The sequence below is a fragment of the Chiroxiphia lanceolata genome, chromosome 6, assembly GCF_009829145.1.
Source record: "Chiroxiphia lanceolata isolate bChiLan1 chromosome 6, bChiLan1.pri, whole genome shotgun sequence".
In the NCBI taxonomy this organism is placed as follows: Eukaryota; Metazoa; Chordata; class Aves; order Passeriformes; family Pipridae; genus Chiroxiphia; species Chiroxiphia lanceolata.
In genome coordinates, this window is record NC_045642.1 from 8,255,014 (window position 1) to 8,365,523 (window position 110,510).

Here is a 110,510-nt window from a genome sequence, read left to right on the forward strand (position 1 = left end):
TAAGACTGGCATTTGAAATGCAGAGTTCTGTGTTAACCATTAGGAAAAGTGGATCTAAATTCTATTGAAAATAAGAAATTGGATAGTATTTTTCTGCAAGAATCCCCCTTTATTTCATGGACAATTTTCAGTGACAAATCAATATCTATTTTTGGCACTTAAAATAATTGGAACATTAAACACTGCTTGGTTTTAGAACATCTTATGTTCCAGGTATAGTGTCCTTTAAGTTTTTTTAAAAAATTTTAAACTTCTTCCTGTGTTTCTTTTGTGAACAGATAACATTTCCCAATCACTTAACCAAGCATTGACCTGCTGTAGATAAAAAAAGCAGCACCCCATATTTTCTATTAATATGTCTCCAGCTTTTCTCTTTTTGATAGTGATACTGAAATACTTAATCAGATATTCATGTTTTTACTTTGTAAGGTCTTGTATTCAATTAAATCTCCTTCATTCATGCCCAGAATACCTGGAAATTGCAGGTGCTCTCACATCCAAATGCTGGTTGGCTGTCCAGCTTCCAAGTTCACTATGGAAAAATCTAGACAGCATTTTGCATCATTCCTCACTTTGTGAGGAACAAATTTCCATTTTGCCTTCTCTCTCCCCATGATCAGAGAAGACCTGAATGTGGGTCTTTATCCTTTATCATCATCTTTATCCTTGAGCAAACACTTAATTGACATCAGCACGTTAATCAGCTCCTGAGCAGTAGACATGCCTGAAAGTGTGGCTGTTGAACTTCAGTACTCTCTATGCTTCTAATTAAACCCTCAGCTCTTACATGAGACTCAGAAATTCTTGAAAACTGAAATTTTTTAAGTTCTCCAAAACATAGGCACTCTCTTGATCCTTTTGTAGGTGGTAGGAGTATTTCTCCTAGAAATCCGACCTGGAAATAAATTAAAATAGATTTTTATCTTGCTGTTCCTTGCTATAAAAGTTCTTCATGACAGCTGCAAAGAATCTGACATAACTGTACAAATTAAGACTTGGTTGCATAATTTGTTAAAAATACATTTTTAGTCACCATAACCATATCACAAAATTGTTGTTCTGTGCAACTTCACACAACATTAATAGACAGAGAGCCAACAGTAAAGCTGTGTCTATCTTATCACTTCCATCTCTGGTGCTGTTTGCAGTCTCATTTGCAGATTACACCCCACAGACCAGGTTTGGGTATATTTGCCTACAGTACCACCTGTCTCTGTATGTAGTTCTGTATTTTTCAGAGGAACTGCTTTTGGAGGACAGTTATTGTTCCATGTGCATGTAGGAATGCCACTAAGTTGGTCCTAAGTGATTTTAGGATTTAATTATATTAATTATGTCTCTGTAATTGACATTCCCTTGTGCATCCTGTGTTCAGCTTTTAAGGAGGTTAATTTGGGCAACATGCTGTGGAGGGGGAAACCAGATACAGAGAGCTGCACATTCCCCCTGAGATCTTTCCACCACAGTCTAAGGAATGACACCAGCTAAGACTATACTGGCTGTAACAGGCTGCATTATTTAAAGTGACTATATAAAATATAAACAAATCAATTAATTATGTATATATTAATAATTACATAAAAGTCTTAACCGTGCTCCAGGAAAGCATTTTATAATGATGTTATTTTAAGAAACACCAAAAGACAGCAGTTTTCAGCATTCTTTGATACCAGATACTGTTTGACAACAGCTGTCTGAGGAGCCAATACCTGCCATGTGCCCATGGAGAAAACGTGTTTCAGGACTGTGGTCACTATGGGAAAACATGAAGCAAAGGCAGAAGTACAGGGTAGATTGCTGATCCCCCAGAAATAAAATACAAGAGGAAAAAATCTTATAAACTTCTCCATTAGCAGCTCACAGTGCCTTGGCTGTGATTCCCTCTGCTCCCTACCAGCAGTATCTTGACAAATCATTCTCTCCTGTAAGCTGTAATGTTGTTTTTAGCTGATTGGTGCACCTCTTATTTGAAATTGTGTGTGGTTTTAAATTCTCTCCAGATTAGGCGAACCACTGCAGAATGACTGACTGCATCACTTTATTTCAATAACTATGCTAAAATAAATTATTTTTTTTTTTAAATATGAAAATGAGCTCTGGCATTCACTGATTTTCAATTACATTTTGGCAGTGCATCAAAAAACTGCTACAAAGTGCATCAAACTGCTACAAAAGCAGGGAATAATAAAATAACGTATCATGGAAATCCCCACTAACCTGTGCATTATATGTTATTTTATTAGGTTCTTAATGGCACCTGTGAGTCAAGAGAACTTCTTTTTTAACATCTTCCCCTAAGAAAGAAATCTCTGTTTTTCACTTCCTATTGTTGAGAAACAATAGGAACTTTCATTTTCAAAGGCTGGCATTTTGCTATGGTTTGAATAGGTTCCTTTTTCTCTGGGCCCAGAAACTCAAGATTTCCTTATCTGAAAACCTCCACAAGAACTTCCACTCCTAGAACTCCCATGATTAAATACTGTATTGCTCAGGCAATGAAACATCTGCTTCAAGTTTGTGGTATTAGTTCCCTGTACTAATTTTTCACAGCTTCCAATGAAGTGCATTGTTTATTCATTTGCATATGACGAATAAACTTGCAGTGCCCTAACTTTGAGTGTGACAAATTAGGATAAAAGAAGGCTGACCTGAGCTTCAGTGGGTGGCAGACATCCTGTATTTACACCTGCTTGCACAGAACTTGTCGGGGGACAGGCTGAAGTTTCACAGGGGATTTTGTTTTGCAAAACTGCCAACGACAGTTCAATAATCTGATAACTCAAAATGAATTTTTGCATTGCTTGTAACATCTTCATTATTTGGCCTTTTATGTGCATGATGTAATTCTGAGTTTATATATCATGGAGATCGATTTGGCTTTGTTCCTCTTGAAATCAATCTGAAAACATGATTGATTTTATGTTGTTCTAATACACTTTCATTGAGTAAGAATGAATTATCAAAATAATCCATGCTTAAAAAATGATGTTGAATCTCTCAACAGTTTGCTGCAGACAGCAGAAAACACTTTTACTACCCTGAAATTTATTATTTTATTGCAGTGAGAAATGCCTGTTGCTATAATAAGGAGCTCATACAAGACACCAGAGGAAAACTTCAACCTTATGGTGACAGCCAAGGACAGTGTTCAGTTGTTCAGCCACGGTTATATACGAGGCCTGTGCTCAGGTCAACTCACAGAACTAGATCTGGCTGGTTTGGGGTTTTAAACAGCACACTAAATACAGGGTAAATAAAGAGAGATTAATTAAGAGAGCCATGGAGCTCCTGGAATGGGTCCAGCAAAGGGCAATGAGGATGACTGGGCGACTGGAGCATCTCTTATGAGGAAAGGCTGAGGGAGTTGGGTGTGTTCAGCCTCAAGAAGAGACATCATGAGAGGGGACATCATTAACGTGTATAAATATCTAAAGGGTGGATCCAGGCTCTGCTGGTGGTGCCAAGCAATAGGACAAGAGGCAACTGGGCAGAAACTGATGCACAGGAAGTTTCACCTGAACATGAGGAAGAACTTTACAACAGATTGCCCCGTGGAGTCTCCCTCACTGGAGATATTCCAGAACCATCTGGAATATGGTTCCACAATCCTGTGCCATGTGCACTGGGATGACCGTGCTTGAGCGGGTTGGACTAGATGACCCACTGTGTTCCCTTCCAAACCGACCCATTCCGTGAAATCCAGCACCTGATCACGCACCAGGGATGAGTATCCTGCTACCAGGAATGCGGGTGGTGTTCCCAGTGCTGTACGAAGGGCCCGGCTGCTCCCGCCGCTGTGTAAGGGCAGATGGCGCAGTTCCCCAGCTGGGAATAGCGGGGCCCTCCTACCGGGGCCCTGACCCCGGGCAGCACCAGCTCCCTGCAACATTTCCCCCCTTCCCGCTGCTGCCTATGGATCCCACAGTTCTTATTTGGAGAGCTGTGTCCAGTTCTAGGCTCCTCACTGCAAGAGAGACGAGGAGCTGCTGGAGAGGGTCCAGCAGAGGCCACAAAGAAAACGAGGGGCTGGAGCATCTTCCTTGTGAGAAGAGACTGTGGGAACTGGGTCTGCTTAGTCTAGAGAAGACTGAGAGGGGATCTCATCAGTACATATAAATCTCCCAAAGGCAGGTGCCAAGAGGATGGTGCCAGGCTCTTTTCAGTGATGCCCAATGACAGAAGTTCCACCTCAACACGAGGTAAAACTTCTTTCCACTGAGGATGGCAGAGCACTGGAGCAGCCTGCCCAGGGAGGTCGTGGAGTCTTCGGAGACATTCAAAACTGACCTGGATGCATCCCTGCGTCACCTGCTCCGGGTGACCCTGCCTTAGCAAGGGGGTTGGACCGGACGATCTGCAGAGCGCTCTTCCAACTCTGGGCATTCTGTGACTGTCCAGGAAACGAAACCGCGTTGGCGGACGGCCGGGCAGTGCCCAGGGGGGTCGGGCCGGGCCGTCTCTGCATTTTGTGCCCCGGGCTCGGGCACCTCCCCCGGGCGTGGGCGCGGCAGCTCCGCCCCCGCGGGTCCCTCCCTGAGCCGCGGGCCCGCCCGGCGCGGCACATCCGCGGGGACGGCGCTTGCCATGGCCACGGTGCGGGAGAAGGCGGCGGCCCTGAACCTCAGCGCCGTCTGCAGCCCCGCCGCCAGGCCCCCGGGTACGGCCGGGGAGGGCGGGGAACGGGGCTGGGGACAACAGGGAGCAGGGAGCGGGTTGCCCGCACCCGGGCGCAGCGGGACGGGACGGGTCAGGACGGGACGGGACGGGTCGGGACGGGGCTGCCCCGCCGTGGGATGGGGGCTGGAGCCGTCCCGCTCCGCGCCGGAGCCCCGCCGGCTTCAGCTCCGTGTGGCACCTTTCCCGGCTGCCGGAGGTTCAAAAGTTGGCCGCGCTCCGGACCCGGGAGGCGCTTCCGCACGGGGGCCCCGTCCGGGATGTGCCGGCACCGGAGCAGCTCCGCGACAGGGAGAGACCCGGGAGAGCCCCGAGCTGCGGGCGGGGAGGGTGACAGGGCAACGCGGGGCAGCTGCGTGGCCGGAGAGCGGGTTGAGGTTAAGAGCAGGTGGCGCTCGCCGGAAACTGGTTTTTGGTTTTCTTTCCTGCCTTCAGCAGGTTTTCTTTCCTGCCTTCCCCTTCTTTGTGGGAACTTGTATCCTTGACGCCACGCTCGTATCTCCCTCAAATCTTCTCTGTGGTATTATGTGTGTGTGTGTAAGGAAGAGGTGATAAAGCTGTGGTTAGTAGTAAAATTACTGCAGGTCGTATGTGTTGGTGTTTATTTTAGCAACAGAACCCGGCGTTGGTGTGTGTTTAGTGGTGTCGGGCTTGGGCTGGTTTTTTTCCTTCCAAAGAGGTCAGTCTGCTGTTCAGGTGTAGGGTTGGAAGCAAATTCTGCGTTCTGTTGAGTTTGCTCTTCGTTCTGTTGAGTTTGCTCTGCCTGCCTGAAGGTGTCATCAGGTTAAAGTACCAGCAAGTGTGTGTGCCTTGTCTGTCTTGTACGTTTAAAATTTCGGAAATTGCTGGTTCTGGAAGATTGCTACTTTGGCTGGCTCAATGCTGTGCATAAAAAAGCGCTTTTTTCCCCCATGACATGAATCTTTTCAGAAAGATAACTATTGCTGTCCTTTATAAGTGTTGGTGTGTTCAAATTATATTGTGTTCTCTGCTGCCTCTCTACCTTCCTGCCTGTCTGTGCTAATTTGCTAATTTCTGGGCTTTCTGGTAGATGGAGATCAGCTGGAAACACTGGTGCCCCAAACTGGAATACAATTCTCTAAGTAAAGCCACTTCAGACTAAACAGAACAGGAAAAAAAACACCTCCTGCATCTCTGTGGAAAATGCTCATGGTAATATGTTCCAGAAGGAGTTACATGTTGTTTTTTTTCAAACACTGCATGGCACTGTTAATTCATTTGGTTTGAGGTCTGTCACAATCCCAGATGTCTTTCTGTAGGATTGCTGCCAGCTCTTCATTCCATATTTTGTCCTTCAGCTTTTGATTTCCTTCTTCTTCCTCTGTTTCCTGTCTTACTAAATTATTCATCTGACTTACTGAAAAACATGTTTTCTAATTCCAGTCTCTCTGGTGGCTGCAGCCCTTCCCAATTCGGTGCCACCTGTAAACTTTGTGTGTTTTCAAGTCCTTGTGGAGGCTGAGTGTAGCCTCCGGTCAAACTGTTGGCTGCTGGCGTGTTGCTCTAATCAGACTGGTAAATGAGTAATAGTTCAGTGGCTTTACTGGGGGAGGGAAGGCTCAAGGAAGTGGCACTGAGGCACACAGAGCCCAGGTCTCAGCAGGAGCTGTGGTGGCAGGACCTTGTTTGGTGGGACAAGTGTCAGTGAGTGGTGCCTTAGGAGAATCCTTGAACTTGTTAGTGATGTGCTAAGCACTGATATTTAGGTAGCTTGTGTGTGTGCACAATCCTGCAGGAAACAAGGTTCTGATGTGTTTCTTCATCCCTGCTTCCCTCTTCCCTGCCCAGCTGTTGGTGTTAGTAGAGGAACTAACAGGGCAGTTACAAGTACTCACAGCTGGTTCATGGTTGTGGGACACGTGTGCCTAGGAGTAGGTTCTGCAAGTGTAACCATTAGGTGACAGAGGGACACACAAAAGGACAGTGCCAGAAAGAGAGGCTGAAAAAAACCAGGAACTTGTGGTCAAAAAGCTTTAGGCTGATGTAGCCAGAGGAACCACCAGAGAGAGAGAGAGACAGCAGCACACAGCAGACAGACCTGCTAAGGAAGTCGCAAAGTGTTAACGCATAAGCAACCCAAGCCAAAGTGGAAGCCTCGAAGATTTTTTTTTTTTAAATCCTTAGGAGATTCATGAAAGCTAGGAGCCAGAAAGGGGGCTGTTCTGTTCTAGCTGCAGCATGAATTCGGTCTTTGTTGTCTCTGTTCTCAGGCTTTAGCTTGGCGCAGAAGCCGTTTGGAGCGACGTACGTCTGGAGCAGCATTATCGGCGCTCTTCAAACTCAAGTGGAAGTGAAAAAGCGCCGCCAGAACCTGAAGTGCTACCATGACTGTTTCATTGGCTCAGATGCTGTGGATGTTGTCTTTGCCCATCTCCTACAGAACAAGTATTTTGGGGATGTGGATATTTCCCGTGCTAAAGTAGTGCGCGTGTGCCAGGCGCTCATGGATTACAAAGTGTTTGAGGCCGTTTCAACGAGGGTCTTTGGGAAAGACAAGCGGTCTGTGTTTGAAGACAGCAGCAGCAGCCTCTACAGGTTCACAAACGCCTCAAACCAGACAGAATTCGATAGAGACTACCTGCAGTGTACCCCACAAAGGTTGGTACGTGGGGTGTGAGGGGAAGAATTTCTTTACAGCAGGAAAATGTTAAGTGTTCTGGGGGAGAGAAGGGAAAACCGCTGTACAATTACAGGACCTAGAGGGGGGAAAAAATAGATACTACACAGATGAGATGTTTGTGGGTGGAAGACAGGTAGGAAACAGCAATTTGAAGAGAGTAAATCACTCAACCTGCATAGTAACTTGTTTCCTGTGTCTATCACATTGCCTTGGGGGAGGGAGGTAGGAGGGTAGAAATTAAGTGCATATTGATAGTGATCTAAACCCATATAACCAACTGGAATCCAGGTGCATCAAACAGGATAATGCAACAGAGCAATCTTTAGTCACTGCACATCTGACTCTGGCATAAACCAGTAATCCATGCGTCTTTTAAAGAAAAATTGTTTCCCCCTTTCATCATCTTTGCTTCTCTACACTTCAAATTTGGCTTTTCTTTTCGCCATTTCTTTATGCATGTATGACTTCTTCCTAGGCTAGGTGGCAGGCTGTTTTGCTGTTGTGCTATTGCACACCATCCTAGAACCAGAGGGAAGTGCAGTGGTGAGGTTTTGTTTCCCTGTCTCTTTAGGAGTGGCCAGAGAAAACCCAGGTACTAAGTAATCCCTCACAAAGCAGAGCACATGCTGTGTAGATGCCACTTTGCCAAGTAACTTCCCTTGAACTATTTTTGAGTCTTCATCTCTACACATAGTCCAGCATATTCTTACAAGCTCCACTGATGTATTAAATACAACAGTTTTAGCAATATGCACTTTTGAAAATTGCAAATATTATTGACCTGAAAAAACCCCTCCTTATGTGACCGACATGTTAATGAGAGTAGCAGTTGTGAACTTGAAGGCATCGACCCTGATGAAAAAATTATAGAAACAGGCAGAATAAAAATAGTTCCTTGATCCTGCTTCTCCCCTCTGGACCACTAGCTCTTGTTGTGTACTAAATCAAACAGTCCCAAGTCTTTATTTGGAAACAGGAGAATTTGTGAGAAATTAAAAACACTTTAATCAAGTGTGGTATTTAAAAATATTTTCATCACAAGAATTGTTAGACTTGGAACATATTGGACAAACAGTCATTAAACATGAGTATTCATGTTTTATTAGTGTTGAATGAAGGTGGTTTTCTTCTGGGCAGGGCACAGACCCATTGGGTTACATTTCTTCATGTAGTGAAAGGAACAGATCCATTGATCCATGCAGCTTGTCACATCCATAGTAAAGACAGTGGGCATCAGGAGGATTTTTGCAGTGTCCTAAACCAAAGAAACCCTGGGAGTTGAAATTAAATAGATATGCTTGAAGGAATGCTAATTTTGTGGCTGGAGCAGTAATTCTGTCTAGTCCACAGCCTGTGCAAGCAGTTGTGAGAAGAACTGGCCAGCACACAGAAGCAGGTGACAAATTTCTTAAGGCTTCCATTAGCTGAAGGCATGAACATGCCCCATAACTATGGAGCAATTGCCACCTTGGTTTTTCAGGAACACCACAAAGTTTTTGTCCTCACTTCGCTATCATGGATAATGCCTTAAAACTCTGGAAGTTTTGAGGGGGGGGAATCTTATTTTGGTTTTGAAAATTAATTTCCCCTACTTAACCACCTGTCCTCTTAAACTTTCTCTGTGATAATTGAAGTAACCTGCTGATGCCAGCTGTGACAAGCTCCAAGGGAGGAACTGTGCACACAACTGTTATATGCAATTAATTCTTTATTTATCATATGTTCTCCTGGATGACTTGGACAAAGGAAGTGTCAGGCAGCAGAGAAGAGGGGGAAGATATAAAGTGTAAATATCTATATAGGAGAGAACACTTTTTAATCTTGGGACAGTTATTCATATCTATAGATTGCATGATACATTTGGTTATCTATATGTATGAATATAGCTATATATAAAAACTGTTTTTAATCTCAGACACGAGAAGAGCATGTTGTTCCACTCCACTCCTGTCAAGCCGGAAAACTTGGAGGATCTTTGGGAAAACCTGAGTCTAAGGCCTGCAAATACCCCTCAAGTAAACATCTCGGATAGTTTGTCCCGCCGAGGTAAGCCAAATAATGTCACAGCCATTTGTTTGTGGGAGAAGGAAGGTAAATCTGTAGGACTGGAAAGACTTATCCCTGTCAGATTGGAGAGGGAGACGAACTGACTCTCACAGTATTTTGTTTTGAACACCGTGTCGTGAAAAGGGAAATTACATTTGTTGCAGACTTGCTTTTTACCTTTCTATTAGGCAAGAGCCATCATCTCTAGTTTTGTGGAGAAGAACACCCAGTGTGTAGAGCTTGATTTGAGTTAGGAATGTTCTTCATAGTATTCAATTACCTGCACTGCTTCTGTGCTTGACTTAGTCATGGCCAATAGTCTACTGCCAGCTAGAGCTCCTCCCTGGCTTTTGAACTCTCTGTCTGCACATCCAGCCCTCCTTCAGCAGTGTGTGAAACCATTCTTGACAACTCATGTCGTCTCTTTTTGATAAAACTATGATCTAATGTGTTTTTTCCCTTGGTTAAAAACGCTAATGCATCCTAGAAACTGTGGTTTCATCACAGGGAAACATCCTAGGAAGCTGTGATAAGGACAGTGTCACTATTACGTTTTTTTTTTTTTTTTGATATCTTATCTAGAACAACGATTGTTTGCAAATTAGAGCACAAAGAATGTAAGGCACTTCAAACTTATCCAAAAAGCAGTTCTCCCGCACTTGTAGTTAAGTCAACAAATGGGTAATTCTTGCCTTTTGTGGTGATAAAAGGCATTTCAAGGTGATAAGGGGCCACACGCTTTGCTACTGTAAATCTCTATTTTAGTAAAATTAGTCTGGTAGGTTAGGCCTGATGGGAGGAAGGGGAGTTGTCCTTTTCTCATCATCTGTTTTTGCACCTGCTGAGTCTCCATGTGCTTTGTGTATCCACCCTTCCCAGTTATTAATGAAGTGTGGCAAGAACAAACAATTGCTCGTCTGCTGCAGCTGGTCGACCTTCCCCTCCTGGAGTCTCTGCTGGAGCACCAAGAGATCAGACCTCAGCTCCCACAGCCAAGGAAGGGAGCTGGGTATGTCATCACAAGCAACTACCTAGACAGAGAGATCCTCAAGGCTTTCAGTGACTCACAGTAAGTATTCATTGCTCTCCTCTGCAGATTTGTAAGACTTTCTGCTTCCATGGGAATGTGAAGCACAGTTGATCACTGGGTAGAAATGTCGTAGTCTCAGTCCTGCCAGAAAGGACTGAGCAGGCACTTTGCTCCCTGTTGGACTTGACTGGAATAACTGGTAAATAACAATTGCTTAGCTCTAAGCCAGAGGAGTGAGATAATTTCTGCTGCACACTGGAATGGTTTTTGAATGCAATGATGGTATTCAGAGGGGAAATTCTTTGCTGCATTGAGGGAAGAATAGAGCTTTTTACTACCAACCTGAAAACATTACTTTTGAGGAAATAGTTTAGTTCCTCCTACTATATTAAAAGAGCCAAGAATGCTGAACTTGAAACTGTGCACAGAGTTAAAAATATTGTCTGAAAAACTTTTACCAGTCTAAATCAGATCAAGGTTCATGTTTCTGTTTATCTAGCAATAATTATGTCCTTATCTCACAGTAGAGGACATCACTGACTTCAGGTTTAACTGCTTGTGACTGTTTACCTGTGTGGGTTACTAATTCTTCATCTTGATTGAATATATAACGAGGAGGTATATGACTATGATCCACTTGAGTGTGTCAGGTAGAGTGTCCTGTGCGTGTGAGAATTTCTAATGTGTTTAAGTACTTGCACATGCAGTTTTCACCGGGATTGAGAAACCAGTCTACCTGCTTTCTGGGGAAAGCAAAGCAACCAGCTCTGAAAGGCACCTGTAGGCAATGCTACAAACCTAAACCACTCTGTCTTCCAGGACAGACGAATGGCTGTCGGCAGCAATAGATTGCTTGGAATACCTTCCGGATCATATGGTGGTGGATATTAGCAGGAACTTGCCTGATCAGCCAGATCAAGCAGACACATGGAAACTGCTGCTGTTTGACCATATTGGTAGATACTACAGCCAAAAAAAGGAGCCGCTGTTAAGCCATGCACCTGAAATCCATTTGGGAATTGCAGAACTTTTAGGTAAGTAAAATTAAAGCCCTGTTCCTATGCTTATGTGAGATGTGTATTGAGAAACTGAGTGTTTACCTCAGCAGCCAAGATTAAATATTGACTCCTGCAAATATTTTTTTTTTTCTTTTCGCTTCTAGCCATAAAGACTGTGCTTGATTTTGGTCCTGACTTTTATGCAGTTCTGTAATCTTTGATCGGGTCTGTGTAGAATGGCTGTGAAAATGGAGCACTATAATTTGGTAGCAATTGGTATACGTGGAAGTTAAATATCCATGGGAAATGAAACATAAACATGGCCTAATATTAAATATTTTTGCTATAAGAGCTAAACTGAAAGCTGTATATATGCTTTGTACTCCATTCACAACTTTTCTTTTTTTTTTTTTACACAGAAATGTTTCTTAAATTTTGCTTAGACAACATTTTAGAAAGCTTTTGATGTTTTAGTCCTCAATTAACATCTTATCCCTGTTCTCCATATTTTTCATCCTATTTCTTGTTCCATGGGAATAGTTTGTCCTGTTGGTGGGAATAATTTGCATTTATATCCTATTCCTCCTGCCTACATGAGAAAGGGATGATATTAGTACAACCTACTTCATTTAAATAATTCACACATCTAAAATGGCTATTCTGCATAGCAAGGCAAATTAAAACTTAGCCCAGCTCTACAAAGTGGCTTGCAGTTAATTCCTCACACTAGCCCGTGTATCAAGGACATATTTCTCGTTTTTTGGGAGATCTTTATTTCCACAACAAGAGGTCACTCATTTCTTTAGCAGAACCATTTTCTCTTTGCAATATTTCACATCCCATTCAAGATGGCTGAACTGTAATTGAACTTAATTGCAAGTGAGCTTACTTAAATATCAGCCTGAAAGCCTGTATGTGGGATGTTCTCAGACTGTCTGCAAGCAGCTCTCATTAACCTGTGAGAAGTTTTTGTGAGAATTAATGGCTCAGTTTGACCAGTTCTGTGTAGAGAGATGAATGTCTCTTCGGTGGATAATTTAGGTGTTTTATTGCAACATTTATCTAAATAAATATGGCAATAGATACCCTTATCTCTCCCCAGTGAATGGGAAGATGGAACAATCTTTAGAAGCTGTTCAGCTGTATTTGAAACTTCTAGACAGCCAAGTCAGGGAGGAGTTCAGGAGACTGTTGTACTTCATGGCTGTTGCAGCACACAATTCTGAGCTCAAACTACAGAAGGAGGTAAGTGTGTACTTAATAGATGCTTTACACTTACTGAAATCTAGAGGTCACAGACACTGGAAGGAAAACATGTTTGTAGCTTAAATATGTGACTACAGGAAGAGCAATGACTCTGGAAGAACAACAGGGGAGACTAACTCTCTTCTTTTCACCCTTAATTCACGTTGTTCTTTAGAGTGACAACAGGATGGTTGTGAAAAGAACATTCTCTAAAGCTATTATCAACAATAAAAACTTATCCAGAGGGAAAACTGACCTCCTGATCTTGTTCCTTGTGGACAACCAAAGAGATGTGTTAAAGGTAAGAGCTAGAAAATGACCAGGTTTTGGCTAATCTTGTATGCCTATGCAGAACTGCCTTTTCTAAGATGCATTGTCATCTCTTTCTCTTCAAGATCCCAGGGACACTGCATAAGATGGTCAGCAATAAACTGCTGGCTTTGCAGAAAGGCCAGGATCCCAGTAAGATAACAGGTAACAGTTCAAACTGAGCTTTTTAATCCCGTCATGCACCCAAAATGAGAAATAGGTGATGCAAAAAGACTTGCTGTAACGACGACTAATTTGACTCTAAAGGAGGATGGGTCTGTGGAATCCCTGGGGTGGCTGAGTGTGGTGTTAGCTCTGAATGTCTCTTGTTTCCTTTTAGGCTATACCTTTTGCCAAAAACTTGATGAAAGAGAGTATCGCTCCAATACGGAGAAGACCACAAGAGATGAGCTGTTGTCTCTGTTGAAAGCTATCGATGAAGACTCAAAGCTCTCTGACAAAGAGAGAAAGAGACTGCTAGACCAGTTTCATAGTAGTAATCCAAGTATTTTTATGCAGTATTTTGGAGACAGAGTTACTAATATGTGTGTGTGAGACTTTTAAATAGAGATTACTTTGTATACTCCAGCATTGAAAACACTAATATATTTGTAAATTTTTGTATTCATGTATTGTGCCTAATAAAGTTATTTTGTGGAAATGGATGGAATGTATTCAATTATTACCAAGGCCAACAGTACAAGAGTAGCCTTTATTTATAGTTTAGCTTTTCTCATTCTTAATTGCTATAGGACCAAAATAATCCTTCCTTTTCCTCACCTAAAGCCAAGCCTATCGACTCCCTCTCTTCAAATATCAAAATTCCTGAGATGGAAGACACCATGAATGAGATGTCTCTCTCACCTTTTACCCCAGCACTGAATCTTATGCTGAACATTTTTTTTTCTAATTTGCCTTGCATTATGTGACTGACACGTAGCACTGATCTTTGCCTTGCTGTGTAATGGACAGAGCTGAAGAACATCTCCTGCTTGATGTTCCACAGCTTTCCTTCAAGCTTGCCAGCTAGTGATACTGTCTATGTGTATGACAAATTACTGTGCTGTTTTAAGCTAAAATGGCACCATTTTGAGGAATTGACTCTCCTGGGCTGGCAAAGATATTCTGGATTTTTAAATCAGTCTGGCTTTGGTTGCCACAGGATGTACTGTTTATGGCTGGTTATCTCCATCCCTGCAGTGTTTTGCTCTGACTGTAACTCTTATTGATGGCACCAGCTGTAATTAGAAAAGAGCTGGAGCAAAGGAAAGGCCTTTGGCTTATCTTGTGGCTGTATAGTTCATCTGAGTCTGGTCTATGGTGGAAATCCTAAGCTTTGCAACACAGGCAACTGCAGGCAGATATAGAGCATGATTAGAGATCTAATTTTGGCTCTTGTGGGGTTATCTTTGGGATGATATCAGCCAAACTTCGTTACAGCTGCTGTTGAAAGAAATAACAAACTTTGTTCCATTTCTGTTCTCTTCTATTTGGGAACAAAAGCTAGTTTAATTATGACAACAAATTAGAAATAACTGTTACAAGCACGTAGTGATCTGATTTTTTAAAAACACAGCCCCATGTGAGATACTGTAATGTCTCCCTAAGTAACTCTTCAGTCATTAGTGGTGTGTGGTGCCAGTGGCCCAAGTGCTTTCTGTGAAACAGAGCTGAGGGCTTGGTGTGCATTAGGACAATGTGTTACTGTGTCCTGATGGGGGATGGATGACAAACGTGTGAAAAGCTTATTCTAGTCAGTTAGAAAGGACTTCTAAAAAATACCCAGTTCTAGTACAGTGGGGGGGGGGAGTATAACCTCTTTTTAGTAGTTATATTTTGTAGTTCTTAGTCTTAGCTGAAAGCTTTCTATTATAAATGTACTTCCTCAGAACAGTTGGCTTAACTTACACTTTAAAATGGGGGGGTGGAAAGGCAGTTCCTTCTTCTTAGGAAAAATATGTTAAAATAAGTTACTTATGGTGCTGCATTGGTTCCCCCTTCAGCAGAAGTGTATTCCCTTTCTAACTCCTGCCTAATGTAACATCGTGGTTAAGAGGATGAGATTTCTATCTTGAAAATGAGTTCCTGCCTGTGGGCATTGCCTGCTGCAGTGAGAGTTCTGAATTACAGATCCTGCCCTGTGAGTTACTGAGCTGGCTCTGCTGCCAAGTTTGCTTTCAGGGTAAGGAAAAGCAGCCTGCAGGGAGGAATGGGGCTCGAATGTTCACCAGTGGGCACAAGGCAGGGTCAGCATGGCCTTTCTTCTGCTTGGGGTGGTACAGCTCCTCCGAAAGTACCTAAGATTTCACTTGGGAGGAACTGCTGTGAGCTGGATGAGGTGTCTTAAGGACAACAAGGACAAGCCCTGGCTGCTTTCCCTGCTTGCTGGGTGGGTTTAATCTGAATTGGTACAGTGTGGTTGGAGCAGTCATACAGCTCTCTATCCCTCTATGTTAGAGCACGAGTCCTATGAGGAGCAGCTGAGGGAGCTGGGGTTGTTTAACCTGGAGAAGAGGAGGCTCAGGGGAGACCTCATCACTCTCTTCAACTCCCTGACAGGAGGGTGTAGCCAGGTGGGCGTCAGTCTCTTCTTCCAGGCAACCAGCAGTAGGACGAGAGGGCACGGTCTTAAGGCGCACCGGGGGAGGTTTAGATTAGACATTAGGAAGAAGTTCTTTACAGAAAGAGTGACTGGGCTCTGGAATGGGCTGCCCAGAGAGGCGGTGGAGTCACCGTCCCTGGAGGTATTTAAGAGACTGGATGTGCCACTTAGTGCCATGGTCTAGTAGACAAGGTGGTGTTAAGTCAAAGGTTTGACTCGACGATCTCAGAGGTCTTTTCCAACCTCGTTCATTCTGTGATTCCGTAGAGCCCCGGCGCAGGTTATTGGGGCGCAGCCCTTGCTCTGTTTGGGGTCGGGACCTCGCTCGCCCCAAAGCCGCCGGGAGCCCTGAGGGCTGTCGGTGCTCCCTCAGCGCGGAGCACAGTGGCTCCTCACCCCTTCCCGGAGGGAAAACCCCCCGTTCCCGGCGCGGGGGCCCCTCGCTCCGCCCCGGAGCCGCCGCGGCCCGCCCTGCGCTGGGGCTGCGGCGCCAGCCCAGCCCCGCTCCGCGGCCGCCGCCGGGAGGGAGCCGGGCCCGTCAGCGCCGGCGGCCGCGGCCCCTGCGCCGAGCGGCGGTAAGAGGGGGCGGCCCGGCCCGGGGGGCGGCCCCGGGGGCCCGGGGGTGGTGGGAGGGCGGGGGGCGGCGGGCAGGGCCCGGGCCCGGCACCGCCGAGGGGGCGCCGCGGCGGCTCCGGGCCCGGCCGGGCAGGGCTGCGGGGTGAGCTCGGCTGGGTGAGCTCGGCACCGCATCCCCGTGCTCCCTGCGCATCCCACAGTCCGCCCCGGGCTCGTTTTCCCCCGTGGCCCATTGATGAGCCTCGGCAGCGGCGCCGGGAAGAGCGGTGCCCGGGCCGGGGCTGCAGCCGCTGCTGCCGGCGGGCGGGGTGGGATGGGGACGGCACCCCGTGTGCTCCCTCGGGAATGGCGCTGGGAGGGACCCGGGAGGGCCTCACGCGGAACGGGCTGCGGAGGGGGAAACTGCGGAATTTCACAGGCATCCCTTGTCATTTGGAAGGGGGACGGGGCTGCAGCTCGCCTTTTGCTGGGTTACAAGGGAAAGTAGGCTGCGATGTGGCAGGTGAACAGAGAGAGAGCTCAGCGCTGGAATGAAGCCTGAGGCAGGGCAGCCCTCGGGGTCAGGGCAGCTGTCAAGTGCTGTCTCCTGCAGAGCAGTGGGGCAGCGCTGGTGGTGAGAAGGAACTGCTTCAACCTTGGTCAAGGTGTGCTCCATGGAAGCAGAGTGAAATTTGTGTGGTGCTGGTGTGCATCAGATGGTTTGAGGGACCTTTAGAGAAAAGAGCCGGTGGAAAAATGTTTTGTTTAAATTTTAATCTGTTGGGGTTTTCTCCTGTGTTTTCTCTGTTTTTATTAAAAATAAATGAAAGTGCCAAGAAGTAGACTTTGCTCCATTAAGAGGCAGAATTGTTTGTGTGAAAGGAAAGATGATGATTGTGCTTCTGGAAGAGGTATTGTCGAGCTTATTTACCCAGTGGAAAGAGGATATGTTCTAGATGTGTTCTGGCAAATAATAGCAGTAATCCAGCAGAAAAGAGTAGACTGTTGCAAACTAAACAACTAAACCAACAAGTGTGCCTTTTTAACTCATCTGCTGAACAGTCACTTGGTAGAATGGCCCAGGAGTTCTTGTACCTGCCTTCCACAGCTGAAATAGGACTTTTTTTAAAGAAATGGTAATTAAATGAAACTTTTGGGTTTGAGGCTGTAGCTCTTGAGCTGCCATTTTATGGGATGTAGTCTGCATGGTAGGAATGATGACCTGGTGGGCAAAGCTGGGGGTAGCAGTCATGAGACTGATTGTCATCTTATTCCTGTCATTTATCTTCTGTGAGTCCTCAGGCAACTTCACTTACACCTCGATTTCCTCTCTGTAAGTAAGGTATATTATATTTCCCTGCTTTTCTCAGCATAGTGAGCCTAAAGTGCAGTGAGAGATTGAGAGGCACTAGGAAATGTTGTGTGCTTTAAAGACTTAAGTGTGTTTTGGTTGAGTCATCTTTGTGGTTCAGATTTTGACTTCAGGAGGATGCTTTGTGGATGAGACCGGATAGGAAGAATGGCTGTCTAGTCTGGTGGAATGAATGTGGAAGCCTTTATGATAGTGCTTTTATCCCAGCCAAATTCAACAACAGACCTTCCTCCTTTGTTTAACCAGTCATGGTTTTTATTTTATATTGCAACTTTTTGCTATGATCTTCTTTGTGAGCAACTACTTTATTAACAGAGCTCCTCATCCTCCTGCTGGTGGAGTGTTTGCAGTAACAGACCTTCTGTCCCCCAGATGGGAGATCCACTTGTCCTGGAGTGTGTCACTGGTTTCCCACTGGCTTCCCAGTTCCTTGCTGGATGGGATGCCTGCAGTTACACCCAGCTGGAGGCTCTCTCTGCCTTGGTTCAGAGGGTGGCAATGTGACTGCAGCTGTGCACAGATCAACCCTTCCATGTCCCAGCCTTTGTGTGTGTGAAGAGGGACATAGTCAAGCATTTGAAGCAGGGACATCAGTGACTCTGTTCCAGCTGTAGGCCAGTGTATGATTCTAACAATACCTGTACTGATGCCTTGGTTTTCCCATGTAATTTATCCCATGCTTTTTGTACTGTTTCCTTTTCTAAAATAGAAATCACACAGTGCTGTGGGCAAGTGTTGCATGCTGTTGTCTCTCATGCATCAAGCAAGATGATGATCCTGAGTCATTGCTGTGGAACAAAACTGTTTCTGACATGCACTGAGCTTTCCAGCTGTCCTGTAGAATCCCACTGGTGCAGTCAATTTAAGCACTGATGGAGCAGGGTTGGTTATTACAGCTGCTGTATGAAAATAAAAAAGTCTCAGTGTGCATTTTATATTTCTGCTCTGTTGCTTGCTTCTGCTGCATCCTCTTTGGTGCTGCAAGTATTTTCTCCTAGTAGCTGTGAGGTGCCTCTGGAGGGTGAATCTCTTGCTCAGAGCTTGTTTCTTTCAAATTTTGAAAGTGGGCATGGTGGGATACCAGGGGAAATAGGAAGTTTTTCCAGAAGCTTTCTTTTATTTTGAAAGGCAGACTCTTTCTGACTCCCACTTCACAGAACATCCAGGCTATTTAATTGAGTTAGAGACATCATACGCTCTCTAACAGAGCTCTGTAAAACTGAAATCTTAACAGCAGCTTCTTGCATGACAGTTTTCATGGTGGATGTACAAATTACATCCTCCAGAGGGAAATCTGAGTGTGATATAAGTGAAGATAATGAATGGTGAGACTTGCTTTTCTTATGGTAATTTTTTCATTATAACTTTGGCTACACTGCATGTGTCTGTGACGTAATATAAATATTTTGGTAATGTAATAAAAAATTAATGTAATAAACTAATGTTTTAAATACTATAACTACTCTTTACTGTCTTTATTAAAAACCCCTGAAATTTTATGCATAAATCATGACTCTTGCATGGAATGAAAATATGGGAGTAGAATTTTATATTGATTTCTCTCTAGTCCTTTTCCTGCTCCTTAATGCTTTTGGATGGCTCAGAGCGAAAGCTTTTAAGTTCTGAGCAGCTGGGGTAGATCATAGTTCAGGAGTATGTTATGTTGAGGAAGACTTGTTGCTGTGTAGTGAGGAAACATCTCATTTGACATAATCTTTTTGTAAAACATTTCTGTAATACTGTTCTGAAGGTCCTTTTCACTGCTCTCTCAGAAGCAATGCTAAGAAAGAGAACTAAGTATCTTTTTCTCTCTCGTCTGTATCATTATGGCAAAAGGGAGCAGTTTCAGATTTTTGAGAACTTAGTAGGAATGCAGATTAATAAATGGTAGCTGTGTTGAAAGCATCCCATTTGGTGGGAGATGGGAAGTGAGTCACTGAGTCCAGGTCTCCTGCCATTATAGGGATGACATCATATAATTCCTCACAAGAATTCTTTCATTCTTAACTTTTTTCTTAATCAAGAGAACTCCTGGAGATGTTTTCCCACTCAGCCATGTCATAAAATGCCTATTCATTCCCTTTTCCATGTTTTTTCTTTTTTTTGTAAGGAACCAACTGAAAATGTCTCAGAATCCTGACAAGCTGCACTCAAGTGAAGAAAGGCTGAGTGGTTTGGAGGATGGTCAAGAGGAGAACTCGGACAACCCGGATCAGTCTGTCCGAAAAAGGATCCGGCAGAGCGCTCCAGGGTCACACAGAGATGACACACCCAAGTGTAAGCAAAACTGCTTTATATGAAATATAATTTAAAAAAAAAAAAATCTGTAGGTTTTGGTGGAGGCAATCCTAATGTTTCATACCATTCTGTGCAAGTTTGACTGTCTTGCAGTTAAATATAGCGTGACTCCTGATGGTTTGCTCTGAAACTGTTTGTAACACCCTTTTCCCCATTTCTTTTAGTACTTAATTGTGCACAGTGACCATGTTGCTCTGATCCCCATGTGTCTCAAATACCCTGGTGTGTCTGTGCTCATGGAAGGGGTAAAGCACCATCCTGGGGTGTTCCAGCTACAGCTGCTGCTGTTTGCCTTTTTAGCTGAACCTTCTGGATTGTTGCAGCCTCTGTTTCCACTGCAGGGCAAGGAAGGCTGTTATCAACAAAGGAATGTCCTGTCATCCCCCTCACAGTATAGATGGAAAGTTGTATATTTTATCCTAATACTAGTATCAAGCAGGACTGCATATTTTAAACTTACTCCTAAGGCATATTTTTCCTTGTCATTCTGCTTTTAACATGAGGAGCTGGATGCAACATGGCTACCAAATATTCCTGGCAAATCTATAGATGAAACCAAGGGGAGGTTTTCTGGCTCCAGGGGTTCAATTCAAAGAGGCAGAAGTGCTCAGATAACTAGTTTTAAATTTCTGGAGAGAGTGTCTCAGCCTGTAACATTTTGTTTGTTGTATTTTTTTGTTTGTTTTTTAATGGAGTTGTTATTACTTGAGGTTTAGTGTTGTGTTTAGTGTCATGTTACACAGAAGAGATGTTCTGAGGGAGTTTATGTTCTCATGCCCTGCTGGTTGCCTGACAAAACGGGATGTATGTGTGGAGAGAAGCTCTGAACACATGAAAGTAAAAAGCATAGCACAGTCTTGCACTGCACTGTACCACAAAGAAGTGGTGGGTTTCAAGCCCTTGCCTTGTTTAAGGGAGCAGATGATGTGATTTAAGAGTGTTCTGTGGCAAATGAGAGTCTTGGCTTTTAGTGCACCCACTGCTGGAGTGAAGTCATTTGGCAGTGGGACAAGAGCACTCTCTTTCAGCTGTGAACTTTGCTGTCTGCTAGTGCTTCTCAGAATATCAATCCTTGCTGTGTTCCCGGAGTCACCCTGCAACATTAAGCTCCAAGCAGAAGGAAACAAGGATTTAGGAGGGCTGCAGGAGAAGAGCAAGATATTAATGAAAAATTAGCATGTTGGAACCACACTGTGTATACTCAGAAGAGCTCTGAGTGGCAGACAAGGGATGGACAGTTACTTTTAAAAGACCTTTTCTGTGTAATTTCCTAAGTCAAATCAGCATGGGTTATCAAATGAGACTGTCATAATAGTTTGCCTAAAACATATCTCAGTGAACCCAGCCTATGAAGATCCCTGGTTCATTTCTTTCATTTTGGGATTAGTGTGTTGCTCCTATGCCTGGACTGTAATTGAAGTGAATGATGTACAGAGAGGAATGGATCCATTGGGGCAGTTCTGCTGTGGCTCTTTCCCCCATTCCACTCCACAAGGTGTCTTCTGGAGGAGCCAGGGTGAACCTTGCCATTCCTGCCTGCCTCACCTGAGGACACTAATGATCTGCCTTTCTCCTTTTTCTCAAATACCTGGACCAGGGAAGAGCTGTGGTGCTTCTCCTGACTTTTGGGAGGGCATTGCAGGGCCCCCCCCCCCCCCACTGTGTGCACTGACACTGCCCAGAAGGGAGGACCCTTCACCACAAAGAATCAGTGCTCTCAGCTGGCTTCAGTGAGATGGGATTACTCCCCTGAACCAGAGTGACCTACACCCTTGGCACCTTCTCTGCCTTTCTGTTGACTTGTTCTTAGAGTTGTGACACTTCCTGCACTACAGCAATGCCACTGGTGGCCCAGGGGGATGTTCTGTACCCCAGAACTATTAGGAGCCCTGATTCCCAGTACATCCAGGAAGCAAATTAAGTTTTTTGAATTGTCTGCCTTCTACCTGCTAGATTTCCACAGTCAGTCACTACCTTTATCTCCTACCTAATGAAAACCATCCTGTTTTTTTCAATGTTTGGTGCTTCCTGCTACTCACTTATGTGCCCCAGGGCCCAGTTTGAAGCTGCTGGTCCATCCTGGTCAGTCCCAAATGCCTGCCAGGGAAAGAGGTCTTAGGCATTGGAGCTGGGAGTAGGTCTTGACATCCTTTGTTGCTTGGATGGTGACCTCTGGGGGAAGAGTTGGGAGGAGTGCCAGTTGCACTGGAAGTAATGAGGATAATTAGCTACTGGTGTGTTACCGCTTAACACTTTTGTGATTTGTTTGCTGGCTGCTTTAAAGATGAAGTAATTTCCCTGAAAAATGTAAAATTGAAATGGCAACGTCTACACTATACTTGTGGAAATAGTGTGGTGAAAATGCTGGTGATTTAATTATTTCTTCCCACACTATGGAGAAAGATGATAAGATGCTATTAATCCTTCATAAAGAAGTACTGGTTTGGGTGTGGGGTTTTGTTTGGGCTTGGGTCTTAAAAGAGCTTGATAGAACTTGGAAGCAAGTTCTGAGCCCTGAATATCAACTGGGACTCGCGCCTTTGTTTTCTGTAATACTCCAAACCTGTGTCATCCACCAGATGGGAAAGGAAGAGAAGGCAAAGAATCTTCAGCTGACACTGCCAATTGACCCTCTGTACTGTCAGTAAGGTGGAAAGGGTCCAAAAGTCTTAGGAGACTTTATTTTCTGCAGGCTTTTGTAGAGAACTGTCTGACAGTGTAATTTGTGTTGCAGCCAGTCCTCCTCGACCTGTGTCCATAGAAGAGCTCATGGAAACAGCCAAGGGAGTCACCAACATGGCATTAGCCCATGAGATTGTTGTCAATGGAGACTTCCAGATTAAACCAGCTGAATTGCCAGAACACAGGTAAGATTGTTACCTAATATATCTATTAAAATATCTCTATATATATCTATAGATAAAGTTTGCATCTGTAGAACTGCAGAGCAGCTCTGGGGGATCAGGTGAAGGCTCTGGCTGGTATCTTGTCTGGCAGTGCCTGATAGGGAGTAGGAAACAATGTAAGAAGAAGTTGGTAAACAGTTGGTAAACAGTTCTGCTGCCCAGATATATGTGTGAGCACGAAAGGTGAACCTCTTGGAGTAACTGTGGGACAAGTCCCAGTGTGCTGTGGTTTCTTGTCCCAGGAGTCAGGCTGCAGTTTCCCACATAGCCCAGTGTGACTGCAGCATTTTGAATTAGGAACTGGTACTGAAGCAGTGGAATTTGTCTATTTTTTTACACAAACTGATCTGGGACCTTAGAGTAGTTGCAATATTTATGCACTGAAATACAGAAGCTTTTGTGTCAGGGAAGTTACTTCATTTCTGTTAGGTTTACTAATGACCTTTACCTGGTAGAATTGCCTTTACTTAGTGAGGCCTTTAAAAGGAACATGAATACTGGTCTTTTGAAGACACACTGTAATTTTTGTGATTTATTTTTTAATTTATTTTAGTTGTCTAGTTTAGGTGTAGCATAGGATGAATTTTCAAGTACTTTAATTTGTAGCCAGCTTTGCTTGTGTGTAACCCTTTATTAGGACATGAGCCATTCCAAATCCTGCATCCAGTTTTTCTTGCTTTTCCAAGTAACATAAAATGACAGATCTCTCCTCTGTTAATCATCATATATTCATTATTACATTATATTCATATTATTACGTGCTCTTCCTCAGGAGCTGTAGGTTATCTTTGTAAGGTGGTGCAGAGACAAGTATCATTCTTTCTAACTGGTCATGTTTTACCCACAGCTTGGAAAAGAAAGTCAGAGACATTGTGCATAAAGCTTTCTGGGATTGTCTGGAAGCTCAATTAAAGGAAGATCCACCAACATATGATCATGCAATTAAACTGTTGGGAGAAATTAAAGAGGTAAGATGATGTGATACCAAGGTAAATTATTGAATTTGAGTAGTTCATTGATATGAATGAGCAAAAGTGGTCGAAGCTTGGCTTTTCATAGAAGACTCTCTTGTTCTTTTTCATTACTGTATCATTGTCTGTGAACATATATAAGTTGTATAACCCCAGAGGAGAAATTTGAGTTTAAAGCCAAATGCAAACCCATGTAAGATGATTAAAAGGTAAGTAATACCAGTTTCATAATTCCAAGCTTCCTTCATGTTATGGCAGTGGTATTAGTTATGGAATCAGTGGGATGCCCCAACACTGGGCTGATAAAACTGAGCACAATAGTCTGAAGTATGATCTGTGCTATAGAGTATTTACCACTTAGTAACTTCAGTATCACACGGAACAAGGTAAAACATCTGGAGTTGGTGAGTGGTTGGTTAAAAAAAAAAGAGAAATTCTACTTTTAAAGGGCATTTAATTTAAATAAGAATATGCCCCATCCCTTGAAGTGTCCAAGGCCAGGTTGGATGAGGCATTGAGCAACATGGTGTAGTGGGAGGTGTCCCTGCCTATGGCAGGGGGCTTGGAACCAAATGATCTTTAGGGTCCCTTCATCCCAAAACATTCTGTGATTCTATGACTCTGTAAGAAGTGGGTTTGATCCTTGTGCTCTTTGATATGTAGAACTAATGCACTGTTAAAAACCTTCCATTTCAGAATCTCCTGTCTTTCTTGTTGCCTGGTCATACTAGACTGAGAAACCAGATTACAGAAGTTCTTGATCTGGATTTGATAAAACAGGAGGCAGAAAACGGGGCCCTTGACATTTCTAAGTTGGTCAAATTTGTTATTGGGATGATGGGGACTCTCTGTGCTCCAGCTCGAGATGAAGAAATTAAGAAACTGAATGATATTCATGAAATAGTTCCTCTGTTCAGGTACTGAAATGGTGTTTATTAGTCATGTCCAGAGTCCCTTAAATAGTTGTAGATGTGTGTGTGTGGGGGGGTGTCCAGCAGGGCAAACTGCAGCTCCTAGGAAAAAAAAGAGTGCTAGGGAAAGGGAAACAGCTGTGGGTGTGAAGGGGAGAGATGCTCCAGGAGTCATTAACAAGGACCGTCTCTGTTCTGGTGAGTTGGGGTATTTGTCTGTCTCCTGCATGTCAGTGAAGGACATTTTCTTAAATGCCAAATGCATATAAGCCTCAAGACAGCAGGTGAAGAGTCAGTTTGTATCAAAAATTAACATCAACAGCAAAAGGAGAAAAAAAGCCCACAGGAGTATAGGAAAAAAGTACTACTGGTTTCCAACCAGTTTGAGCTCTCTTTACCCCACTCTCTGTGTAAAGTCCTGTCAGTTCTAAAGGGAGTGTGTTGTACCCACATCTGAGAGCATCAGGGCTTCTGCTCTGTCACCATATTCTCAAGTCAAGGTCTCAGTAGTTAGAAGTTTCACTAACCTTGCTGTTTTCTAATTTGCAAAGCTTCCAAGAGTTCAGGATTGACTTGGCAGAATTATGGCCAGCAGGAATTAGGTTGTTTTGAAATTAAGATGTTGTTATTTGGTGGGGTTTTTTTGTGTTTGTTTTTTTCTTTTCTTTTTTTTTCCCTTGGGTCTGATTATTCACTTCCCACTGAGGTTGGCTTTCTAGGCTGCCAACAGAGAGAGCATGCAAGCTTGGAAACCCAGATGGCTTTTATATACTCAAGATACAGCACTGCACATCCTGGGAGATGTAATCTATGGAGCTAGTGAAGTTAATTCCATGGAGGCTTTTTTACAGGAGAGCAAGATTTCTTTCCTACTTGGAAGAGGCACATGCATGCATGTACATGCTTGCTCAAGCTTTCTCTCTGTCTCATGCTTTTAAATGGTTAAGCACCCTGTTACTGTTTCCCATGCATGTTTTTGCTCTTTCCTTAGACAGTCTGTAATAAATCTTGTGAACAGCACCTCTGAAACATGTGCAGCCTTGAATAACTTTTTCTGTTTGTTTGTTTAGAGCCATTTTCTCTGTATTAGACCTAATGAAAATGGATATGGCAAACTTCGCTGTCAGTAGTATTAGGCCAAAATTAATGCAGCAGTCTGCTGAATATGAAAGAAAGAAGTTTCAGGAGTTTCTTGAGAAACAGCCAAGTATGACTTTGTTCCTTTCTTTCTTCCCCTCTGACCTCCTAGTAAACTGCGTGTCTTTGCTTGTAGAACATGAAAAAAACCCAGATATTTTTATAAGTTCATATGGTAAATGACAGCTCGTGCCCGAAAACTGCGGTTAGAAAAAATCTGCCAGAACTGTAGTTCTGCACTTAGTGCACTGGAGTCCAGTTTAATCTCAATACAGTGTAGGGCATGATTACCCAGCATCATCTCACCTCTGATTTCCTGTAGCTGTGTGGTTTTGTTTTAGATGTTCTGCTTGATGCAATAAACGAAATGCATGTCATCAGTTGATATTGTGGGTATTAGTCATAGTCACTAATGGGCTTGTTTGGAAATTATTGGTGGAAAAACCTAACTTTGAGAGGAGATTTTCCTAACAAGATTTTTTCCCCTTGCTCCTCCAGATTCTTTAGACCTTGTCACAAAGTGGTTGCAAGAAGCAGCGGATGATCTTGCAAAGCTGGGACATGAAATGTTGCCTCCCCACCCTAATGATGGTGCTACTGGTGGAACCTCCACCTTGTGCTTCACTGCTGTACAAAATCAGGCCTATCTGAAGCTCCTAAAGTGGGATCATGTGAACAGGCCTTTTCCAGAAGTAAGTATTTAACAAAAAAAAAATGGATGCTGTGCTTGTTCCGCTCTTCTGTTTCTGGGGCATAGCAGAAGCTGTTCGGATTTGTAGCCTTGCGACAAGTGCAATACTGAAACATTTATCTCTCCATTGGGAGCTTCTTGTACTCCTTCTCTTTCAGTTCTGAAACCTGCTTAGTTGGAAAAGAGGGGTTATTGCTTTTCATTTCACTCCTGGTGCTGTCCTGCTGAGCATCTTGCTCTTCCCTGTGTCATTGTCGTACCTTTTCTGTTGCATCCCAGTGTCCCTTCCCGGCCCAGCAAACTGACCCCGTACTGTGCTGGCTTCCTCACTCGTTACAGACAGTGCTCATGGACCAGACCCGCTTCCTGGAAATACAGCTGGAGCTGGAGCAGCTCCTCCTGGTTGGGACAGTGCTCCTGGTCACGTTCAGTGCAGCAGGCCCAGCACTTGTTGATGTGCCTGGATTTGCGGAGAAAATCAAAACCATTGTCAAGGTGCTGCTGACGGGAACGCATCTTCCGTGAGTATGGAATGGTCCTGGTCACACAGGGGCAGGTGTAGCTCTGTTTTCACCCTGGTAAATAACCAGTGTAAGCCTCTCTGTCTCCTCCTGGACTGCAGGATATGCAGAGAAGGTGCTGAGGGCTTTCTAAGAAGCCAGGCTGACAGTTTTATTTCAGCTCGCTCACTTGGAGTTGTCTTTTCTTGCTCTGCTCTTTTATAAAATGTGCACACTGCTTTTCCAGTGTGCTTTTATGATGCCAGGCTGGCACATGAGGCTGCCAGCAGCTAACCCTGCCCATGGTTTGGGCCAGGCTCCTGCAAGAACCTAAGTGTGGCACACTGCAGATTTAGAGTGATTGCTGTACACACAAGGGTTGGTGACTGGTTTGGCATTAGCCAGAGCTGTCTGCAGGCAGAAAGTCAGCTCTTGTGTGTATGGATTGTTCAGACTGGAAGTCTTTAATGCTCTCCTACTTCCTTGGTTTGGAGGTCAGCTTTATTTTTCATACATCTCTAAAAGGTACTATTCTTTATAATTCTGGCTTTTGTCTGCATTATGCTTTTTCCATTGCATTTGGTAAATAAGGCAACTCTAATTGAAAGGTTTATTATCAAAAGGTGAGAAAAAAAAAGTAAATATCTGGTTCAGTAATGCTCTGCTCCACGTTCTGTAGCTCCTTTAACCTGAAGGAATCTCTGGCCACCATTGGGGAGAAGGTGTGTGCCGAAGTGAACAGCTGCCTTTCCCAGCACGGCTTTACACCGTTCTCAGCAGAGAGAGAGACTGTGCTTAAAGGGCAGATCCAAGCAGTGGCCAATCCAGATAACACCATCTACAGGCTCATAGGTACGTCTGGCACTGCTGCTCTGCTCTCCTGTGACCGTTCCCTGTGTAACTGGGTGGGGGGGTGTCGTGCTGGGCTTCCCATTTCATGTCTCAGATTACTTGACTGTGTTTCAGGCCTGTTGCATTTTACGTGAGATTACACCATTTCTAACGGACCCTCTCTTTTGAAAACAAACCAAACCCCATTTTTTTCCAGATTCTCGAATTCAAAAGTTTCTGGAGAATTATCTTGCATCCAGTCACCAGAAAACACTGCCTGCTATCCCTGGGGGGTTAGGCCCCATCCAAAGAGAGCTGGAAGAGGTTGCTGCCAAGTACGTTCGTCTCGTCAACTACAACAAAATGGTCTTCAGCCCTTACTATGATGCAGTCCTTGGCAAAATACTGACTAAGGAAGAATCCCAAGTTGTAGGGAAGCCAGAAGAGTCATAAACCCAGTTTGTGTGCTACCAATACGGTATTGTCAGCTATTAAATAAAAATTGTACCGATATTTGTCTAGGAAAACAGCTTTCCGTGTAAATACTGGTTCCTTCTAATTCACGAGCGATGGTCGATGAAGGAAATACACGAGGTGCAGAAGGGGTTCTGAAGTAAATGATGAGAGATGCATTTTTAATGTAAGGCTGCAACCTAGGGGGGAATATCATGGTAGTTTTCTGGCTGTAATTTTTACATTTTGGAGCTGATTCTAGGTAGGGCAAGTTTAAGAACAAAACACTTCGTATTTAAGTGGCTCATTTTAGGGCGTTTAACTCTTAATTTACAGTGAATTTAGTTTAATTAATCCAGAGCAGTTTAGCAATGGTTCTTCCCAGAAGGGGTGATATGGTTTTAAAAAAATCTTACTTTAAAGAATTAAGAAAGCTAAAATTCTAGATGAGGAACTTCAACAGACACAAAACCAACCCAAACAGCACTTTATTGTAACATTATGGTCACTATGGTAGGCTACTAGTTTTTTCTGCATTTTACTGCATTTTTAATAGCATTTTTTTGCTGTTTACCTGCAGATGTTACAAAACATAATATATTTTTGTAGTAAATTTTCTGGTTATTGGGTAACTGTCCTCTGCTATGTACAGTACTTACAAAGGTGGCAATCTTATAGATTGCAGCTGTATTTATCTCTTGTAAAGACTTAAGAAGGGCAGAGCTAAAATGTTTTGATAAAAGTGGTGTTTCCTACCTTGTTTTGCTAGTAGTTTCCTCCTTTTTATGTGAGATACTAATTTTAAAGTAAATCTGTGTCACTTTCAGAAGGTGGATTTAAAGTGTGTGAAACTTCAGGCTGGAAAGTTCACTTGTTTGGTTTTTTTTTTAAAAAAAGAAACTACAACAGGAGACGGTTGCATATTCAATCATGTCTTCAAAAATAGCCAGGAAGTGCAGAGCACTATGGGCAGTATAAGTGATTTTAATGCAGTGTGAGAGATGAATGACTTAGTTTGAATATACAGGGAATATTTTCAGTAGATTTTTTTCACTTTGTAGAGGTGTTCTTGGAACTTAGAATATTTATAGGCCTTGAATTTCATTAGCTGTGTGTTGTGTAGATGAGTGTTCTCAGAAGAGCTCAGTGATCTTACAGCCTCGTTGCAGCTTCAGACTCAGCTGGGAGGTAAGTGCATCTGAAATTTCCCTCTAGTTGAGCACAACAGTGTATTACAGTAATCAATATTTGATGGTTTTAGGAAAGCAAAGTTCGTAGCTATAAACAGTAAGTGGTCCAAGTACTAAGCTATCCAAGCCAGAATGTCTTTGAAAAAAAGCAAACAACCAACAAGGTATGTCAAATAAATAAATAAATAAATGGGCCCTTTTATTGCCAACCACCAGGTTAATTTATGAATCAACTAGTCAACCAAAGTAAGAGAACTTCTAGAAGCACTTGATTATGAATCAATGCTTCCCTTTCCAGTTTTCCTTTAAATCTCTGTGGATGGAGGTGCACTGACTTTGATTTTGGAGGGAGATAAATAAGACCTTTTTTCTATATTAGCCTATGCAACTCTAAACCAAATTTTTCTCATTGATTACAAACCCCTTTCCCCAAGGGAAAAAAAACAAACCACCAAACCCTGTAAGAGTTTACCAGTTCAGACAGATTTTTTTCTCTCTTGGCTAAATAAACTCAGATAGTGAAATGAATGTCTTTGAATCTTTGGCAATTCAGAAATGAGAAGGTTGGTTAGCCAGGCAAAAAGGGTTCTGAGTAGGCTTTTGGTGTGGTCTTTGTCATTGTTTGGATCAGCAAAGGAATATTAGAGAGGTCTTCAAGGTTGCTGTGTCTGCTTACTGGGCTTTGTTGTTACTGCAGGACCCACCTCTCAGTGCAGCCGAAAGCTCTGCAGCTGTGGAAGTTAATTCCACAGTCTGAGTAACAACGAGCTGCCAGAGCCATTATGGCTGGAGATGTAGCCAAAATAACAAGACAAAGCTGTTTTCAGTTTTGCTGCTGTTATTTTATCTGTTAGCATTGCCTAGGAACTGCCTTTAAAACCCCTGGGACTTACACACACTACACAAGGTTAGATGCCGTAGGGGACGATCTCGAGGGTGTGGGGAGGAACAACAGGACAGTGAGACACTCAGAAAAGCCTTTGAACGACATAACTGACAGCAGAGTGAAGGGGACTGAATTATCAATGACTGCTCCCAGGTCTGGGATTCAGGGTCCAGGTGTCCTGACATTGCAGCAGGGACTGTGCTGCCAACAGTGCTCGTGTGTTGTTCACAGGGTTGATACAGTAAATCCCCTCTCTCCTCACAGGAGGGGTTTGATCCTAAGGCTTAATATAGGAAAAAAACCATAGAACCACAGAAGAGTGCAGTACTCTCCTCTGGCTCCAGTCTCACTTCTGGGGGCACACACAGTGGGAACAAATGCCTCTGGGGGTGGGTGCTGCAGGCCTTCCAACAGTAAAGATCTGAAGGGACTGTAATAAATGCCCACAAGTGCAAATCACCTTAATGATTTTCCCAAGGTGTTTTTTTTAATGAGAGCATCTGACAAACAGTGTCTCTACATCCTCACAGAAAGAAATAGGGAGATACAACTGAGCAGCAGAGCGAGACAGGAATTCCAGGATTTCTAAGGCCAGTTCCTCCCTCCACCTGAACCTTTCTGGGGTTCACCTCTCCCCCTGGCAGAGAGAAGCACTGACCCACAGGCAGGTGTGCTGCTGGAGATGGGAACGTCTTGAACTTTCCCGAGTATCTGAATGTCCTGTAGTCCAAGGGGGTTCTTAAGATCCTATCAGAGTGCCATTCTGAATAGCCAATTACAAGTTAAAAGCTCAAGTACACATAGAAACTGCTTTGAAAGCTCATATACTGGTTTTTTTTTTTTTAGCTTGTTCGAAGATAACAAGTGAAACGATGTAGCTGATTATTAACATTTAGCTTTGTACCTTTACAGTGGAAGAGGGGTGCAGGTATCCAGGACCAGCCTGTGTTAGCCAGTGGTCCTGGACAACCCACCTTTGACACATATACTGAGTTAGTCTTAAGATGCTGTCTTCTTCAAACAGTCATGGAATTACAAGCAAAAGTGTACTGTATCCTCTAGAAAAATGGAAAACAAGCTAATTCTAATATGTATGCTCTGACCAATTTCCTGTGACGGTCTTATTAGCATTGCTTTTGAAGTGGCTGAGTAATATTTAAGAAGTACCTTGTTGTGTTTGAATAAAACCAGAATGAGGCATGAAGTTACGGACATCCTTTTATTTTAAAGGAATGGGTTTTTTTTGGTTTTTATTCGATTTTCAACTACAAAACAGATTTCTTACATTCTGCCATAAATAAAAACGGACAATAAGGCAGTACACTACATGAACAAACTGAGAACAACTGTTTTCCAGAAAATGTGAATTAAAAATGCTTCACAAGTATAAGCCATCCAGTTTTTAAAATAAAACTGTTAAAAAACCCACAAGATTTCAAGTGGTAGATGTGAACACCCTCGAAGAACAAAATACAGTTTTGACATTTTTCACTTGAGGTTCTGAAAACCTCATTTTGTTCAGAGCACATTCTAAGGTTGTTCGGGCTGTTTTCAGATCAAGAATCATATGGAAGAAGAGGCACCACAGTAACAAAACCATTTTCAAGGATTTTTTTTTTTTTTTCCGTTTGCAGCTGTCCCTTTTAAATGCTTGACTTTTAAGAGACTGATTCAATGCAAGTCTTTGTCTGTCACAGCAGAACCCCAGACTTGTTTCACCGGATTCTCTTTTGCTGTCGTGCTCTGTAAATGTCATGTACAGGGGGAACTACGGATCCTTTCTCCTCGTCGTCATCAGAATCCTCATGTGATCTCTTCACAGCCTTGTTGAGGATGGTGCTGTTTTCCACAGGTCCATTGCCCTCCACAGCTATTTCTGGCAGGCCGCCGGTGATGATCCGTACAGCTTCGTCGACAGCTTTAGAAAGAGGCACAGATTCATGTGAGCTGTGGAACTAAATTCCCTGATCAGAAATCAGCAATGCCAACAGGGGCACCAAGAGAGAGACCTTGTGGAGATTTCCGGAACATAAAACATTTTTCCTGCCCTGTTCTACAGATATTAAGTCTTGACTGTGTGAAACTCTGAGCAATGGTGAACACTAATTACAAACTAGATGCTGCTGCTTCAGCTTGAGCCCTCCCTCTACACAGGCATTGAGGTCACCTGTGAGCTTAAATAAACCAGGGAGGCCTATTGGGGAACAGTGTAACTAGTTCATGATTCACCAGAAAGCAGGCAGAGCAGTTTCTGCTTATCCACAGAGGAAGCCCCAAAAATACTGTGTATGATTTAAATAGATATTTTATTTTCACTCAAATTCAATCAATCCTAGCTTGCTTTCTCTGTGATCTCCCTTAGCTTGTCCTCAAGCACTGGCAAGGATGTGCATTCAGAGCTATGCCCACCAGTGAACTGCTGCAAATCTGTAATCCCATGTTACAGCCATGATGCTGCTGGAAGTAATGCCCTGCTGCTTTTACAGGATATTCTGAAAGCCTGAATTTCTTTCCTTCAATGGTTATCTCACCAACATCTTATTAAAGGAGCAGCTGGTGATTTTCAGCTTTTTGGCTTTTTGTTATCTCTCCCCCCAGGTAAATGTACAAACGTCTCTATGTAGATTCCAGCCTAGAAGCACAGCCAATCTCTTCTGCTCTTAAACACAAATTGCACATATGTAAATGAGGTCTGGATTTCAGACAGCAACATCCATATGTAAAACCATGTCTTATGCAGCACTGTCACAGCTTCCAGAGAGGACAAGTAACTTACTGTCTGGCAGTTTGCATCTTCTAAATATCTCCATGAGCTCATCCACTTGAACAAAGGGACCCTGATTTGTTAAAAAAAAAAAAAACAAAACCAAAAAAAAAAGTTTAGAAGGTTATTTTCAATAGAGTGATACATACTGTGGTTCTGTCACAACAGAATCTCTTCCACAGCTTCCCGAAATTTTGAGAATGCATTAAAACAAACCTGAAAACAAATAGGAGGTGGCAGGAGCTTCATGAGAACTACAGCTGCTGGTGGAACAGGAAATACACCACCTGGGACGGGATGTAAACCTGGAGCTGTGGGAAGAAAAACTATATGAAGCCAGTGGAAGACAGCTAGACCAGAATTGTTCTTGCAGCATTATTATTTGATGCAAATAATTGCTACCCTGTCCCTTTGGCCTCTACTAATTACATATTGTTTAGTCAGTGAGCTGGTCTATGAGCAGTGTGTGTAACAGCTTATTATCATTTAACCCAAACTACTCGTACTTATTTCCATGTGACCTTAATACGAAGTAAAACACACACAGTGAAATAACAGCCTCAAATTTAAGTACAGGTTTAGCTGACTGGAGACTGGGGAAGTCTCTGATTAGGCTGACTCAACACCCAGGTTCATAACTCGCCGCCAGGTGAAACACAACCCCCTCCGAGCGAGGTCTGACTTACGTGCTAAGTGTCTTGGCTGGAATGGAATCATCTGCTGAGTGTCCGGTTTGGGATATTCGGGTTTTCTGTCTACTTCATCCTTGAGAACAGGCACGATGGAAGGTGCAACCACAGGGTCTGGAATTATTGCTGCTAGCTTGGCACGGGAGACATCCTGAGAAAGGCAATCAAGAGAGCGCTGAACTCGGCAGGACCACATGGCTTGTTTAAATTACAGAACAAAACATCTTGTCATCATTATAATTTCTGATGTCCTCTTACAAGACCATCTGGGCAGAACTTGCATGTTTTCATCAAGCATTTTAGTCCTACAGGGTCCCAGCTGGGAGTGGAAACACTTGTTTCTGCTACTGAACGGGATCACGTTTGTCATTTTTGAGCGACCCCATTTTTAGGTTAAAGAGATTTAGGTGAACAGGTGCAGACCACTAGGCCTTCACAACTATCATTTCTCCCTCATTTCATTCCCTAGATTGCTTTAGCTGGATAAGAAATAAAGCATAAGGCAGTCAGCAGGCATGCAAAGCATCGGTTCAAACAGGATTACGTTTTGGCACGTTACAAGCAACAGGAATGAGCCCAAGGGCTGAACCATCTTAGGTACACACTGCCCTGCAGGCACCTCACAAGAACTTCTCTCTTGTACCCACACTTTTAACTTCAAAATAACTTTGTCCCCACTGCATTCAAAGGAAAGTGTTCAGTGGCTCAATGTGACTCTGATTTCCACCTATCAGATTATTTTACAGCTCCGTGATGAGCAACAATTCAGCTGCTTTGCTGACTTTGATGTCATCTGTATTTTTCAAAAATTATTCTTCTGTGTAAGAAATAACTGGAAGCTGAGGCACTGTTTTAGAGACATACATTGAAGGCCCTCTTCCTGTCCATGCAAATGGCAATCAGCTGTTTCTCTAGCAGCCTGTTTACTTCACGCTTAAAAAAATATTACCCAACGTTTTATCCTGTTCTATTGGTTTTGGAAGTGTTATGACTGAAATAGTAGTTAAAATATATGTGGTTAGAAACAAGACAGGAGACCACCAGATAACAGGGTCTGGCCCAGACTTTAAATTCCAAATGGCAGCACCAAACCACTTCAGCCATAAGAAACAACAGAAACAAGCAGGCAGCCACTGATCTCTCTGGACAGTTTTCCTCAGCCACTGGCAGCAAACACAACAGACTACAGAGTGTTTGGTTTGATACAGTTCTCAGTGAAGTGGGTGGAGTGTTGCCACCTTGGAGTGGAAGGACAGCCAGTGATGTTTCACACAGATGACCCAATTCAACAAACTTCTGAAAGAATTTGGGTTTTTGAAAGAGCTCGGGCTTATGTTGGAAGCGGAGGCCTGTACTGAGTGGTGATGGCACGAACACATCGACCTTTCCGTGGGAAGATGAAAGGTAAATATGAATACATGAGGCTGCAGTTGTCAGTCGTGTTCCTTGCTCCTTTCTGCCCTTGGCCCACTAAGCAAAGCCTGGCACTTTGCTGCCCAATGAGACAAGGAGGAGAAGGCCTGTTTTACCTGCTTTTCCCTCAGGGGGAAAAGTGTAAGGCAAGTCCTAAACAAGGAATTCCTCAAGTTTACTGGGACTGAAAAGCACAACAGTAAACTGAAGTGTTCTTACCCACTTACCTTATAACCAAGGGCCTTGAGTTCACTAGCAGAGCAGGGGTACAAGTCCATGAACTTGTACCTGTCCACCAGCAGAGCTGTTTCTTTGCCCTCATATTCCTCCTTGAATGCTGTGAACCTCCTCTTCTCAACTTTCAGTATGCTGGCTAAATCGCCAATGTTACTTTCAAAGGCTAAAAACCGAGCCCAGATTTCACTGTAAAAGAACAGACACAGTGACAATTACTGAAGGGGAAAGAATTCCTGATCACAGCCCAGTTAAAGAACACAAAGGAAGGACTCCAAGGAGGCGATCTGGGAGCACGTGGCCATTTCTCTGATTTACTTCAGATGCATCTCACACATGTATTGCCATCCCAGTGCCTTATATATTTCTGTAAAAACTTTCAGTCTAGTGGACTGCAAAGGACTTTGTTATGGGAAGGAAAGGATTACTGGTGTCAAGGACTTAGCATCTGAGGTAAGCTTTTCTCGATGTAAGACACACAAACATGTGTCGAGGACTTTTCAACATACATTATGATCTAGTTCTTCTGCACAGACCAACATGTTCTAGCTGGCAAGAGCAGTAACCTGTGACACAGCAGGCACTGCTTCAGAATTTTACATAGTCCAAAAATATATATAATTACTGCAGATTTCTCTGTGGAAAATCTCATGTATAACTTAAGCAACATCCGACCATTTTTCTGGACTTGATTCAACTTTTATTTTAGCCTTGGAATTCACCTTTGAAGACGATTCAGCTTTTAAATTCTTGGGTTTTCTCACTTTTAAAATGGACATAAATGTTATTTCTCACAAAAAGATCAGGATTAAAGTGCAGAATGAATATGCACAGCAGTGCCATGTTTGATTGCTTAGTTTTGATGCTTATGTCTACCAGAATAATAACGGTGAACACTCAGACTGCAAGGGCTGGGTAAGTTTGGTTTTTTTTTTTGAGAAATCAACTTAAAAAGTAGCAATGAAAATGTGGTGGTGAGTGGTTAATCCAAGTCTTTTCTAGTTCTTTTCCTGTTTTATTTTCAGTTGGCTGGGAGGTGTTCAGCACCCTCCTTAATAAATTCCTGACTCACCTCCTCTACTCAAACTATTGAATCCTTACTGCTCATTGAATCCCCCTGCTCAAACCACTGAATCTTTACTGCACAGGAGGGTTTTGCACTTTATCTTCAACAATCCTGCATCAATGAGGTTTTTAAAGTCAATAAACAAACGAATTTCACTAGAAGTGGGATAGGGACTTTCACAAATCTCTCACAGTTGTTGCTATTTTAGGCAGAATGAAGAGGGGAAGGAACATCTGTGCCTAATTTTGTCCTGCTGTTGATGTTTCTGATTTCTTTGGGATATTTATGGTTGAAAGAGGTTTTTATTGCAGCAAAACTGCTTTTGCAGACATACCCAGATTTCTCAGGAGGGAGGCTCCCTGAAGTTAAAACACGTTCAAACAAAACTCTTGTATTGTTGTCCTCTAGAAAGACAAAAAGAAAAATCACACTAAGTAAAATACATTAAAGACAATTTAAAATCATGTCCTTTCAAAGAAATGTGTACACTGAATTAGATATGAGGCTGATATTCTGATACTTGGATTTGAATTTCAGTAAGTATAAAAAGAGATCTTTTTATGCCCACATAAAACTTTACTCATGTTAAATTCCATTGCAAATTTGTTCTTTGCAAGTTTATTTTTGTTGATAGCGACAAACTGATCCTAATCCAGGTTCTTCTGTAACAGCAGAGCAATTGCTTGGCATCTCTTCAGGATTTCTGGGTTGTTGGGTTTTTTTCCATTTTCTTTAATTATCAGAATAGCATATCTTGGTAGATTTAAATTTGGCCTTTCAATTCATTACTTCCCTTTTAAACTAGGGCTAAATTAATATACCTGTATATTCCTCAGAAGCCCTCCCCAAACTATTAGGCCTGGTTCCCAACAAGCACTCAGTGTTTGTCCATTGCCAGCTGGGGCAATGGAGTGGTTGGTGGTTTTGTTCCTTAAACTGCCAGCTTCTGCCCTGGGTATTGTACCATCCCTTTCACTTACAGGAGTTCAGAGATCAATTCCCTTGGTTTGCAGTAGCCTGCTGGGTCATTAAAACAGAGCAATACACTAGGGAATTTTAAGAACTTTTTTTATTTCTGATGGCAACCTATAGAAAGGCATTGCAAATATTCATGTAGACTCACAATAGTGTATTGCAAAATTAAATATACTGGAACTTGGGAAAAAAAAAAATCTCTGTTTAAAACCTCCAAGCCTGTTCAAACTTTCAGAGCCTGAAAAATCAAAGTGCTGTAGTCTGACAGGAGACTCATGTGCCTGCAGAAGACAGTGCAGGTTCAGGAGATGTGCAGCAGCACAACTGCCCACAGCCCCTGGCTCACACAGCTGAGTTACACCCACCCTGTGTTACACCTCTGGGCTGTTATGCCACAAACACTGAACCAGAGAATTGACTACTTGAAGAAATACCTGCAAAAATCTGAAAATCTAACGGGTACCAGACAGGACTGGGCAGAGGAAGACCCTGGGATGAACTGCTCGTCTCCCTCTTCTTCAATTCCCCATGAAACTTCCACACAAAGGTCTCTGTCAGCCCCTGCTCCCCACAGCAGCCTGGTTTCTTGTAAGAGGGATATTCACTCCTGCCTCAGGAAATCCTACAGAGAGACCTTCCACCACCACCTCCACCTCCTGCCCATGCCCTGCTCTTTCCACTGCAGATCAGCTCCCTGGCAACTTCCAAGCAGGACTGATATGCACAATACTGATTTTGTATCTTGCTCATCTTATCTACCCCGGGAGAAGGAGTTTAAATTAATTCTAGTCAGGACCAGCTAATCCCTCACTCCTCTCACGCTGATTTTGAAGTCCTACAGATCTTTTTCCTCAGGATTTAGATTTCTCAGTGTCCTTCCCACTGTTCACAACAGATGCTGCAAAACTCCTGCAATGCCAGTGAGTTACAATTTGGAAAGTTCACTCTCCTCTAACCAGTAGCATCAGGATCTAATGTTCTGGAACTTCAGTAAGGACAAAAGAACAGGTTTTGTTTTCAAATTAACTCCCAAATTTCATGAAGAGATTTCATTGCTCTTCAAGAAGAATTTTAAATACAAGGAACTTGGCCTGAACCTAAACTCACAGAGAAAGCAGATTAATGCTCCATTAGACCTCCCAAAGCTTAGAGCTTACCATTAAGGTGAGAAAGGTAGTCGATATATGCCAGCACATATTCTGGAATGTCCCCATATTTTTTCAGCCCGAGCTCAAAAATCTTAAAGGCCACAGACTTATCCTGCAAACATTAAAAAAAAAAACCAAAAAAACCAAAAAACAAACAGTTATTAGCTTCAGTGAGCTCCACACCCCCTGCTGACACTTCAGTGGTGTCAGACTGAGCACCTGGGATTACCTTGCTACAGTAATACTCCATCAGAGCTGCTGTAACATAGACGTGGTGGCGGGTCCGGGCGTCCTCTCTCGCTTTCTTAAATATCGTTCTTCCAGATTTTATGCCCTCTGCTCTCCTTGCAAATTTCATATATTGGATATAAACCTAAAGGTGCATATTAATATTGATACAGCATCACTGCTAACAGAGAATACCAGGATATCACCAAGTTTTTGGTGTTTTTTTTAACTGTATCTGAAATGATCTTCACTCACAAAATACAGCGAATAAGTCACAACAGAAACAAGGCTGGGTTCTGTCTCCGTGTTGTTTTGCTATAAATAATGAGGCAAACCTTTTTATGGATTTTTAAAAAAGAAACTGAATGTACCTAAGACTGATCCCCTGAAAAGACAATAGTTAATACACAGATTTTTCAAGGAAGGGGAGGTAAGGAAATGAATGTAATTTACATAAACTGTTGCCTTCAGAGAACTCGAGGATCAGTGTAAAGATGGTAACTTTCCAATAAAGCCAAGACATCCAAAAGGCTAAAGAGCAGCCAAAAGGCTTGATGAAGGATTTTACTGTACATTATACAATCCAAGGTAAAAATAATCATCCAGTCTGCAAATATTTGTACCTGATCAAGGAAATAATGAATGTGCTGCTTAATTCAGTGGCCAATTTGTGGTTTGCCTTTCTCTGGGATTTAACTTTCCTTCACTCTGAATTAGATCACAAATAAGAGCATTCCTCAAGCAGGAGGAACGGGGACATGGGTTTCTCATAAAATGTGCATTTGGGAAACATTATGATCTGTCTTTAAAGAATGGAAAATGTCAGTAAATGGATACCTTTCCTCTAACACTGACCTGTTGTTTCATTTTAGACCTCACACCTTCTTTTTCCTTCTAATGCTTTGATGTGTCTATTTATAAACTAAATTGCTTCTTGAGAGCAGGTTACTTCTCACACCACTTGTTCAGCACTACCACAGCTGGCACTAGGGACAATGTTTATAACTTCAGCAGATGCACAGCAATACTCTTGGATACTTATATGGTGCATTACAGATTTATATACAAACTACAGGTATACAGGATGGTGTATTTTTATGTAGGGAGAACAGTGGACAAAAGCAACGTGGTTTTAATCAGGTAAGGGGAGGCAAAGTGAAATTTTAGTTGAGACAAATGTACATCAATTCTTAAGAGCTGTGTCATGAAATATTTTATACCTTACATTTGTTTTAAGAGACTGTCCAAAAGAGACAGAGGAGGAGAGTGCACATGACTTAGTGTATTAAGGTGAAATAAAGACTATACTTATCAACCTTCCCAAAATTTCAATTTAATTTTGTCATCTCATTACTCCACCTGCTCCATCACCCCTGTGAGCCAAGGAACTCCTGTAAGCTCCTCCCCACTCTGTGCACGTGTTTGAGTGGCTGTCCATGTAAATTTGGGAAAACTCAATACCAGGCATCATCTTACCAGGGTGGGGTCAATGTCTTCGATAGCCAGGAGCCGGTTATATATGCTGTGCACTTTCTCATACTTCATTCGACTCTAAGTAAAAGGAAATACAGACTGCTTGGTAACACCATTCCACATCACCTCTGAGAATGCACAGCTCAACCTGAATTAAAAACTAGACTTTTTCTGTTCCCATTTTTCCCCGGCTGATCACTGTGCATGTCAGTCCCTTTACTCGCAAGCGTTTTCTGTCTCGTGCAGTCATTTTTTTACTTCCCCACATTAATTTCCCAGTAGTGCTTATGCACATGCTTTTCAAGAGACTCTGAACTCTTTTTCTAACGTAGTAGTACTGCAGCAGAACTGTCATTGTAGGTGCTTGGGATAAGAAGACTGTTTCCTTTATCCCTGTCTAAAAGTAACGTGTAGACAGGTAGGAAAAGCACCTTCACTCTCCAACTTACACATTTCAAATAATCCATTCAGTTCCCTGCCAGCTCCAGCCCTCCACGTTGTATTGTGCAGCCTTAAAAACACAGGACATTTAGCATACAAGAAGCTGCACTGAAAGCCAAGGAAGGCTCTTTCTTTTAAGGGCAAAGGCTTTTTTTTCCCCTCTGTTGTCCTCACAATCCTCCTACAAAGACTCTTCCATGTTACAGTAAGTGGCAAACTGCACCTCACAGAGGACTCCACAGTCCTCATCTGATCAGTGGGAAACAGCCTTTATTCCTGGTGGTTCATGTGCAAAACCACCCAGAAAGCTGCAATACAGGTGCCTCCCATCTTCCACCACAGCAAACACAAATATTAACCCCTCAAGAACTAGATGGAAAAGATGCTCTTTATGCCTGTTTTAAAAGAGAAGAAGCTGATGCTCTGGTAAATGTAAATTTATAAGCATTCCACCCTTATGACAATTTGAAAATTATAGTCAATATTTTAAGTGGAAAGACAGTAGATTTTCAAAACTTTTGTAACTCATACTATGAGATTTTCCTCTCCATTTTGTCAGCTCGGAAACCCTGAATGAGAGTAAGGCTGGAAGAATCAGCAAATTAATTCTATAGAATTCTGTGTATTAAGTATGTTTCAAATAAATGACATTATTGATGGGAGACATCTTTGGACTTTAAAGTCAGTACATCACTGTTTTTGCTTACCTCTTCATAATCTGCATATGCAAAATAAAGAAGCATATTCTTCTTTAATAAAGTGCTGATCGCTCTTTCATAAATATTAGCAGCCTCATCACTGAAGAGTTTGGCATTGTTCATGTCCTGTTATAAAACAAGTATAAGAATGTAATTGTTCAGCATCTGTGACAACGAAGGCCAGTTTATGGAATATCTTGTGTGTGACAAGCCCCAGTGAACTTCCATGCAGTGCTCCAATAAAGAGTTAATCATGTCCCCAGCACTTAAGGAATCACAAAACCAGGCCAAAAAACTCCCCCAAACCTAAAAATGAAACCTAAAACTCCCCCAAACCTACCTTTGCAAGACTGAAATAGTTTTTCATAATTCTTACCTCAAATAAAGAAATTTTTATTTCTTACATCAGGCCCAGTTTTAAAATTCTGAACACGACACAGCTTACTGTACTACATATATTTTTCACCCCCCCCTCTTTGGTTCTTAAGTATTTGACCCAAAAAAATAACAGTACACCACGTCAAAGCAATTAAATAAGAGAAAACCAGTGGCAACCTGCTTACCCCTTTCTCAGCCAGCAGCTTACTGGACTGCTCGAGGTACTGTGCTGCCTCATACCAGATGTCTGGGTGATGTCCCAGCACCAGAAGACACTGCTCGTAAGCGAACATCACTGTGGGCAAGAAATGTAGGAAACACTCCTAAATCACTGCAGAAATGGTACCATCTTGCACAGTGCAAGTGTGAAGCACAAAAATCATCAAATAAATCAGTGTTAACGCTAACTGGCTACAATGATCCCAACTGCAGCCCTTTTATATTGCCAGAAACTTTATGGAATCATAACCAGCAGCTAAAATCGGCTGAAGAACAACTCATTCAATATCAGCCATAAAAACAAGGATGTGATCCACTGTTTCCTGACTTCCAATTGAAGTTCAGTGGCACATGACTATAGCACTGTCCCCCAAAATCCTTGTATTGCTTTCAGCTTGGCTTGAGTAAAATCTAGTTTGTTCTTTTAGAAGAACACTCACACAATTCAAGAAATACCATTAACTTCTGCTCCAGCGGGAATCCTGAACACCAAATGACGACATTATTTGTGCTGGAGGTCATTAATGAAGCCAAGAAAATATAATTCTACCTGTCCCAACAGTATCTAATCACCTCTTTTTGTTATAAGAGTTTGATCTTCTGTTCGCAGGGGGTTGCTCTTTTCCCACTGGATGTACTTTTTCCACATGTCCACCTGCTGAGCCTCCTGGGGGGTGTTTTGAGGAGGGACAGAGGGAGCGTTGCGGTCCAGGCCTTTCATCACTGTCTCATACTCCTGAAGCAGAAGCAATGTTTTGAAGAGCAGATTTAAGCTTATTTTATTTATCTTGTGCTTTCTAAAACAGATAACAGATATTTTATCGGACCGACCTTATTAGTCTGACACAGCTTTATTTAAAACAAGGACCGATTTTAATGATGGCTTGTAGAATTAAAGAGAACGAAGGACAGTCAACAGAGGGTTGTACCTTTGCAACTCGTCGTGCATTCATATAATCTCTACTCCTGTCTTCGATCATCTTCTTAGCTAAGTGAATATTGATGCCCTGGAGAAGGGTGAAGAAAAGGAATTGGGAATTTGCAATTTCACTTTGGAAATACGGAATCTTATTTTATACAGGAAAAGGGATGCAAATTTGAGCAAGGACAAAGTTATTTTAAAATACCAATCTCAAGAGGTATTGCATTTCTCCTAATAAAAGCATGGGTAAGATCTTGTATCAGAGAACAAACTCACTACTAAAAATCAACTGATCTCAAGCACCTCGGCATACTTTTAATTACTTTCAAAAATACTTTACATAAACTGCTGGGGGCAAAAGTGGAAAGAATGTGTTTGTGATTTACAATTTTGCTTTTAAATGATTATCAGTACCTAGTCAGCCACAGCTCCCTGCCTTGCTGCTCACCAGGTGACAGCATATGAACAACTCCATTTTCTCCTACAAGAAGTAACACGGATTGACCTCCACCAGGCTCAAAGCTCTGCCTTCTCCTCTGTCCCTGAAGTGACAGCTTTTAAAAGAGGTTCTATTCAGCACACTCCCAGCTGTGTACCTTTGTCAGCTGAGAGGGACTCAAGATGTGTCACCACTGAGAGTGGCACCCCTCCAGGACTGCACACGTGTGAGAGGGCTCTGCTGTGCTGCTGAGCAAGAGCAGAGGGGTTGGGGGCAGCTGGGCCCTGGGCATGAACAAAACCACAAAGAACTGCTCTTACAGCAGGGTAAGAACCCCCCCTTTTGCTGCTGCCTGTGTCCAGGTGGATTTTGCTGGCGTGGCTTGGCAAGACTTTGAGGAAGGTGGGCACAGCTTTCAGTCCTGTTCCAAACAGGCACCCAGGCTGGGTACTGACTCAGTAGGGAAGCAAAGGCACTGTCTGGGCTCGTGCAGGGTGCTGTTGGGCTAGCACACAAACCCAGTAACACCCCAGTTAACCCAGGACCAGGCTGAGGATGCAGCTGGATCCTCCAGGGATGCACTCCCAGCTCAGCAGCCGTGCGGCTTTGTGAGCCAAAGACTGTCCCTTTGTCACTGGGACAGGGGGCTCACTGGGGGTGCTGCCACTTTTGACCATTTAGTTAATTAAAGATAGCGGTGACTGACAGGCAGATATTGCTACCTGCTGGTGGCTATGGCTGAGCTGAAGGGAAGCTTGAGAACATTCTTGAATTAGAGCAAACAGCCATTAATCTTTCATACAGAGACCTGCACGTGATCGCTGTGTTGTTGGGCTACTGATGTGGGGAATCACCTCCCCCTCAAAGAGCCCTTCAGGTGAGGAGCATTTCCCTGTGCCAGGACCCCTGTAAGCAGCAGCCCTTTTCCTTGAGGCCAGAGGCCAGTTTAGCCAGAACAGAAACCTGTGTCTGAACAGAGCACTGGCCCTCAGCTTCTGCAGCTCTGAACAGCCTGAGGGACAGGTTTGAGTTACAGATGTCAGCCAGAGCTGCCTCAACTAGAAACTGGACAGGTTTGAGCTGCTGTTTTGACAGTCTCCCTATGTACTAATGAAAGGAGTGGTAATCAACAGTGACAGCCTCCATTTGCTATGTGGGAGGGGAAGAGAAAAGGTTTACAGGGAAGTTGTATTGGGGATTTTTTTCCTGCACAGGAGAAGGCACAGCACTGGATAACTTCCCTGGTGTCAGCAGGCTGGCTGTGGTGTCCCTGAACAACAGGGCAATGAGCTGCTACAGTACACGCTTGTGGGTCTGGATGCCTGGAGCTCTCCCACCCAGAGGTCCTCCCATCCAGAGCTCTCCCATCCAGAGCTCTCCCACCCAGAGGTATTCCCACCCAGAGGTACTCCCACTTGCTAAGCACATCCACGAGAGGTCATCAAGAGCACAACTTATTTAATTAGCACCAAGGAAAGAGAAACTGGCCCTTCTTCCCTGCTCAGGGCACAGCTGCCCCACAGCATGCTGGCACCTGCCAGCCTGGGCACAACCAGCAGGACAAGGGAGAGAGGTGGATGAGCATCCCTGCCTGGCAGTGCTGAGCACGAGGGCAGCTACACTCAGATCTGCATTCTCACTGCTGCTGACTGGGGCTGGTCAAACAGCTGTTAACAGATGTGTTTATAAATACACTGTAAAGGTGCAGCTACAACTTAGCCTGTAAGGCCAATGAGCTGAGGTCACACTTGCTGAAACTCATCTGAACGGAGGCTGGAACGGCTTCGGGGGAAGGATGGTGAGGAGCATTTTATAAATACTTAAGACCACGTAACTTAATGCACTGAAGGAAATCCAAACCATCACAGCTGAATGCCATTTCACCCTGTTCAACTCGAAGTGAAAGGAGGGGAGTGCCTCCTGGGGGACACCAGCCCTCACTGCCACCTGAGCTGCTCCAGCTCCCATTAGATACACTCCCCATCACTGGTGACAGCGATTTCTAACTCACTAGCAATTCCAGCTGGGAAATGAGGCAGTCAACTGTATCTTATGGAGAGTCTTTGAAATAAATTTTAAAATTCACTCAGGTACCTGCAGAGTTTGGCCACAGGTCTTGGTACAAACTGCACCCACAAAAGGTGTTCGTACTGCTGGTCACCTCTTTTACACATAATTATTTAATGGATATAGTTTGGGCACCACATCTGGCTGTTATTTCTTTCTTAATGTCACAAACAATCACGTTGTTGATTACCTCTTCGTATTTGTTATAATCTCTCCAGAGCTGCTCTATGTTTATCATTGGATTCACACAACCACGCTGGTAAACCCTACGGACAGCTGTTATCCTCTGGTTCTCTGCATAGGATCCTACTGCTTCTCTAAAGAGTGGGAGAGAAATTCATGTCAGGTCATCACTTGTGAACACCAGCATTACATCAACTGAGCTTAAAAACCAAAAAAAGTCTTTTAGAAGGTACTTACACGCCTTTCAAAAAATTGATGTAATCCACCCAGATCTACATGAGACAAAAATATTACATATAATGAATCCAATGTTCAGTTGTACTCGTTAAAAAATTAGAAATAAAATGTGCTTTGATTAAAAAAAAAACATACCTGGTATGACATGATTTCCATGCCAATCTTATCCAGAGCAAAATCATATGCCTGAGCCATTTTTTCTCTGAGGAAAAGAACAAACCACAAAGACCATAGAGCAAGTGTTTAGTATTTAAAAAAGTCTTTATTTAAAGAGCATTCTTTTGTGCAGCAAATTCTAACCAAACATTGAGGAATGAGAAATATCATTCAACAGCTGAGAGCAAAAACTGGCATTCAGATAGCTTTAAATTCTGTATTTAGGTTATGCTGGGGTTTTGCCTATTTGTTTTATTTAAGAAAATTATTTAAAACTATTGGTGGCAAACCAGCACAATAACAGTTCCTGGTCCACCCTCCCAAGTCAGTGGAAACCCATGTATACTATGAGAAGTTGAGAAGACAGAAAACAACTGCTCTCCAGACCTTCTTAGCTGACAGATGCACCCATGTTTTTTGGGTTTTTTTTCCTTTTTCCCCTCAGATCTTTTTGCAATTCTCCAGGAATACCAAAACTCTGGGGCAATTAGGATTAGCTCCCTTGTGTGGAAACTGATTTTAGTCCCCCAAATTCAAAGTATTTTCCTTCAGATTTAAAATGTTCACAGAATTTCCTTGGTTAAGTTTCAACTATGAGTGTTTTTTCTCCCTACCACTTCTCTCCCAGTTTCCTTTACTCAAATATACTTCAGTACCTTGTTACCTCCTTGACAAGATTAACAGGAAAAAGAGAAGAAAAACTGGATAAAAAGATTGGGGATGGGGGAGTGGGCATTGATACTTTTAAAACTGTTTCAAAACAGTTTTGTAAAACTAGAAAATCCTGCTTTTCCCCCTCTGTTAATGCATTACTTATCTTGCCAGTTATTGTGCAAAGAAATTATAGTGGGCTGGGGAAGAGAGGTTTTACAGACGCTGGAAGTTACTGACATTTTCTGAAACTCCAGACCATAAACAAGCAAAATGTAGTAACTGAAAAGGGATGAAGATTAATACACCCAAAAATTCAGACACCCTGAATTTTATGCCTTTTTTTCTGCATTCCAAACCTTTTCTCTAAGGCCTGAACTGTCTCCTATTACTGGTCAAATACAGTACAGCTGGAATCAATGCTGAATTTTGTGGAGACTCTAAACAGGACACTGAGGGCAGGGACAACAAAAGCACCAATCCCATCTGCAGGGAACTGCCATGGATATACCAGCTACTCCCCTGCTCTTGTCCAGCCTTGTTATATGAATCCAGGTTAAGGTAGCAATTTTACCCGGGAAACTCAGTTAAAGAAACTTTAAAGAAAATGTTTTCTAAATGCAGATTATACATCAAACCTCCAATACTCCACCAGAATACCCCCGGACAGATTTGTCACACAGGTTCCTCCCCACCCCCTAGTGAAAAATGAAGAAGAAATTCACCATAAAACTAGAATAATTCAGAGCAACTCCGTTGACTTACTTGTAACTAGGCAGCTTCCCCTTGGTTTCTCGTACATAGGAAAGGTAACATTTCCATAAATCAATGTGTAAAACCTTCATAAGGCATCGCTGAAATAACTGTTTAATACATCAAGAAGACGAGATCAGGATTCCAGATACAGAAATTAGGTTTCTACTTTCAAAACTATACAGTGTGGATTCAAATAACCTTAGTAATTATGATTGAGATTTATAAGAAAGAGTAAGTTAAACTACTCATTCTTTTGACTAAAGCATCTCTGTGCTATGCAAGGGAACTGGAGAGAATTAAGCAGAAAACCCCCCCTGCACAATTCACTGATTACAGCTTATTATTATTATTGATTTGTTGTAGCAACGACAAATGAATTGTAATGATACTTTTTATCTGTGTCTTTGAATAGCACATTCAATGACAGCTATGGCTTTTTTCAATCTGATACAGCCCAATCACAAGGTACTTTTTCTTGCTATAGAGATATATTACATATATTAATAGGACTCACCTTTTCCACTTTGTCATAATTTTTTGCTTTAATCTATAGGGAAGCAGAAAAAAACAAATCACTTAAGAAACTACTTTTGAATAGTAGGAATATATTGTTTATACAGTACTACAGCATTCCAATTTGTACTTTGGCTGCCTTGAACTAATTACACTGTAACACCATATAATGTTGCAAAAATATAATTAAACACACGAAAATCATGTACTTTGCATAGCTTTTGCAAAATTGCCAGGCTTTTTATTTTTATTTTTAATTCTTCACTTCCAAAATGTAGGTATCAGTAGGCAAAGTTGCTTTCCTGTATTCTGGTTTGAACAGCCAGACTTAGCCTCTAATGTCAAGATATTCTATTGCCTCCAGTGCATATATTGACTTATGTACCAAAGGTTCTAGATCAAGATTGAGTAAATTAAGGGTAAAACACCATATTTACAAAACTACTAGGCTAAAAAATCTTATTACACTTGAAAATTTATTTCTTAAACTACACGTTGCTATAATATGCTGATGTTGGATCAGGGAATAATAAACATGGAGAACCTGTTTTTCGAGAGGTGCCCCAGCCCTGGTGCTCCCAGGAGGGACCAAACCACACTCACATCTCGGCACCAGTTTCATTCACACAGCTCACACACCACAGGGGCAGAGGGTGAAACCCAGCAACCAACAGGCTGCCTTTCAGACAGGACAAAGAAAAGCACGAGACTGCTGAGGAGGACAGACTGGCATCCTTCATGTATTTATTAGCTCCAGTTACAGTAACGTGCCAGGCAATCTCTGGAGAGACACACTGAAGAAACAAGGAAAATCAACACCAGCCTTTAGAAGATGCTTATCTTCATTGAAGTAAAGAACTTTTTAATGAAATAAGGATTCATTATGCTGTGTTGCATTTGTAAAGCATCATCAAACCTCCCCCTTAAATCTCATTGCTCTTCATTTACTTAGGGGACTCGAGCTCAGCAGGAGCAGTTCCGAAAGCCTTTCTCTCCACTTCCCCCAGGATCGTGGTGGCAGGCAGCAAACAGCACCCTTCTGCACCAGGGATTCATTATTTCACTTTACATCATTCCCACACTAAAGCACAACAGAATTTTTAATGGAAGCATTGGGAGACACCGACTCGTGTGCAGGAGACCTAAAATAAGTAAGCCCTGTACTGCTCCGTGCACTGCCTTTCCTGTCTCCTGCTTCCCGAGTGTCTGTACTCCCACAACACCCCAGTCCCCAGAGCATTAACATTTCCCTCACTCCTGAACAAGATCAACTAAAAACAAGAGAACTCGAAGACGTTTTGAAGAAAAACTTTAATGGCACAACATGGCAGACTGGACCCTCATGTCAATACCCCACTCCAACCGGAGCGGTATCCCGCCCAGCCTGAAAGACTTTCACAAAATCCAGGTCTGCAGAGAGTTAAGCTCAACTGTGTCTTGCACACACGAGTTTCACACAGTCTTCCTGCAAACTATTCAGTTAAAAGACGGCTGACCAGAGAAATAAATGACCAATTACAGACATAACACTGCTGTGAAGTAACACTTCACTAAAATCCAGAGGCGGCATTTCTGGAGAACACCTCTAACCCCTGGCAACACACCCCGACCCCACACGCTCTCAGGGACGTGTCCACATCCTACTGCCACTTTCTCACAAACTTTTTGTGAGTTGAGCACATTCTTTCTGCCTTTAAAGAGCACTTCTAATAATTGTAGGGTTTTGGAGACGGAAGTTTTTTTTGTGGACATGAATTAAGGAGCCTGATGCTGCTCTGCTTCCAGTTGAAGGAAAGCACATTCTTACATTTTAAATTTCTCATTCCTTTAGAGTCCAAAAGAAAGGAAGACATCTGCCATTTTTACTTCATCCTTTTTTGACAGTAATTTTTCAGGTTCCTCAGCACATCTTACAATATGATGAAAAGGATTCAACTCTCACTAAAGAGAAAGAGCTCCCAGTCCATGCCTCCCACATCTGGTTAATCTCCTTCTTCTATCCTTGGTCACCAAGTCAAAAAGAACAAATGAACCTTGGTTTGTACATCTTAGCACACAGCACAGCTGCCTGCACCTTTTTTCCCTTGTACTTCAACTCAATAAAGCCTTCATCAGGATGTGCAGAATTAATTTGCTTTTAATAGAGTGAGACGGGAGACAGCACGAATTCTTTTTTTTTTTTTTTAGTGAAAATTAAATAAAATTAATTCACGGCTTTGTCACTGACAAAAGGCATCACCTTGTAGTCATTCAGGAACAAGATGAAAAATAATTCTTAGAAGCTCAGAATGAAAAGCTGTAAGCAGGCAGAGCAAAAATGAGTGTAGCCATGTAAACAGTGCCACACACGCCAAGACAATTCCTAAATGAAGCTGGGAATGCTCTCTGCCTGCTCAGCACTTCCCCTTGCTCCTCCAACACCCAAAAGCTCAGTGACAACCATTACTCAGCAGAAGTGAACTCCAGTGACCTCAGTAATTGCATCCAGCATCAGGTCATCCCATTTGCTTACAGAGCAACTTTATTAGTGCCCTGGCAGCACTGTCACCAGGCAACAAAACACGGAGCACAAGGAATACATATCCACTGGACTGCGTGCACCTCCCATAACCAAACACCTTGAAAAGTTATTTTGCTAAGAAAAGAAGGTATATTCTTCATTTGCATGTGTTATGACTCAAAGCTAAGTATTTTCTATGTGAATTATCAGGTACATTCCTGTTACATTTCTTGTTTTTCCTATTACAGACACAGGAACAGGCAGTGATTAGATGTGGAAAAGCATAAAGAATTGACATTATACTGTAATTTTGTCCTTAAAAGACAAACATTAAGTGAACTATAGAGATGTTTACAGCAGATTATCCTCTCATTTCTAAGGCTGCCTGGATTCCTATTCTGATTTCTTTAACTGAGGAGGCTGGTGTTACCCTCACAGAGGTTGACAAAGGAGTGGCTCCACCACGAGTCCACCTCCTATTCAATGAGCTGAGACACTGCCATTCCAAGGTAAAATCCATACAGATGAGTGTCTCCCCTCCATCCCTGAAGACTACACAAATGCCACCTTGTCTGACCAGCCATACTTGGACACTCCTGTAATAAAACACAGCTGAGCTTGCCTTCCTCTGCCTGTGGTAATGAGAAATTCTGCCCCTTTTGCTGAAAGAGTAACTTTAAATTTGATGCTCTAATAGGAAATTTAAGTCACTACTGTATCAGCTTTTTACAAGGTGAATTCATAATAAGTCAAATTTCTTCCCAGAATATACAATGTAATTCCCCATAATGAGCTTCACCAACATTCAAAGGCAAAACTTAATCCATAGATTACATAGCACTTCACCCTTTTTAACAGACCTTTACAAGACATATGAAATACTTATGACTGTGCAAAGCACGTGATTTTACTAATCTAGGGACATAAAACTCTTTGTAGTTGCCTGGCAACATACAACACAAGCCTAAAAAGCATCCCAGTTTTGTTTTAACCTTTTCAGTGTTTCTTGCTTTCCATCAAGCTCCTAAGGAAGCAAAGTTAGTCTGTGGTAATTAAGGACCAGCATGGCTTCTTCTGTCATCCATTTCCATATCCCAACTCCATCTTCCTTTTTTTCAATGGTTATTTTCCAGGGAAAAAATTTGTTTCTCAAGCATAAAAATCTAACACTCCCTTATCCACTGCCTCCAGCTCTCCCCTTGGTGAGGTAGATCCTCTTGCTCTCTACCCACTGCCCCTGCACTACTCAGGGGTTTTTTGTGCTTTTTTGGGAAGAGAAACACTGTGCACCCCTGGCAGACTGCACCAGCTGACAAAGGGACAGGCTGGGAGAGAAGGAAAGGCCACAGCTGTGCAGGTGTGAACTTCCTGAGAATTTTCCTGAAATCTGGATTTGTTATCAATACTAACATGCATGCGCCATCCTTAACGTTAGCTGGGGGGTTTTTTTGCTTGTTTGTTTTGAAAAACACATATACAACACATGTTTCAGGGTACAAAATTACAACCAGATCCTACACATATGTATTTGGAAGTATTGCTCTTGTTTATTAGCTGAAGGGAACTCACTGTGAAAGACCTATATTCATTGGCAGTTGGATGGCTAGGTATTAGACAAATAAAAGTTAACATTTTAAAAATAAAATCAGACTACCCAAAATCTATCATGACTGAACCCATTTGCTTTTTCTTTTTTTATATCCTGATTGCTAGAGGAAAAGAGTCAACTCCCAACCTCGAGCACAGTGGGATGTAATTTCCATCTCTACCAAGACAGAACTGTGAGTGTAATCAAATACACTCACATTTCTCTACCTGTTTCCAAAATACAGGCTAGGGCTGGCTGGAGAGATGTTCCCACTTTACTTGCAGAATAAATACAGCTTGGACCACAGCAGTTCAAACTTCTCAGACTGCCTCAAAGAAATGTCACCTTAGAAAGGATGGAGAGATGCTGATTCTCTGTTCTATCTTTAGCACATTTGGCCTTTTGCTATTTGCTGAGGCTCCCAGTCAGTGACTAATTTTGTGAGCACTTAATGTGACAAACTTGCTTTCCCACAGGTCAAGTAACAGCAATTAGCCTTGCAAATAACAAACCAAGTTCTGATAAAGGTAAAATGCAGGACTAACACTGCACTTCCACGTGGTCATTAACCCAGCAAGGCTGGATTATAACTGTCTAAATAACTGGATGTAAAAGTTATCTAACATATGCCCAGCAAAGCACATAATTCATTTGTGCAAGACATTCCAGGGCTTAAGCAATGAAATGCTTTATTTAAAAGCCTTAGCATATAATTGCAGATGCAGTTTCTGTAATATATTGTTTTACTACAATCTGTACCAGCTAAGGATGGAATGATTGGGTATTTCTGTAGTCTTCATTTGGAGTTTTAGTATTCCCTGTGAACACAGCTTTTATCTTGCTATTAGTAAAGCCTGCAAGGAAGAGGTACAGTACACTGACTATGGGAAAACTCGTTTTCTCAAAAGGCAGTAAGATGAGATTCTACGTGTTTTCATTCAGAACAGTGTAATGTCTCACATGCACATGGTTACGTGTCTCAATTTCAAAGTCTGCCATAAAATGGGATTTGAAAAGTTCCTTAAAGTTATTCTAAATTAAATGTCTCCAAGTACTATTACAAGTATTATTTCTAGAGCTTCCTGAACCATGGTATTACACCAAAATTTAAAAAGCATGTTGTTAAGGGCACTGCCCAAATGACACTTAAACACCAACAGGTTTGGGGCATCAACCACATCTCCAGGAAGCCAGTCCCAGTGTCTGACCACTGTGATCTTCCTGATCACAATCATCTTTTAGGTTTCACAGTTGTCTCCTGATTACCAAAAGAGTGGTCTGTGACATACACTATTGTATATTTATAGTTACATATACTCTCAATTTGCTCACAGTATTTAGGAATAAAATAAATTTTACAGTAACTAAGATTATTGGTTCTGCTAATGAACAGAACCTGTAATTCTGCAAATCCAATTACCAGTTAATATCCTGCCTCAAGAACAGGCACCTCCTGAGCAGCTAGTGAAAAAGGTAACTTTTTATAGCAAAATTCTGAGCCACATTACCATTTTCAATAGTAAAAGGTGGTCATGTCTACAGGGAAAGTGGTAACTAGTAAATGAAGGGCAGCAGTTCTCATAAGAAGCCAAGTTGCAGTGGGAAATGGGGACCAGTGGCAGAGCCAGAGAGAGCTGCTGCATGAACAGCCAGTAACAGGTAAGGCTGTTCCTCTGAACTTCTTGAAAATTGTCTTTACAGCCTCATCACCCCAAACTTTTAATGACCTTCAGGAACATTAAACAAAGCTCACCAGGTTAACACACTCTACCCACATTTCTCCTCCCAGAGGCAGCAGCCTAGAGAGATCACTGCATGAACTTCTCCACCACCTGACTAATTATATACACAAATAAAAAAACCAGGCATGCCTGAAGACTTGAAAAGACTATTTTCAAAACTGTGAGCACAGAACTAGATTTATCTGGAAGTCTGGGAAAAAAGAGACCCAGCTGCACCTGCCTGGGCGTGGCAAGGGAGCAGCTCAGAGCAGAAGTCTTCAGAAAAGAGTACAAAAGAACCTGTGAAATGAGACTCTGCAGGCAGAGCACCATGACCCAGTTAAAGCAGTGTTAAGAGTCAGTCTTAATTTAAAAAACCTATGTAAAGAAGTAATTACCAATTGAAAAAACCTGCAAGTGGAAGGTGTCTTTTTCTATTAAACTAAAAAACCCAGTACCTTTAATTTTCAGACGTATCAGGAAAGATACCAATCCCTACAAATATGTGAACAGAATATCCTAAGGCAGGAGCAAACTGTCTGCTTTCTACAAGTGCAGCAATACAAGCACTGAGAATCTGGACAACTTCCCTGAACAAACTTACAGTAAGCATTGACCTAGAAGTGATGAAAGATTGATGATGCATTGCAATAAAGAAACTTAACTTTGCTACTAACAATATAGTGTAGGATATTTAAGAAGTACCTACCCCATCTAATTCCTGAGTATCTACTCCAGTGTAAAGAACAAGGACTTTGTTAACAAGAGAGCTCAGAGACAGAGCTACTAAATATAGTTGCTGTGCTTCAGTTTATATCTTAGTGCAATTTGAGTAATTTTCACATACCAATAAATCTTTAGGACATCTGACCCTACTCCCTCACAAAAAATGCTGCCTCTTAGTCCTGCAGGGAGGGCCTTCCTTCCTGTTAATCTTTGAAAAGCATGCAAAACTTTCAGGCACCACAATCAAGAGACCAGGCAGAGGCTGTACAGAGAAATACTTATTTATAGGCAGCCTGAAAAAAAACTCGGGGTGACAAAACTCCGAAGTGATTTTTCCAGTTGGAGAATGAGACTGAATTGCAATCACTGATTCGCTCCCCACCTCACTGATTTCTGACCTCACATACACCTCTTTCCTTTGTCTTCAATCTGGATTATAAAAACAAAGAAGCAATTTTTTCAAGTGTATTTTCTCTTCCTTCCTATCTATGGCATTCTACTGCTATCTCGTCTCGTTTTGTTTAAGTGTATTACTTCCTTTCCAAAACACTCTTTCAGGAAAAAAAAGGGAGATTTGCCATTATGTCAAAACACCAAACCCATCTGTTACTTCTTGCATTGCTGTTCTCCTTCCTGACAAACTGAGCCCCATTATTGCAAACATCTCTTGTGAACTGATTATAATTTGAGTGAAGCTGCAAGAACAGCCCTTTTCAAGTCACGATGAAAAGCACACTCTGTGTTCTTCAAAAAAGAAGACAGACAACTTCACTTATCTGTTACTTCACCACCCTACACATCTGACATTTAAAAATTGCCTAGAAATTGAGGGTGAAGAAGAGACCTGCTCCACGTCTAGGTTTTCTTTCCCTATGAGTACTGCCTCAGTCTCCTGAACTGGCTGTTCTCTGCTCTGCTGGGTGAAGCTCACAGATACACAGCTCATATAAAGCAGCAGCACTACCAGCTTTTCTTCCTTGTTCTGCTTCTATCCATTCTTTAATATCTGCTCCAAATTAGGAAAACTATGACCTTTTTTATTTAGGCAATTTGCCCATTATCAAATTCAGTGTAATATTAGCTGTATGAAGTAGTTTACATATGCTGAGCATCCACTCCTTTCTACTTTATATCCAGATTCTCGATTTGTCCACAGATCTTATTTTAATGAAAAGTCAATTTTCAACCTGCCATGTAGCTTGAAATTTCCTTTTCAATGTCACACCCCCTTTAAGCCACAGCAGAAAACACCCCCCTACACTCACAGCCCTGCAAACTAACTTGCTTCCTTCCCAACTTAAGCATTTGGGTTCTTCCTATGCACTTTAGTCCACCTCTGCTTCTCATTCCTGTCTCTCAAGGTCTTTTGTATTTTACAGAAGCAGTGGGAGGTTTTCAGACGTGTTTTCAGATGTCTAACATAAACAGACCTACTGGGATCCTTTGCAGTTCTTAGGAAGTGTGCCACTTCACAAAGCAGCAGTGCTTTTTCTCCCAGAACCTGTTTTATATTGTTTAACTCTCAAACTACAGCACTCAAAAGCACACACAGCACCCACAGATTGCAAGAGACACGACAAAATGCAACGAGATAAACGAAAGACTTGTGGCTTATCTGTTGGCCAGATCATTAAAGTTAAAAAGTTAAATTAAGAGGGAAGCCTAAAGCCAATGTATTTGGTCCATCTCCTCGGGCTAGAGATCCCTAATTGGTGAACTCAGACAAATGACACTGTTTGTCTGCCTCAACCCCCTTTCATGAACAAACAGTCCCTCAGCAGGGGCAATGCAGTTTGCACTCCTCTAATCCTTTTTTTCCAGCTACATTTAGTGTCTTGCACAAGGTAGGCAGCCTGAGGAGCACAGACACACTGCAGTCTGCCAGTGAGGCATTACCCCACAACCCAACCTAAAAACTCCTTGCAACCCTAAGACCTTAAAAAACAAGGCAGGGATCAGACCACTGCAACAGATTACAAGTCCTAAATGGGCTGTGAGGCATCACCACCTGAGGGAAAAATAAAACCAATTGTTCCACTACACAGATCTCGCACCTTACAAGGCTCTAACTTAAGATCTAATTTATTAAGGCTCTGAATTTAAAATTATTCTTTTCACTTCTATCAGAAATCAGTGTTCATTACAGTAACACAGAGCTATTGGAAAAATCATTCCTCCTTGCACTTTGCTATCCTCAATATACATCAGAAAGAGTAAGAAAGAAAAATTTGTTTAAAAGTGGCAATTTACTATTTAATTTGAGGTTACAGCTTGGGAAAATAGGGTATTTTACGGTGCATTAAGTTCCCCATTAGGTTTATAGTTTGATCATTTCTCACTATACCCATCACACCTACAGTTTTGATACATTCTTTTCAAATATTCTTGCATAAAAGGCCAGAAAAGAATAAGTTAAATACCTATAATTTTTTCACACTGACAATTATGGTATTTCAGGAAATTTGTCTCAGTAAAATATAGTTATCAAATAACAATAATTTAATGGAAGTTTTTAAGAAGTCTCTGTTCATTCACCAAGAATCTACGTTAATAATACACCCGAATGATTTAGAATTTCGGAGATCTTACTTTTTAAAGGGATCCTTGAATATCTGCTTTTTAAAAAAGCGAAACATCTACAAGGCAGAGGTCCCTTAAACGGCCTCCATACCGACTTAGCAAAAAGGGCTAAAAGCCCAAATGAACACATTAGGACCAGAAGGAACTGCTGCCCTTTTGGGTGCTCGAATCCATTCACAGACCATGCATTAATGCCTCTCATTTTCCAGCATGGTATTGGTCTACTAAAAGCTCTCCTCAAAACAAAGACACCCAAACAAGCAATTCTCCTCAGGAAAAGGAACACAGGTGGCTCAAAGAGTAAAAAACGGTACTAGAAGATGTAAATATCATGCAGCACAATCTTCTTACTCCTGTCATATTAGCACAAGACCAGTTTGGCCTGTTAGCAGATGACAAATTGTTCTTAACTCTTTGTCTCTGCAACTAGAATGCCAAGAGCAGTTTTCCAATCATTTGTGGCAAAAATGGCCCCAAGAATGGCTCTCAGAAACCATCAGACTGATCCTGAGTTCCAAAGGTGCCTGGGGGCTCTCATGTCGGACCACAGGAAACCAAGAACCAGAAAGCTCCAAGTAAATAGTGCAGATTAATGCTCAGGCACAAGTAATTCTCTGCAACTGCATCTCAGCATCGATATGCAGTTGACAAGGTGTATATTCCATTAGAAAATAAACCTTACTAAAGGTAAACTAAACCCAAACCGAGCACACTTTAACTGCAATGCTACGAAAACAATCTTAGGGAGGGATGTGGTTCCTGGTTTTGCCATGGATTTTCCAGGAGGTCATGAAGAAACATTTATTACGTCGATAACGTACTAAACTGGGATAATAATCTGCTTCAGATAATGATTGAGCTGCTTTTGTTTTACAGCAGTGAGGCACTCCTGCTGAAATTCCGGAAATAACCATATTTTTCTAACACAGGCAGCTGCCCTAATCAAAAATCCTTCTGCCAGAAATCAAGGAAATTCTCTACTGTGTCTTTTATGAGAATGCATATTTTCACTCATAGTTACTGAAAGACTGTATTTGAAAAGTCAATTACAGAATTAAACACCCAGATTTCTGCTTTTTGGCAACAAAGAGAAAACAAAGCTCATTAGAAAAGTAGCATTTAGTGGTGAGAATTAATAGTTTCCTTCAAGATATGAGTTTTATTGCAGGGTTTTCTCAATATCTAGTTACCAAGTCTGGACTGATCACCAACAACCTAATCTGAAATCACATGAACAATGCAAATATTTTTGGTTAAAGACTTAATCCAAAAACACTTAGGTGCATAGGCTCTAAACAACTACACTGGTTCCTCTGCTTCCAGAATATTTGAATTTGAGTGCAATTACTATCCTAGCTAATGAGACTGCTTAGTACATTAAAAAAACCCCCAGGTTTCTAGAAGATTTAAATGCTATACTGCTTTTCCCCATTTAAACACTGTATAAGTAGTTTTTAAAGTGGCTTCCCCTTCTCCTTCTCTTTTAAACTTCAGCTTCATACCCTGCTGGGCTTCCATCTGTGGGAACAGTCTCACTTCATAAAACATAGTCAAGACAAAAATATATGTACAGCTATTTTTAAGTCTGTCTGAGTTGACAGCAGTGCTTAGATAACATTAAACGACGTTACACTTGAATAATTGGCTACACAGAGATGCACTGAAGTTGGAAAATAAAACCACAGATCACACATTCCCATGCTTTAGAAATGAAAGCTATGTAGGTGACACTGCTGCTGAGAGACCGACATCTAATTTTACAGGTCAGCTCAAAATAACTTACACTTTATGTGAGGTTGGTTTGTGTTTGTGGTTTTTTTATACACTCCACACAATTAGAATTGTAAGATTAAACCCCATTTAAGACAGCTGTACTTCTAAGATAAAAGACTTGCACAGACAATTCATTATGTTGTTCCTATTTGAAATTCATCAGGTAGAAGAGAGAAGAGCTGTTCTTCTGAGGCCAGATTTCAATGTAACAAAGATCCCATGTGCTAACATTCATTTCACATGCAGCCTTGGTAGGTGCATTTGCAGCTTATTTCACATCTTAGGGGAAAGATGAAATGTGGAAGCATGTCATAAAGGCAGCATAGAAACTCACAGCCCTTGTAGCCTGCACAAGAGCGAGACGGAATACAGTGGAATTCCCAGTTTCCTCCCACCTCCCCCTCCCCATCTGAAGAAATACCAGGAGTTAGGGTCATGTATTTCAGCTAAAGATTCTGATTTGGGGGTAGCGAAAAGACACTGGCAAAGGCAAACCTCTAGACCTGCCAAAGAAAGGTCAGCCCTGACCCATATGCTATAAAGAACACCCTGCTCATGACCAGATATGTGCTACTGTTACGAACACATGCACAGAACTAATAAATACCACTGGTAGTTCTGTTCCCCTGTGATAGAGAGCACTCAGAACAATTAGTTTCTTTTCAGTGAAGCCCTGTGTGGTACTAATCATCCCTTTTCACGGTGAAAACTGTGTTTTCTTCTACATCCACCCACCCCCAAGTGCTGTCCATGCAGAACGAGGCATGTTCTAGGCAACTGCTGTTTTGAGACAGCAGAGATTCAGTTTGATATTTCTTTCCCCTCTCCCTCTAACTGAGCATTTTGTGGCTTCTCTGCTGTAGCTGAAGATCCAGAAACCCATGGTAAAGTGATCTAAAAGTCTCTGTAGAAAACAGCCTCTTTAAGGCAGACAGAGAGCATGTAATTATTTGATTTGCACTGCGAGGACTTTAACTGCCAGGCTAGGTGGAATGTTATGTAAATACAGAATATATTCAGACAGCATTTGCATTAAAGAATGCTGCTAAATGATTGCAAAAAAAGTTTAAAATGTTAAAAATGGTATGCAGGCTCTCAACGAACTTCTTACATTTAATTTGCATAAGAGAACAGGAGGGATCTCAGAAACACTAAAATAGCCCTTTTTGTTATATTTTGCTGCTTTAAGCCAAGAGCAGCACTTGCTCTGATGTAAAGACACCAAGCACACAATACCAAACTGCTCTGTAAAACTGACATGTAACTAGCACAGCATCCCAACTGACAATCCCCCATCACTGGCAGAAAATATTAAATATAAAACAGAGAACCGCTACCAAAACACAACGTAAACCACCTAAATTGAGAAAACGCAGCTCACAGCAAGGCTCTCAAGAAAAGGTGTGAACTCCCCCACGTTAGTGTTGGAAGACAACAGTGTTTGACTCGGTTTTGGTGCATGTTGAGTGGTGACCCAGTTGAAGCATCACTACAAAACCCCTGTGGATTGAATCAGCCAGCACTTGAGAACTGATTTCAAATATTGACTGCAGCAGGAAACTCTGCACACGGGTGAAAAAAGTCACGGTCCAGATGCCAGTTCTTAGCACCTCTGCCAGCCTGGGAGGAAGGCAAACACAGCCAACACTACTGAGTTCAAGTAGCTGGTGCAACTCAGCAGTTGGGCAACATTTCTTTGCATTAGAGGCACAAAATACACTCCAAGAGCAATGAAAAATGTTTTGACTATGAAGCTTTTGCAGAAGTCTGTCATGTAGGCTAATCAGACCTCATCAGTAGAGTCTTCCTTTGATTCAGACCAAAGATCAGCTAGAATTATCAAACCTAATTATTTAGAAACATCCATATTTTTTCTGATTAGTAAATTAAAAACCCCATAGATTGACCTTATTCACAACTTTTCTAGGGCTAAACCCAAATTTTAAGAACATTAAAATAACAAACGTGATATCTAATTTCATGTTGTTTTTTTTTTCTTAAGTGGTTGAGATTTCCTATGCAACAGTAATTTTTTAACAGCTAAGACTACTAGCACAAAACTTACCTCCATCTGCTCAGTGCCAGAAAAATATTTCTGCTGAATTCAAGTCTGTCTGCTAATTTTAAAGTTCCACAGTACTTCCCTTTTAAACCCATTTTGAACACACACAAAAAAGCACGTGCTATGAAATTTTTGAGTATCAATCAAATCGAATTAAAAAAATAAAAAAAAAAACCCAAAACCCAAAAAACCTGAAGCCTGAATTCTATTTAGTCACAGCTTACGTGGGAGAAATTAAAGTTTTATCTTTTAAGGATAAATCAGACCATCTGTTTCCTGCTCAGGGTTACCAGCACTGACAGTTTACCAAGGGCAAATACTGTGGAATATTCTGAGGTATTTGCCCATCCTGCTCAAGTACTCCTGTGCAGAGTTTCAATTGATGTAAGTTTATTGGTAACATTTCCCTGAGGAATTCTAGCTAGTGGGGCAACAACAATGGGCAAGTAACATATACTTACCGGGGCAGCAATTTATTTTTTAGGGGATGGAGCAGGGATGGGGACCCTGCTCTGTATTAAACATGTTAACTTGCATACACAGCATTTTTTCAGGTAACTTGGACGAAAAAGCCATGCATTTGGGACTATGTTAAGAGTGCATTTTTAGAAAGGAAAGCTCAGTAGCTCGTAGGGTTTTCAGAGGCACCTACGTGTACTGTTTAACATTTATCCCAGTCTATTTACAACCGGCCCACTTGAAACTTCACATTTTTCATTATAAATTAACTGTACTTTCTTCCAGTCACCTTTTACATACCATCAGTCATCATCACTGTGAAGTGCACATCTAGCACAATCTTACAGTTAGGCAGAATTCACAATTCCCAAACCACGGTCAGCCAGGACTAGAATGACAAAACCTCCCTAATGAAACGAAACCTGCTCGACCAAGGCTCTCAGTGTAGGGCCTTCCATTCAAATCTGGTATGAAGGATGTGCTTCTTCATGTATGAACCTGTCAGCACTGTCAGTTTAGGCAGGCAGACTGTAACTAAAACTATTAGTTACTTCAATGTCATGGAAAATCTGGGGAAAGGGGTCAATTGGCAGAGGTGATGGAAGGAAACTGCAATCTGAGCTTCCACCAGCAAATGTGTTACAAAAGCAATTTTTTCCAAACTTATTCACTGACACTCATCTTCAACTTGCATTAATTGCAAGTGAGAAGTGCAGAACACCTTTAAGTAGATGCAAGCCTACATATACTAAATTACCACCACTCCAGTGTCTGCAGTATTAACATCAATGACAGGGCTTCTTTTACCTCAAACTCCAGCATGATATAACGTGATCTTCTAAGTATTGTGATACAATGCAAAGGAGTAAACTATGGAGACTAACCAAACCAAGTTCCAGGGAAAGTTTAAAGGAAACTAATTCAGAACTGCTTCCACAATATCCTGCACATCACAGGCTGCTAAATGTGTTTGCATGCTTTACAAATGCAACACCATTGCAATCTCACCAGTAGCTATTCAGTTGCATAAGCATAATTAAGAGTTGGTTAAGAGCACCAGATTTCTTCTGCAACAATTAGGATGCAAAAAAGTTTGTCACGGGGTTAGTTTTACATTTCTTTTAAAAATAAAATCAGGAAAGTTACAGAAGGGCGTGAAAAAGTTCATTATTTCATTAGTAGGGAATCTCCCCCCACTCCACTCACTGCCCCATCAAAAATGGTCAGTACAATTCTGACACTTCAAGAAAATGTCTGAGCTGTCCCATCACAGCCTCCTGGGACCTCCTCGTCATCTGAAAGGGGAACTGCAAGTGCCCATTGAAAGACATGGCCCAGAGAAATACCTGAGAGCCCACAATCCTCACACCAAATATACTTCTACATCTGCCCACAAAAACCACACAAAAATAGTATTTTGATGGGTAGGGAGGAATGGAGAAAATGCAGGCCAATACTGGGTTCAAGACAACAAAAATAAAAATGAAATCTAGCTCTATCATTCCCACTCCTTTACATACAGCATCAAGTCATGTTTTTGCACTCAGGCTGAAGCTGCACATAATAAAATTCTTTTCATTGTTATTTTAAATATATTCTAAACAAATTATTTTTCTAAGTACCTACAAACTTCTAGGTAATCTGAGTAAATTACCTGTAGACAATTCACACTGATAAACTCATACACCAACATTTCTATTCTATGATTTAAACAGAATGTTAATTATGCTGTGTGACCTTATTACGTAAACATGTACATAACACAAATGAGTATGTACACATGTACATATGTTGAGAGATTCCTGAGGAATCCACAGGCACAGAACCTAGTATGCCCTCATTTAACCATAAAAATTAATCAAAATCCTAAATTTTAAACACAGTTTGATGCATAACTGTAGTTCCACTGAGCACAATGAAGTGAGCTCACATTCTAACTTCACCACATCTGTTTTATCTGCAGGATAACACACACAAAACCACAAACCTGCCACCCCATTTTTGTCAATCTAAACAATTTCAATCTGAGGGTTCATTTTTATTTTGTTTCAGCAGTAAGAATAGTGTTTGAACACCTATACTTCCAGGGTGAACAACAGCTCATGGAAGTTGATGACTTTCTTGCAGTCTGGACATAGAAAATCCTACAAATCAAATAACTAGGCATCGTTTTAGTCCAAATGTAAGACTTGAGAAGTATTTTAAATAATGTTTTGATATTTATTCTCACATAAACCAAACAGAGCAGTATCAGATTGTTTATAGCAAGAATGTATGGTTATGTCTTGTTCCAGTTTCATGCACTGGTTATTTCTTATTCTCTATTTCATGCACTAATGCAAACCACGGAGAACTAGAGAGAATAAGCTGCCCTCATTAGAAAGTCTAAGTTTTATCTAGATATATTACAGGAATCAAAAGAGGTAAGACAGTTGATCCCCCATCACACTACTAAACTTTTCAAATTAACTAATATGAATTTAGAGGAACAGCTTGAATTAAAGATAAAAACTATATAATTTAGATATATGTATAAGCTGTTTTGCTGAAACAAAGCCAGCGTGAATGTATGAGTAAAATTCCCAGCGCACTAACAATTCTCCCTCTCCTCCTTTTGGAGAAGCAGATGATGTTAAAAGTCTGAAAGCCTTTAGCCTGGCAGCCTAAAGGATCTTTGGTTAAATCATCTACTAACAGACCAGCAGTGTGTGCTCACCGGAACTTGTGCAAACTCAGGTTAGTGCAGAGCCTCTGCCACAGGGCTCAGAACAATGTGCTCCTAAAGAAACAGGCCCAGAGCCAGATGAACTGTTTACACTTCAGGTTAACAGTGAGTTCTATCAAGCAGCCTTGCCTCAAGATGCAATAGGACTCCGCTCCAGAAAAGTATTACTGAAAACCATGCACAAACCAAATTTAAAAACAACATCTTTCTCCTTATCTGCCAGTCCTTAACGCCAAACATTTACGATGCCACAGTTCTAATGAACTCTAGACATGGTCCCATGTTTCTACATTATGAATATTTGTCACTACCTATCCAGCTAAACCCCAGTATGGATCAGATTCAAATAATTCTAAGATCTCATGTGTAATTAACTGCATGTATACAGTGTGCATTAAAAAAGTGAATGCTGCTTGTGCAGTGGTAGAGTTATGAACCAATGCCTGTCACTTCTCACTTTTGAATCGTTTTACATAAGAAAGGAAAAAAAATGTCATAGAGTATTAGGTACACCACACAGAAATCCAAAATTGCTACTGGATATAGAGCACCTGAAGCCAGTGGTGAGAAAAAGCAAACCCTAATGAGGGGAAAACCGATGCACACTCTAAAATGAAGAGCATTTCTTCTACCAGGACACAGGACTGTCACAGTGAGTGGCTTGCCTTCACAGAGCTAAGAGAAGCCACTGCATTTCATGACAGCCATGACTCAAAGCCTTTTCACAACCTAAAGAGATTCCACAGTGAATAAAGTAACATATTATTTTATGTAGTAGCACTGGTAGGAAAGGTTTAGCAGAGTGTTCTCTCAGCCATCACACTTCTCAAAATCTGAATAAAGAGCATCAGGAAGCTCAACCAGCTAGAAGCTGGAAGAGATGTAGAAACGAATCAGAAATTAGGACTATAGCTCCCTCTCCCATGCAGATGAAGATAACCAATCTGTAGCAAATACAGGGTACACAAGAAACCTCTGGTTTTACTTCTGGTTCTTTCACGTTCAGACATAAGAAGCTCGAGTTTGTGCCTGACCTAACACACATATTTCCCCCTGAAAATATCAACAGAAGAATCAACGAATGACTTCAACATAATAAAGCACATGATGAGAAAAGTTTCCACTGTCCTTGTTACATTTGAAAGTGAGACTTCAACAGTGTTGTGAACGAGAGTATATAGCTAACATTTCTAACAGGGATATTTCTGTCACCCCACACGGAAAGAATACAACAGAACAGGAAGCAGTTCGTGTTTATTCATGTGAAAACAGCAACACACGACAGAAGAGGGTTCATAGTCATCTCTTCATTAGGCATCGCTTCCACTTCAAAAAGGTCCTAAAAATTTCCCATGATATTTTCAACGATCAAATACAGAAAACAGAGTCATGAAGAAACCCACCAGTGTTGTACTGTGCATCTCCTGAAACTACAAGTGTCAGTGTGTGGGTAACTTTCTGATATTGTACAACTTGTAGGACCACGGCAACTATGCAAGATGTACAGCCTGTATTTACATATTGAGCAGAAGAGACAGGAAAGAAGTTGCATTCACCTTCTAGTGCAAGTCTACAATAATCACACAGACAGAACAACATTTATTAACAGGAATGGAACAAGTCCACACACGAATAAGAAAAGATCATAAATAATACAGTTGTAAAAAAGATTGGAAATCTCAGACTGAGGCAGTCAAGACTGTGCAATATGGGTATTTGTACAGAGCACCTGTACAGGAGTTTCTCAAAAGCAGAAGTTTACCATGAGAAATGTGGGAGGCTAGCAGGGTGGGCATGGATTATCATGGGAATGCCTTCCAGGAAGAACTTAACAAAGAGTAGCTGGTGAGACAGACAATATTTTCGGTTGAAAGCACCACTAAACACAACCTCAGCCAAGGAGTCTATTCTACTTTGACTTCTGATCACTCCAACTTCATCCTGACAGAAGTCAGTTCCCATTTTATCCCAAGCAGAATAATTTTGGTGGTATGTTCAACATTTTTTTTTCCTGAATTCATAACCAGATTAAAGTAAAGCAGGGGAAGAAAATGCTTTGAAGAAACACAAACATTTTAAACAAAAACAGTCATTTTTCTAAACGGTTTTATTTACATTTTTCATATACAAGTATGTTAAATGATACATTCTGACTAGTATCCACACCAGTGTGAATTACATGGATTAAAGATACTGATGTATTGCATATGATGAAATGCAAAAGAATCAACCCTAAGCTTTGGTCCCACCCTCTGAATCCTCATACAGAATCTGGTTTGCTACGAGACATCTAAAATTCAAAGTGTTCATATCAAATAGAAGTTATGTAAACAAACGTATCTAGTTTCATTTCTTTAGAATGAGCAACAACACAGGAATCTCACTTGCAAAATTCTCAAGATGAAAAATACATATTAACAGCCCAACGCTTCGCATGCACGTTACCAGGTTTGTATTTATTGTTTCTAGACTTGGGGTATTTGTCACGACTGTCTTGTACTTATGACTTTTAAATCTTTAATTATGGCAACCTTTTAACCCCCACTAACACCAGTTTAAGGTGACCACGATATAATGCAATATACTCAACAACAAAAAAAAAAGATAAAAAGGTGTGGTGTGAACTGGCCTGAAGCATTCAGGACAATTACAGATGAAAGTTTCCATTCAGAGTAACTGGAGCTAAAAATTCTTTAGCTCATTAAAAAAATGTTGCAAATACATGACCATAGTTTAATAAATGTGCTTAAGAGGATTTTCAACCTGGTGATTTCTCAAAGGAAAACTAGCAGAGAAAAAAAGAGACAACTTCAAATGTTGGCTTCAGAACTACTGAAGTATTTATGACACTGGTAATGTCAATGTTCTTTCATGTGCATGAAAAGCATTATCAAGTCTTTCTGTGTCTAAGAGATGGTTCAAACAGTCAAAGAGACAAAGAAAATAGTAACAGACAGCTGGGCCTATGGGATCACAGGGTATTAAATCAGAATTTATTTTTACATTCCTGTAGCACCTTTTAGCCAGATGCAAAGCACTTTAATCACTATATCAAGCCTCACAACAACCCTGTGAGGTAGGTTGTTTTAATAATGGCAAAACAGGTTAAATAACTTACCCAAGAAGACACAGCACATCAGCAGAGCAGGCTAGAATCCAGACTGTGTGATCTATGGATTTAACATTATGGCACATTTGGCACTGAGACTTACATACTCCTTTATAAAAACTGGGAAAGAGGCACTGCCATGTGAATTTGACTCAAGTTTTCTGGAAAGAGGTTTTTATGAGAAAGGTATCAAGAGAAAAACGTCCTTTAAGCAACTAGAGAAAACAAGAGCCTGAGAAGAGTGGCATTACTGTTCCACTTCCTAATTTTAAGAGATGTGCAATAGCAAGTTAACTATTTTACTTGCTAAAATATGTATCAAATCCCAAACTCTATTTAAAGTGTTCAAATACTATGACCCCAAAAAAGTTGTGAAATGGGAGCTGTTTCATCCAATTCTATTATTTCTACGTCCTGCAATTCTCCTTTGAAGGTCAGAAGAAATAAGAACCAGTGTGAGAATCCAAACTTTTTCACCAATTCAAACTTTAATAGTATAATTCCCATTAAAAAAACCAGTCAAAGCATGCCCTTCCAAGTTAATTTCCATGTTCTACTGACTACCTAAGAGACCAGAGCATAAAAATCAGTGCTTGGCACCTGAAATTCCAACATGAAGTATTTGGTTCCTTCAGCACAGCCTGTGTACCAGCTGCAGTGAGCTGGATGATACACCAGGTGCTGAGCACTGCTGTGCACTGTATTCCACTAGGGAACACAGTCATGCACAAAAAGGGAAGCACTCGGGGAGCTGAACAGTCATAAAACCGAGAGGGAATCACAGCAGTAAGGCCTGCACTTGGATGTTACACATTACAAAATGGACTGGCATATGCAGGGCAACGGGGTTTGTTCATATAAACAATGATTCCTACTGAAGTGACTAAAAAGAACACATTCCTTGAGTTAGGCAAACAGGACTTTGAAGACTTCTAACAACTGTATCAATAGAGTACAACTGTTAAAGGGCTAATTTCATTTTCCTAAGGCCATAATCACAACCCTCATCCTGGCTAATCTTCCAGTAATAGCCCACAACTTGGCAATGTTTGCAGCTCTGACTTATGTCTTCCAGAGGACAAAATTCTCTAGTGAAAGACAACCTGCCAGAGAGCAACCCCCACTTTCCTCTCCCTTCCTGTGAGGCAAAGAGGAAACATTATCATGTTAAAGAGCAAAATGCTTCTTTGACATCAGGAGAAATGCACTTACAGATGACTAAAGATTCAGCAATTTTCAGATTTCAATACTGAGGCAGTGAAAGTAAATCAAAAGCTATGCTGAAGACCTACCACAGGTTTACTTTCCCAACTCAAGGGTGAAAAGATCTATATTTCTGAACAGTCCAAGAGAAACTTTCTAGCAGGAGGAGACTACTAAGATTTCCACAGAAAAGAAGTCCTTGGGAAATACCTTCCCTGTATTCTTTGTACATCTTAAGGCTGCAATCAAAGAAGTCTCAAAACAATTGCCCTATCTCAGGTAGCCTTCAAAAATTAATTGAAGACTTAATTTATATTCAACCACAGTGTTAAAAGAACATGTGAGATAACATTTCATTTTAAATTTATTCTCAGATGAGCTGTTCATGTAATATGCAACTTAAAACAACATTGACAAGAGTATCCAATTTTGAGTGTATTTTTTTAGGGAGGAATTTGGAAATTAAGTTATTTCAACTTACAGCTACAAATGCTTACATATACTTAGAAGAGGCAGAGAAAATCATATTGCTGTGTAGGTAAATCAGTCACTACATGAGTTCTGTGATATGCTACTGGAACCAGGAAAAAAAAAGTTGAAAATTAAGCCATAACTGGGATTTTTAAAATTTGGCTGTTAAGATGGAAGATAAATTTCTAAAAAGTGCCCTCTTCCATTTCTTTCAAATATAATCCTCTTCAATTGTAATCTCTACCACAAATCTACAGTTCATATTTTTCCACTGTTTTGAATAACAATCATATTCCACATCTCTAACATCTGAAGTGTATTAATGAGGCAGACACAAAAGAACTTGTGATCGTTAGGCCAATTCTCTCCCCCTCAAATTCACCTCATGTTACCTGGTTACCAAACCTGCTGAGAAGCAGCTGATCTTCCTTCCTTGAAGGAGCACATAAAAAAAATGACACCTTAGACTGTTATAAGCTTTGCCACTGTTAATGTTTCTAAATAGTCTTAGATTATAGATCAGGTAAAAGGTATGGATTAAGGGAGGTAATGCCTGTCAGTTCATCTCTGAATGTGGCTCAAGACAAGAAGGTTTCACACCGGTAACAGGACTTCCTGCTGAAAGATCTACAATATAGTACCAGCTTTCTGAGGTGTTCTTACTCTTAAACTTCAGGCATGGGAAAGGTAAAAGTTTTAAATAAGCACAGAAATCAGGTAACTTAATGTAAAAATGAAATTAGATGACATTCTAAAGACTGGAACCTGTACAGGATATATATAACTGTATCCTGTTACAGGATACAAAAGGCTTAAGTATTTGGCTGCAGGGTCCCAATGGTAAAAATATGTATCTGTATGTCAGTCCATTCACAATCTCCCAAACATGTATAACCACCAACATTCTAACTCCCACTACAAACTGCTGGAAAAAAAAAATAGTGAAAACTCGATTTAATTTGGTAACATCAATTCAGATTGCACTGTAACATCTTACTTCAAACTGCAACATAAAAATTTTTGTTAGATTCCCATCACCCCAATTTTATTTGTCTTCGAAATTTACTGCCAGGCACCTCTGGACATGTAAATTTAATGTAAAATAAGATATGATAACTATGCAATGAAGTTTTGCCACTCAGATTGCTGCACAGCAAGTGTCACATGAAATGGAAAAATATTGAGCTCATTTCTCATCTACAGAACACAGGTCCCCACCCCTGGAGTTTAGCACATAGAAAATCTGCCCCAAGAAAAATGTGCAGCTGGAAGATGCTCACAAAAAGCATGTGCATTAGGATTAAAATTACAACTACAGAAATGAATAAAACCAGAACCAACACTCCTCCCACCCCCCCCCAGTTCTGCAGGGCATTTCATGGCATGTCATTAAACGTGGTCTAAATGACCAATGCACTCAGGGGTAAGTCTTACACAGTTATGTAAACAAACACAATTTTTGTTGGGATTTTTAAAAGCTAATGAGTTGTGCTAATGCATTTTCCCAGCATTTTCATTCCAGAAATTAGCTTCCACCCCACACCCTCCCTGCAAACACTGTTCACAGAAACATTCAATTCCCTAAGAAAGCAAAATAAAAGAAAAATAAAATCCAAATATTCAGAGAAAGTCATTCAAATAAGTTTGTATGTGTAAATAAAAAAAATAAGTCCTCTAAGTAAATGACACGGGAGGCAATAAATTGACACGACAAGCAAATAAAAGGCTAAAGCACTCCAATACCATTGAAACAGTTTTAATGTTGTTGCAATTCCATAATGCAACAATCATCAACTCATAAAAGACCCAATACTTTAGAATTCATTTTAATCATTCCTTTTGTACCTATTTTACAAAATAAAGGCAAGGCATATTTAAAATCCCCTTTCCCCTAGATATTATGTGCCTATCTTAATCATGCTTATAAAAGTAGAAACTTAAAAACTCCTATTAAATGTCATATAAGGAAAAAAACAACAAAAAAAAAAAGTAAAAATATTAACCTCTGCTTCAATGTACAGTTTCCAGAATCTGCCAGAACTGGGGAACTGGGCAACAAGGCGTTCATAGGTCTTCCGTGCTTTGTCTATAGGCTGATTCTAAAAATTAAAAATCAAAACAGCATTTACAATATTATGACTTCTGTAAATGAATAGGCTGATTTTTTTTTACTCCAGAACCAAATAGTGTGAGTGGACCATAGATAAGGAAATGTAATCCTATATCACTAAACCTGTGCCTCTCGAATGAGAATGCTCCAAGCGTCAAGGTCATATGGATTTTCTTCTAGTTTCTTTTCAGCTTTCTTCACTTTTTCTGGGACATATTCAGCAGTCTGGAAAAGTCAAAAAGAAGACATAAGAGATCACAAGCAGTGTTTGAAAAGTTCTGCCCCGGCCACGAAGTCGAGCCAACAGTAACATTCTGACAACGTAACATTTCCCCGAGCTGGGTTTTCAAGTTGGATTTCCTGAACTGTAATTTATGGGGCAAACAAGGTAAGATAATGGCCTGGTAAGATAATGCACTCTTAGCACAAGTTCTGCCTTTGTGGAGATGCAGCAAAGACTTAGACTAAACCAACTACATGTTTCTAAAACATGAGAACAAATTTACTTCAGTACGAATTTTAAACATTTTTACCACCCTTGAACTTTTAAGGTGCAATAAGTAAATTCAGACCAATATTTCTATTATAGACCCCAGAAAACCACTGCACAAGTCCTTCTGTGTATGGAGAACAGTATTTTGTATCAGAAATTTAAGAGGAAAACTAGGAGATGACAGTTTTAGCAGGAACATATACATGCCATCCAAGCACAATTTCCTTGTTAACTTTCTGATCTCTCATCTTCCTGAAGTTTTGACACTAAACTATCCTTAAATTGCCCTTTTTCTAAAAAAGAAAAAACACTTTACCAAATTGAATGTGTACTTGTTGACACAGTTACCATTACAGAACAGGTTTAAGTCTTCTTTCAAAGACCTCTGAAAACAGATGCTTTATGATTTCCAGATATTTTTTCTAGATTTAACACTGTTACCACGAAGTAGATCAAAAACAAATTACAATCTGAAGATCACATACAGACACCCCTTAAACTACATGCTTCTTACAACCCTAAAGGATATGAAGTTTATTATTAAGCATAATCTGACCTGTACTCCAAACAGCTTATTTACAAACTTTCCAAATCTGACTCATTTTCAGGCAGTTGTTAGCAATCCAAAAATCATACCACCAACCAAACTCTTGCCTTTGTGAGATGCAATGATAATAACCTGTAAGTCATTACTACAAGAGTTTGCTGGTGAAATTTTATTTACAAGTTAGCTACATAATTACTGTTAGAATATATAATTTTGTATTATATACTGTATATATATATATATAGTATATGTATATATTCTGCACTGATTTACCGTGCAGAAAAATTTCTAAAAGCCCCTGTCAACTGCTAAATGATTATTTCAAGGAAATAATTTTCATTGTTAACATTGGGTCTAGGTCACAGAATCACAGGATGGGTCTCAGTTTGGAAGGAACCACAGTGGATTGTCTGGTCCAACCTCCCTGGTCAAGCAGGGTTATCCCAGAGCACATGGTACAGGTCAGTGCAACCTTCTGAATTTAAAAAAAAAATTATTTTTTAAAATAAAATTACTTATAAAATGGACAAATGATCAAAACTGTTGCAGAACCCTGAAATGGACATGTAATGGAAGATATGCATTAAAGGGAAAAGAAAAAAATCAAGTGGAAGGGTTTTGTAGGAGTTTAAAGATCATTATTCTTTTTAATTTACTTTTGAAGTAATTCTTAACATTAATTGCTCAGTGCAAAGCAGTGTAGCTTGAAGGCAAGTATCAAGTCCCACATTAAACTATTACCAAATTAATTTGATTTTTTAAATCAAATTAAAAAGCAGTAACTCAAAATTGTCAGCTCAAAATTAGTAAATTTATAAATTTCCATACTTTGACTCCGTAATACCACGTTACAGTTCAACTAATACAGAAATTTGATTTCACCTGGGTAGATATAGGGTCATAAACTCAGAAAGGCTGAAACAGCTCATGAAAAAGGAGAAGTGGGTAAGATGCATAACTATAGCAATCCCAAGTTAATTTTGCACATTTGATACAGGACTCAGTCTGTGTAAGAAGCACAGTAAGTCCATTCTTTTGTTGGAAAATAAAAAAGACTATAATTTCCTAAATTGGCAAATATTCCCTTAGCAGAGGCAGATAAGAGTTCTCCACACTCTACACAGGTGCTCTGCAGAATTGAAAATAACTATATGATCAGAGATTTAAACTAGACTGTCTGAACTTGCTTCTACCTTATGTAAGAAAACAATTTTCTTCAGCCAGTGTGAACTCCCTCTCCTGTCCCTATCCATCTCCAGGATGTGAAGAAGCCACCCACATTTCATGGACACACAAGCAAATCAGTGTCCTGGTTCTACCTGAGGGAAAATAAGACCTCTTTACTTTGCATCTTCACAAATCACCACTCCTGACAGACTGGAGGAATCAACCCTTAGGATTTCCAGGATTGCCAGAACTGGGTGTGTGAGCAAACACACATTGAGCCACACACCAGATCTGTGAGGATGAACACCCACTGCACACAGACAGCAAAAGGGAACCAGGAGCTTGACTTCCAACCTAACTCAGCTAGAGGCAGAGAGAGACATGTGACCCCACTTTTGAAAGCTGCATGTTCACTGCACTCTGGGCTCACACCTGCTGTTAGCAGTTCAAGGCTACGTAGCTGTTGATTATTTTTTTTTCATTGTACAGCCTGCACAACCCCCAATATCCCAAACTGTGAACATTTAATTCTTGGGTGTTCACTGCCATGATCCTGCCCCTAGACAAGCATTCTCACCTAATCTCATCCTGGAACAAGCCAGTTCCTGGAGTTAAATCAGCAGAAAAATAATCCGATCAGAAAAGTGATTAACTTTTTAACAGTTCAATCCCCTGATTTCAGGACCAGATCAATGCAGAATAAAGGATGCAAAACCATTCAAGACCTCAGCAGTCCCAACTTAGATCAGCTTAAACTACTATAAAACTGAACCTAATCAGAGATAGATACTGGCTTTTAACTTTTCTTTACTGCCTTAAAAAGAAGTGTCACAATGAATTATTGCATACACACTGTAAAAACACTTTTTCCCTCTGTTTTTGATAGCTGTTTTCAGTATACATCCACATAATCAGGCTCCTGTCCCACAAACAACCCTCTGAAGGTCATGGAATTATTTTAGCACTTAGGGTTCTGTGTCTTCTTACCACCTAGTCCAGTTCACAGCTTCCCTTTTATTATTTATACACTGACAAATACGAACAGATTTTGGGTTTCACAGATACTAAAAGTGTAAAATGATCTTTCCAAAATCTGAAAAGAATCTAAAACCAAATTATCTAGCAAGAAGTCTAGGAACTCCTTCCTGCAAAATACATCAACTGCAAACAAAATCCAAATCTAAATTCACAAAGAATGTCAGAGAGAAAAAAAATCAGAAGAAACAAAGTTGACTTCTAATATTTACATAAAGTTATTTATCAATCACCTTCAAGGAAAAATTGTTTTATACCGTCCAGGTAAAAGCAACAGTTTCCTCAGGCCTCTTGAATGAACCATGATTCCAAAGAGTGTAAGAAAATACTTAGCTAAACACCTTTCAATTATTTGCACCACTTAATGCATCGAATTTCTTAAGGTATCCTCCTGTTTCCACAGAAGGATCTTCTGCAGGGAAAAGGAGATGTATTTAAACCAGCTGTTCCACCTGTGAAGCGGACAGTTTAAGATGACTTAAAAACCACCACTAATTAGGAAACAAGAACTCCTACAAACAAGACACACAGGCTGTTGTACAGGAAAAGGCAGGAATTTTAATGGCTAGTTTAGTCAAACTGGTTCAATATTCAAAAGGAAGTCTAGGTCCATTCCACAGAAGCCACTGCCTGGTGTTTTTGGCTGGCTATTTATCAAACCTGGACTGTAAGAGACCCAATGTATACAATTTCAAACATATTAACACTGAACTTAACCAGCATTGTTACTTTTCCAGTTTGGTAAATTTACAGGTTTGCCAAGCCTAAGGGTTTTCCTTCCTGAAAGTTTATTTATAGCTGTATGTGCATAGAAGAAGTTTTAAAATCCTTTCCTCAGTAACACATCCCTTCACTACAGTTACAGCTTACCAATCCTTGCACTTTCTTAAATGTTTTTAATGCCTTGGCTTCTGTTCTGCTATTGAATGAATTTAACTGCCAGCAGTCTTGAAAAAATGTTGTCCTTTAAGACTGGATCACTATGAGCAGAGATAGCCCAGTACTTTCATCTCAAATAACTAAAAAAGGATAGTTTTGTAAGTACTGCCCCAGCCCAACACATTGTGGGCTGTTTCAGAACTCTAGATAAACCAAGAGCTTTAGATTAGTAATGATTACTCTTCTTTCCTCACGGGACCGTTTCCCAAACTTTAGACTGACACATTTTCCACTTCAAGTTCTTGCTGCCATACCTGGAACTTACTGACTCTGGAAATGCACCTAAATCATAGTTTATTCACAACTGTGTAAAAACTGCCATAAAACCACCACATTGCCAAGACAAATGTCTTCATCAATACTTGTGTTCATTCTGTTTACAACCTGTTCTTACAGTAAACATTAACAGTGACAATAAACCCAGTTTTACAGGTATCATATAAAATACGCTCTTAGAGAAGTTTCCTTCAAACGGCTCCTCCTGAGACACTAAACCCACAGTCCTGCAAAAATAACCTTCTGCTTTCAAGCCTTGCACTCAATGACATCTATTTTTAAAATGTTAAAGTTAATTACATTTAGTATTGTAGAATTGTATTTAGAATGCAAAAACTTTCATGACGTACCACCTCAAACAGACACAAGACATGAACTTGAGAAAGGAGTAAAAAAAAAAAGGAGAAAGGAGTAAAAAAAAGGAGAAAGGAGTAAAAAAAAGGAGAAAGGAGTAAAAAAAAAAAAAAACCACAAAGGAGTAAAAAAAAAAAAAGGAGAAAGGAGTAAAAAAAAAAAAAACAGAAAAGTACCAGCAAGCAATGAGAGTAGACTGTTCTAGAGGTATTTTCTGTAGTCACAGAGACAATACAAACATCTTTTTCCCCCCAGCTCAGTCTTTGACCAGATCCATATTCATGTATCACATATGCATCACACACATTGGGGGATGTGTCTTGGAAACAGTCACAGCAAATCTGAAATGTGTATTCCAGCCTTAAAAGATTAGAAGGCAACTAGTGCAGAGGTAAAGCAAATGTTACATCGTCTTCAGATAAAACTGATGCCTGGTAAATATATATTAAGTGGGAAAAAACCCTGTTTGTGCCATGGTAAAAAGAGGAAGAAAGCACAATGACTTCAGGTCTTGTTAGAGAGTACATGGAACAGCCACGACTGAAATGGAACTAGATGTGTACATTAAGGTCCAAAAAATGTAAAGACAGACAGAGGTGCAAGCATGTGCTCTTTGTAAGCTTGACACAAGACTGGGAACAGCTTGTCAGGGAATTTTCTGGCCAACAGTGGCAGATACAGCCTTCCAGTCTACAAACGTGCATGTCTACGACACAGAGAGGGCTGTTTGCTATTCCAAAAACTGATCCTGGAAAGTCTGGTTTGTTAAACATCATGTCTGGCAGGGGCTTAACAGATTTTAAGTCCTGACACCATTCAACTGGTTCTGCAGAATTAAGTTGGATCCAGCACAGTTAACAGAGTGCAAGAATTTAAAATCTACTAGAATAGTGATGGCTACAGCTCCATCTTGTTCTACAATAACAGTGTAAGGAGGAGACAACCTACATAAACAGCTCAGGCTCCTGATCCACCCAGGAAAGCAGTCCAACAATTCCTGGGCCTAAGCTTGGCCTAAATGCAGTAAGGCCACATTTCAGCTGCGCTGCCCCCAGTATAATAAAGCCACCTAAAGCCCACCTAGTTCTTAAACCCTGTAATACCTTTACTCTCCTGCCCTCCCCACATCCAACATTCACCTCTGTCCTTCCTTTCTACACTGCCAGAGCTCTGTACTTGCTGGAGACAGCAGGACAATCTGTGTTTCCCCTGGCTGCCTTTGGAAGTCCCCTCCAAAAGCTGAGCCCTGGGAAGCAAGACACAGACTCCCCTGCAGGTCAGTGAGTCAAACACTGACTTATTAAAGAGCTTTAAACCTGCATCATGAACTACCACATTTCCATCTTAAATGAACTTCGTGGTGCCCCCTTCACACTGATCCGTGTGACTGCCAAGGAAAATGGCACCCAAAACCTCAGGAGCTGCTGGGGGAAGCAGAAAATGAAACCTGAAACAGGAAAGCCAGGTGCAACCCAACCTCTGCCCAGCTTCAGCCTCCCACAGAAGGGCACATTTACAGCCCTAAGAACACTGTGCTAAGTCAGAGTGCCCTGCAGCAGCTGCAGGGTGGGGCAGGGCCAAGGCACAGCTGCCCCACTCACAGGGCTCTGCTGTTCCTTTTTCCACAGACAGGTGGATTTGGGTCTCCCATGCCCTGCACACCCACAGCCAGGCTGGCACCCTGCTCACTGAAGGGACCTCTCTCCTACACCACGGGATGAGTGGGAGCCTCTGGTGCTGGAAACTCCATGGCAGTGTTGCTAAAGGCACAGAGATCAAGTTGTGGCCTGTTGTAACACTCAGAGTCAGAGACAGAAGTCTGTCAGGCAAGAAAAAAAGGCTGTGGAGGACAAGCTGTTGAAGCTGAAGAAACCTGATGGAAGGGAGAAAACTGACTATAACAAAATTAGAGACTTGTAGGAAATCAAATGCATCGTAAAGAGGATGAAGCAGCAAAAAAACGACAAAAAAAATTAACCCAGTCTACAAAAGCTTTATATTTTATTTTTACTTAAAGTGCCCCCAACGTGAACACAGTAATCACAGTGGGCAAAAAAGATGAACTTTAACATGGACCAACCCCCTGATCATATGTTAAATCAGGTGCTTTTGTGGGCTGCAAATAAACATTTACAGTTTTTTTAATACTAGACCCCTCTGTGATGTGGACACGCTGCAGCTGTTACTTCACAGAATAACTTTTACTTCACTCTACAGACAGTAATTCAGCCTTTTTTTGCATATCAAACACTCCCTCGCAAAAGAAAATAAAACCTTAAGCCAGCATTGTTTAAGTTAAATAGTAAGGCATTACAAGCTACAGAAACACACACACACTGCTTTGACCAACAGCTCAACTGTGCAATAAAACATCCATTATTTTATATATATATATATATATAGGAATGCAAAGATTAAATGTGAAACATTACACACCAGGATTAACAGAACTTTGCTGTAGCATATTCTTACTTCTTTGTAGCCATGAAATGAACCATCCTGAAGAATCTCCTACTCAAAAATATACTCCGAAGTACACTTACTAACCTGGTCAGCTTGGAGCACAAAGGCTGGCAATTTTGGGGATATTCTCCCAACGAGGCCAAACCCGGATATTTTACACTGTGAGCGTTTGTCTTTCCTACACCCACCCACCCCCTCCACCGGATTGGTGATTTCGTAAAATTTACACCCCCAGCCTTTCGGGGTAAAGGCCCAAACACGCAAAAATTAACCTGATTTTTGTAAAGAAAATTACGTTTAAAAAAAAAAAAAAAAAAAAAAAAAAAAAAAAGCTTCCTAAAGAAGCACTGAGTCATCAGCTTTAACTTGAAGCGTTTTTCAAGGCTACCGTGGCCACTAAGGCACGTGACTGTGTTATCAATCACTCCTCCCTCCGCCAGGAACTTCCATCCCCACCTCTCCAACTGACACCGATTTTAAACCTAATCCCAACTACCAAAAAAAAAAAAAAAGAAAAGAAAAGAAAAGCCAGTTTGGAAAAATTCTGCCAGCAAGCAGGAGACAGTACACAGTAACATAAGATTAAAACAGATTATGTACAACACCCTGACTGCACCTCCCTATAAAAATAACAAGTTATGGTAAATACGTATTTTAGTCTATTGAAAAAAAAAAAAAAAAAACAGGCCAAATTCCACTGAAACTGCAGCTATTTTCACACTAGAGGAAATCTGTGCCGTACAATAAAGAAATCTCGTAATCAAATAAGTGTATTTTAATTTTTTTTTTCTAATTTAAACGCGTTTTAATAATGCTTTTTCCCGGAAGAAGAAGGTGTCGTTAAAGAGGCCTCGTTCATTAAACGGCAAGCGCTCGCTTCACCAAACACAGCAAATTATCAGCCTAAAAAGCTTATCCGGGTCGGAATTTTCCTCTCGAGCTAGGTGCGCTCAAGGACTAGAAATAAGCGAGGCTCCCTCGCTCCCCTGGGCCCCGCGCCGCCCCGCTCCCCTGGTCGGCTGAGCTCACCCAGCTCCCCGCTCACCTGGTCGCCGGCGCTCCCCTCTCCGGACATGGCGCACTACAGGCCGCTCTTGGGGCGCGCAGGGCCCCGAGTGAGGTCAAACAAACCTCCTTTCAGGAGCTGCTCCCGCCGCTACCGCCGCGCCCGGACCCAGCAGCAACCGAGCGGCAAAATGGCGGCGGCGCCTCCGGGCCGGGGGCGGGGGGGCGGAAGTGCGTCATCGGCGCGCGCGGGGGCGGGCGGAAGAGGCCGCAGAGGGGGCGGCCATGAGGAAGGCGCTGCCCGGACTTCCTTAGTCCGTCCCTCCCAGCCCTGTTTTTGCTCCTTCTCTTTCTCCCTCTCTCTCTCACCGGCGGCAGGGGCAGGACGGAGCCCCGGCGCCCGCCCCGGACCCGTACCTGAGGGGTAGCCGAAGCAGGGGCCCGGCAGTCGCTGTGGCGCCCGCCGTGTCGTTGTTCACTCCCATCGCTCGCTCCCTGTTCCCTGGGAGGGCCTTGGAAACCGGGAGGCTTTGGTGTAACCATTGCTCAGTGAATTTTCCACTGGCCTTCACAGTGTAAAAAATTAACAGCAATAATGCTTCAATGTTCAGCAATTTTCTGTCGGCCTCTACAGTGTAAAAATATGAGCAATAATTCTCCGTTGTTCAGTAAATTTTTGTCGGCCTTTACAATGTAAGTTTCTGTTAAGGTAGTAACCGAACAAGCCAAGTTTCTGAATGCTTTAGTTAAAGCAAGGGTAACATAAGTATCCAGTTTTTGGCTAAGAAATGTTGAACAAAGACACTTTCCAGCCAGCTGTAAATAGGCTGCTCAGCGGGCAAGTTCTAGTATAGTAAAGTTCAAGCTCCAAACGACCACTAAGAGACCACCAGAACACCCTCTAGTGACCAAATTAGGACTTCGGAAGAAAAACTTCTTTGAGCTAATTAACATATGCATGAACTTTATGCGAGAAGGCGTGAATATGTAAGACCTTAGGTGCATATGTAATGTAAGTAAACACACACGATTAGAGGAGTGAGCCTTCTGTGTGGTCAGCGCTGATAATAAAAGAATGTCTGGCCACTAATGCTCTCAGATCGAGCCTTGGGGGCTTCTTGTTGCCGATTTACGGGAACGATTCCACCTCCCCCGAGCTCCTGCTCATCGAGGAGGCAACTTCAAAACACACGCTAAGAGGTCGCTGTCTCAACAGACCTCGAGAGCAAAGGAGGCAGCTCCCCCTAAAACTGCTTAATTTTATTTACAAAATATTCACCCCCCGACCATGAAAGAAAGTCTTTGAATCAGCTGGTGCGGAAAAACTGTGCTGTGTGATTAAAAAAAAAAATCACTGGAGGAGGTTTGGCAGGTACCAGGGTGAAAGCTGACTTAGCTGCCTCCACAGCAACAGTGTGATTTTCAAATTGTACAGCAGCCACTTTCTTAAGCCACAGAAACGCGTGGAAAAAGGACACAAGGAAAACATCACATGTAACCTGAAGCTTCGCTTGAGAAAAGAAAAAGATAATAAACACTTGACTCATCGGTGCAGTAACATTTTTCTTCTCAGAATTTTGATTCTTCAGAACTGAAATACAAACGTGCCTGTTCATCTGTGGTGATAAATAAGCTGTCCTGTTCTTGGAGAACGCTGATTTTGTGACATGGGCCTAATTTGTTGTTTCTTAGGGGCTATTACTTCCATGTCACAACAGACTCAGTTTTGAAAATATTTGATAAATAAATACAATTTCTTTCCCCAAAAACCTGCATTTCCAATTCATCAGTGTGTTGTTTTTCCACTTCTCACCTAGGAACCAATTCCTTCAAAGTCATTGCTTAAAGCAGTGCTGGTGACACCCCTACTTAGACAATAGGTATGTTATTCTGGGACTGCAGAGTGTCAGCTGTCTCACTGTCCTGGTTGAATTTTTTTCTAGTTCTTTGGGTTGTTCTAATTTTAGCTGCTTCTGTTTTTGGGATTGACTCCTTCAGCTTCATAGAACAATAAAGGCGTTTTTGGAAGGTGACAGCGCCAAGAACACCTTGTCTAATGGAACAAGTTAGTGGATGAGCAAAATAAGTGATGCCTGCTGTCATTAAGACTTTTGCTCCCTCATCCTACATAATAATAAAACAATGTGTTCTCTCTCAAACTGGTGCTGTTCTTGAATTTTGTGATTCCATCCAGGGGACAGACCTGGGGCAAACCCCTACTGCTGTAAATACAACTGGTGCTGTTCCCTTCATGCTGTGACAGCTTCAAGGAGCTGCAGCTCTAAGACATGGTCTTAACCCTCAGCTGTTGGTTGCAGAGAATTAAGAGGAGCACTCACGTTCAGAAAGAAAACAAAATTTTTAATTCTTACTGGTGCATTGTACCACTTTCAGCCCCAATAACTTGCCTTGTTTTGCAGTTAAATGTGAACCTTTTCACAGCTGTGTGATAATGCAGGTATTTATGCTTTGGTGAGAATCTCAAAAGGGGCAGTATAACTTTAAAAACCTGTGTAAATGATAGGTTGTGCCTCAAAGTAAGTTTGAAAAGGTTTCCTTGTCTTTAAAATTTAGAGTTTAGAACACAGCAGGGTTAGGTTAACTCAGGGCTTGCCTCTCTGTTACTTAAATTTGGGCCTAACACAGAAGTCCCCTGGCTTGTAACTTTGTGTCAGTTGGCCCATTTGACAGGGCTGATCTGGAGCTTCCTCCCTGATGGCCTGAGAGCAAATCATGAGGATGCAACAGCTAAGCTTGCAACAACTCCTTAGTTGCCAATTCCTTCTGCACAGCCCAGAAGTTCTTTTGGAATGGGGCTGTTCCTTCCCTTCCTTCTGAAGCCGTGTCATCTCCTGTGGAGCAGCTCGAGGCCTCGCGCCTGGGGTAAGAGAAGCAGTGAGGACCACCTGGGCTCAGCTGGGCTCACCTGGGCTGGGTGGAGAGGAGCTTCTCCCTGCAGTATGAATCTCCCACCAACAAGCTCGGCTCTGTCCCTGGTCATCTCATTAGGTCTTCCAGGAGAGCTGGGCTGAGCTGGTCTGCTCAGATGCTGGGACAGAAAGCTCTTGCTGCCCATGGAGTGCCCAGGCTGCCCCACCAACTGCAGGGGAACCATGAAGGTAAGGGCTTTCTTTCCAGGGGAAACGGGCTGTTGTTCGCTTGCAGGAATCCTAGAGCTGAAATAGGCAGTCCAGCTCTAAAAAAATAAATATGGATGAGGATTCCTACCAGACAAATGGTGCAACCAGAGAAAGCTCTTGCTGCCCATGGAGTGCCCAGGCTGGCCCACCAACTACACAAAAACCCACAACGGTAAGTGCTTTCTTTCCTGTGGAAAAGGGGTGTTGTTCATTTTCAGGAATCCCGTGCCGAAGTCGGCACTCAAACTCCCAAAATTGAACATGGACGAAGATTCCTCCCATACGAAAGGTGCCACCACAGAAAACTTTTGCTGTTCACAGAGTGCCAAGGCTGGCAACCCAACTGCACCTGAAACCCAAAGGTTACAGGCTTTCTTTCGGGGGGGGGGTGGGGGGTGGGAAAGAGCTGTTGTTCTCTTTTCTCAGCTCTGTGCTGAAAGTGCCAGTCCGACTCCCAAATTTGAATTCTAATGAAGTTTCGTCCGAGACAAAAGGTGCAAGAACAGAAAGCTCTTGCTGCCCATGGAGTGCCCAGCCTTACCCACCAACTGCACCTAAAACCCAAAGGTTAGTGGTTTCTTTCCTGTAAAAAATGGCTCTTGTCCTGTTTTTTCAGCCCTGTGATGACATTGCCACTCTGAATCCCAAAATTGAACACGGACAAAGATTACTGCCAGACAAAAGGTGCCAGGAGAGAAAGTTCTTGACACCTATGGAATACCCAGGCTGGCCCAACGACTGCCCAAGAAACCATGAAGATAAGGGCTTTCTTTCCAGGGGAGAAGAGCTGTTGTTTGCTTGAAGGAATCCAAGAGACAAAATAGGCAGTGCGTCTCCCAAAACTGAATACGGAAAAAGATTGCTCACAGACCAAAAGTACCACAACAGAAAGCTCGTGCTGGCCATGGAGTGCCCAAGCTGGACCACCAACAGCACCTAAACCATGAGGTAAGGGCTTTCTTTCCAGGGGAAAAGGGCTGTTGTTCACTTGAAGGAATCCCAGAGCAGAAATAGGCAGTCCAGCCCCAAAAATTGAATATGGACAAAGATTCCTCTGAGAACAAAGGTGCAAGGAGAGAAAGTTCTGACTGCCAATGGAGTGCCCAGGCTGGCCCACCAACTGCACCAGAAAGCCAAAGCTTACAGGCTTTCTGTACTGGAGATAAGGGCTATTTGCTTTTTTCAGCCCAGCACTGCAGCCATCAGCCCGACTCCCAAAATTTCGTACGGACAAAGATTGCTCCCAGACCAAAGGTGCCAACCCAGAAAGCTCTTGCTCCAAAAGGAATGTCCAGGCTGGCCCCCTAACTGCACCAGAAAGCCAAAACTTACATGCTTTCTGTCCTGGGGATAAGGGCTGTTCTTTGCTTTTATCAGCTCTGTGCAGCAACTACAAGCCCAACTCCCAAAGTTCATATGGACAAAGATTCCACCCAGACCAGACGTGCCACGACAAAAACCTCTTGCTACCCAGGGAGTGCCCAGGCAGTGCTACCAACTGCACCTGAAAGACAAAGCTAACAGGCTTTCTATCCTGGGGCAAAGGGCTGCTGTTTACATTTCTCCAGCCGTGCGATACAATAGCCGGATCCACCTCCCCAGAATGGATACAAATGAACATTCCTCCAAGGGAAAAGGTACCAGCACAGAAAGCCCTGGCTGCCCACGGACTGCCCAGGCTGTGCCACACACTGCACCTGAAAGCCAAAGCTGAGAAGCTTTCTGTCCTGGGGCACAGGGCTGCTGCCCCTCTCGTCAGCCCCGCCCCGCCAGTGCCGGCCCCCGAGCCCCCAAACCGATACAAATGAGGACACCTCCCAGGGAAAAGGTGCCAGCACAGAAAGCCCTGGCTGCCCACAGACTGGGCAGGACCTTTGCTCTGGGAGGAATCTTCATCTGTGTGGAATTTTTGGGAGTAGGACTCGCAGTTTCAGTGCAGGGCTCCAAAAACTAAACAAAAGCTTATTCACAGGAAAGAAAGCCTGGAAGCTTTGGCTTTCTGATGCACTTGGTGGGTCAGCCTGAGCACTCCATGGGCAGCAGGAGATTTCTGGTCTGGCACCTTTGGTCTGGGAGGAATCTTGGTCTGTGAGGATCTTCAGGGAGTAGCACTCACAGTCTGAGTGCAGGGCTCCAAAAACTAGAAAAAACTCTTATTCACAGGAAAGAAAGCCTGGAAGCTTTGGCTTTCTCGTGAACTTGGGTAAGCCTGGGCACTCCATGGGCAGCAGGAGATTTCTGGTCTGGCACCTTTGGTCTGGGAGGAATCTCCATCTGTCTGGAATATTGGGAGTGGGAATGGCAGTTGCAGCGTAGGCCTAAAAAAGCAAACAACAGTCCTTCTCCCCAGGAACAAAAGCCTGGAAGCTTTGGCTTTCTGGTGCTCTTGATGGATCAGCCTGGGCACTCCATTTGCAGCAAGAGCTTTTTTGGTGGTATCTTTGCTTTGGGAGGAATCTTCACTTGTGTGGTATTTTAGAGAGTACCACTCGCAGTTTGAGTGCTGGGTACAAAAAAACTAAACAAAAGCTCTTCTTCACAGGAAAGAAAGCCTGGAAGCTTTGGCTTTCTGGTGCACTTGGTGGGTCAGCCTGGGCACTCCATGGGCAGCAAAAGAATTCTGGTGTGGCACCTTTGCTCGGGCAGGAATCTTCATCTGTGTGGAATTTTTGGGAGTGGAACTGGAAGTTTCAGTGCAGGGCTCAAAAAACTAAACAAAAGCTCTTCTTCACAGGAAAGAAAGCCTGGAAACTTGGGCTTTCTGGTGCACTTGGTGGGTCAGCCTGGGCACTCCATGGGCAGCAAGAGATCTTTGTCCTGGCATCTTTGGTCTGGAAGGAATCTTGGTCTTACTGGAATATTCAGAGTGGGACTGGTAATTGCAGCACAGGGCTGAAAAAAGCAAACAAAGGTCCTTCTCCCTCAGGAAAGAAAGCCTGGAAGCTTTGGCTTTCTGGTGCACTTGGTGGGTCAGCCTGGGCACTCCATGGGCAGCAAGAGCTTTTTTGGTGGTACCTTTACTCTGGGAGGAATCTTCATCTGTGTGGAATTCTGGGAGTGGAACTGGCAGTTTCAGTGCAGGGCTCAAAAAACCAAAACCAAAAGCTCTTCTTCACAGGAAAGAAAGCCTGGAACTTTTGGCTTTCTGGTGCACTTGGTGGGTCAGCCTGGGCACTCCATGGGCAGCAAGAGCTTTTTTTAGTGGTACCTTTGGTCTGGGAGGAATCTTCATCTTTGTGGAATTTTAGAGTGTACCACTCGCATTTTCAGTGCTGAGCAAAAAAAGCTAAACAAAAGCTCTTCTTCACAGGAAAGAAAGCCTGGAAGCTTTGGCTTTCTGGTGCACTTGGTGGGTCAGCCTGGGCACTCCATGGGCAGCAGGAGATTTCTGGTCTGGCACCTTTGGTCTGGGAGGAATCATCATCTGTCTGGAATATTGGGAGTGGGAATGGCAGTTGAAGCACAGGGCTGAAAAAGCAAACAAAAGCCCTTCTCCAACAGGAAAGAAAGCCTGGAAGCTTTGGCTTTCTGGTGCACTTGGTGGGTCAGCCTGGGCACTCCATGGGCAGCAAGAGCTTTTTTGGTGGTACCTTTACTCTGGGAGGAATCTTCATCTGTGTGGAATTCTGGGAGTGGAACTGGAAGTTTCAGTGCAGGGCTCAAAAAACCAAAACCAAAAGCTCTTCTTCACAGGAACGAAAGCCTGGAACTTTTGGCTTTCTGGTGCACTTGGTGGGTCAGCCTGGGCACTCCATGGGCAGCAAGAGATCTCTGTCCTGGCATCTTTGGTCTGGGAGGAATCTTGGTCTGTGAGGATCTTCAGGGAGTAGCACTCGCAGTTTGAGTGCTGGGTACAAAAAAACTAAACAAAAGCTCTTCTTCACAGGAAAGAAAGCCTGGAAGCTTTGGGTTTCTGGTGCACTTGGTGGGTCAGCCTGGGCACTCCATGGGCAGCAGGAGATTTCTGGTCTGGTACCTTTGGTCTGGGAGGAATCTTCATCTGTCTGGAATATTGGGAGTGGGAATGGCAGTTGCAGCGTAGGCCTAAAAAAGCAAACAACAGTCCTTCTCCCCAGGAACGAAAGCCTGGAAGCTTTGGCTTTCTGGTGCTCTTGATGGATCAGTCTGGGCACTCCATTTGCAGCAAGGGCTTTTTTGGTGGTACCTTTACTCTGGGAGGAATCTTCATCTGTGTGGAATTCTGGGAGTGGAACTGGAAGTTTCAGTGCAGGGCTGAAAAAACTAAACAAAAGCTCTTATTCAAAGGAAAGAAAGCCTGGAACCTTGGGCTTTCTGGTGTACTTGGTGGATCAGCCTGGGCACTCCATGGGCAGCAAGAGCTTTTTTGGTGGTACCTTTACTCTGGGAGGAATCTTCATCTGTGTGGAATTCTGGGAGTGGAACTGGCAGTTTCAGTGCAGGGCTCAAAAAACCAAAACCAAAAGCTCTTCCTCACAGGAAAGAAAGCCTGGAACTTTTGGCTTTCTGGTGCACTTGGTGGGTCAGCCTGGGCACTCCATGGGCAGCAAGAGATCTCTGTCCTGGCATCTCTGGTCTGGAAGGAATCTTGGTCTGTCTGGAATATTGGGAATGGGACTGGCAGTTGCAGCACAGGGCTCAAAAAACCAAACAAAAGCCCTTCTCCCTCAGGAAAGAAAGCCTGGAAGCTTTGGCTTTCTGGTGCACTTGGTGGGTCAGCCTGGGCACTCCATGGGCAGCAAAAGAATTCTGGTGTGGCACCTTTGCTCGGGCAGGAATCTTCATCTGTGTCAAATTCTGGGAGTGGAACTGGAAGTTTCAGTGCAGGGCTGAAAAAACTAAACAAAAGCTCTTCTTCACAGGAAAGAAAGCCTGGAAGCTTTGGCTTTCTGGTGCACTTGGTGGGTCAGCCTGGGCACTCCATGGGCAGCAGGAGATTTCTGGTCTGGCACCTTTGGTCTGGGAGGAATCTTCATCTGTCTGGAATATTGGGAGTGGGAATGGCAGTTGCAGCGTAGGCCTAAAAAAGCAAACAACAGTCCTTCTCCCCAGGAACGAAAGCCTGGAAGCTTTGGCTTTCTGGTGCTCTTGATGGATCAGCCTGGGCACTCCGTTTGCAGCAAGGGCTTTTTTGGTGGTACCTTTACTCTGGGAGGAATCTTCATCTGTGTGGAATTCTGGGAGTGGAACTGGAAGTTTCAGTGCAGGGCTGAAAAAACTAAACAAAAGCTCTTCTTCAAAGGAAAGAAAGCCTGGAACCTTGGGCTTTCTGGTGCACTTGGTGGATCAGCCTGGGCACTCCATGGGCAGCAAGAGCTTTTTTGGTGGTACCTTTGCTCTGGGAGGAATCTTCACTTGTGTGGAATTTTAGAGGGTACCACTCGCAGTTTGAGTGCTGGGTACAAAAAAACTAAACAAAAGCTCTTCTTCACAGGAAAGAAAGCCTGGAAGCTTTGGCTTTCTGGTGCACTTGGTGGGTCAGCCTGGGCACTCCATGGGCAGCAAAAGAATTCTGGTGTGGCACCTTTGCTCGGGCAGGAATCTTCATCTGTGTGGAATTTTTGGGAGTGGAACTGGAAGTTTCAGTGCAGGGCTCAAAAAACTAAACAAAAGCTCTTCTTCACAGGAAAGAAAGCCTGGAAACTTGGGCTTTCTGGTGCACTTGGTGGGTCAGCCTGGGCACTCCATGGGCAGCAAGAGATCTTTGTCCTGGCATCTTTGGTCTGGAAGGAATCTTGGTCTTACTGGAATATTCAGAGTGGGACTGGCAATTGCAGCACAGGGCTGAAAAAAGCAAACAAAGGTCCTTCTCCCTCAGGAAAGAAAGCCTGGAAGCTTTGGCTTTCTGGTGCACTTGGTGGGTCAGCCTGGGCACTCCATGGGCAGCAAGAGCTTTTTTGGTGGTACCTTTACTCTGGGAGGAATCTTCATCTGTGTGGAATTCTGGGAGTGGAACTGGCAGTTTCAGTGCAGGGCTCAAAAAACCAAAACCAAAAGCTCTTCTTCACAGGAAAGAAAGCCTGGAACTTTTGGCTTTCTGGTGCACTTGGTGGGTCAGCCTGGGCACTCCATGGGCAGCAAGAGCTTTTTTTAGTGGTACCTTTGGTCTGGGAGGAATCTTCATCTTTGTGGAATTTTAGAGTGTACCACTCGCATTTTCAGTGCTGAGCAAAAAAAGCTAAACAAAAGCTCTTCTTCACAGGAAAGAAAGCCTGGAAGCTTTGGCTTTCTGGTGCACTTGGTGGGTCAGCCTGGGCACTCCATGGGCAGCAGGAGATTTCTGGTCTGGCACCTTTGGTCTGGGAGGAATCTTCATCTGTCTGGAATATTGGGAGTGGGAATGGCAGTTGAAGCACAGGGCTGAAAAAGCAAACAAAAGCCCTTCTCCCTCAGGAAAGAAAGCCTGGAAGCTTTGGCTTTCTGGTGCACTTGGTGGGTCAGCCTGGGCACACCATGGGCAGCAAAAGAATTCTGGTGTGGCACCTTTGCTCGGGCAGGAATCTTCATCTGTGTCGAAATCTGGGAGTGGAACTGGAAGTTTCAGTGCAGGGCTGAAAAAACTAAACAAAAGCTCTTCTTCAAAGGAAAGAAAGCCTGGAACCTTGGGCTTTCTGGTGCACTTGGTGGATCAGCCTGGGCACTCCATGGGCAGCAAGAGCTTTTTTGGTGGTACCTTTACTCTGGGAGGAATCTTCATCTGTGTGGAATTCTGGGAGTGGAACTGGAAGTTTCAGTGCAGGGCTCAAAAAACCAAAACCAAAAGCTCTTCTTCACAGGAAAGAAAGCCTGGAAACTTGGGCTTTCTGGTGCACTTGGTGGGTCAGCCTGGGCACTCCATGGGCAGCAAGAGATCTCTGTCCTGGCATCTTTGGTCTGGGAGGAATCTTGGTCTGTGAGGATCTTCAGGGAGTAGCACTCGCAGTTTGAGTGCTGGGTACAAAAAAACTAAACAAAAGCTCTTCTTCACAGGAAAGAAAGCCTGGAAGCTTTGGCTTTCTGGTGCACTTGGTGGGTCAGCCTGGGCACTCCATGGGCAGCAAAAGAATTCTGGTGTGGCACCTTTGCTCGGGCAGGAATCTTCATCTGTGTCAAATTCTGGGAGTGGAACTGGAAGTTTCAGTGCAGGGCTCAAAAAACTAAACAAAAGCTCTTCTTCACAGGAAAGAAAGCCTGGAAGCTTTGGCTTTCTGGTGCACTTGGTGGGTCAGCCTGGGCACTCCATGGGCAGCAGGAGATTTCTGGTCTGGCACCTTTGGTCTGGGAGGAATCTTCATCTGTCTGGAATATTGGGAATGGGACTGGCAGTTGCAGCACAGGGCTCAAAAAACCAAACAAAAGCCCTTCTCCCTCAGGAAAGAAAGCCTGGAAGCTTTGGCTTTCTGGTGCTCTTGATGGATCAGCCTGGGCACTCCATTTGCAGCAAGAGCTTTTTTGGTGGTACCTTTGCTCTGGGAGGAATCTTCACTTGTGTGGAATTTTAGAGAGTACCACTCGCAGTTTGAGTGCTGGGTACAAAAAAACTAAACAAAAGCTCTTCTTCACAGGAAAGAAAGCCTGGAAGCTTTGGCTTTCTGGTGCACTTGGTGGGTCAGCCTGGGCACTCCATGGGCAGCAAAAGAATTCTGGTGTGGCACCTTTGCTCGGGCAGGAATCTTCATCTGTGTGGAATTCTGGGAGTGGAACTGGAAGTTTCAGTGCAGGGCTCAAAAAACTAAACAAAAGCTCTTCTTCACAGGAAAGAAAGCCTGGAAACTTGGGCTTTCTGGTGCACTTGGTGGGTCAGCCTGGGCACTCCATGGGCAGCAAGAGATCTTTGTCCTGGCATCTTTGGTCTGGAAGGAATCTTGGTCTTACTGGAATATTCAGAGTGGGACTGGCAATTGCAGCACAGGGCTGAAAAAAGCAAACAAAGGTCCTTCTCCCTCAGGAAAGAAAGCCTGGAAGCTTTGGCTTTCTGGTGCACTTGGTGGGTCAGCCTGGGCACTCCATGGGCAGCAAGAGCTTTTTTGGTGGTACCTTTACTCTGGGAGGAATCTTCATCTGTGTGGAATTCTGGGAGTGGAACTGGCAGTTTCAGTGCAGGGCTCAAAAAACCAAAACCAAAAGCTCTTCTTCACAGGAAAGAAAGCCTGGAACTTTTGGCTTTCTGGTGCACTTGGTGGGTCAGCCTGGGCACTCCATGGGCAGCAAGAGCTTTTTTAGTGGTACCTTTGGTCTGGGAGGAATCTTCATCTTTGTGGAATTTTAGAGTGTACCACTTGCATTTTCAGTGCTGAGCAAAAAAAAGCTAAACAAAACCTCTTCTTCACAGGAAAGAAAGCCTGGAAGCTTTGGCTTTCTGGTGCACTTGGTGGGTCAGCCTGGGCACACCATGGGCAGCAAAAGAATTCTGGTGTGGCACCTTTGCTCGGGCAGGAATCTTCATCTGTGTCGAAATCTGGGAGTGGAACTGGAAGTTTCAGTGCAGGGCTGAAAAAACTAAACAAAAGCTCTTCTTCAAAGGAAAGAAAGCCTGGAACCTTGGGCTTTCTGGTGCACTTGGTGGATCAGCCTGGGCACTCCATGGGCAGCAAGAGCTTTTTTGGTGGTACCTTTACTCTGGGAGGAATCTTCATCTGTGTGGAATTCTGGGAGTGGAACTGGAAGTTTCAGTGCAGGGCTCAAAAAACCAAAACCAAAAGCTCTTCTTCACAGGAAAGAAAGCCTGGAACTTTTGGCTTTCTGGTGCACTTGGTGGGTCAGCCTGGGCACTCCATTTGCAGCAAGGGCTTTTTTGGTGGTACCTTTGCTCTGGGAGGAATCTTCACTTGTGTGGTATTTTAGAGAGTACCACTCGCAGTTTGAGTGCTGGGTACAAAAAAACTAAACAAAAGCTCTTCTTCACAGGAAAGAAAGCCTGGAAGCTTTGGGTTTCTGGTGCACTTGGTGGGTCAGCCTGGGCACTCCATGGGCAGCAAGAGATCTCTGTCCTGGCATCTCTGGTCTGGAAGGAATCTTGGTCTGTCTGGAATATTGGGAATGGGACTGGCAGTTGCAGCACAGGGCTCAAAAAACCAAACAAAAGCCCTTCTCCCTCAGGAAAGAAAGCCTGGAAGCATTGGCTTTCTGGTGCACTTGGTGGGTCAGCCTGGGCACTCCATGGGCAGCAAAAGAATTCTGGTGTGGCATCTTTGCTTGGGCAGGAATCTTCATCTGTGTCGAAATTCTGGGAGTGGAACTGGAAGTTTCAGTGCAGGGCTGAAAAAACTAAACCAAAGCTCTTATTCAAAGGAAAGAAAGCCTGGAACCTTGGGCTTTCTGGTGCACTTGGTGGATCAGCCTGGGCACTCCATGGGCAGCAAGAGCTTTTTTGGTGGTACCTTTACTCTGGGAGGAATCTTCATCTGTGTGGAATTCTGGGAGTGGAACTGGAAGTTTCAGTGCAGGGCTCAAAAAACCAAAACCAAAAGCTCTTCTTCACAGGAAAGAAAGCCTGGAACTTTTGGCTTTCTGGTGCACTTGGTGGGTCAGCCTGGGCACTCCATGGGCAGCAAGAGATCTCTGTCCTGGCATCTTTGGTCTGGGAGGAATCTTGGTCTGTGAGGATCTTCAGGGAGTAGCACTCGCAGTTTGAGTGCTGGGTACAAAAAAACTAAACAAAAGCTCTTATTCACAGGAACGAAAGCCTGGAAGCTTTGGCTTTCTGGTGCTCTTGATGGATCAGCCTGGGCACTCCATTTGCAGCAAGGGCTTTTTTGGTGGTACCTTTGCTCTGGGAGGAATCTTCACTTGTGTGGTATTTTAGAGAGTACCACTCGCAGTTTGAGTGCAGGGCTCAAAAAAACCAAAACCAAAAGCTCTTCTTCACAGGAAAGAAAGCCTGGAAGCTTTGGCTTTCTGGTGCACTTGGTGGGTCAGCCTGGGCACTCCATGGGCAGCAAGAGATCTCTGTCCTGGCATCTCTGGTCTGGAAGGAATCTTGGTCTGTCTGGAATATTGGGAATGGGACTGGCAGTTGCAGCACAGGGCTCAAAAAACCAAACAAAAGCCCTTCTCCCTCAGGAAAGAAAGCCTGGAAGCATTGGCTTTCTGGTGCACTTGGTGGGTCAGCCTGGGCACTCCATGGGCAGCAAAAGAATTCTGGTGTGGCACCTTTGCTCGGGCAGGAATCTTCATCTGTGTCAAATTCTGGGAGTGGAACTGGAAGTTTCAGTGCAGGGCTCAAAAAACTAAACAAAAGCTCTTCTTCACAGGAAAGAAAGCCTGGAACTTTTGGCTTTCTGGTGCACTTGGTGGGTCAGCCTGGGCACTCCATGGGCAGCAGGAGATTTCTGGTCTGGCACCTTTGGTCTGGGAGGAATCTTCATCTGTCTGGAATATTGGGAGTGGGAATGGCAGTTGCAGCACAGGGTTGAAGAAAGCAAACAAAAGTCCTTCTCCCCAGGAACGAAAGCCTGGAAGCTTTGGCTTTCTGGTGCTCTTGATGGATCAGCCTGGGCACTCCATTTGCAGCAAGGGCTTTTTGGTGGTACCTTTGCTCTGGGAGGAATCTTCATCTGTGTGGAATTTTAGAGGAGTAGCACTCGCAGTTTCAGTGCAGGGCTACAAAAAACTAAACAAAAGCTCTTCTTCAAAGGAAAGAAAGCCTGGAAGCATTGGCTTTCTGGTGCACTTGGTGGGTCAGCCTGGGCACTCCATGGGCAGCAAAAGAATTCTGGTGTGGCACCTTTGCTCGGGCAGGAATCTTCATCTGTGTGGAATTTTTGGGAGTGGAACTGGAAGTTTCAGTGCAGGGCTCAAAAAACTAAACAAAAGCTCTTCTTCACAGGAAAGAAAGCCTGGAACCTTGGGCTTTCTGGTGCACTTGGTGGGTCAGCCTGGGCACTCCATGGGCAGCAAGAGATCTTTGTCCTTGCATCTTTGGTCTGGAAGCAATCTTGGTCTGTATTGGAATATTCAGAGTGGGACTGGCAATTGCAGCACAGGGCTGAAAAAAGCAAACAAAGGTCCTTCTCCCTCAGGAAAGAAAGCCTGGAAGCTTTGGCTTTCTGGTGCACTTGGTGGGTCAGCCTGGGCACTCCATGGGCAGCAAGAGCTTTTTTGGTGGTACCTTTACTCTGGGAGGAATCTTCATCTGTGTGGAATTCTGGGAGTGGAACTGGCAGTTTCAGTGCAGGGCTCAAAAAACCAAAACCAAAAGCTCTTCTTCACAGGAAAGAAAGCCTGGAACTTTTGGCTTTCTGGTGCACTTGGTGGGTCAGCCTGGGCACTCCATGGGCAGCAAGAGCTTTTTTTAGTGGTACCTTTGGTCTGGGAGGAATCTTCATCTTTGTGGAATTTTAGAGTGTACCACTCGCATTTTCAGTGCTGAGCAAAAAAAGCTAAACAAAACCTCTTCTTCACAGGAAAGAAATGCTGGAAGCTTTGGCTTTCTGGTGCACTTGGTGGGTCAGCCTGGGCACTCCATGGGCAGCAGGAGATTTCTGGTCTGGCACCTTTGGTCTGGGAGGAATCTTCATCTGTCTGGAATATTGGGAGTGGGAATGGCAGTTGAAGCACAGGGCTGAAAAAACCAAACAAAAGCCCTTCTCCCTCAGGAAAGAAAGCCTGGAAGCTTTGGCTTTCTGGTGCACTTGGTGGGTCAGCCTGGGCACTCCATGGGCAGCAAAAGAATTCTGGTGTGGCACCTTTGCTTGGGCAGGAATCTTCATCTGTGTCGAAATCTGGGAGTGGAACTGGAAGTTTCAGTGCAGGGCTGAAAAAACTAAACCAAAGCTCTTATTCAAAGGAAAGAAAGCCTGGAACCTTGGGCTTTCTGGTGCACTTGGTGGATCAGCCTGGGCACTCCATGGGCAGCAAGAGCTTTTTTGGTGGTACCTTTACTCTGGGAGGAATCTTCATCTGTGTGGAATTCTGGGAGTGGAACTGGCAGTTTCAGTGCAGGGCTCAAAAAACCAAAACCAAAAGCTCTTCTTCACAGGAAAGAAAGCCTGGAACTTTTGGCTTTCTGGTGCACTTGGTGGGTCAGCCTGGGCACTCCATGGGCAGCAAGAGATCTCTGTCCTGGCATCTTTGGTCTGGGAGGAATCTTGGTCTGTGAGGATCTTCAGGGAGTAGCACTCGCAGTTTGAGTGCTGGGTACAAAAAAACTAAACAAAAGCTCTTCTTCACAGGAAAGAAAGCCTGGAAGCTTTGGCTTTCTGGTGCACTTGGTGGGTCAGCCTGGGCACTCCATGGGCAGCAAAAGAATTCTGGTGTGGCACCTTTGCTCGGGCAGGAATCTTCATCTGTGTCAAATTCTGGGAGTGGAACTGGAAGTTTCAGTGCAGGGCTCAAAAAACTAAACAAAAGCTCTTCTTCACAGGAAAGAAAGCCTGGAAGCTTTGGCTTTCTGGTGCACTTGGTGGGTCAGCCTGGGCACTCCATGGGCAGCAGGAGATTTCTGGTCTGGCACCTTTGGTCTGGGAGGAATCTTCATCTGTCTGGAATATTGGGAGTGGGAATGGCAGTTGCAGCGTAGGCCTAAAAAAGCAAACAACAGTCCTTCTCCCCAGGAACGAAAGCCTGGAAGCTTTGGCTTTCTGGTGCTCTTGATGGATCAGTCTGGGCACTCCATTTGCAGCAAGGGCTTTTTTGGTGGTACCTTTACTCTGGGAGGAATCTTCATCTGTGTGGAATTCTGGGAGTGGAACTGGAAGTTTCAGTGCAGGGCTGAAAAAACTAAACAAAAGCTCTTATTCAAAGGAAAGAAAGCCTGGAACCTTGGGCTTTCTGGTGCACTTGGTGGATCAGCCTGGGCACTCCATGGGCAGCAAGAGCTTTTTTGGTGGTACCTTTACTCTGGGAGGAATCTTCATCTGTGTGGAATTCTGGGAGTGGAACTGGCAGTTTCAGTGCAGGGCTCAAAAAACCAAAACCAAAAGCTCTTCTTCACAGGAAAGAAAGCCTGGAACTTTTGGCTTTCTGGTGCACTTCGGTGGGTCAGCCTGGGCACTCCATGGGCAGCAAGAGATCTCTGTCCTGGCATCTCTGGTCTGGAAGGAATCTTGGTCTGTCTGGAATATTGGGAATGGGACTGGCAGTTGCAGCACAGGGCTCAAAAAACCAAACAAAAGCCCTTCTCCCTCAGGAAAGAAAGCCTGGAAGCTTTGGCTTTCTGGTGCACTTGGTGGGTCAGCCTGGGCACTCCATGGGCAGCAAAAGAATTCTGGTGTGGCACCTTTGCTCGGGCAGGAATCTTCATCTGTGTCAAATTCTGGGAGTGGAACTGGCAGTTTCAGTGCAGGGCTCAAAAAACTAAACAAAAGCTCTTCTTCACAGGAAAGAAAGCCTGGAAGCTTTGGCTTTCTGGTGCACTTGGTGGGTCAGCCTGGGCACTCCATGGGCAGCAGGAGATTTCTGGTCTGGCACCTTTGGTCTGGGAGGAATCTTCATCTGTCTGGAATATTGGGAATGGGACTGGCAGTTGCAGCACAGGGCTCAAAAAACCAAACAAAAGCCCTTCTCCCTCAGGAAAGAAAGCCTGGAAGCTTTGGCTTTCTGGTGCTCTTGATGGATCAGCCTGGGCACTCCATTTGCAGCAAGAGCTTTTTTGGTGGTACCTTTGCTCTGGGAGGAATCTTCACTTGTGTGGAATTTTAGAGGGTACCACTCGCAGTTTGAGTGCTGGGTACAAAAAAACTAAACAAAAGCTCTTCTTCACAGGAAAGAAAGCCTGGAAGCTTTGGCTTTCTGGTGCACTTGGTGGGTCAGCCTGGGCACTCCATGGGCAGCAGGAGATTTCTGGTCTGGCACCTTTGGTCTGGGAGGAATCTTCATCTGTCTGGAATATTGGGAGTGGGAATGGCAGTTGAAGCACAGGGCTGAAAAAGCAAACAAAGCCCTTCTCCCTCAGGAAAGAAAGCCTGGAAGCTTTGGCTTTCTGGTGCACTTGGTGGGTCAGCCTGGGCACACCATGGGCAGCAAAAGAATTCTGGTGTGGCACCTTTGCTTGGGCAGGAATCTTCATCTGTGTCGAAATCTGGGAGTGGAACTGGAAGTTTCAGTGCAGGGCTGAAAAAACTAAACAAAAGCTCTTATTCAAAGGAAAGAAAGCCTGGAACCTTGGGCTTTCTGGTGCACTTGGTGGATCAGCCTGGGCACTCCATGGGCAGCAAGAGCTTTTTTGGTGGTACCTTTACTCTGGGAGGAATCTTCATCTGTGTGGAATTCTGGGAGTGGAACTGGAAGTTTCAGTGCAGGGCTCAAAAAACCAAAACCAAAAGCTCTTCTTCACAGGAAAGAAAGCCTGGAACTTTTGGCTTTCTGGTGCACTTGGTGGGTCAGCCTGGGCACTCCATGGGCAGCAAGAGATCTCTGTCCTGGCATCTTTGGTCTGGGAGGAATCTTGGTCTGTGAGGATCTTCAGGGAGTAGCACTCGCAGTTTGAGTGCTGGGTACAAAAAAACTAAACAAAAGCTCTTCTTCACAGGAAAGAAAGCCTGGAAGCTTTGGCTTTCTGGTGCACTTGGTGGGTCAGCCTGGGCACTCCATGGGCAGCAAAAGAATTCTGGTGTGGCACCTTTGCTCGGGCAGGAATCTTCATCTGTGTCGAATTCTGGGAGTGGAACTGGAAGTTTCAGTGCAGGGCTCAAAAAACTAAACAAAAGCTCTTATTCAAAGGAAAGAAAGCCTGGAAGCTTTGGCTTTCTGGTGCACTTGGTGGGTCAGCCTGGGCACTCCATGGGCAGCAGGAGATTTCTGGTCTGGCACCTTTGGTCTGGGAGGAATCTTCATCTGTCTGGAATATTGGGAGTGGGAATGGCAGTTGCAGCGTAGGCCTAAAAAAGCAAACAACAGTCCTTCTCCCCAGGAACGAAAGCCTGGAAGCTTTGGCTTTCTGGTGCTCTTGATGGATCAGTCTGGGCACTCCATTTGCAGCAAGGGCTTTTTTGGTGGTACCTTTACTCTGGGAGGAATCTTCATCTGTGTGGAATTCTGGGAGTGGAACTGGAAGTTTCAGTGCAGGGCTGAAAAAACTAAACAAAAGCTCTTATTCAAAGGAAAGAAAGCCTGGAACCTTGGGCTTTCTGGTGCACTTGGTGGATCAGCCTGGGCACTCCATGGGCAGCAAGAGCTTTTTTGGTGGTACCTTTACTTTGGGAGGAATCTTCATCTCTGTGGAATTCTGGGAGTGGAACTGGCAGTTTCAGTGCAGGGCTCAAAAAACCAAAACCAAAAGCTCTTCTTCACAGGAAAGAAAGCCTGGAACTTTTGGCTTTCTGGTGCACTTGGTGGGTCAGCCTGGGCACTCCATGGGCAGCAAGAGATCTCTGTCCTGGCATCTCTGGTCTGGAAGTAATCTTGGTCTGTCTGGAATATTGGGAATGGGACTGGCAGTTGCAGCACAGGGCTCAAAAAACCAAACAAAAGCCCTTCTCCCTCAGGAAAGAAAGCCTGGAAGCTTTGGCTTTCTGGTGCACTTGGTGGGTCAGCCTGGGCACTCCATGGGCAGCAAAAGAATTCTGGTGTGGCACCTTTGCTCGGGCAGGAATCTTCATCTGTGTCAAATTCTGGGAGTGGAACTGGAAGTTTCAGTGCAGGGCTCAAAAAACTAAACAAAAGCTCTTCTTCACAGGAAAGAAAGCCTGGAAGCTTTGGGTTTCTGGTGCACTTGGTGGGTCAGCCTGGGCACTCTATGGGCAGCAGGAGATTTCTGGTCTGGCACCTTTGGTCTGGGAGGAATCTTCATCTGTCTGGAATATTGGGAATGGGACTGGCAGTTGCAGCACAGGGCTCAAAAAACCAAACAAAAGCCCTTCTCCCTCAGGAAAGAAAGCCTGGAAGCTTTGGCTTTCTGGTGCTCTTGATGGATCAGCCTGGGCACTCCATTTGCAGCAAGAGCTTTTTTGGTGGTACCTTTGCTCTGGGAGGAATCTTCACTTGTGTGGAATTTTAGAGGGTACCACTCGCAGTTTGAGTGCTGGGTACAAAAAAACTAAACAAAAGCTCTTCTTCACAGGAAAGAAAGCCTGGAAGCTTTGGCTTTCTGGTGCACTTGGTGGGTCAGCCTGGGCACTCCATGGGCAGCAAAAGAATTCTGGTGTGGCACCTTTGCTCGGGCAGGAATCTTCATCTGTGTGGAATTTTTGGGAGTGGAACTGGAAGTTTCAGTGCAGGGCTCAAAAAACTAAACAAAAGCTCTTCTTCACAGGAAAGAAAGCCTGGAAACTTGGGCTTTCTGGTGCACTTGGTGGGTCAGCCTGGGCACTCCATGGGCAGCAAGAGATCTTTGTCCTGGCATCTTTGGTCTGGAAGGAATCTTGGTCTTACTGGAATATTCAGAGTGGGACTGGCAATTGCAGCACAGGGCTGAAAAAAGCAAACAAAGGTCCTTCTCCCTCAGGAAAGAAAGCCTGGAAGCTTTGGCTTTCTGGTGCACTTGGTGGGTCAGCCTGGGCACTCCATGGGCAGCAAGAGCTTTTTTGGTGGTACCTTTACTCTGGGAGGAATCTTCATCTGTGTGGAATTCTGGGAGTGGAACTGGCAGTTTCAGTGCAGGGCTCAAAAAACCAAAACCAAAAGCTCTTCTTCACAGGAAAGAAAGCCTGGAACTTTTGGCTTTCTGGTGCACTTGGTGGGTCAGCCTGGGCACTCCATGGGCAGCAAGAGCTTTTTTTAGTGGTACCTTTGGTCTGGGAGGAATCTTCATCTTTGTGGAATTTTAGAGTGTACCACTCGCATTTTCAGTGCTGAGCAAAAAAAGCTAAACAAAACCTCTTCTTCACAGGAAAGAAAGCCTGGAAGCTTTGGCTTTCTGGTGCACTTGGTGGGTCAGCCTGGGCACTCCATGGGCAGCAGGAGATTTCTGGTCTGGCACCTTTGGTCTGGGAGGAATCTTCATCTGTCTGGAATATTGGGAGTGGGAATGGCAGTTGAAGCACAGGGCTGAAAAAGCAAACAAAAGCCCTTCTCCCTCAGGAAAGAAAGCCTGGAAGCTTTGGCTTTCTGGTGCACTTGGTGGGTCAGCCTGGGCACACCATGGGCAGCAAAAGAATTCTGGTGTGGCACCTTTGCTCGGGCAGGAATCTTCATCTGTGTCGAAATCTGGGAGTGGAACTGGAAGTTTCAGTGCAGGGCTGAAAAAACTAAACCAAAGCTCTTCTTCAAAGGAAAGAAAGCCTGGAACCTTGGGCTTTCTGGTGCACTTGGTGGATCAGCCTGGGCACTCCATGGGCAGCAAGAGCTTTTTTGGTGGTACCTTTACTCTGGGAGGAATCTTCATCTGTGTGGAATTCTGGGAGTGGAACTGGAAGTTTCAGTGCAGGGCTCAAAAAACCAAAACCAAAAGCTCTTCTTCACAGGAAAGAAAGCCTGGAACTTTTGGCTTTCTGGTGCACTTGGTGGGTCAGCCTGGGCACTCCATTTGCAGCAAGGGCTTTTTTGGTGGTACCTTTGCTCTGGGAGGAATCTTCACTTGTGTGGTATTTTAGAGAGTACCACTCGCAGTTTGAGTGCTGGGTACAAAAAAACTAAACAAAAGCTCTTCTTCACAGGAAAGAAAGCCTGGAAGCTTTGGCTTTCTGGTGCACTTGGTGGGTCAGCCTGGGCACTCCATGGGCAGCAAGAGATCTCTGTCCTGGCATCTCTGGTCTGGAAGGAATCTTGGTCTGTCTGGAATATTGGGAATGGGACTGGCAGTTGCAGCACAGGGCTCAAAAAACCAAACAAAAGCCCTTCTCCCTCAGGAAAGAAAGCCTGGAAGCATTGGCTTTCTGGTGCACTTGGTGGGTCAGCCTGGGCACTCCATGGGCAGCAAAAGAATTCTGGTGTGGCACCTTTGCTTGGGCAGGAATCTTCATCTGTGTCGAAATCTGGGAGTGGAACTGGAAGTTTCAGTGCAGGGCTGAAAAAACTAAACCAAAGCTCTTATTCAAAGGAAAGAAAGCCTGGAACCTTGGGCTTTCTGGTGCACTTGGTGGATCAGCCTGGGCACTCCATGGGCAGCAAGAGCTTTTTTGGTGGTACCTTTACTCTGGGAGGAATCTTCATCTGTGTGGAATTCTGGGAGTGGAACTGGAAGTTTCAGTGCAGGGCTCAAAAAACCAAAACCAAAAGCTCTTCTTCACAGGAAAGAAAGCCTGGAACTTTTGGCTTTCTGGTGCACTTGGTGGGTCAGCCTGGGCACTCCATGGGCAGCAAGAGATCTCTGTCCTGGCATCTTTGCTCTGGGAGGAATCTTGGTCTGTGAGGATCTTCAGGGAGTAGCACTCGCAGTTTGAGTGCTGGGTACAAAAAAACTAAACAAAAGCTCTTCTTCACAGGAACGAAAGCCTGGAAGCTTTGGCTTTCTGGTGCTCTTGATGGATCAGCCTGGGCACTCCATTTGCAGCAAGGGCTTTTTTGGTGGTACCTTTGCTCTGGGAGGAATCTTCACTTGTGTGGTATTTTAGAGAGTACCACTCGCAGTTTGAGTGCAGGGCTCAAAAAACCAAAACCAAAAGCTCTTCTTCACAGGAAAGAAAGCCTGGAAGCTTTGGCTTTCTGGTGCACTTGGTGGGTCAGCCTGGGCACTCCATGGGCAGCAAGAGATCTCTGTCCTGGCATCTGTGGTCTGGAAGGAATCTTGGTCTGTCTGGAATATTGGGAATGGGACTGGCAGTTGCAGCACAGGGCTCAAAAAACCAAACAAAAGCCCTTCTCCCTCAGGAAAGAAAGCCTGGAAGCATTGGCTTTCTGGTGCACTTGGTGGGTCAGCCTGGGCACTCCATGGGCAGCAAAAGAATTCTGGTGTGGCACCTTTGCTCGGGCAGGAATCTTCATCTGTGTCAAATTCTGGGAGTGGAACTGGAAGTTTCAGTGCAGGGCTCAAAAAACTAAACAAAAGCTCTTCTTCACAGGAAAGAAAGCCTGGAAGCTTTGGCTTTCTGGTGCACTTGGTGGGTCAGCCTGGGCACTCCATGGGCAGCAGGAGATTTCTGGTCTGGCACCTTTGGTCTGGGAGGAATCTTCATCTGTCTGGAATATTGGGAGTGGGAATGGCAGTTGCAGCGTAGGCCTAAAAAAGCAAACAACAGTCCTTCTCCCCAGGAACGAAAGCCTGGAAGCTTTGGCTTTCTGGTGCTCTTGATGGATCAGCCTGGGCACTCCATTTGCAGCAAGGGCTTTTTTGGTGGTACCTTTGCTCTGGGAGGAATCTTCATCTGTGTGGAATTTTGGGAGTAGAACTCACAGTTTCAGTGCAGGGCTCCAAAAACTAAACAAAACCTCTTATTCAAAGGAAAGAAAGCCTGGAAGCTTTGGCTTTCTGGTGCACTTGGTGGGTCAGCCTGGGCACTCCATGGGCAGCAAAAGAATTCTGGTCTGGCACCTTTGCTCTGGGAGGAATCTTCATCTGTGTGGAATTTTGGGAGTGGAACTGGAAGTTTCAGTGCAGGGCTCAAAAAACTAAACAAAAGCTCTTCTTCACAGGAAAGAAAGCCTGGAACCTTGGGCTTTCTGGTGCACTTGGTGGGTCAGCCTGGGCACTCCATGGGCAGCAAGAGATCTTTGTCCTGGCATCTTTGGTCTGGAAGGAATCTTGGTCTGTCTGGAATATTCAGGAGTGGGACTGGCAATTGCAGCACAGGGCTGAAAAAAGCAAACAAAGGTCCTTCTCCCTCAGGAAAGAAAGCCTGGAAGCTTTGGCTTTCTGGTGCACTTGGTGGGTCAGCCTGGGCACTCCATGGGCAGCAAGAGCTTTTTTTAGTGGTACCTTTGGTCTGGGAGGAATCTTCATCTTTGTGGAATTTTAGAGTGTACCACTCGCATTTTCAGTGCTGAGCAAAAAAAGCTAAACAAAACCTCTTCTTCACAGGAAAGAAATGCTGGAAGCTTTGGCTTTCTGGTGCACTTGGTGGGTCAGCCTGGGCACTCCATGGGCAGCAGGAGATTTCTGGTCTGGCACCTTTGGTCTGGGAGGAATCTTCATCTGTCTGGAATATTGGGAGTGGGAATGGCAGTTGAAGCACAGGGCTGAAAAAGCAAACAAAAGCCCTTCTCCCTCAGGAAAGAAAGCCTGGAAGCTTTGGCTTTCTGGTGCACTTGGTGGGTCAGCCTGGGCACACCATGGGCAGCAAAAGAATTCTGGTGTGGCACCTTTGCTCGGGCAGGAATCTTCATCTGTGTCGAAATCTGGGAGTGGAACTGGAAGTTTCAGTGCAGGGCTGAAAAAACTAAACAAAAGCTCTTATTCAAAGGAAAGAAAGCCTGGAACCTTGGGCTTTCTGGTGCACTTGGTGGATCAGCCTGGGCACTCCATGGGCAGCAAGAGCTTTTTTGGTGGTACCTTTACTCTGGGAGGAATCTTCATCTGTGTGGAATTCTGGGAGTGGAACTGGAAGTTTCAGTGCAGGGCTCAAAAAACCAAAACCAAAAGCTCTTCTTCACAGGAAAGAAAGCCTGGAACTTTTGGCTTTCTGGTGCACTTGGTGGGTCAGCCTGGGCACTCCATGGGCAGCAAGAGATCTCTGTCCTGGCATCTTTGGTCTGGGAGGAATCTTGGTCTGTGAGGATCTTCAGGGAGTAGCACTCGCAGTTTGAGTGCTGGGTACAAAAAAACTAAACAAAAGCTCTTCTTCACAGGAACGAAAGCCTGGAAGCTTTGGCTTTCTGGTGCTCTTGATGGATCAGCCTGGGCACTCCATTTGCAGCAAGGGCTTTTTTGGTGGTACCTTTGCTCTGGGAGGAATCTTCACTTGTGTGGTATTTTAGAGAGTACCACTCGCAGTTTGAGTGCTGGGTACAAAAAAACTAAACAAAAGCTCTTCTTCACAGGAAAGAAAGCCTGGAAGCTTTGGCTTTCTGGTGCACTTGGTGGGTCAGCCTGGGCACTCCATGGGCAGCAAGAGATCTCTGTCCTGGCATCTCTGGTCTGGAAGGAATCTTGGTCTGTCTGGAATATTGGGAATGGGACTGGCAGTTGCAGCACAGGGCTCAAAAAACCAAACAAAAGCCCTTCTCCCTCAGGAAAGAAAGCCTGGAAGCATTGGCTTTCTGGTGCACTTGGTGGGTCAGCCTGGGCACTCCATGGGCAGCAAAAGAATTCTGGTGTGGCACCTTTGCTCGGGCAGGAATCTTCATCTGTGTCAAATTCTGGGAGTGGAACTGGAAGTTTCAGTGCAGGGCTCAAAAAACTAAACAAAAGCTCTTCTTCACAGGAAAGAAAGCCTGGAAACTTGGGCTTTCTGGTGCACTTGGTGGGTCAGCCTGGGCACTCCATGGGCAGCAAGAGATCTCTGTCCTGGCATCTTTGGTCTGGGAGGAATCTTGGTCTGTGAGGATCTTCAGGGAGTAGCACTCGCAGTTTGAGTGCTGGGTACAAAAAAACTAAACAAAAGCTCTTCTTCACAGGAAAGAAAGCCTGGAAGCTTTGGCTTTCTGGTGCACTTGGTGGGTCAGCCTGGGCACTCCATGGGCAGCAGGAGATTTCTGGTCTGGCACCTTTGGTCTGGGAGGAATCTTCATCTGTCTGGAATATTGGGAGTGGGAATGGCAGTTGCAGCGTAGGCCTAAAAAAGCAAACAACAGTCCTTCTCCCCAGGAACGAAAGCCTGGAAGCTTTGGCTTTCTGGTGCTCTTGATGGATCAGTCTGGGCACTCCATTTGCAGCAAGGGCTTTTTTGGTGGTACCTTTACTCTGGGAGGAATCTTCATCTGTGTGGAATTCTGGGAGTGGAACTGGAAGTTTCAGTGCAGGGCTGAAAAAACTAAACAAAAGCTCTTATTCAAAGGAAAGAAAGCCTGGAACCTTGGGCTTTCTGGTGCACTTGGTGGATCAGCCTGGGCACTCCATGGGCAGCAAGAGCTTTTTTGGTGGTACCTTTACTCTGGGAGGAATCTTCATCTCTGTGGAATTCTGGGAGTGGAACTGGCAGTTTCAGTGCAGGGCTCAAAAAACCAAAACCAAAAGCTCTTCTTCACAGGAAAGAAAGCCTGGAACTTTTGGCTTTCTGGTGCACTTGGTGGGTCAGCCTGGGCACTCCATGGGCAGCAAGAGATCTCTGTCCTGGCATCTTTGCTCTGGGAGGAATCTTGGTCTGTGAGGATCTTCAGGGAGTAGCACTCGCAGTTTGAGTGCTGGGTACAAAAAAACTAAACAAAAGCTCTTCTTCACAGGAACGAAAGCCTGGAAGCTTTGGCTTTCTGGTGCTCTTGATGGATCAGCCTGGGCACTCCATTTGCAGCAAGGGCTTTTTTGGTGGTACCTTTGCTCTGGGAGGAATCTTCACTTGTGTGGTATTTTAGAGAGTACCACTCGCAGTTTGAGTGCTGGGTACAAAAAAACTAAACAAAAGCTCTTCTTCACAGGAAAGAAAGCCTGGAAGCTTTGGGTTTCTGGTGCACTTGGTGGGTCAGCCTGGGCACTCCATGGGCAGCAAGAGATCTCTGTCCTGGCATCTCTGGTCTGGAAGGAATCTTGGTCTGTCTGGAATATTGGGAATGGGACTGGCAGTTGCAGCACAGGGCTCAAAAAACCAAACAAAAGCCCTTCTCCCTCAGGAAAGAAAGCCTGGAAGCATTGGCTTTCTGGTGCACTTGGTGGGTCAGCCTGGGCACTCCATGGGCAGCAAAAGAATTCTGGTGTGGCACCTTTGCTCGGGCAGGAATCTTCATCTGTGTCAAATTCTGGGAGTGGACCTGGAAGTTTCAGTGCAGGGCTCAAAAAACTAAACAAAAGCTCTTCTTCACAGGAAAGAAAGCCTGGAAACTTGGGCTTTCTGGTGCACTTGGTGGGTCAGCCTGGGCACTCCATGGGCAGCAAGAGATCTCTGTCCTGGCATCTTTGGTCTGGGAGGAATCTTGGTCTGTGAGGATCTTCAGGGAGTAGCACTCGCAGTTTGAGTGCTGGGTACAAAAAAACTAAACAAAAGCTCTTCTTCACAGGAAAGAAAGCCTGGAAGCTTTGGCTTTCTGGTGCACTTGGTGGGTCAGCCTGGGCACTCCATGGGCAGCAGGAGATTTCTGGTCTGGCACCTTTGGTCTGGGAGGAATCTTCATCTGTCTGGAATATTGGGAGTGGGAATGGCAGTTGCAGCGTAGGCCTAAAAAAGCAAACAACAGTCCTTCTCCCAGGAACGAAAGCCTGGAAGCTTTCTGGTGCTCTTGATGGATCAGTCTGGGCACTCCATTTGCAGCAAGGGCTTTTTTGGTGGTACCTTTACTCTGGGAGGAATCTTCATCTGTGTGGAATTCTGGGAGTGGAACTGGAAGTTTCAGTGCAGGGCTGAAAAAACTAAACAAAAGCTCTTATTCAAAGGAAAGAAAGCCTGGAACCTTGGGCTTTCTGGTGCACTTGGTGGATCAGCCTGGGCACTCCATGGGCAGCAAGAGCTTTTTTGGTGGTACCTTTACTCTGGGAGGAATCTTCATCTGTGTGGAATTCTGGGAGTGGAACTGGCAGTTTCAGTGCAGGGCTCAAAAAACCAAAACCAAAAGCTCTTCTTCACAGGAAAGAAAGCCTGGAACTTTTGGCTTTCTGGTGCACTTGGTGGGTCAGCCTGGGCACTCCATGGGCAGCAAGAGATCTCTGTCCTGGCATCTTTGCTCTGGGAGGAATCTTGGTCTGTGAGGATCTTCAGGGAGTAGCACTCGCAGTTTGAGTGCTGGGTACAAAAAAACTAAACAAAAGCTCTTCTTCACAGGAACGAAAGCCTGGAAGCTTTGGCTTTCTGGTGCTCTTGATGGATCAGCCTGGGCACTCCATTTGCAGCAAGGGCTTTTTTGGTGGTACCTTTGCTCTGGGAGGAATCTTCACTTGTGTGGTATTTTAGAGAGTACCACTCGCAGTTTGAGTGCTGGGTACAAAAAAACTAAACAAAAGCTCTTCTTCACAGGAAAGAAAGCCTGGAAGCTTTGGCTTTCTGGTGCACTTGGTGGGTCAGCCTGGGCACTCCATGGGCAGCAAGAGATCTCTGTCCTGGCATCTCTGGTCTGGAAGGAATCTTGGTCTGTCTGGAATATTGGGAATGGGACTGGCAGTTGCAGCACAGGGCTCAAAAAACCAAACAAAAGCCCTTCTCCCTCAGGAAAGAAAGCCTGGAAGCATTGGCTTTCTGGTGCACTTGGTGGGTCAGCCTGGGCACTCCATGGGCAGCAAAAGAATTCTGGTGTGGCACCTTTGCTCGGGCAGGAATCTTCATCTGTGTCAAATTCTGGGAGTGGAACTGGAAGTTTCAGTGCAGGGCTCAAAAAACTAAACAAAAGCTCTTCTTCACAGGAAAGAAAGCCTGGAAACTCGGGCTTTCTGGTGCACTTGGTGGGTCAGCCTGGGCACTCCATGGGCAGCAAGAGATCTCTGTCCTGGCATCTTTGCTCTGGGAGGAATCTTGGTCTGTGAGGATCTTCAGGGAGTAGCACTCGCAGTTTGAGTGCTGGGTACAAAAAAACTAAACAAAAGCTCTTCTTCACAGGAAAGAAAGCCTGGAAGCTTTGGCTTTCTGGTGCACTTGGTGGGTCAGCCTGGGCACTCCATGGGCAGCAGGAGATTTCTGGTCTGGCACCTTTGGTCTGGGAGGAATCTTCATCTGTCTGGAATATTGGGAGTGGGAATGGCAGTTGCAGCGTAGGCCTAAAAAAGCAAACAACAGTCCTTCTCCCCAGGAACGAAAGCCTGGAAGCTTTGGCTTTCTGGTGCTCTTGATGGATCAGTCTGGGCACTCCATTTGCAGCAAGGGCTTTTTGGTGGTACCTTTACTCTGGGAGGGAATCTTCATCTGTGTGGAATTCTGGGAGTGGAACTGGAAGTTTCAGTGCAGGGCTGAAAAAACTAAACAAAAGCTCTTATTCAAAGGAAAGAAAGCCTGGAACCTTGGGCTTTCTGGTGCACTTGGTGGATCAGCCTGGGCACTCCATGGGCAGCACGAGCTTTTTGGTGGTACCTTTACTCTGGGAGGAATCTTCATCTCTGTGGAATTCTGGGAGTGGAACTGGCAGTTTCAGTGCAGGGCTCAAAAAACCAAAAACAAAGATCTTCTTCACAGGAAAGAAAGCCTGGAACTTTTGGCTTTCTGGTGCACTTGGTGGGTCAGCCTGGGCACTCCATGGCAGCAAGAGATCTCTGTCCTGGCATCTCTGGTCTGGAAGGAATCTTGGTCTGTCTGGAATATTGGAAATGGACTGGCAGTTGCAGCACAGGGCTCAAAAACCAAACAAAAGCCCTTCTCCCTCAGGAAAGAAAGCCTGGAAGCTTTGGCTTTCTGGTGCACTTGGTGGGTCAGCCTGGGCACTCCATGGGCAGCAAAAGAATTCTGGTGTGGCACCTTTGCTCGGGCAGGAATCTTCATCTGTGTCAAATTCTGGGAGTGGAACTGGAAGTTTCAGTGCAGGGCTCAAAAAACTAAACAAAAGCTCTTCTTCACAGGAAAGAAAGCCTGGAAGCTTTGGCTTTCTGGTGCACTTGGTGGGTCAGCCTGGGCACTCCATGGGCAGCAGGAGATTTCTGGTCTGGCACCTTTGGTCTGGGAGGAATCTTCATCTGTCTGGAATATTGGGAGTGGGAATGGCAGTTGCAGCGTAGGCCTAAAAAAGCAAACAACAGTCCTTCTCCCCAGGAACGAAAGCCTGGAAGCTTTGGCTTTCTGGTGCTCTTGATGGATCAGCCTGGGCACTCCATTTGCAGCAAGGGCTTTTTTGGTGGTACCTTTGCTCTGGGAGGAATCTTCATCTGTGTGAAATTTTTGGGAGTAGAACTCACAGTTTCAGTGCAGGGCTCCAAAAACTAAACAAAACCTCTTATTCAAAGGAAAGAAAGCCTGGAACCTTGGCTTTCTGGTGCACTTGGTGGATCAGCCTGGGCACTCCATGGGCAGCAAGAGCTTTTTTGGTGGTACCTTTACTCTGGGAGGAATCTTCATCTGTGTGGAATTCTGGGAGTGGAACTGGCAGTTTCAGTGCAGGGCTCAAAAAACCAAAACCAAAAGCTCTTCTTCACAGGAAAGAAAGTCTGGAAGCTTTGGATTCCTGGTGGACTTGGTGGGTCAGCCTGGGCACTCCATGGGCAGCAGGAGATTTCTGGTCTGGTACCTTTGGTCTGGGAGGAATCTTCATCTGTCTGGAATATTGGGAGTGGGAATGGCAGTTACAGCGTAGGCCTAAAAAAGCAAACAACAGTCCTTCTCCCCAGGAACGAAAGCCTGGAAGCTTTGGCTTTCTGGTGCTCTTGATGGATCAGCCTGGGCACTCCATTTGCAGCAAGAGCTTTTTTGGTGGTACCTTTGCTCTGGGAGGAATCTTCACTTGTGTGGAATTTTAGAGGGTACCACTCGCAGTTTGAGTGCTGGGTACAAAAAAACTAAACAAAAGCTCTTCTTCACAGGAAAGAAAGCCTGGAAGCTTTGGCTTTCTGGTGCACTTGGTGGGTCAGCCTGGGCACTCCATGGGCAGCAAAAGAATTCTGGTCTGGCACCTTTGCTCGGGCAGGAATCTTCATCTGTGTGGAATTTTTGGGAGTGGAACTGGAAGTTTCAGTGCAGGGCTGAAAAAACTAAACAAAAGCTCTTCTTCACAGGAAAGAAAGCCTGGAACCTTGGGCTTTCTGGTGCACTTGGTGGGTCAGCCTGGGCACTCCATGGGCAGCAAGAGATCTTTGTCCTTGCATCTTTGGTCTGGAAGGAATCTTGGTCTGTCTGGAATATTCAGAGTGGGACTGGCAATTGCAGCACAGGGCTGAAAAAAGCAAACAACAGCCCTTCTCCCTCAGGAAAGAAAGCCTGGAAGCTTTGGCTTTCTGGTGCACTTGGTGGGTCAGCCTGGGCACTCCATGGGCAGCAAGAGCTTTTTTGGTGGTACCTTTACTCTGGGAGGAATCTCATTCTGTGTGGAATTCTGGGAGTGGAACTGGCAGTTTCAGTGCAGGGCTCAAAAAACCAAAACCAAAAGCTCTTCTTCACAGGAAAGAAAGCCTGGAACTTTTGGCTTTCTGGTGCACTTGGTGGTCAGCCTGGGCACTCCATGGGCAGCAAGAGCTTTTTTAGTGGTACCTTTGGTCTGGGAGGAATCTTCATCTTTGTGGAATTTTAGAGTGTACCACTCGCATTTTCAGTGCTGAGCAAAAAAAGCTAAACAAAACCTCTTCTTCACAGGAAAGAAAGCCTGGAAGCTTTGGCTTTCTGGTGCACTTGGTGGGTCAGCCTGGGCACTCCATGGGCAGCAGGAGATTTCTGGTCTGGCACCTTTGGTCTGGGAGGAATCTTCATCTGTCTGGAGTATTGGGAGTGGGAATGGCAGTTGAAGCACAGGGCTGAAAAAGCAAACAAAAGCCCTTCTCCCTCAGGAAAGAAAGCCTGGAAGCTTTGGCTTTCTGGGCACTTGGTGGTCAGCCTGGGCACACCATGGGCAGCAAAAGAATTCTGGTGTGGCACCTTTGCTCGGGCAGGAATCTTCATCTGTGTCGAAATCTGGGAGTGGAACTGGAAGTTTCAGTGCAGGGCTGAAAAAACTAAACAAAAGCTCTTATTCAAAGGAAAGAAAGCCTGGAACCTTGGGCTTTCTGGTGCACTTGGTGGGTCAGCCTGGGCACTCCATGGGCAGCAAGAGGTTTTTTGGTGGTACCTTTACTCTGGGAGGAATCTTCATCTCTGTGGAATTCTGGGAGTGGAACTGGAAGTTTCAGTGCAGGGCTCAAAAAACCAAAACCAAAAGCTCTTCTTCACAGGAAAGAAAGCCTGGAACTTTTGGCTTCTGGTGCACTTGGTGGGTCAGCCTGGGCACTCCATGGGCAGCAAGAGATCTCTGTCCTGGCATCTTTGGTCTGGGAGGAATCTTGGTCTGTGAGGATCTTCAGGGAGTTAGCACTCGCAGTTTGAGTGCTGGGTACAAAAAAAAACTAAACAAAGCTCTTCTTCACAGGAACGAAAGCTGGAAGCTTTGGCTGTCTGGTGCTCTGATGGACAGCCTGGGCACTCCATTTGCAGCAAGGGCTTTTTTGGTGGTACCTGTTGCCTGGGAGGAATCTTCCTTGTGTGGTATTTTAGAGAGTACCACTCGCTAGTTTGAGTGCTGGGTACAAAAAACTAAACAAAAAGCTCTTCTTCACAGGAAAGAAAGGCCTGGAAGCTTTGGCTTTCTGGTGCACTTGGTGGGTCAGCCTGGGCACTCCATGGGCAGCAGAGATTTCTGGTCTGGCACCTTTGGTCTGGGAGGAATCTTCATCTGTCTGGAATATTGGGAGTGGAATGGCAGTTGCGCGTAGGCC

At 43.6% G+C, this 110,510-nt stretch overlaps 3 protein-coding genes across 5 annotated transcripts; 2 read left to right on the plus strand and 1 right to left on the minus strand.

Moving 5' to 3' along the window:
• Nucleotides 1–4,501: 4,501 nt before the first annotated feature.
• DEPDC7 (DEP domain containing 7) lies at nucleotides 4,502–13,604 on the plus strand. The gene is made up of 9 exons (XM_032690536.1): nucleotides 4,502–4,657; nucleotides 6,906–7,293; nucleotides 9,231–9,361; nucleotides 10,241–10,430; nucleotides 11,211–11,425; nucleotides 12,492–12,634; nucleotides 12,810–12,935; nucleotides 13,030–13,108; nucleotides 13,284–13,604. Exons 1-9 carry the CDS (start codon nucleotides 4,585–4,587, stop codon nucleotides 13,496–13,498), a joined length of 1,560 nt encoding a protein of 519 aa, XP_032546427.1. The 5' UTR covers nucleotides 4,502–4,584; the 3' UTR covers nucleotides 13,499–13,604.
• Nucleotides 13,605–16,064: 2,460 nt separating this feature from the next.
• On the plus strand, nucleotides 16,065–31,450 carry TCP11L1 (t-complex 11 like 1). 3 transcript variants are annotated; one of them, XM_032689934.1, is made up of 11 exons: nucleotides 16,065–16,120; nucleotides 19,583–19,749; nucleotides 22,505–22,637; nucleotides 23,524–23,644; nucleotides 24,344–24,564; nucleotides 25,629–25,765; nucleotides 26,194–26,387; nucleotides 26,726–26,907; nucleotides 27,566–27,738; nucleotides 27,935–28,052; nucleotides 29,232–31,450. In XM_032689934.1, the coding sequence occupies exons 2-11, from the start codon at nucleotides 19,596–19,598 to the stop codon at nucleotides 29,248–29,250; spliced, it is 1,452 nt and encodes a 483-aa protein (XP_032545825.1). In that variant the 5' UTR covers nucleotides 16,065–16,120; nucleotides 19,583–19,595; the 3' UTR covers nucleotides 29,251–31,450. The 3 variants fall into 3 exon arrangements, with proteins under 3 accessions (XP_032545825.1, XP_032545823.1, XP_032545824.1); XM_032689932.1 differs by having other exon boundaries at nucleotides 27,935–31,450; XM_032689933.1 differs by lacking the exon at nucleotides 16,065–16,120 and adding an exon at nucleotides 16,257–16,277 and having other exon boundaries at nucleotides 27,935–31,450.
• On the minus strand, nucleotides 31,451–79,415 carry CSTF3 (cleavage stimulation factor subunit 3). Its single transcript, XM_032689931.1, has 21 exons — nucleotides 79,243–79,415; nucleotides 71,047–71,148; nucleotides 70,817–70,912; nucleotides 47,898–47,930; nucleotides 47,393–47,490; nucleotides 45,956–46,022; nucleotides 45,821–45,855; nucleotides 45,591–45,717; nucleotides 42,902–42,979; nucleotides 42,546–42,708; nucleotides 41,939–42,048; nucleotides 41,385–41,501; nucleotides 40,240–40,314; nucleotides 38,765–38,908; nucleotides 38,545–38,647; nucleotides 36,747–36,816; nucleotides 35,340–35,535; nucleotides 33,697–33,850; nucleotides 33,227–33,321; nucleotides 33,023–33,083; nucleotides 31,451–32,164 (listed from the first exon to the last, which is right to left on the minus strand). Exons 1-21 carry the CDS (start codon nucleotides 79,270–79,272, stop codon nucleotides 31,962–31,964), a joined length of 2,157 nt encoding a protein of 718 aa, XP_032545822.1. The 5' UTR covers nucleotides 79,273–79,415; the 3' UTR covers nucleotides 31,451–31,961.
• Nucleotides 79,416–110,510: the final 31,095 nt, after the last annotated feature.

What these genes read in the sequence shown, in the direction of transcription:
- DEPDC7 (XM_032690536.1), top strand. Translation starts at nt 4,585, where the DNA reads ATGGCCACGGTGCGGGAGAAGGCGGCGGCCCTGAACCTCAGCGCCGTC. An exon ending in CCCCGCCGCCAGGCCCCCGG is followed by an intron (nt 4,658 to 6,905) that starts GTACGGCCGGGG and finishes CTCTGTTCTCAG; the next exon opens with GCTTTAGCTTGGCGCAGAAG. An exon ending in GGATCCCAGTAAGATAACAG is followed by an intron (nt 13,109 to 13,283) that starts GTAACAGTTCAA and finishes GTTTCCTTTTAG; the next exon opens with GCTATACCTTTTGCCAAAAA.
- TCP11L1 (XM_032689932.1), top strand. Translation starts at nt 19,596, where the DNA reads ATGTCTCAGAATCCTGACAAGCTGCACTCAAGTGAAGAAAGGCTGAGT. An exon ending in GAAATAGTTCCTCTGTTCAG is followed by an intron (nt 24,565 to 25,628) that starts GTACTGAAATGG and finishes TTGTTTGTTTAG; the next exon opens with AGCCATTTTCTCTGTATTAG. An exon ending in GTTTCTTGAGAAACAGCCAA is followed by an intron (nt 25,766 to 26,193) that starts GTATGACTTTGT and finishes TTGCTCCTCCAG; the next exon opens with ATTCTTTAGACCTTGTCACA.
- CSTF3 (XM_032689931.1), bottom strand. Translation starts at nt 79,272, where the DNA reads ATGTCCGGAGAGGGGAGCGCCGGCGACCAG. An exon ending in TCAAGGCCCTTGGTTATAAG is followed by an intron (nt 33,851 to 35,339) that starts GTAAGTGGGTAA and finishes TGCCTTTCTCAG; the next exon opens with GATGTCTCCCGTGCCAAGCT. An exon ending in CACCTCCTATTTGTTTTCAG is followed by an intron (nt 33,084 to 33,226) that starts GTTTGTTTTAAT and finishes TTAACAAATCAG; the next exon opens with GGTCCCTTTGTTCAAGTGGA.